This window comes from Carassius auratus, chromosome 15, assembly GCF_003368295.1.
Source record: "Carassius auratus strain Wakin chromosome 15, ASM336829v1, whole genome shotgun sequence".
Lineage (NCBI taxonomy): Eukaryota > Metazoa > Chordata > Actinopteri > Cypriniformes > Cyprinidae > Carassius > Carassius auratus.
Genome location: NC_039257.1, coordinates 4,492,447 through 4,636,625, shown reverse-complemented (window position 1 = coordinate 4,636,625; position 144,179 = coordinate 4,492,447). Strand labels below are relative to the sequence as shown.

General features: G+C 35.9%; 5 protein-coding genes, 1 long non-coding RNA gene and 2 pseudogenes across 9 annotated transcripts; 6 read left to right on the top strand and 2 right to left on the bottom strand.

Moving 5' to 3' along the window:
* Positions 1 to 7,571: 7,571 nt before the first annotated feature.
* LOC113115497 (olfactory receptor 6N1-like) lies at positions 7,572 to 8,749 on the top strand. The gene has a single exon (XM_026283088.1). The coding sequence runs from the start codon at positions 7,787 to 7,789 to the stop codon at positions 8,747 to 8,749; it is 963 nt and encodes a 320-aa protein (XP_026138873.1). The 5' UTR covers positions 7,572 to 7,786.
* A 4,828-nt stretch (positions 8,750 to 13,577) lies between these two features.
* Positions 13,578 to 14,528, top strand: LOC113115496 (olfactory receptor 1-like). Its single transcript, XM_026283087.1, has one exon. The coding sequence runs from the start codon at positions 13,578 to 13,580 to the stop codon at positions 14,526 to 14,528; it is 951 nt and encodes a 316-aa protein (XP_026138872.1).
* A 3,184-nt stretch (positions 14,529 to 17,712) lies between these two features.
* Positions 17,713 to 20,581, top strand: LOC113114570 (olfactory receptor 52N5-like; annotated as a pseudogene).
* Positions 20,582 to 24,470: 3,889 nt separating this feature from the next.
* Positions 24,471 to 27,805, bottom strand: LOC113114802 (high mobility group protein B1-like). Its single transcript, XM_026281837.1, has 5 exons — positions 27,650 to 27,805; positions 25,933 to 26,088; positions 25,647 to 25,792; positions 25,391 to 25,565; positions 24,471 to 25,282 (listed from the first exon to the last, which is right to left on the bottom strand). The coding sequence occupies exons 2-5, from the start codon at positions 26,077 to 26,079 to the stop codon at positions 25,151 to 25,153; spliced, it is 600 nt and encodes a 199-aa protein (XP_026137622.1). The 5' UTR covers positions 26,080 to 26,088; positions 27,650 to 27,805; the 3' UTR covers positions 24,471 to 25,150.
* A 5,390-nt stretch (positions 27,806 to 33,195) lies between these two features.
* LOC113114801 (WD repeat-containing protein on Y chromosome-like) lies at positions 33,196 to 48,964 on the top strand. Of its 2 annotated transcripts, none has more exons than XM_026281836.1 (29): positions 33,196 to 33,244; positions 34,704 to 34,757; positions 34,844 to 34,927; positions 35,162 to 35,227; positions 35,625 to 35,855; positions 35,983 to 36,068; positions 36,374 to 36,466; positions 36,743 to 36,788; positions 36,871 to 36,917; positions 37,238 to 37,355; positions 37,582 to 37,651; positions 38,185 to 38,407; positions 39,217 to 39,322; positions 40,030 to 40,181; positions 40,340 to 40,442; positions 40,923 to 41,029; positions 41,119 to 41,198; positions 41,347 to 41,401; positions 41,493 to 41,538; positions 44,057 to 44,116; positions 44,228 to 44,381; positions 45,307 to 45,405; positions 45,509 to 45,567; positions 45,670 to 45,808; positions 45,904 to 45,943; positions 46,079 to 46,167; positions 46,816 to 46,994; positions 47,124 to 47,227; positions 47,307 to 48,964. In XM_026281836.1, exons 2-29 carry the CDS (start codon positions 34,713 to 34,715, stop codon positions 47,464 to 47,466), a joined length of 2,841 nt encoding a protein of 946 aa, XP_026137621.1. In that variant the 5' UTR covers positions 33,196 to 33,244; positions 34,704 to 34,712; the 3' UTR covers positions 47,467 to 48,964. The 2 variants fall into 2 exon arrangements, with proteins under 2 accessions (XP_026137621.1, XP_026137620.1); XM_026281835.1 differs by having other exon boundaries at positions 44,228 to 44,390.
* A 99-nt stretch (positions 48,965 to 49,063) lies between these two features.
* Positions 49,064 to 58,339, bottom strand: LOC113114569 (heat shock protein 105 kDa-like; annotated as a pseudogene).
* A 2,496-nt stretch (positions 58,340 to 60,835) lies between these two features.
* Positions 60,836 to 131,171, top strand: LOC113114800 (beta-1,3-glucosyltransferase-like). Of its 3 annotated transcripts, XM_026281832.1 has the most exons (15): positions 60,849 to 61,102; positions 77,626 to 77,672; positions 87,243 to 87,282; positions 112,237 to 112,346; positions 117,800 to 117,876; positions 118,974 to 119,085; positions 120,087 to 120,223; positions 120,561 to 120,624; positions 121,639 to 121,770; positions 122,865 to 122,934; positions 125,013 to 125,126; positions 127,406 to 127,505; positions 127,649 to 127,768; positions 130,291 to 130,435; positions 130,584 to 131,171. In XM_026281832.1, the coding sequence occupies exons 1-15, from the start codon at positions 61,039 to 61,041 to the stop codon at positions 130,740 to 130,742; spliced, it is 1,491 nt and encodes a 496-aa protein (XP_026137617.1). In that variant the 5' UTR covers positions 60,849 to 61,038; the 3' UTR covers positions 130,743 to 131,171. The 3 variants fall into 3 exon arrangements, with proteins under 3 accessions (XP_026137619.1, XP_026137618.1, XP_026137617.1); XM_026281834.1 differs by lacking the exons at positions 130,291 to 130,435; positions 130,584 to 131,171 and adding an exon at positions 129,078 to 129,192 and having other exon boundaries at positions 60,836 to 61,102; XM_026281833.1 differs by lacking the exon at positions 127,649 to 127,768 and having other exon boundaries at positions 60,843 to 61,102.
* A 1,129-nt stretch (positions 131,172 to 132,300) lies between these two features.
* On the top strand, positions 132,301 to 140,469 carry LOC113114799 (uncharacterized). Its single transcript, XR_003293789.1, has 7 exons — positions 132,301 to 132,600; positions 135,322 to 135,388; positions 137,108 to 137,404; positions 137,968 to 138,041; positions 138,866 to 138,960; positions 139,040 to 139,238; positions 139,391 to 140,469. It is a non-coding gene; the product is annotated as an uncharacterized LOC113114799 (long non-coding RNA).
* The last annotated feature ends 3,710 nt before the right edge of the window (positions 140,470 to 144,179 follow it).

Here is a 144,179-nt window from a genome sequence, read left to right as displayed (position 1 = left end):
CAAATATCTCACGGGCATCAGCGACTTGTCGGCGATTCTCTCAGATCGTGTTTTTGCTCATTCACACTGCATGATTGTCACTCGCGTGAACGAGCACAGATTTGCCTGTGATTCCGGGCATGTATCTGCGATTTCTCAAAACCTGCCGGCGAGCCAAAAACTGGGCTAAAGTCGTGCAGTCTGACCTCGGCTTTAACCTTAACCTTAATAAAAACAAAACAAAATAACAACCCCTTGCTATTACATAAAACTGTACTATTTTAATTCTAGTAAACGCTGTTTAAAGAGGAGGAAGAAAAAAGACGTGTTCGGGCCGGTAATTCTGATGTCAGACACAACCCGGGCTAAAGGGCCTAAATTTAAGACCCGTGCAGGGCTCTATAGCAGAAAATAACAGTTGCCATACCTTAACCCTGTCAGATGTGCCGTGAAAAAAACTTACCAGACTTCAAATATCTATTATAATCTATTATCATTCTTTTATATCAGAGGGTTTTGCAAATATTTAACAAATTATAAGTATTAAAAAGAGATTGTCAGTAAGATCTACGTAACACTGGATCCTCAAGCTCTCAGCGAAACTTCGTCACTTCACCCGCCTCCAATCCAAACATGCAGGAAACAGAACTGTCAGAGAGACAAATAACTGTTTGTGTGTCATATTGTGACTGTATTTGCTTGCTTAAACTCAGCAAACTATGAAAAATAACTCTTACATATTACTTGCGAGGAGGCTTTATATGCACAAATAAGATATGACTGTGAGGGCACATAATACAGCCTTTGGCGTGCGCGAGTATTCCTTAAAATACTTAAAGTAGTGCAAATTATATAACAATGACCCGATTAGTCAAGTTCTGTCGACTGTCCCGAATTGCGAGTGAAAGTTTTGTATCGCAGCTTGCAGCAGGTTGCTGTAGTGAAGACAAGATGCGCTGATGAGAAGCTGATTTCGAATGACTGATTTAATCCTATAGTTTGTGTGGATTTATTTTATTATTCAAACCTACATGATATGTTGAAAAAATACAGGATTTCTCTCATTATGAGCTTTAAAGCTTCAATAATTATTGAAACCATTCGATATAGCTACACACACTCCCCCGCTAAATTTAGGACATGACTAAATATAACATATAATACAGAGATTTGTAAAACAAAAGTCCTATACTTCTTCTAAACTTTTTTTTTAGGCCTGGAATTTGATGTTTTAAAATTGCATGGCATTTCCATGTTATTCGTGGCATTGCAGACCCTAAAAGCATCTGATTCACATTCTTAATCACGTAAACTGGTCCACCAGTGTGATTGCGTGAATGCTCCATTACCTCTCCCTTCTGTAATCACATGCCGGATCCATTACCCCGTTTTGTTCCGGGACCTCGCAATTTACAAATTAAGCACTGGAACAGGGTATCTGCTTGTAAAAAAAAAAAAACATTTTATTCTAGCTTCATACACTTTCATGTGTTTCATAAGAAATAAAGAATAACATTTTGAACAAAAAGCTGAAAAAAGACTATGAATTGGATTAAGAATGATAATCAAAATGTAGATGGAGTCGATCAACACCCCAAAGCTTGACTGTAATTATTACCTCTTCATCTGTCATTTTATTCCATAACTTTACAGTTTTGATGCTGTTTCATGTCAGATGATTGTGTTACATGTGTTAGTATCTGGTGTTTTTTTTTCTTCTTCACTTGTGTTTTCATGGAAAGTCTGTACAGAAGATGTGTACTAGCGCCCTCTACTGTGTAATAATGAAAACACGGATTCTAGGAGTATAGCTCAAATATATTTAGAATTTTTGTAAGTATAAGTCAAGTATACTTAAATGTCATTTTAATTATATTTATGAGGAGTACATAAAGCACATTTCTGAGAAGTACATAAAAAGTAAACTAAAAGCATACTTTCCTATTTTATACTAATAGTATACTAATAGTACACTTTAATAAACTTTTTTTTTCATGAGGGTAAGCATGCATAAAACAGTATACAATAAAAAAGACAATATACAAGAAAAGTAACAAAATGCACAATGACCTGAAGTACAGTATATGCGTGTTCATTCAAATAAAGAGTTTCCTATGAATTATGAGTATGTTTTAGAGAGACTTGAGTAAGAGTTGCTCTGCCCACATTTCTTTGTTCAATAAAAGTTGTAACATGGAGTCAGAGACGTTTGGATCCATATGCAGTAGTTTACATAGAGTGGTCAAACAGGAATTTATCCAACAACAGCATCAAGTGTGTAAAGGGATATCCAAAATCAGTACCAGTACCAGGCAGAGGTCAGGACAGGAGGCAGAGAACCAAAGGCGGTTTACACAATCCAAAGTCAGACACGGAAGGAACAAATACTAGGAAAAATGCTCAGAAATGCTAGACGGGGCTAAACAAGACAGTTCAAACACAGTATATATAGGGGAGTGGTAATGGGCAACACCTGGTGGTGATTAGCCCTATGCATGGGATTATGGGAAATGGAGTTGGGAATGGAAATGGACACCAAATACAAGAGTCCTGAGTGGACTCCAGCTGATGATCATGACACTAGTGTCATCAGATGGTTTGTCTTTGGTTGCCATGAAACCAGAGGCCTGTTCTGCCCTTTTGAGGTGTTAGTTGCATTTCAGGGGGAAGGGACCATAGACCCTCATAGTTGGCCCTTTGGTTAGATAAATATAGATATAAACAATATATCTAACAAATAGCTTTGTGTATGATTGGTCCAAATGCTGGAGTTACAAGTTCAAATTTTGAGACAACACTAATGGCAAGGACTGTTACTGTCAAAGAAACCGAACTGTTCATAATGTAATTATGAATTAACGAGACAGCAGAAACTTCAAACAACACTTCAGTTCATGGGAGGTGCCTTTAGTCTTTATTACTCTTGATAAACGGTGACTGTGTATAGCATTTTTAGAAGGACACACAGAGAGAAAGGCATTTCTTGTTTGAGGATTAATATGATTTTTTATTGTGAATCTTCTCCATCAAGCTCAAAATAATGCAATTTTCATAGATCATGCTCATTATATCAGAATATTTTCCATGGAGGTAATATATGTGAATGATAGATTATCAATATAATTTGTGAAGAATTTTATAAAAACAGCAATTGTTCCAGATTTTGAAATGTAAACTTTTACATGTTTTATTTTGCGCTGACAGTGAAATGCTTGTGTACTTGTCATTGCTTTTAAAAATAATTTTTATATTTCAGTGAATTTGCAAATAGTATCTTGCTAAGATAATGAATTGTTTTTAATTCATTCACCCATGAAAGGTAAGCTATTCAACCCCTTGAGAAAAAAACACATTTATGTAGTGCAAATCTACAGCAGCTAATCTAAATAAGGAATAAGAAGATTACTGTATGTGTATTCTGATTATAACTTTTATTATTGGAGATAAATAAATCATTAATGACTGATATAATTTCTACTACTGTAAAAGTTTTCTGTATTTGTTGTGAAACTTTTAGTAAGAGTTGCATAATTTTTTATCAAAAGATTAAGAGTTTATGTGTCAGAATGACTCTGTCAAATTTAAGTTGTTAAGCACTCATAATAGATGAATAGCTATGTGTTGAATCACAGAAGACCATGTACAAACAGCTCTGACAGTAAATATACATCTCTATAGTCATTTTTATTTGTTTTTGGTCAAACACGGTGGACCTATGTAGACGAAGCATGTTAGGCCTGTTCTGGCAGCTGTTAAAAAAAACATTTATAGAGTAATTATTCATATTTGATTTTGAAATCACTGTCTATGTTTCTGATCTTCACAATTACAATAACGACTTAATTTCAGTCCGGACTGCAAAGTCAATGTGTAGTTTTCGAAATTTCAAATAGAATAATAGGCTACATACCTGAATACTGTATTGTTTTTTTCTCCCGTTTATGTTATGACAGATCTTACCTGCATGGCTTTTAGTCAAGTGTGTGTACATTTAGTGAAATATTGATGTATTTACACAATTACTTGGTGAATGAAATGGGTTATCAAAATGGTTTCAAATACAAAAACTGATCACTCACAGACAATTCGCTGCAGCTCCATCAATCAAACTGCGAGCTCATAATTCCCACCATCCGATGATGACATACGGATATCATCACAAATTAAAAATACCTTAAAACAGAATTATGTTTTCGAAGCCTTTTAATTCAAATTCAATACACTGTGGCAATCTATAGTATGGTCTTAATGATATAGAGGCCTTTTTTATGTGTGCTTTGTTCACAATACGTTTTCAAACTTCTGAGCAAAAGTTGCATCATCTTTGACTGAAAGCATTTTTGCTCCAGGGTAACTTCTTTGTTTGTCACACCTCACCTGATAATGAGCCACTTAGAGACACAGGGACATGTAGAAACAAAATAATGTTTGATAAACAAAATGTCACTCAGCGATCATGAAAGAGGACTTCCTCTTCAGGGACCAAGAACAAGCAAATTAGGACTCTGGGGAAAATATGCTTTTTATGGCAACTGTTTCTATGCTATTTACTGTTCATCAACAACAAAATAATTGCTTTTATGATGTTAACAATTAATTTCATTGAATGTCACCTAGCAATTAAACAGTAAAGGTCTAGAGAGACATCACATACATCTCAATAATAATCAACAAAGAGAAGAGGAAGAAAAAAAAAACTTGACACTTGTAATGCTGTTAAAGCAAGATGTCATTAATGGCCTGCTTTGACAGGTAATCCATGACCCATGACCACCTGATGCAACCATGCAAGAAAATCCTTCTCTGCTTACTGTCACCTAAGCAGAAGTGAATTATAATAGGTTATTAATTAATATGCCCTAAAGAGATGCTAAATTATTAACAGATAAATCAATTTGTGGTATAATTGGCCTAGAGACTTCCAAATAATCCCAGTGGAGAGATTATTTAGATAACTGTTAACACTGTGTATCACTGTCATGTGGCCTGCTGTCTGTGAAGTATATATGGAATTATATAATCCTTCTAACAACACAGATTGCCTTTACATTATCACATATTCTATATAAAGTGCATACACATTTTTTTCCTTCGTCAAGTTTTCAAGTTTTATCTTCTCACTCTAAGTATGTCTTAAATATAGGACTAATGTACAAACACATGCAGCAAAGCCAGAAAAAAAAGTATAAGTGACAGAGTCAGGATGTGTAGGATCGCCTCAGTCTGCTGGGCAAAGTTCCAGAAGAGGCAAAGAGGCCGTTCTGGGTCATGGGGGCAGTGAGGAAATGTTCTTTGTCTGCGTCCTTCATGCTGGCCAGACACAGCCATTGGTGGCACTCCTGGACAACAAGAGTTGACTTTGCATGACCCAGAGAACTCATGGTGACCCTAAGAGAACGAGGTCAGTTGCAGTTAGGAGCTCTTTCATAACTTCTGGTTTGTGACCACTCTCTTGCAGGTCCTTCAGTGCCTTAGCCTAGTGGCAGCTTCAGCACAGACGGCACCATCAAGAGTGGTGAGGGAGGAAGAGCTAGCAGGTTGGGTTCTGGCAGTGAAAGATGCCATCCATGACCTGGTATGCTCCTCATGCACCTCCAGGAAGAATGCAGGGTGCACCGAAGCAGGGTGCTGAGAACCAGCGCGGGCCACCCCGAGAAACCAGTCATCCAAGCTTGAGGGCTCAGGACACTGTGGAGACTCTACACTCGAGCCCTACCATTTCAGCATCCTAGGAAAGCATTTCCATCATTTCTGGATCTGATTCAGGCAATTCTACCATCCCAGAAGGCAGCAGTGCATCAAAATCTTCCTCTTCCAGATGCAGTATTCAACATACAATCTTCAGGAGGAGCGCCGTAAATACTGCTAGTACGCTCCTTGTAGAGGGCCTAGCGTGTTCCTTTGGCAGCTCAACTGGTTGTTGTTAAAAGTTAAAGGGATAATTCACCCAAAAAGGAAGATTATGTCATTAATGACTCACTCTCATGTCATTCCAAACATGTAAGACCTCCGTTCATCTTCGGAACACAGTTTAAGATATTGTTTAAGATATTTTAGATTTAGTCTGAGAGCTTTCAGTCCCTCCATTGAAGCTGTGTGTACGGTCTACTGTTCATGTCCAGAAAGGTAAGAAAAACATCATCAAAGTAGTCCATGTGACATCAGAGGGTCAGTTAGAATTTTTTGAAGCATCGAAAATACATTTTGGTCCAAAAATAGCAAAAACTACGACTTTATTCAGCTTTGTTTTCTCTTCCATGTCTGTTGTGAGCGAATTCAAAACACAACAGTTTAGTGATCCAGTTCGCGAATGAATCACTCGATGTAGCCGGATCTTCTTGAACCAGTTCACCAAATCGAACTGAATCGTTTGAAACGGTTCGCATCTCCAATAAGCATTAATGTGCTTCACATAAGCTCAAGATACTTTCATGTTTTATTCTACAACCTAAAACTCACCAGTTACACCCCACTCATGACTTTTTAAAACTGCGACGTTTCAAGTTATTTAGTTAGCTAAATGGCATTAAACGTCATTAAACGTCATTAAACACATTAAACATCATCACGCCGAACAGTTTATCAATTTACAGTATATTCCAATCGTAGTATAATTTATAGTATAATTAATTGTAGAATTTTATATTGTTGTTCGACAAATGTATTGTTGTTGTTTTTTTTTCGCTTTGCCCCTAAATGCAACACAAGTCTTCAGATGAGACTCTGGGTTCGGACCATAAAGTATGGTTTTGAATTAAAATATTAATATTAATCAGATTTACTCACATTTACTGCACCTTACTTCGAAATGTCCAGAAATGAGCTTTCATTTGTCCTTGATTTTTTAATTAATTCACTATATTTATTAATAATATCTCATTTCAGTTTTAGGTTGGCTCTAGTTTTGTATTTATTGAAGTTTATATAAGACGGTTCATGTAGCCTGGATCAAAATTCATATACAGAGTAAATCATTTTCACTGAAGGTGTTAAAAATACGTTTGAAAGTTGTGGGAAGCAGTGATGCTGGTGATGTAAAAGAAAGGCAATCGACCGTGGAGGTATAGTTTTTTCCTTTGAAGTTCTGTCATTTTTATTTTGGCTGCAAAATTCATAAAAGGTATATTGTTTTGTTAAGATTATGTTGATGGACAAAACATTTAAGTTTCATGAACTATGATTGAGCACAGACCTTATTTTTTGTGATAATCCAAAAGCCTATTGAAAAATCCCATTAGCTTTTTGTTTAGGGAACCAGTGTGATGCTAACAACCGATCCATACACAAAGTGACGTCATAGTTCCCCCACTCTATTGCATGGCTGGAAATACCTCTCGGCCAATAAGATTAGAAGGCCAGTGTTTTATTTTATTTTATTCTATTTTAGTGAAAACAATTAGGCGTGTTTTTGAAAACTATAATCTTTTGCATCTGGTTTACTTTTCTTTCTTTCTTTCTTTCTTTCTTTCTTTCTTTCTTTCTTTCTTTCTTTCTTTCTTTCTTTCTTTCTTTCTTGTCCTCATGTAATGATTTAGAGGTTAGAGAACTACATGGTAATTTTGTCACTGTCCCTGGAGGAACTATGTAATTTGCATTTTAGGCCATTGTCTTCATAATTTGTCACATATAAACAAACACATCACCAGCTTTGTGCTTTGACAGTAGCCTATGAAAGAAGTGTGTCAGGTTTGTTTCTCTTTATTCAAACATTTTTTTAAACTATCCAGTTATTGCTATTGTTACAGCTATAGTATATTACTATAATATTAAATGGAAAATTTTCTACAAACAGGGACTGATATTCATCATGTCAGTGGGAAACGTCAGCTTTATAAAGGATTTTGTGATAGTTGGCTTTCCTGGACTTCAGCCTTATTACTATGGACTTGTATCAGCACTTCTATTTTTTGTTTATGTGTTTACATTGGTAGGAAATGCTTTATTTTTTATGTTGTTTGTAACGAGTAAGAGTCTTCAGAAACCTGTTTACTATTTCATTATAAATCTAGTCATGTGTGATGTACTATTTAGCACCGCAACATTACCGAAAATAATCAGTAGGTACTGGTTTCAAGATGGAACCATTTCATTCTTGGGCTGTTTTGTTCAGATGTTCTTTGTGCATTATTTTGGCAGTGTCTGTTCAGTTATTCTGGCAGTAATTGCTATAGACCGCTATGCAGCAATTTGTTACCCGCTTCAGTATCATAACATCATGACAAACCAAAATGTACTCATTCTGTTCTTTGGTTCTTGGATTTTGGGTTTGCTAGGCCCCGTGGCAATGGTCATTCGAGCTTATCCTCTCCCTTATTGTGCAGAAAACACAATTATACACTGTTACTGTGATCATGTTTCCATCACAACACTGGCATGCACAGACAGATCACTATATAGTATTCCAGCGCTCATCTATGCCTTTGCAATACTTTTGGTGCCCTTCGCTGTTATTATATTCTCTTACTGCTCTATCTTTCTAGCAGTTATGCAGATTTCAGGTACTCAAGGAAAGATGAAGACTTTATCCACCTGCAGTCCTCAGCTCATCATAATTGCTCTATTTTTCCTACCCAGGTTATTTAACTATTTGTCTGGCAACATTGGTATAAAGTTCAGCACTGATTTGCGATTAGTTATTATTATGATGTATAGCTTGTTGCCACCCATGATCAACCCCCTCATATACTGTTTGAGAACAGAAGAGGTAAAAAAGTTACTAAGTAGAGTTTTTCAAAAGAAACAAATAGGTATTCCTTTACGGTTGATCTGATGTGCTTTATTTAATGAGGTGGCCAAACTGTTGCCATTGTAATAAGGTCCTCAACACTAGATATCTCTTTGTATGTACCATAATCCAGTTAGTTAATGGACTAATAGAAGTCTTTTTTGAAGGGCACCTGAAAATGTATTTTATCTTCATGAAATTATGATTTATGTTTATGTGTTTTTTTGTTTTGTTTTTTTTTTGCACCTTCTGCTGTAACATTACTTACAGTGCTAGTAATATATTATAGACATATAATATGGAAGTTTTATTATGATAATTTATGCAAGAGGTAGGCCTAAAAGGACTTTTTTCACTCACAATCGTAAATTCACCATGTACTGTTATACAAATATAAAAAAAATTGAATGATATGCCATATCATTATGATTCAGGATGACTTCTCTGAGTAGTTTTAATTTTGCCTGAACACCCAATCTTTGCACAAATGGAATACAAAACAAACTTTATTTTATCTTAGTTTCTGCTAATGTTGCAGAGAAAACTGGCTTCTGTTGTTGAACATGTTGTAATTGTTGATTATATTCTTTGTCATAGTTTAGGAAATTCTATATGTACACAACAATGTTTATGGCAGCACATCAGAAAACTTTTTGTAAATAAACCAGAAAACTGTAATGAGTGAGAATTCCAACATTTTCTTGTGCACTGGAAAAGTTTTTTATTTGCACATAAGAGTATTTTTAGTTTTTCTTTTCTTTTTCAGTGAATGTCACTTTAAAGACTCTATACTTTCATTCTTTACATGATAAAGCACTGTCACTATTAAACTGATGGATAAAATTGGATGCCTGTTACTCGATGCAACTCTCACATGTAGTCATCTAATGAAAATGTTTTTAGAGGGGTCATATAATGTTGCTAAAAACAACATTATTTTCTGTATTTGGTGTAAAGCAATGTGTTTATGCAGTTTGAGGTTCAAAAAACACATTATTTTCCACATAATGTACATTAATGTTTCTCCCACTTTTCCGAAAAGCTCATCGTTCTAAAAAGTGAGGTGTGCTCTGATTGGCCAGCTATCCAATGCGTTGTGATTAGCCGAATACCCCAGTGTGTGATGAAAATGTTACACCCCTTACTTAGAAACCAGACCATTAATTTTCCTTAATAAAAATAACTAAATAGAAAAATGTATTTTCTAGTTTCTGCATGTTCTAATGAGTGAGATTGTTTCAAATCAAGAAATGGGTTTAGGTTGCCTGATGATAATAATATTATTAATATGAATATGATTATTACTATTATGTGAATGTGATTATCAATATAATCTGTGAAGAATTGTATAAGTTGGAAAGACCAAAGGGCATAACCAAGTATTCAAAGTGCCCCTTGGGGGTATTAAATACAGTTTTCCACTCATCCCCCTTCCTAATGCTGACCAAATGATTATATTACGTTACGTAGATCCAACTTGGTGAACAAAGATATGCCCTGCAGCCTCTCGAAGGCTGAAGACATCAAGGTTCAACCCTCGGTAATAAATACAAGGATGCAGGGAACCATCCTTCATGCTCACAAAAAGGAATGAAGGACTGATGAGTTTGGCTGACAGAGAATCAGAAATATATTTCTCCATGGCCTCCCTCTCCACAGTGGAAAGAGAGTATAATTTGCCCTTAGGCGGAGATGTACCAGACAATAAGTATATATCAGTCATACGGACGGTGCAGAGGAAGAGAAGCAGCCAGGGACTTACTGAACACTCCCTTCAGGTCGAGGTACTCCCTGGGCATGTTAGACAGATCTGTACGCAAAGTGACCCCCGGCTCCGCAGTATAAGTACAGTCATTGCGCTCTTCTGCACTCCTTCTCCTCCCGGGTGAGCTATGCCCACCTGCATGGGTTCCAGATCGAACGAGTGACTGACCGCATCACCTGAAGGGAAGACTGGATGGACCTCCATGTCTGGAACTCGACCTCACTGCACCAGAAGATTTCGACGTTGTAATCTTGCATCTACACAAATAGTGAGATCAATCAATCCATCCAATGTTCCAGGTAACTCCAGGGTGTATATCTCATTTTGGATGCGGTCGGCCAACCCATGCAGAAACATGTCCCACTGTGCCTCATTGTTCGACTTACACTCCGCAGCCAGCATCAGTAATTGAATGGAATAGTCATTAACTGTTCTGTGGTCCTGATGTAAATCTGCTAATGCTCTGGCTGCTTCCTTGCCTGCAATCAAAAAACTTCAAAAACACAATAAAAAACTTTCTTGAGTTTGGTGCTGAAAGTCTGGAAACACTCAAGTCAAGTCAAGTCACCTTTATTTTTATAGCGCTTTATACAAAATACATTGTGTCAAAGCAACTGAACAACATTCATTAGGGAAACAATGTGTCTATAATGCAAAATAACAGTTCATCATTGAATTTAGTGATGTCATCTCTGCTCATTTTAAATAGTGTCTGTTATTTTGTTATTTGAAATCAAGTCAACGATATCACTGTAGATGAAGTGACCCCAACTAAGCAAGCCAGAGGCGACAGCGGCAAGGAACCGAAACTCCATCGGTGACAGAATGGAGAAAACACTCTAAACAGTCATGTCCCTGCTCCAAAACAGTGGTTCCCCACAGCGCTGCTTGTCCAGATAGTAGGGTAATGAGAAAAGGTTAGGGTTACGGTTATTGGGAAATGATAGTCCTCTTGGACAGCAGCCAACCCTCCTCAACCTAGGAGCACGGATCCGAGCCATCCGTCCCACCTCATCTTTCATCATTCCAGCACCACTGTCTTGGGCAGCCACCTGCGATCTCTCCGCTTCTTCCTGCTGTCCAATCTCCACAGCACCATGACCTCCTCCCAGGATTGAGGGCTCTCCGACAGCATGTCCCTCCTTCCTTCCGGGTTTTCGGGTACCAATGTAACAAACGGTCATAGTCACAGCAAGAAGGAGGCAGGAACCGGTGAACATTCAAACAACTTATTATAAAATAAACACAAAAAATATTGCGACAGCCTTGATGACTGCCACGCACAAACAGAACGCAAAACAAAAAATAAAGTCCAGGCCTGGTCCTCTCTCATCTTTCACTGTTGTCACTCCTTCCGTTGCACAGATGTCATGCATTATCATTAACTCTACCAGCATCGCTCCATTCCCACGGATCTCGACCCCGGCCCTTTCGTCAAAAATATTTGGTGTAATTACGTGACTGTTGTAAATAATTCTGTTCAAAACAGGTGAAAGACACTGTAATCACACAATGGGTTTGGGATTGGGAGATTTTGTGGAATTTAGATTTTGAGCAGTGGGATGACAGTGTGATGCCACAAGGTGGTTACAGCTCATGTTATTATTATTATTACCATGTAAATAAGAAATTTCTCTATTGTCTGGGCCTTTATGGAGGCATTTTGTGTGGCTGGATTAATAGAGAGAAAGAGCCAGTCTGTTATTTCAAGATTCTAAATCCAGTCTCTCTACATACTGTAAGTTGCTTCCTGTCTCACTGCTGTGAACTTAGCTTTATTGCATGGCAAAAAAACAAGAATAACCTTGTCTTGCCAAAGCACTGACAGAGCCCATTGATCTAACGGCATTGATGAACGCTCCTGACAGCAAATGACAGTGCTCTGATCCAATGGCATACAGGCATCATCAGTTTGACAGTACTCTAGCCCAATGATGTTGGGGTCATATTTCAGGGTGACCATGCCAATCTTTATCACAACCCTGCTAAAATGTAGTAATGTAGTGCCAGTATGAGTGCTCATTGGTGCCCCTTCAGCTGGTAGCGACCTAGGCGAACGCCTAACTTGCTTATGCCTAGAAAAGGCACTGTTAAAGAGTGATGAACCAGGCAGAGGTCGGGGAAGGCGGTAGAGAATCAAACGCAGTATACACAATACAAAATCAGAAACGGAAGGAACAAATGCTAGGAAAAACGCTCAGAAATGCTAGACGGGGCTAAACAAGACTTTGCAATCATTGAAAGTCCAAATACAGAATATATAGGGGAGTGGTAACGGGGAACACCTGGTGGTGATTAGCCCTAAGCACGGGATTATGGGAGATGGAGTTGGTAATGGAAATGGACACCAAATACAAGAGTCCTGAGTGGACTCCAGATGATGATCGTGACACTAGTGTCATCAGATGGTTTGTCTTTGGTTGCCATGAAACCAGAGGCCTGTTCTGCCCTTTTGAGGTGTTAGTTGCATTTCAGGGGGAAGGGACCATAGACCCTCATAGTTGGCCCTTTGGTTAGATAAATATAAATATAAACAATATATCTGAGAAATAGTTTTGTGTATGATTTGTCCATGCTGGAGTTACAAATTCAATTTTCAAGGCAACACTAACGGCAAGGATTGTTACTGTCAAAGAAACCGAATTGTTCATAAGGTAATTATGAATTAATGAGACAGCAGAAACTTCAAACAACACTTCAATTCGTGGGAGGTGCCTTTAGTCTTTATTAGTCTTGATAAAGAGTGACTGTGTATAGCACTTTTAGAAGGATGCACAGAGAGAAAGACATTTCTTGTTTGTGGATTAATATGATTTGTTATTGTGAATCTTCTCCATCAAACTCAAAATAATGCAACTTTCATAGATCATGCTCATTATATCAGAATAGTTTCCATGGAGGTAATAAATGTGAATGATAGATTATCAATATAATCTGTGAAGAATTTTGCAACAACGGCAATTGTAACAGACATTGAAATGTAATGTTTTTTATTTTGTTTTATTTTGCACTGAGAGTTAAATGCTTTTGTAATTGTCATTGCTTTTAAAAATTATTTTTATATTTCAGTGAATTTGCATCAGGGAACTCCAAAGTCGTTCTAGAGTCATGACTCGCACAAATGTCACTTTCTTTACTGAATTCTACCTGCTGGGATTTCCAGGACTGCATCCACAGTATTATGGAGCTGTGGGAACCCTTTTGTTCTTTGTCTACTTGACACTGGCAGGAGGAAATCTCTTTATCATTTCATTTATTGTTTATGAGAAAAGCCTTCAGAAACCCTCCTATTTAATCTTCTGTAATCTTGCAGTGTCTGATCTTGCTTTTGGAACTGTCACGCTGCCTAAAGCCATTGCAAAATACTTTTTCAATAGCAGTGAGATACCATTTTATAGCTGCTTTGTGCAGATGTTTTTTGTTCACTGCTTAGGGTCTATTAACTCTTTCCTAATGCTATTAATGGCCGTTGATCGGTTTGTTGCAGTGTGTAACCCACTGAGATACTGTTTTCTTATTACAAATAAGACTATTTTATTGGCATGTGCAGTGATTTGGATCATCTGTATTTCATGGCTGACATTCATTGTTTATGATACCTTCATTGAGCCCTACTGTGATTCTAATGTAATAAGCCAAAATTACTGTGACCAAAATTCGATAATTAAACTGTCCTGTGGAGATGTAAGGTACAAAAAGTTTTTTTCATTTTCAGGTGCTATGTTTGTTCTTATTGGCCCTTTGATTTTTATTGTATTTTCATTTATTGCTATTATCAAGTCTGTTTTCAAAATCACAGATGTTCAGGCCCGTTATAAAACATTCTCAACTTGCACTCCTCAACTACTCATCATTTGTCTTTACTATGTGCCCAGATGTGTTGTTTATGTGCATGATGTGACAATAGCAATATCACCTGGCATTCGTGTTATGTTAATCATGTGGTACAGTCTTCTCCCACCTGTCGTCAATCCAATAATTTACTGCTTCAGAACCAAAGACATCAAAGATGCATTGAAGAAAAAAATTAGAGATAGGAAAGTGAACATGCAGATATGATGCACTAAAAATATTGAAATTGCTTTAATACAGTAGAGTGCATTGTTTACACTTTGCCCTGTTTAGGTATTTATATAATTGTTATTCTGGCTGTTCGTACACATAATGAGAATCAATGACATGTTTGTGAAATAGTGAATATTTTCCCTTGTGTACAAACAACTTTTTATTAAAAGTATATTTTATTGCCTCTTTCTTTATTTTTATTTTTATTTTATTTTTAGAAAGCACATTTACTTCTTTCTCATTTACAACTCTGTGTGTTTGCTGCTTAAAAACTTGAGTTGATACTTGCTCTGATCTGACCATAAACTGCAAGAAAGGCCGGTTGCACTAGCCTTATGTAAGTTACACCTTAGACAAGTTTTGACTTAAATGGGCACCAACGGTGCTTTACCACTGCGTGGTAAGACTGGGCTCGGTACAGCTCAGTACGATATGACACGGCTCAACTTGAAAAAAAACTTTTGAGTTCCGCGCTGCCCCATCAACTTCTCCCTGAATCCGCTCCTCTGCTATCAATGAGAGAAGCATAGGAAGCATAGGAACGTCTGTCCTTTCTCAACAGACAGAGAAACAGCCACTTTTGGGTTGTTAAAAAAGTTGTGCTCATTCAAAACAGTTGCGTTCGCTCCTTCACTGGCTGTCCTGCTCTAGCGGTTCTGTTGTTTCTGTCACAAGTTCAGTGACCAAGGTAGTGACATCAGCAGAGTTTACATGTCACATTTTGGTACGATACCTTTCACTTAGAAAAAGTACTAAAAAAATTACCAGGTACCAGGTAATGTACCCAGTAGAAAACCCCCAAAAGTGAACCGTTGTGCTGACATTTTATCCTACCTGTCAGATTTTACTACCAAGGTTTACTGCGCATGCACACATCAATATTGCATATTTTACACAATATTTTCTCATGCTGGACAACAATATTGAATGTATCTGCATTACTGTAAGGGTAAGTTTAGGGTCGTGCTAGGTGTAGATGTTTACAGGTAGCATTTTTCGTTGTCGAATTGTACTACCCACTGTTTTAATTGAAGGTAGCAAAATCTGACTGGGTTGGACAAATCGACAGAACATTGTACCATGCCATACCATGCAGTGGGAAAATGCCATAAGTTATAACTTATGCACTACTAAATATTTTTTGTGGTACCATTACACTTCATTGAAGTGTAACTTTACGAATAAACAAAATATTTATGTAACCGTCTGGTCAGGAGTAACGGTTGGAATAAAATAGCAGGCTGAGTGAACTGTATCAATATACTCTTTTATTTTTACCCGACAACCCTCAATCCTTTAGGCATATATTATGCTGCTGACATTTACACTCACATACATATATAGAACAATAGGGCTATGTGAATAAAAAATACTTTGTTTCTTTTTTAGTGCGCCATCTAAAGGTGCGTTTTGGTTCGTTTTGCTTATGTCAGATTAAATAATAAATAAATTACATTTCGTATGTTTTTATATTGATCCTTATTTTTTCAGTCAGTGGTCGTCTTTTGGACAACTGTCAAGTCAGCAATCTTCCCCATGATTGTGTAGCCTACAGAACTAGATTGAGAGGCCTTTGCATGTGTTTTCAGTTAATTAGCTGATTAGAGTGTGGCACCAGGTGTCTTCAATATTGAACCTTTTCACAATATTCTAATTTTTTGAGATACTGAATTTGAGATTTTCCTTAGTTGTCAGTTATAATCATCAAAATTAAAAGAAATAAACATTTGAATTATATCAGTCTGTGTGTAATGAATGAATATAATATACACTTTTCACTTTTTGAATGGAATTAGTGAAATAAATCAACTTTTTGATGATATTCTAGTTATAAGACCAGCACCTGTATATATACTTGACAGTTTGAGAACTAGATGAACCATTTTGCATTTAATGACTTGTATGATGAACTAAGTTTTGAGCCGTAAGACTATTGCACAGAGAAATACAATAGATTTTGAGCAAAATGACAATAACAACTGATAATGTAGGAGACTGCATACTAGTGTACATAATCAGTTGCATGAATGTACCAAAGTGTTCGCAACTTGTTCAAAAGAAAGAGAAACTTGTGTGCACAAGTCCCTAGATGATGTGGAGGTTGAACAAGTTGTTTTGAGATATAAACAAGTTGTTTATGTATATATAATTACAAGATATTTTATGAACACTGATGTGTAGAAATAATTATTAAACTATACAAATACTATTTAATTTGACTGTTTACCTCTTTAATGAGGCATTTATGTTCAAAGTTGTTTTTATTAAAATATAATTCTCTGTGTGATTACACAAGCCTATCTTTGGTCCCCCAATATCTCATCGTATTTATGTTTTAAATATTAATATATGAGAACTGACCACTAAATTAAGTGTTTCATAGTTTCATGGATCTGTCCATGTTGTGCATTATACTGCCCAGAGACAGGCAAGAAGACTAACCATCTATCTTTAGGTTTGGGCCATCTTTAGGTTTGGGCCTATTGGTACATGCCCAATATCTTCTACAGAGCCTCCAAACATACAAGAGTCATTATTTTGTTATATTGCTGTCAGATAGATGTTCAGATATTCATATCTTGTTGTCATGTCTTGTGTTTCATGGCTTTAGTTTTTCTCAGCTAGTGACAATCATCTTGCAAGTACATAGTTCAGGGTTTTAACTAAAAAATTATTTTAATAAGTTTTCAGTTCATTTAGTTTTTAACAACTGTATGAGATAATTCCAAATCTTTTCAAATATATGTTCAGCCAATGGACACAATCAAACACAAAATCATGTTTAAGCAAAGCTCACGTGGTCACACACGAGAGCAGTCAAACAATATGTCACTGTGTGGGAGGTTTCTTTTGTCTTAGCAACCGTCTTTATCTGATGGACACTGATACAGAAGATATCATTTCATTTGTTCTATATCTATGGTAATGCTTAAATGGTTGAAATCCCCCCCAAAAAGAAATAGATTAAACAATTATATACTACTATTTATGTTTTGCATTATACAGCTATGCTAATCACATATGGGCCTAAAATGGTTCAACTTGGCAATATATTCCTTAATATTTTTTATATAGTTTTGATATGTCATTATATATGATTTCCACTTCAATTTTTTTGTCCTTTTTTCTTTTTCTTGTAACGTCCATAAGCTGGTAACTGCGACGCTGTGGTAAAGTCATGACCCTCTCAAATGTCATTTTCTTTATTGAATTCTACCTGCTGGGATTTCCAGGACTGCATCCACAGTATTATGGAGCCGTGGGAACCCTTTTGTTTTTTGTCTACTTGACACTAACAGGAGGAAATATATTTATTATTGCATTTATTGCTTATGAGAGAAGCCTTCAGAAACCCACCTATTTCATCTACTGTATAGTTGTTTCGTGCAGATGTTTTTTGTTCACTACTTAGGGAGCATTAACGCTTTTGTCTTACTATTAGTTTCCATTGATAGGTTTGTTGCGGTGCGTAACCCATTGAGATATTGTGTTCCAGTGTTGGGGAACGTTACTTTTAAAAGTAATGCATTACAAGTGTGACCTAGGCTTGCTGGTTGTTATAAAATAGTCGACGAAATTGACTACGCCACCCACAAATTCTAGGATGTGGGACCCTAACAATGATCTAATCTCTTTTTTGTTTTTCTTTGAATCACACAGGTGGTTCAAATAAATGAACTAGAAGCCAGAGTACAAAAAGGGTTGCTTTATTTTCCAGAATGAGCAAAATTTTATCTTCTCTTAAGAGTAGAAGGACTTGGTAAAACCATCCATGACACCAAAGAAACCAATAAAAAAATAAACTAATTACAACAATTAAACACCACTCTGAATGGATTTAAAGTAAACCAAATTAATTTCCAAAAGAAATAACACTCCAAACAAATCGAAATCTAACAACATTCAATAAGAGAAACCAATCATTAGACTGATATTCACATTAATTAAACAGAGAAATCATACTTTAACCCAAAAGAAAACATAAGAATGGCACTCAAAATAACACCCAAATCAACCTAGAATACTAAAATGGGAAATATACCACATGGGAGGAAGAAAAAAAACAAACCCAAAAGTCAAACCCAATCAAAAAAATATAAAGAAAAAAAATCAAACCCAATCAAACCATTATACGTAAAACACACAAATCAAACAAGGCCTCCCAATACAGCACTATACCATTCAAATAAGACAGGCAGATCCTGCAAAATGAATGCCACAAATCAAAAAAAACAAAACAACCAAATCCCAAGTTTGGTGGGGAAAAAAACGATGGCCACTTGCCAAAGAAGGTTTTGATGTCCTGTAATTAAAACCATTTAAATTTTATTACACACCACATTCTACATTTGACAATCAAGAAAATACTCACGTTGCTAATGTATTAATGCTCCTTTAAAGGATACTTAAAGTGTATAAGTCTTTAAAAAACTAGCTTAATCATTACTTACGTCCAGTGGTCGTAACAAAGCGCAAAATGACAAGTGCACTCTGCTCTCACCTCGATTATTAAAACCGGAACAATCCTAAAACACATTTACTATGGTAAATGCGAATCTTACTACCAAGCATCTCCTTTACGATAAACATGATTAAAACAACAGGTTTACTCACTCCGAGTTTTCGGACACAATAGGTCAAGCCGTTCCTTCAACGCGCCAGCAGAGGAAGAAACACAAACTCGCTCACCAAGCGTAGAACGAGAGCAAACGCTGTTTCCTTGACGCCCGCGAGACTTTATACGCCACCTACCCATTACGTCATCTACCTACCTAACCGCACAACATACTCATTCCGGTTACACAATATTGCGTTACTCCCCAAAAAAGTAACTAATTACGGTACTTAGTTACTTTTTATGGAAAGTAATGCATCACGTTACTTTTGCGTTACTTTTAAATATGAGCAGGGCTTGATTGTTTTTAATATAAGAAGTTCTATTTATAGCAAATGTAAAAGCCCTTTCACACCAAAAAGTGTAAAGAATAAACCTCAGGCTGAAGGAAAAGTAAATTCACGTCTGTACAGTAGCACACAGGGGAAGAAGATTCAACACTCTTCAGCAATAAAAAAAAACAATGAAGCACAATTGTTAGTTTATCTAAAGTCACTTTTGCTTATAAGTATGGTTGAACTGGATCATCAAAGGACAGCAGCAAAGTTAATAAAATGGGATTAGATACACTTGTGTTATTTAACATTTAATTATTGCAGGTTTGTGTCATATTTTAAGTTTGTATTTGACTGTTTTAATTCATTTTGATGAATACTAACTCTAAATTCTTTTGTGAGTAGGATGAATTAATACACATTCACATTTAGTCTAGAACTACATCATGTTCACACAGTGCACACAACGCCTCTGTACTTCTGATTTCTCTCAGTATGGGTACTGGAGACTTGTCAGTCAATAAATGGAAAAACAAAGAAACTGGCGTTACTTTTTTGAAAAAGTAACACAGATATTTTCTTGTAAATTAAAAAGTAATGCGTTACTTTAATAGTTACTTGAAAAAAGTAATCTGATCACGTAACTCGAGTTACTTGTAATGCGTTACCCCCAACACTGCTGTGTTCTTATTACAAACAAGACCGTTTTTATTGTATGTAGCATGATTTGGGCAATGCTGAAACCTCTGATAGCAGTCATTGTTTATCATGCCTTCGATGAGCCCTACTGCAATTCTAACATAATAACTCAAAATTATTGTGAAAGAAATGCAGTAATTAAACTCTCTTATCGAGACATAAATCAGAAAAGGCTGTTTGCATTTTCCTGTGCCATGTTTATTCTTTTGAGCCCTTTGATTTTTATTACATTTTCTTTTATTGCCATCTTCACATCCGTTTTCAAAATCTCAGACATCCAGGCTCTATATAAGACATTATCAACTTACACTCCTCAGCTTTTTATTGTTATTCTGGATTATGTCCCCAGATGTGTTGTCTATACATTTGATTTGACAGCTGCATTCACTCCTGACCTCCGGATTATGTTAACTATGTGGTACAATCTGCTTCCGCATTGTTTCTTGCCGTTCACTTGAACATTTGAAAGAAGTTTATTTCTTTATTTTATTAAAAGCATAACTAAGAAAACATAAAATAAGTGAGAGGTGCTAAATATTTTAGACTATTATATGCTTCATTGTATGGAATGAATGAATTAATGAATTAATTAAAAAATACTTAAAGTCTTTACAATCAATTACTGATCACATGATCATGACAACTTCCTAAAAGTGATGGCACTGGCATATCTTTGCAGATTCAGTTGCTACATTTCATTTGGAACAGTTTGGGGAGTAATAAGTTACATTTAATTAAATTACGTTATTTAATCACAAAACAGATGTCATTTTAATCAGTTACAGTTACTGAGAAATTAATTAATAATTAATTAAATTACAGTTACTTATGAAAATGTTAACGATTACAAAGGGGGTTACATCTGATTTTTTTTCACACACCCACATACAACTTTAATTTATTTCTTTCATAAACTGCAGTGACTGCTGTAAAATATGAGACACCAATGTTTCAGGAGTTTTTAAAGAACACAGAATATGACACGTGCTTATTCAATAACTGCTTTTATTTCCTATATGGGTTTATTTATATGTTTTTTATGCATTGTTAGATGCCAGTGTTTCCTGTCATGGTTATGTAATGGTTTGATTTAAAAAACAGTATCATAGCTATTAAACTATTTCTTGTTTTGACTGTGGCTATGCTTTAAAATTGAATTATAATAATCTTAATTCAAGTGATGAAAATTTTTGAAAGTCTGACAGTAATCAGTGTTGAGTAGGCCTACTACTGTAAGTTTGAAAATAATTAATAGTTGAAAATATCTAGAGAAGTAATCAAAAAATAATATCAGGAATTTCATTTCTTAATCCACGTTTTGGTGAACCATTTGGCACGTTGAACCATTGGCCTATGCATTGGCTTTGAAGTGTCGCTGGACAGACCGATTGGTGTATGACATCAAAGTACTGCGAGAGTGATTCAAAAGCACAAGGTCGTCTGCTCTCTAAGCTCTTGCAGTTCTTTGATGTCACACACTGATCGGTCTGATGGTGATGATCCGCTTCAGGTCGAACAAGCCTAATGATTCAACCATTCATAAAGAACCCTTTACTTCACTCCTGAATGAATCAGCCATTTGAACGAATCAAATGAATGAATAAATGACTCCATGACTTAATCATTAAGACATTTACCTCCACCTTCTGGCAGTTTTAGTTTACTATTTAGAGTATCATTTCATTAAATAAATAATTTAATATTTTCATAGTAATAATAATAAAATTAAGTAAATAAATCATTAAAGTGATAGTACACCCAACCAAAAATGACAATTCTGTCATAATTTACTCACATGGCCCAAAAGAGTAGAATTTTTTAATAAATTTTATAAAACTAAATTACTGAGCCTACGTTTTGTAATCTCTGTTTGATGCTTTACACAACAATGACTTTAAATTATCTTTTGGGAGTAATTTGATGTGCCATTAAGTCGATTAATTAATCACCACATCATGTAATTAATTAGATTTTTTTTTTTTAATAATCCAATTTTTTAAATTTTAAATAAACCAGCCCTAGTAGTTAAATTACTTAAATAAAGTTACTGAAATAGTTACACTACTTGTTGCATTTTACATGGACTGTGCCTTGGCCCTTAATGGTGCACAAATTAAATTCAACTTTCAATGAGAATGCATGTCTGATAGGTAACATAACCAAAATCACCTCTGATGTTATGTGGAAAGTCATAGAGTTGTTGCATACTAATAGTATATATGCAAAGTAAAATAAATAAAATATGACAGCTTATTTGAAGAGTCCATCTAAGCACCAAACATGTCTCATGATGTTCTTTTTACAGAGTTGCACTGGACAGAAGAGTTTCACTCCCTCCAAATGTAAAACCTACTTAAGGTTACTGTGAAATATTTATGAAGCCACATTTTGTATTAATTAATTATCTTTGCATATGATATATGTTTTTGTACTGTAATATTTACAAGTTGATAAACTGATTTTTATCTTCATTTTTGCTTTTTTTTTTTTTTTTTGGTATCCAGACCAGTTGTTTTCTGCAGGATTTTTTGAGCATTGGCAGTCACCAACTCCTCTCAGATCCTTTTCAGATCCTTTTCAGATCCTCCAACCTTTCATAAACCAAGAATGTTATGAGATTGATCTAGAAGGTGTCTTCATTTTCACAATACTGTATGAATGAGCATGTACACAAGGTGTATAGTAAACAAATACCCAGATACAAAATATAGTTATTCCAATCAGTATAAAAACACAGTTCACCTCATCTTTGAGATTTTATTGATTATGAAACTCATAGTTGTGCTCCATAAAACCCCTGGAATCGGTCATGATCTGAGAGTGTAGGATATAAGCAAATGAAATATTAAAGATCTGACAACAGATGGCGCCAATGTAACAAAATTATTATGCTCTTCAAACACTGTTTTACATACAGATATAAACAATATTGATGATTAAGTCGCTATTGGTAAATGTACAATGTTGATTCATCAGTATTTCACTGGTCTGATTTTAAACTGAATTAAAGTATATGAATAATAAATAAACAGTCTACCTTGTTTTTAACATTATTTTCTGATGTTTTCCTCTTGATTTGGCTGATGGGTCGGTAAGCTGGCTATGCCACACATGTGTCACACAAGTGTTAAAATATTCACATTTAACTAAATTAATTTATTAATATTTCAATTGAACAGTCAACGGTATCAAAAGGTAAGAAGGTAAAGGCCTTCCTTGTTTCCTAAAGCAAAGCCTGACATTTGGAAGGCTCTGGTGGGTGGCGGAGAGAAATGAAATGGCCACTAGATGGCTAATATTTTTCTCTATATTTGATCATACCACAAGATGTCACTATTAGTTTGGGTCAGTGTTGCGATTAACTATATATTTAAAAAAATATTAAAGTAGTTTCAAATCGAATTTAAAACCCAGAGGCACTTTCTTTGCTTCACTGCTTTGTCAATTGCAATCAAAAGGCTCCATTAACCACATTATTCAAACTGATTAGGGTCTAATAACCATCAACTGCGTCCCTCAAGCGCCCTCTGGTGGATCTACAACAGTCTTGCCTTATTTTTCTATCCTTCACCTTTAAAAATAAAGGTACGTCATAATGAACCTTTTTGTCTAAATAAATGATGTCATAAAGAACCTTTCATATCTGAATAACCTTTCTGTTTAAAAAAATGTTGTTTTTTTGTGGCAAAAGAAGGTGGTTCAGGTTATAAAAAGGTAAGAAAGAGTTGGAACCTTTGGCAGAATGGTTCTTCTGTGGCATCGTTGCGAATAACCTTTTGAAGCCGCTTAATTTTTAACAGTGTTGAGGTGGGGGGGGGTTCCCATCTTCCATGTATTTCACTTAATTTTAAGCAATTAATAGTAAATTAGACCGTACTGCTTGGTTTACAAATTATAGCAAGTTTAATTATTTATGCAAGCATAAATATTAGAAGTAATTTAACCCAAAAATGCAGTTACAATGCTTTGAGTAGAATATATTGCCATTTTTATTTTGTCCTTTCTAGCAGTATTGGTCCTTGTAGAAGACATCAAGGTGAAACCTGAATAAGATGACATCATCGATGCGTGTAGTAATAGTAAACAAAGCAGTTACACATGACGGCCTCAGGGTGTCGCTCTATTTACATATTCCACAATTGCTTATTTCAGGTCATTAACCAAAACATTTAGATTTTCAGGTTACGTTTATGCTGTCTGATAAGAGACTGTCTTAAATCTTAATTTTTGACATGTTCTATTACACAACAGCCATTTGTATGCCAGAGCTTAATGCAAAAATGTTGAAGATCTATGTGTGAAGCAACTTTATGATCTATATTGCACATAACTAGACACATCAAAAACTTTCAGAGTCCCAAAAGTGCTAAAATGTTTAATCGGCTAATGCAGATCATTTCTTTTGATATTGCAATATTAAAGAACCAGTTCATAATACAACGCATACATCGACCAATTACACTTCTTAGATGAGGAAGAATCGCTCATCATTGATACAATCACTGCAGATATTATGCACAATCGCAGTCAATACAGTAGCTATGGAAGAAAAAAAAACAGGACAGTTTTCTAAAAAAAAAAAAGGAAATGTTTACTTCAGACACATTCTTAGATGTCAAACAAAGCTGCATTCTTGTAATTAGAGTGGTATTCAAAGTACAGTTAAAGGACCTTATGACGGCAAATACGAAAAATATTTTTAAAAACTAATATGATGCACTACAGATCTACAGAAACCAGATAACTGTGCTATGCAACTTCAGAGAAACAGTTCAATTCATATCATTCAACCATAAACTGTTCCTGGCAAGAACTACCACTAACGGAAACAAAGATAAAAAATCATAAGACTGAAGACACATAGTGTTAACTTTACAAAAGGAGAACAACACTGTACATCTTAAAAACATTGCATATACACAGCCTAACGATTCTTGTGTCTGCTGTATTACGCTTGAAGATGTGAATCGTGTACAATTGGGTTTATGGCATGAACAAGAACCTAGGCTGCTACATCAGTAGCTGATCTACTCATCATCCTCCTCCTCGTCGTCTTCCTCCTCCTCCTCTTCTTCTTCATTTTCATCCTCATCATCATCCTCCCCACCATCTTTTTTGGACAAGCCTGCGATTCCCTTTGTGCGGTATAGGGCAATATCCTACAGAAGACAAAAAAACATTAATAAATAGGTCAGGGTGCATCTACAGTGTAGGAAGTTTGAGAATGTTTAAAACTGTTCAAGACGGAAAGACAAAAGGAACTTTACCTTGTCGTACTTCTCCTTAAGCTTTGCTGCTTTCTTCTCATAGGGCTGCTTCACCTCAGCCGCTGAGCTATTCCACATTTCTCCAAGCTTTTTGGCAATGTCTCCGATGGAGAGACCTGGGTTCTCCCCTTTAATCTTAGGGCGGTAGTCACCACAGAAAATGAAGAATGCTGACCTGGGATAGGGTGGGGTTCATTAAACCAAACTATCTTGAAATATGTTATATTTTCAATAGGAGTGCATGGAGTGAACATACGGTGGTCTTTTAGGCGCGTTGGGATCCTTAAATCGCCTCTTCTTCTCACCCTTTGGTGGGATGTAGTTCTTCATTTCTCTCTCATAGCGAACCTTATCTTGCTTGGCCATATCCTCAAACTTGCCCTTCTCTTTAGCAGACATTGTCTGTTTAGAATGAGAAAAGGCTGCATCAAAAAGTGCAACGTACAATAAAGAGCAGTTTTTTCCCAATAAGTTTAAGAGCACAACATTTCCATAATAACACGTCATAATATTTATCAGCGTTTTTTCAGAACCTTCAGTACCTTCCATCGCTCTGAACACTTCTTGGAGAATTCAGAGAAGTTTACAGAGGCTTCGGGGTGTTTCTTTTTGTGTTCTTCACGACAGGTTTGCACAAAGTAGGCATAAGAGGACATCTTTCCTCTGGGCTTCCTTGGATCTTTACCCATCTTTACCCTCTGGGGAAAAAAAAGATATTCTCAAATAAATGAAACTGTCACGCTATACTCTTTTTTTGCATTTTGGATTTTTTTACATGCATTTTTTAATTTATGTTGATGCTAACACTTCCCAGATGTATGTAATTATATATATATATATATATATATATATATATATATATATATATATAAAGATTTTTGTATTTTATTTTTTATATATATCATTATTACGTAGCGAGGCACATAATGAATCAGTATGATAAAACGTGCAGTTAAATCACATTATTGAAATGGACAGGAAGATGCACAAAGACCGCCTCAAGTTCAGGGTGAAAGACAAGGACATCCTCCATTTCGTGAATAAAAAACACATATTTAATGGGTTAATATTCATGCCCACATTTTTTTCCTTCTTTTTTTCTCCTAAATGTGTATTTTCCATCAACTGAAGATTGTTGGCAGCATCGCCCAAGAGCGGGCAGATATATTACATAGGGCCCGCCTTAAAATGCCTAAACAGTGCAACAATAATATTTCTTCTTCCATTTTGAAAAAGCCGTCTTCATGAGAGAAAGTCCCCTTCAATTGTCTCCTCCCACATTCCTGGGTAATTTTGAGGACCCAAAATCACCGCACTTCGTCCGTTTCTCGCCCCTGGCCCGCCGCTTTCCTATATCATCGCCTCCCCCTATGGAAGAAGTCCCTCTGTATGGACACAGTGTCTGTAGCTATAAGCGCTGTGCAATGGGAGTTTCGCTCTCGTAAGCCCGCCGTTCAACTGGAGCCACATGAGCACAGCTAGCAGAGCCAACATGGCTTCCTCACTCTCTCCCTTTATGTCTGCCAGCCAGAGCCGCATACACACAACACCAGCGGTGTGAAACAATATAAATAGAATATTAACCCCTCTTTCTTACTCGCTTTTCCTTGGAAAACACCAGAGTTCACTCAAATAGACAATCTGGCTTTCGTACGAGATTAAAAAGCAGCGCGAACGAGCTTGGCTGAATTATGTTATTAGTTTAGTTGAATGGCGCTTACACCCCGTCAGTCTCCATCCCCCGCCACTCAATGCAAGTATCCTCCGCAAGCCAGCCATATTATATTACTGAACACGGCCGCACAACGTCCCGTTCTGAAGGGCAAGGGAGAAAATGCACAAAATTACTAGTAGCGTTACATTCCCTCGGGACTGGTAAATTTATTTTAGGTGTTATTTTAGTCACGCACGTCACTGTCTCACACAATAACAGCTTTAACTGAGACCCCCAAAAAGCTAACTGCTTTAGCTGGGATGGCTACCTGACAAATATTACAACCCATTTCATTGAAGAATGTTAGAATAAAGTTACTGTCATTCCAAAAGGAAAATCAATATTTTTTTATCTTCAGAAGATATTTTCAGTCAGGACATTTCAATATGGTAACGTTACTAAGCGCATTGACTGAACGACTGGTGAATAGATTCTGACACTCTGCCTTCACTAAATACCCAACTGCCAAAGAGAAAATAGGTTGGAAATATACGGGGGAAAAGAGGTAATTTAGGCCCTGACAAGCATATTTTTGCAAAACTCACCAGCGTTCTCTATTTGCAGACTCTGTGGATGCCTAGATAATGGGGCTTTGAAGTACAATAACACCGATGCGCGCTCTTCCAAGTGCGTGCAGAACCCTCCGCTCACGAGAGACAGGGTATACAGTCAAGAATCCTATTGGCTACCACCAAGTCTTGAGCGTCTGTGATTGGCTGTCAGCACACCATAGCCGCTACGAGAGCTGATGTGTGGTTGGCTGTTCATCGGCGAAACGTCATATTTTTTCAACGGCGCGTGAATATGAAAAACCACCCACTGATACAAGCAGGGTACTTACTGTAGTAACGTTACATGTAAGCAGAAAGTTGTTGTTTAAGTAAAGGTTTCATATTGTATAACGAATATTTGCTTTGAATACATGGTATTTCAATGATTTCACTGCGCGTTAATAACTGTAGGAAGAAAAAAAGATGAAAAGTGTATAACAGTACTAACAGTGCATACTTGTACACTTCCTACTACTATATTTATTGAACGTTATGAGTTTTGCAAAGTACATTAATGTCATTCTGGATAACAGATTAGGAACGCTTCAATAGCATTTCAGTGAGGAAAAAAGACGCCGCTCGAGCATTTCTGGTGGGTACACAAAGCACATGTACTGTCAGTGTTTATCATTTAATTGTATATTCGCATGTCACACGTTCATCACACACACACACACACACACATAATAATAATAATGTAAATATTGTATTTTATTTTGCCGGTTAATTCGGTTCTGTTTAAAATCGCACAAAGGCTAAATTTGACCCATGCACGGAATGTCCATTCAACAAACCTTGGCCGAGTTAAATATAAATTAATGAATAAATCCAATGATTTTTTTTTTTTTTTTTCAAAATAGTATAACCAGGATTTAATAAACATAAATCACCTGAAATTTATGACTTGAAAAATCCTGAAAGAACAACATAGAAAATAATGAATAGGCCTATTATTAATATTTTATTCCTCATTGACAACATTTATCGTAGTGAACATATCAAAAACACTTTTTTGTTGTTGTTTTTAAAACAGAAATCGGACAATACTTGCTATGTAGGCTGCGTTATAATTGGTTCTTTTATTTTCTTGAGAGGCTATATGTATTATTTTTCAGATAAAATTTTCATTTGTTGCTTATGTATGTTTTTGTGATCTTGAAATGCACCATGTTTTCCACTGAGCGGCGCTACGCCCTTATAAAATCAAACTAACTCCTAGGTTGAGGAGAAATCTTAAAGAATGATTTTTTTCTGTTTCTCTAACGTTAACGACCCTTTTAGCACTTTTTACTAAGGGGGAAAACGTGAGAAAATATACAGATCTCATGGACTAGTATAATCCCAATTTCTTTTTTTATTGCAAGATTTCTTCTATAGATTCATCTCATCTATTCCAACTCCAAGATGATATTTTATTATTATTATAACTATTATTATTTCAGAAATGTGATGCAAATGTCAGAAGCATGACTCATCTAACTTTTTTACTTGTTTTAAACACAAGGGCAATATCTATAGAAGTTCATGTGCACTGGTAGATTCGGTGGGAGCAACTGCAAGTGATAAGATTTCAGCAGGAAGCCTGTTTCAAAGACAGCTTGCATAAGGTCTGCCACAGCATCAAGAAACCAAACAAACAATCCACACACAAACCAGGTAAACAGCATATATTGTAATTTGCTGTGTTTGTTAACTTGTTGATGTATAATTTGAAAGTGTGTGTGTGTACTGGGACCGTCAAGCTTCAAAAATTACTTGGGAAAAATAAGTCAAAATAAGGTTTGAAAAAACATTAGGGTGAGTAAATGATGGTTATAATGTACCATACTTGTTGCATGCTGCAGATCAAATGAAATGTTTTAGTGGCAGTTCTCCTCTTCAGAACCATTTGACTGAGAAGGAGATCCAGAAGCCTCTAAGTGCTCAGTACAGGTCGACCTACAGGATGGACTTTCTTTGATTACCTCAAGGTGTATTTTAGGAATTATTGCACAGACATTCGTTTATACATTTCAAAGCCATTTGAATCTTAATTCAAGGTCTTGTGTTTCCAAAGGAAACAACTATCGCTATGGGTACAATACACTGCATGATATAGCAGCGAGGGGTATTGGTAAGCTTCTACTAAACTGTTACATTTCTGTTTGTGTGCATTCGGGATGAAAGACCAAACTACTTTGTTTTAAACTGATATGACAGCCAACCCTTCCAGTAGCCTAGACACATTGTAAACACAAAGGAGTAGACTGTACACAAAATGGTCAGATTTAAAGGAATAGTTCACCCAAAAATGAAAGTTTGCTTAAAATTCACTCACCCTTTGGCCATCCAAGATGTAGATGAGTTTGATTCTTCAAAGGAAAAATATGGAGAAATTCAGCATTACCTCACTTGCTCACCAATGGATGCTCTGCGGTGAATAAGTGCTGTCAGAATGAGAATCCAAACAGCTGACAAAAACATCACAGTAATCCTTAATGTGATTAAAATCCTTAGGAGTTAATCTGGCAGTTAGTTAACAATTACAAAGAAACCCTTGATAATTATTAATTTATTCCTAACAAAACACTAATATAAAGTATGGTACACAGATGAGAGAAGAATAACACACTTTCCTTTTCCATTTTAGTTCCTACAGTGATTCACCGTCATATTAATAACCAGGAAAACAGCAAACTGGAGACCACCTACAATAAATATTTTGGAGGTAAACATACCGATGTCTCGTCAATGCTAAAAAACAAACCCACCTCAGACATTTCAAGTTTTTTTGGAAAGTGCATAAAATGACATTTTGCATATTTTTTTTACTCCTTATTTTAAGATTTAAATCTAAAGCAAATTAGATTGGTAATAGCAAGAGTTGTGATATTATGTTAGAGTATCCTACTGTGATATTGCTTGAGAAACAAATTGACATATATATAATTCCCAAAGTATAACATTTTACTGTAAGTTAATGTTTATGGATGTAAGGTGGAGAAGAACAATGGTTTATTGGTGCAAACCCCTTCCACACTGGTGAGGATGTCAGCCTGGCCTGGACCTTTATAAAGATGCCATTTTGAACCATGAAAAGCTATAGAATATGTGTGCATTGTTTAGGCTTCTGATTTTCTTCCAAAAGAAAGTGCATTGCTTCTTTTTAAAATGGCCTTTATGCATCTTCAAATGGTGTGTTTAATAAAACACTGACAGTAAACTGATAATAAGCATAAATAATTTTTACTATACGCTGTTCAAGCCTCATTTGACAAAAACATACATAAATTGTTCATGTTTTTTTGGGGGTTTGGGGGGGTGTGGGGGGGGGGGGGGTAATGCATCTCTTAAGGCTCTATTGGTTCTGAGAATAGATATTTTAAGTATCTAATAAAGACCTTACATATAATGTGAGGGGACCTACTGATTTAAGTTAGTTTTAATTCAAAGTAAATACCACAGATATCTCTCTGATGTAGTCTAAATTTACTGTAAAACGAAGACTTGAAGAGTTTAGAAGAAAATCAGTTTATGGCGCACTGACTTCTTTTTTTTTTTTTTTAGCTTGATCAATGTGGTATTAAATGTGGCTCTCGGCACCATTTTATGTGTAGCCACACAACTCTGTTTTGTGTTTCAGGTAACCTGAGACTCAGGTGTGCTTTGTCTCTATGCTCGGGGAGATCTGTACGCAGCCATAGCTCATGCAGCAAAACAAGAAAGCAGCCTCTAAGGAGAACGAAAGCCAAGCCAAGAAGACGAGAGACTCTCTCAGATCTCTGCAGATATGCCGCTAGGCAGGAAAATTCGGGCCTCATCTGCTGGAGCCCAACTTGAGACCCATAACAAGCCCAGGTATTCTACTTTATTCTTTTTTTTTTATTGATCTATATCTTGACAAGGCTTCTTGTTCCCACATTTAAGCATTTAATTTGTTTAGTGCTACTTTGAAACAGCTTCTGATACAGAGAGTAATTTGTTCTGCTTCATGACTTTCGTCTTGGTATGAGGACTATGTTTCGTACCACATTGGTTTTCGGCCATTTTCCAGCATCTGACCTTGAAGATCACTCCTCCTGTTGTTCATAGTGTTTACTGTTGCCAGGGAATAAGGAAGATGGCTAACACTGGTGCCATGCTGGGACACTGTACCAGTTTTGTCCTTGAGGATTAATTATTTTTTGTTTTGACAGACAAATATGAAGATTTAGCTTGACTCTAATTTGATTTGGCTTAACTCACCCTTGGCTTCACTTTACAAAATTAAATTTAGGAGGTGTAAAGTTTTTCTTGAGAGTAAACTCTCTACTTGCCTTTGTTTATTTAGAATAGCATGGCATACAACAACATATGTGACCCTGGACCACATAACCAGTCATAAGGTTATTTTTCGAATTCGGAATAAATAAATAATAAATAAGCTTTCCATTGATGTATGGGTTGTAAGGATAGGACAATATTTTTCCAAAATACAACTATTTGAAAATCTGGAATCTGAGGATGCAAAAAATTGCCTTTAAAGTACTTAGCAATGCATTATACTAATCAAAAATTAAGTTTTAATATATTTACAGTCAAAAATTTTGACCCATACAATGTTTTTTTGGCTATTACCTAAAATATACCCAGGCGAATCAAGACTGGTTTTGTGGTCCAGGAACACATACATGATATCCAATATATTTTTTTATATATATATATATATATATATATATATATATATATATATATATATATATATTTTTTTTTTTTTTTTTTTTTTTTTTGTCATAACAAAACAGATGTTTTATTTAATTTTATGATATCAAACTGTATATAACTATATATATAACTATATATATAACTATATATATAACTATATATATATATATATATATATATATATATATATATATATATATATATATATATATATATATATATATATATATATATATATTATGCAGTATTTCAACAGAGTTTGGACCAGTGCATGGAACTGCTGGACAGAAGCGGGTCACAGGGTACAGACAGCAGATTGACAAGGTGCTTCATTCTTGCGAGTCTGTCTTCAGTTATTTAGACTCGACAGAGAGGAGCCAACAGCTTCCCGATTGGCTAGAGAGAGAGCTTTTGAGGCAAGAACCCAGACGACACACTCTTACCCTGGGAGATGTTGCTAAACTCAGCATGCGTCAACGCTACAGAGAAGATCCTGCCGGCACCCTCTATGGGCTCAAGGTACAAGTCAAAGGGTCACGCTTGTGCAGCGTCTGCTGCTTGACTGCATATCCCAGCAATTCTATTCCACCTAGATTGAATGGCAAACTTGCCCAGCATCATGCCAAGGTATGCAAATGAAATGTTATAATGATATGAGGAGGTTGGTCAACTGAACTTAGGTACTCCTCGAATCCATAATGCATTTTAAATAAGAGTCTAATGCAGTGCTTTAATATGTAAAAAAAAAAAAAAAATGTTTTATTTAAATTTATATTAACTCATATTTAACCCCACCCCCTCCTCAACTGACTCCGCCCCTCCCATGATTCTAATCTTATTGTTTAGCATTTTTCAAACTCGTTGTTCTAACTGACCCATAAACAGACCATAAAGCACCAACTTAAGGTATGTTACAAGGTGTAACGTTACATATCTTTTAATATCTGTTCTTAACCATATCATATGTTGTGTAGACAAGCCATTTATTCTTCAATAAGCATTTTCTTTTTTTTATGTGGATATAACAATTGCCATTTTAGTCAGACTCCTTTCAATCACCTGTCCTCAGGGTGTCAGTGGAGTATAAAGGATTACAAAACCAAATCATGAACCTTTGCTTGAAATGACATTTTGAATCTAGTACAGAATCCATTAATTCTTTAGCTGGATGACCTTTGGATGGGCAACCATTGCAGAGTAATTTGTCATGACTACCGATCGGATGAAATGACACAGTAGAGATGCATCATTTATTTCAACAGAGTGCTTGAACTTGCACCCTAGTAAGCAAATCAATTACTTTTTCCTTATCAAGCCCAGAATTGTTTGTGCTGGAGGTAATTTGCCATCTGACTGCACACTGAAATGGGCATGAAAGTAATAATCTGTATTTATCACTGTAGAAGAGCAAGTAACTACAAGAAGGGACACTGCTAACTACATCTTTCAGTAGTGTGACAGTAGCTCAGCTGTTTTTAGGAATTGAAATGTTCATGTTGCTGTTTAACGCTGTCAGACTAATTGTTTTTGTGGCAAATATATTACTTATTATCAATTCCTAGGCCAAATGGAGAGGTTAATTTACTTTGGGTTCCCTCTGCAATGTCCTATGTTTTTTTAGAATGATGATTTTTAATTTGTGAGTAAATTGAGGTCTGTGATTACTTGAAGAAACTTTTCAGCCTCGAACTTGAATTTTGAAACAGCTGTTTTTTGTTTTGTTTATTAAACTTAAAGAAATAGTTCTCACTAAACATTTAAGTAGCTGAAATTTTAGTCACCCTCAGGCAATCCAAGATGTAGATGAGTATGTTTCTTTATAAGGAAATAGAGAAATGCCCTTGTTATTTGCACAGAAAATGAATAATTTAATAAAATATAATTATTGTAATATAATTTTACATATAAACACTATAAAATCCATTGTAAGTTCATAAAGATATACTCTGTGTGTGTATTTCATCATCATATTACAGCCTATAATTTCTTTTTTCATGGTGGATGGTTTGACTGGCATGTCATCTTTTTGATTTCTTGCACACAGCAGTCTGTTGAAGCAATTGGCTTTTGCTCCACAACATAATTAAAGGGCATCATTTTGTAACAAAGTCATTTCAATTTCAAGTGAATTCATTAATGTAAGGAGCAGAATGTGACTGCCGAAAACCAGCAGCTGTTAATTTTTTGACATGCTGGAAGGTGCTTTTTGATCATCCAACAAATGTCTATGTTGAATTATCATCCACCATTGATGTTCTTCTCTGTTTATCCCCTCTGTAGTTCTCAAACAGAGTTAATACATTTTCCTTCAAACTCACATGTTGTAAGGATTTGAGATTTAATGTACTTTTACTTTCCAATATAGATTGAGCAGATGGTGTCCATTCATGATCTAAAGCACATTAAACTGGCTTATGATGTAAGTATTCAAAATATTTGGATTACTTTGAAATCTTAAATAACTTTACAAAAAGTGTTTTTTCTTAATTATGTTCTCTTGTGCAGGAGTTTGCAAAGGCTGGCATTTATATGCTGGATTATGAAGAATTCCAGTCTGTTGTGAAAAAATGCCCAGGATTGAAATCAGTTGTAAGTATGATTGCAACCACTGCCTTTCTATGATGAATTATCTTTTTTTGCTGTCTGCAAAATAATGTACTGGGAGATTTCGTTTAGATTTATTCAGTTATAAATTGTTGCTGATGTAAAAGGATTAATGGAGGCCCAAGGCCTAAAATCTTTATCATATGATTGTACAATCTTTCCTCTCTCACTGTCTTCCCCCCCCATTTCTTTGGCCTAACACTTTTCGAAATGTCACAGAACGATTGTCAAATTCAGCAGCTATTCATGAAGATCGATTACACTGGCGATGGCAGAATCGAGTGGGTATGAATAATTCACTGTTTCCCCTTTAAATCTCAAACTTGCTCTCATTTAATAAATGAAGAGATGATTTGTTAAATGCAGTTGAGTTTTTGCACTTGAAAAACCTTTGAGCAAGTTGTCAAAATGGGTCTAATTCACTAACCCTTACATACAGACATATTTGTGTATAAAAACTGCGTACCACAATTCAGGTGATTTCTATTTTCCAAACGTGTAACTTGTAATGAATACAAACCAGTATTATTATTATGATATTAATATTAAAATATGATATTATTCTTTTAGTCACAAATATGTGCGATTGCGTGGAAGTGAAGGAGACTCCTTTTAAATTCTCAACGTACTTCCATACCAAATTCTATTAAAGTCTATTTAAGTGTTCGTCACTTTCTTTTAGCATGAGTTCTGCACATACATCTATCTGGAGAACAAAGAGAAGGAAGAGACTGTGCGTCGCAGTAAGATGGCAGCCTTCGTATTACCAGCTATCGTCAAGCCTCTAAACCGCGGGGAGCCTGTTCTGAGAATCCACTTCCCTCCTAATGGCACCGTTGTGACTCTTAGAGAAGATGGGGTTGTTAGTTTCTGGACCCCCAGGCTTTATTTGAAGAACAAGAAGAATGTGTTTGTGGGTTACTTTTCTATTCTGCCTGGATTCTTTGTATTTGCTTACTTCACATGTAATGAGATTCTGCATTTTTTTTATTATATTTATCCCCTATTTTTGTTGATCTTTTTTCTATTTCTCTATGCAGCCTGACAGATCCATTGGTCGAAAACCAAAATGGGCCACTGATTTTGTGCCAATGCCAGAGTATAATAAACTCATTATTGGAACAGGGTAAACTTCTCAAAAATAAATGTATTTTCAAATACCAATCTTTATTATGTACTGTATGGTACATAACTTTCTAAGGAAGATGTTTGCCCTTGGCAAGCTAGTTTAAATGAAGTAAATTTGCTGATGCTGTTATGCAAAGCAACTTACAGTTATTACAGGCACAATTCCCTGGGGACTGCTCTGCTAGACAAGTACAACAAATGTAACTTTATAGTGATGTTAGAAAAAACTTTCTGATTTTACAACAGCAACATCTGATCTCAGCCTCAGCCAGTCTAAACAGCATCTCTTTCCCCACTTTACAGATCCAGAGAGATTCAGTTTTATGAGCTTTCCACTTTGGAGCCTTGCTGTCAGTTGAGTGTACTAGAAACTGTGCCTTTAAACCTGGATTACTGGTGAGCAGTCTTTTATCTTTGTTCAATGTTATCAGATATGATTTTAGTTATTATCTGAAACAATTAATTAGCTGCATATTCACAATTTAGCATGATGTTTTATAACATATTACACAAGAAATAAGGTTTGAAATAATAAGGGTATGTTACGTTGGCTCATGCATTTTTTATTTTTTTGCAATGAAATATTTAAGAACAAGTACACGGGACTTTTTTTTTGATGATACTTCCATGTTTGCTTTTCTTGCTATTGAAAATATACTCTTGTTTTGTCAGCTCTACTGGCCCAGATGAATGTATCATTGTATATGGTGATACTCAAGTAAGTAAATGAATGTAGTCCAGCACAAGTATTTTATATAATATAATGTATCTGTTTGATCACAAATCTTTTGGCGCTCTAGGGCTGTGTGAACATCCTACTAATGAAATCGGTCAGGGAGAAACTGAGGTAAACAAGATTTTTTAATAATACTCATTTTGCATGTGCGGTTTTGTAAAACAAAATTACAAGAGCAAATCATGCAGACATGTCCTAATTTTCATAATTTAATGAATAAATTAATTAGTAAACGGACGCTGTTCTCTGGAGAGCTGTGCACAAAGATATGTGAACGATAACTGACATGCTAAAAATATTTTATGACCTTGCTTACTGTGTATGATACTTACCTTATTTACAGTCCAGGCCATAAAAATACATGTTTATTCTATAATTATAACATAAGGAAAAAACAGACCGATTTTTGATTCATGTTTTTTAATTTTTAGATTATGGAAAAGATTGCCGCAGGTTGACAACGTGCCAAACATTAGCATTGACCATGCAGTTCAATCTCCAGAAATAACATATATCAGATGGAAATTCCACCAAGACTGGGTGTCAAAGGTTAAATGTTTATTATGATTATAATGTTAGTATTAGTAGAATTAGTAGTATTTTAATGTAATCCCTTACGGGGGACATGCATATACATTGAAATTAACTGTAAACATTCAACTCAAAATGCATTAAGGCATTGAGAGATGATGGATAATGCAGATTTTTAAGGATTTTTTTTTAATATATATATAATTAGGGTCTAAAATGTTGCATTATTTAATTATCATTTCAGGTGAAATATTTTCAAAGCATACCTGCCATTGTATCCTCATCAATGCATGAAGACTCTGCTCTTGTTATAGGTAACATTTAAAAGTTACTTCTGTTGTTGTTCTTTTTGCAGTACAGTGGGATAATGTGATTTTTTTTTTTCTCTCTCATTTAGTAGGGTAATATCACCCCAAATTCAAAAAGGATGAGAAATTATATTTTTTAAATACAATTAAGCCTATTTTTAAGGACTAATCAGTTTTTTTTTTTTTTTTTTTTGATTGTGACATTATGATAGTGAAGAACATTATTTTCCTAATTATTATAATGTCACGGTAATGAGAATCATAATAAAAAATTAATGAGGAATACAAGCAAAAGAAAACATACAGGCACACTGTGATATTAAGAAAAGTGGTCGAAATATGTTTAGATTAATTAAAATAATGTCATGGAGTAAAAAATCTTAATGATCCTAAAAAGATGATTCATTTTATTCATGCAAAATTTTAGTTAACATGTTTTTACTGTTGATTTTATGGTGAAAAGGGTTTGGAATCTGTCAGCTGTGATCTGTTTGAGTGAATATGTATGTATGGATGCTTGACAGTCTGTTTTTAATTAGGAAGCATTCATCCATCATCCTACATGCAAGAGCAGATGAGAGAGAAGACAGAAGCATGTGGAGAGGGAAAATCTACAAAAGTGGCACAGAGGGCAACCAGCAATCAAACTATCTTCACCGTTCCTAAAGGAGTCACGACCTTTGACTTCTGTAAGAATCGAAATCTTTTGGTCACCGGTGGGATGGACAAGCTGTTGCGCATGTGGATGCCATACGTCCCTAGGTCTGCCTTATATCCTAATGATATCTTCTTCATTAACTGGCATATTTCTGATTCCAGTTCTTTTAACCCTTATGTTGTGTTCCAGTTATTTTGGCCCGGAGAGGTCATATAGTTAATCTTAATGTTAATTAACCAAAACTTAGTCACTTTGTTCTCACCGGTTTTTACAATTCCCCCCTTTTTTGTTTCCCTTACTTTTTACACGTCTTGTGTTCCCAGTCAAAAATGATTGCTTGTAAATCTCTCATTATGGTCTTTAATCAAAAATCTTGAAAATAAATCTTTAAATCTTCAATTAGCACACGTTTTATATTTCTTTTTGGAGCATGATTCATCAAAGGCCTCAATGATCTAAGCTTATGCAGCAGGGTTGCCAGGTCTGCATAACAAAACCAACCCAGTTGCTACTCAAATATAGCCTAATCGTGTTCTGGGGGAAACTGGTCATCAAAATCACACCAAAATCATGTTCTGCGAGGGGTAAGTAGACCAATTACATGGAAAATATTCATATTTAGCTAGACTGTTATTCACCTCAGTTTGTGAGTGACTATGAAAACAAGGTGACAAAAGATTGAATTCAAGATTTGGTAATAATAAAGCATAAAGAGAGATTTGCAAGGCCATTTTTAAAAAGCTGGTAATTTCTTGACTCGGGTACACCAAATTGTACAGTACAAAGATTAACTATCTTAAACAGTTTTTATTCTCCTGGACAACTGTTTTTCTGTTCTTTAAGTGTATATAATATACACAGATAATACTGATGTTCTATGCCAGGCTAGTTATTTTACATTTTGAAATGGCAGAAAACCAACTGGGATTTTGAAAGGTCACACTGCCCCCGTTTCTTACCTCTGTATCGCCTCAGAAGATGGGCACATTTTCTCAGTCTCCACAGACAATACCGCAAAGGTGAGAAATTAACTCATAACTCAAGTCACATCTGGATGTTTGAAAATTTGAAAATTCTTGATCTGAAAAACCCAGGCATTAAACTAAACTGCAGCATTTTTTTCTGAATGTTCATAATCAGAAAAACCAAAATGCAGTGTAGCACCACTGATCATCTATAAACTTGTCTGTTCATTTACTCACCCTCATGTTGTTCTAAACCCATATGACATCTATATCCCGAACACAGAAGGGGAATTTCAAAGCATATTCGTATCACTCCTGTCAGTGTAATGAAAATGAATAAAGATGGGGGCTGAAAAAAGAACTTGTGAAGATGATTAAAAAAAGTTGTTTATTAGTTAATGAATCAGACTGATCCACCATTCTTTTCATTATGCAACGCTGTTCATAAGACTTGCAATATGGACCACTTTCATGGTACTTCTATGATGCTGTTTGAATCCTTTTCACAGCTTGACAGCCCCATTCCTCAATTACTTGTATTATTTTGCAAACAGTGGGCAGGATCTTGTTTAAAATTCTCCTTGTATGTTTGACGTTAGAAAGAGCTTCATACAGGTTTCGGACATAACATGAGAGTGAGTAAATGACGACAGAGTTTTCATTTTCTGTGAAATATCCCTTTAATCAGAGAAACAGAGCAGTGCAACATAAATATGAAAATATATTCTTTTTGCATGATGATACTATTATTTTTCTTTTAGATATGGCATATTAAGGATCAGACATGTCTGTTTACCGCACATCCAAAAGCAAGTCAGATCCAGGGAGAATTATCTGCATGCCTCTACTCTTCAGCTGTGAAGGGGCTTTACATTGCCTCAGATTCCCTCGCCTTACTATCCCTCCAGACAAAGTATGTTTTATAAAGAATATTTCAATGCTTGTTTAGGTATCATTTGGCTGTGAGGTGTTAAGTTATCTGTATATTTAATTAGATTTATCATCACGTCATTCAGCATCATTTGACATGCATTTTGGATCAGTTCTCCTTCCATATTCCATCTGTTGTAGACCACAGCCTAAAGGCAATCAGACTGTGTCCCATAAAGAGCCAGTGTTGTGCTGCGGATACAGTGAGGAGTTTAGGCAGGTGGTGAGCTGCTCTGAGGGCTCGGTGAGTGGTTCTGAGAAACACATTTTTGTTGATCTTATAAAACTGAAATTTAAAGTTACTGTTTTCCATTTGAATATATCTTAAAATGTAATGTTTATTCCCGTACTTTTCAGCAGTCATTACTCTAGTCTTTAGTGTCACATGATCCTTCAGAAATCATTTGAATTTGTTGATTTGGTGCTCAAGAAATATTTCTTATTATCAATGTTGAAAACAGTTGCCACTTAATATTTTCATGGAATTTCCTCTTTAGAAGTTATTTTTCAGCCTAAAGAAGTTACGTGCAGAGGTTACACAAAATAACTCAATGGACTATATATACTACCTTGGTCATTGTATATTAAAAAAGATACCTAAATGAGATTAATGCAAGCAATGCCAAATTAACAAAACTAAAAAATGTCCTTAACAGTCTTCCATAGGAAAGCAACAGTCTCTCTTGTCTAAAAGTAGTTTTTTAATATATTTACTTGAATTCAGGTTGTCAAAGTCTGGGATGTGGAAACTGGTGCTCATGTGTTTGAGTATGGATGTGCTCACGGAGAATCAGCAATTACCTGCATGGCATTTGACCCTAGCGGAAGGAGGTTGTCACAGCTAAATATTTTATATGACATTGCAAAATATAATTGTTTTGCTGTATTATTTTGCATTCTGTTTTTATTTTCACCTGCAGGCTAGTGACTGGTGGGAGAGACGGCTGTCTTAAGATGTGGAACTTCAACAATGGCCAGTGTGTTAAGATTCTCTGCAGAGGTCAATAATGCCTCCTAGATCTTAATGTGCATTTGATTGATTTTTTTTTGCTCTTGAGTATGACTGATTATTCGTAGTGTTGCAGATATTATCACACACTTCCTGTAAAGCTGTTGTGAAGCAAAGAGCCTTGCGTTGTTTTCCCCAGATGGAAGATGTGCGGAGATTTGTGACTGCTCCTATCTGACACTGCACAGGAATGCGTGAGTCTCTGCTGACTGCCAGCCCCATAATCTTGATGGATATTATGCCCATGATTTTTTGGCTGATTCGCTCTTTTATTTGTTTTGGCAGATTTGTGATTTCTGTCGGTTGGGGCCGCAGGATTGACATTTACTTGGTGAGTATAAAGTGACCACCAGCCTGCTTCCCTCAAGACCTTATTTTATATCAGCATAATTCCCCAGATGGCTCTCATAAAATGGTTGACTGCCATGACCTGTTTCTTCCCTCTGGTACTCTCGCCTTTATTGCTGTTCACTCCATTTCCATATTTCATTTACTTCAGCATTCCACCCTCCCAGTGTTCGAACTATACCGTGTCCTCTGGGGGAGCCCACTTTTCTTTTTTTTTCTTTTTTTTTGGGGGGTATGCACTTGCGTGTGCCTCAAATAAGGACAGCTACAAGTGTATGCACTATTATTAGATTTTATCGACACGAGTGCCTCAAAAAAGGACTTACAATGACTTACAAAGATACATAACAGCTACAACTGTATATGCATTACTGTATATGTATACTTTATCAACACAAGTTGATAGGTCAAACAGCAAACAAACAGCCACCCACAAAAAGCCTGTGTTTATGTATATTTTTTCGCAACTTGCTCTGAGCAGCGCTGCTTATTTCCCCATTAATCCACTCCTCAAACAAGTGCGTGCCAGGTAACTTTTCAGACAGAAGAAGGTTTTTTGCATCCCTACAAGAGATGCTCCTCAAGCTTCCATCCTTAAAAAACAGCCATGTGTATCGGTTCTTACAGTCTCTCCACTACTGGCTGTTCCAGTTTAACGGGAGAGAGGACTCGGAGCAAGAGGGGTTAGGATAGTGACCGGTGTAGCAGTCGATTCTGTTCCCCTTTAGGCAAACATACTACAATTCTTGCGTAGTTGCCGAGTTACTATACGTACGATCAGAACTAGCGTGCACAAGAAGCATGACTGGATTTAGCCAAATAGCTAAAAAATACCGTCCTAAATCCTAAACTTGAAAATACATTTAAGACGAGAGGTTTTTCAACTTGAAATGTAAAAACATAAGACAAAAATAACGGAACAACTGCAAGATGAATAAGAAAATAGAGTGTGAGAATCATTTTACTATGTTGCAGTGTAGCAAGAAATGATTCGCTTTTTGCTTTCCTTACATCCAGGTGTGTTCGGTGTGTTTGCATGCAGGAGTGTTGCCAAATCCGCGGAATTTAGGCTACTTTGGGAAAATGTTTGATTAACTATATGGTTGGGTTTATTACACAGACCTGGCAACCCGAGGGGAAACAGACATTTAGAGGGGAACAGAATCGACTGCTACACCGGCATCTGACAAGCTATTACGACTACAGCCAGAGATAACTTTTCTTCAGCTTCTTGGTTGTCACAGTGGGCGTGCGGCGGGAGGTCTAATAAGTGTTTGCAGCAAATGAATCAGTCGTGCTATAAATGTCATCACTACACAATTTCTACACAAATTAATTAAACTGCCTTGTTTTCTTTTTACCATTGCTATCATTGCTATAACTGCAGAATGAATTAAGGACTTTGCGTGTGATAAATGGCCTCCAACGTTTATTTTTTTCTACGAATATATGATGTACTAACGGGGAATTTGCAGCGCAGAGCCCCCACACTTTGATGCTCATTACAAGAATAGCATGTATAGTAATCTTTATTGAAGTAAATTAGGTTTTAATCGCCGTCATGCATGAATGAATAATATTTTTGCTATTTTACACTTAATAATCCATCATGATCACATTGGTCAATTGAAATTTTACTTCAAAATATTCATATTGTCAATATTTTTTGAGACCCCCCAAAATTTCACATTTCTCGTTTTCAGGGGAGCCCATGTCTTATTAAGGGGAGCCGAGCTCCCCCTAGCTCCCCCGTAGTTCGCACTATGCACCCTCCTCGAAAGTGCTGGAGTGCTGTTTGGTGTGGTTTTTTCCTTCATTCCCTTCTGACAGTCCATTATTCCATCTTTTACAAGAGCTTTTGTTCTCTTTAGAAAAGAGAATCTAAGCTTTGTCTGAAAACATATCTTAAATGCATGATTATATCCCCAATGGAGAATACATATTTAATTTTGATTCAAAATTTCCCCATCATCTCTTGTTAATTCTGTATTAAGTGTTCAGGGTCTTTGATTCATTCATTTTGTTTTAATGTTAGAGAGATATTTGATATGAAATGTAAAACAGATCCCTCTGTAGCTCTATAAAATGTTACATTTAAAGGGATACTCCACCCCAAAATGAAAATTTTGTTATTAATCATCTCGTTTGCATGTAGATGCAAACTTCTGCAAATGAAAAATGAGATCAATTCCATTGAAAACAAAATACTTTCAAATAATTAAAAGTTTAATTTACTGACATGTCTTATACAATAATAGACCCTTTATTTACTTTCTCAGTTACACAGCTAAAACAGACCAAATCAAGCAATGTGTGATTAGAATTTTAACATGTTGGTCAGATGGTGCCTATATATCTGAAAGGACCATTCTTGACCAGATTAAGCTTCAGTATGCACAAAATTTAACACCGGTTATTTGACTGAATTCAAGAGACTGTGAACAGAACTGATTACTTTTAAAACTAAACTCATGTTGTTGATTTTTTGGTGCTTTTGGCAGGACTCCAAAGAGGAAACTCAGTTCAGTCAGAGACCAAAACCTTCATGGCAGGATGATGTGGTATTAGCGTCTTCTATAACATGCAGTTCACTCATGTCTACATGCATGATGTTTGAATCCTCCTCAAATATACAGGGGGACATTGGGTAATGTGTTGAATGTCTGACACAGAGAAATGGGCACAAAGAAGATATCCTGTGCGTTGCTCACTGCACGCCGCATCTTCTGGCCACTGGCAGCTACGACGGGGAGATTATTGTATGGAATGTAGTGTCTGGACGCATACAGTGTCGCTTCCAGACCCCTCCGTCTCAAAAGAGCAATGGTACTCATAGTATGTCAATATTTCTGTGAATTTTCAGTGAATAATTATGACAGTTCTGCTGATTTTCAATCAAATCTATCGAATGAAAACTTGGAATACAGTGCACAAGTCTTATATACATAATGGACTTAGATTTTGAAGTGAAATATCCATTTAAAGAAACAGTTCACCCAAAAATGAAAATGTACTCACCCTTAGTCCATCCAAAATGTAGAGTTTGTTTCTTCATTGGAACAGATTTAGAGAAATTTTGCATTGCATCACTTGCACAATGGGTCCACTGCAGTGAATGGGTGCCGTCAAAATGAGGGTCCAAACAGCTGATAAAAACATTACAATAATTCACAAGTAAGCCACACAATTAATGTGAATTAATGTCTTGTGAATCATAAAGCTGCATGTTTATAATAAACAAATGTATCAACATATTTTCAACCTCAAACTATTGCTTCTAGCTAAGATATAAACCATAATATTGTTTTCTTTAGTAAAAAAAAACAAAAAACAAGTAAAAAAATACACCGAGATCAAACATCATTTAAAAGTGAAACCAATCCAAAACAGTTCATCATACAGGATATGGACTTTTCACTAGAAGAAGTGTTTTGGTTCAAAGCCGATGTAGAATAAAAATATTATTAAACAAATATGGATTTTTTATATACTCTGATTTTGACGGCACCCATTCACTCCAGAGGACCCACAGGTGAGAAAGTGATGCAATCTTAAATTACTCCATATCTGTTTTGAGGAAGAAACAAAGTAATCTGCATCTTGGAGTCGGTTTTCGGTAAATTTTCATTTTTGGGTGAACTGTACCTTTTAAGAGTGAGAAAGCTTTCCATTTGTGCTTGCGAATGTTTTCAAGTGTTGTAAAATGCAAGAGGACCTTATGTGTTGTTCATTTTTTTACTGCATACAATAGTTCGAAACACAAGTGTGCTGAGCCTCATCTTCCTAAAGACAAGGGCATTTGTTCCGGAGTTGTCCTCTTCTGCTTGGCTTATATCCTCAGGGTCTCAAGGTAAATCAGTCTCTGTGATGAATAAAATAACAAAGAAATAAATCAGTTTATATATGCAGAGCTTCTGAAAGATTGAACTAAACATATTTAATTTCTATGAAAGGTAATGTTAATTTCTGGAGTGTTCTGAATGGCGGGAAGTTCATCACATCTTTTCAGGCTGTAAGTAAACATCATGTATTGTATCTTTCCTCAAGTTTGATTATAAATTCAGTGTCAACAGAATAAAGCAAAGGTTCTAATTAAAGCTATCTCCTTTTCAAGTCTCTACTTCAGCAGCAGATTGCGAAACTAGCTTTATCGCAGGATGACAGCATGCTTTTTACAGCCGATCATGTCGGCTTCATCTATGTTTACAATGTCAAGCAATACGCACTGGGACCTGAACAAAACCCTCCTAAAAGTAAGGCCAGTTCTCATTTTTGATCTGCGTCACTCAAAGTATGATTTTTAATGTTTATATTGAGCCTTAATGTGTTTTTTTTTTCTCATTTCTAGAGGTGAACTTCTGGCGTGCGCATATCAGCAGCATCACTAGGTTGGTTCAATAAGTGAAAAAACAAAACACCACAAGAACATAACAGCTATACTATTATTTTCTTTTAATTTTTTGTTTAGTATTTGCTATTTAAACCAAAAAGATGTCTCATTAACATAATTTATTCCCCTCAAGCATGAAGATATTTGACAAGGACCAGTTTTTGCTTACCTCCTCATTGGACTGCTCAGTTCGGCTGTGGAGTATCCATGGGGAATATATAGGTACATCTAATAACTTGCATAGATATTTGTCTTTTTACATAAACTATATGGCATCAAACCAATTTGTGCTTTTTTTAAAGATTTCATTTTAAAACTATAGGCTTTAATAGGGTATGTCCTCATCAACCGAATGATGTTTGTTTCTGAAGTAAATGGTTGTGGCGTGTGCATTCTTGAACCAGTGCGTACTATACGAAAAACTGTGTTAACCTAGTTTATTCATGGGGGCTGCAATACCGCTGCTTAAAATACAGTATGAAACATACAGCATAACCACAGTGGATTCCAGAATGATTATTTTTTGTGAATAAAAAAACAAGAAGCATAACTCGTGGTGTGTTCCAACTCCCAAATGAATTATACTATTGAACAGGTTCTATTTCAACTTTTGTTTTATTATGGAAAAATTATTTAACATTATTCAGTCCCAAGTTGTAAAATCCACACAACTGTGAATTTCGAGTGAGATGTAAGTTGGACCATGACAATAAATAATGGACATTCTTCACCCATTCTTCAGAGGTTTTTAATTTTCGAGGTAGCTTCAAAAGAGATAAGCTGTACATGCTTATTCACTAAAAACAACCAAGTCATCAAAGTGACTCATTCAAGAATCAAATGACTATCTAAACTACCCTAATTTCACAGGTACGTTTGGACAAGATGAAAGTTGGAGCATCAACACACCATCTTCCTGGAAGCACCCTGCTGTTCCCTACGAGATTCTCATAGATCCCTTAAGTATGCCATCTCATCCCGTACTGGATATAGAAATCAATCTGTCAGATGTCTCGGACTCTGACAAAACTGAAAACGTAAACTGTGAGGTAAGATATTTGGATGAAGCTTTGTTTAGTTCTTTCATACAGCTCTGTTTTCCCCACTAATGGCTCAGCCGGTGTTACCGAGATGAAAATCTGGCTTCTAAAACACTCTTAATGTGCTCTTAATTGCAGTTGGATGTCCTCATCGAGGAGACTGACCCTCCATCAATCCTCAACGATAAAGATATCGAAGATGGAACAAACAACTCATGGTCTCTGTCTGAGCCTGGCAGGAGGTTAGTATTATTTCTTGAAAGCCAAAAAACAAATAAAAACACAGCTAAATGTAAACTACTCCAATTTTTTGGATCACAGGCAACGCCATGCAATACTAAAACATGGCAACAGAATGAGTCTCAAGGACTACAACGCTTTGAAGAACTCGGACCTTATAGTTACCCCAGCAACATGTAAAAGACCAGATCTTTCCCTCAGAAATATTGATTCATTCGTATCCAACGATGCAAAAGAGTAGTCACTTCGAAGTCAGTGAACGATGAGGACTAGAATGAGGCCTAATAAATTACATTATAGTGATATCAAAGGAGTGGAAAGTTGTTTTTTTCCAATAGCGATGTCCTCATGGTTTAAAAGACATGCATTTTCAATGTTTATTTACATTTTCAGAGTTTTTTTTTCTTTTTCCTCTGATGCTTAATGTTAATTGGTTTGCAATTCTGTCCTCATTTACTCACCCTAATGCCATTACATGCATAAAACTGGCATTTTTGTCTATGAAATAAACATCACTAGGGTCCTAAACATACATTTTACATGGTTCATCTTTTGTGTTCCACAGAAAAAAAAAAAGTCATAGAGGTCTGAGACAACATGAGGATGAATAACTATCCCTTTTAAGAGATTCTTGTGAAAACTGTGGAATATAAAGTTAAGGTGTTTTTTATCATGATTTCAAACTTGCAGCAAAAGTTTTAGGCAGGACACAAAGGAACAAACATCAATTCTCTGCATCAACAAATTCAACAAAGACAGTGGGTGCATTTCCACCTGCACATATCACTGTCAGTATGTGCTATAAATAAACTGAATTTAACATGACATATCCTATTGAACGCACAGCGAAAATAAAGTGGAACAGTCAAGCGTAAAGCAGCAGCTCTTGTACATCCATTTGTGATATTGCAAGCTTTCACTTTGTTTAGAGGCACAGTTTCAGTATGAACTTTCTTTTAGTAAACTGTCAATACAATAGCTGGTATTTTGCTGTTCTCTCTGCATTTTTGTTGACAGCTATTACATATATTAATTTCTTTACCTAAACCAGCCATTAAAGCATTTTATTCCATGTATTTTTTTTAATTTTCCTTGTTTTGTTTTTGGAACTGCTTTCATGGTCAGACTTTTTTTGGACAGCTTTGAGACCAAACTGAAACTCTGGAGAAAAACAGAGGATTTTTATGGATTTCAAGATGCTACATGTAGGTGACCTAAAAGTGCAAACAAGTTTTATACATGTATATTAACTTGAAATATAATAAACAAAAAACAGTTTATATGACTGCAATAATGATCCAGCAACCACGTTATGTGCAATCCAGCCATACTGCGTTACCAATATAATATGCCGTTAAATACTGGACTGGCTGTTATTTGCTTCATTTTGAACAAAATCAGTATATTCCATAGTCACATTTTCTGGGCTTTTTTTGTTGCGTGGCTTTAATGTTTTCATCAACTCAGTCTCCTCACAAATGTTGTTGAGTGCCGGGAGAATTGTAGAAAAAATATATGCAATACTATTGCAAACAAATGCTAATATAATTGAATTCATTATAAATGGGGGTTAATAACATGCTTTCTAAATTAATTAATTTAAAAATCCTGGTGTGTGATTAAAAAACTAAAATATAAACTAAAATCTGTAAATTAAATGGCAATCAATCGATAATTAATTTTACAGATGCTTAAATATATTTAGAACTGGATTACGAAAGAGAGAAATGTATCACAGTAAAAAAAAAAAACAAAAAAAAAAACTTTTTTTTAAAAGCATTTCAAAGTTGAGTGATGACATAGACAGCTAACACCACCCCCCTGTGGCTGCTCGGACATAGAAATCAATGGTGATTACAAATAAGGTTATTCTGAGATGTGTCTCCCACCGTGATATGTGTTTGTGAAGCTTTTAGTCTTTCTTCACCTGTAATTTCTGCTTCATCTGAGCGCTGTGTATGGCAGGTTACTGATCAAGTGTGCATTTGTCATCCACACTTGTGAATCTTCAACACACACTCTGACCTTGTCCATGTCCACGGCATTGATATGACAGTAACTGTCACACTGAGAGAAAAAGTTTGCAATATATATTAAAACGTATCTATATAAACAGTATACTTAAATGCATTACGAAAGTATAACATGGTTTTTCACAGTGATGTGTTAGTATTTTTTTTTTTTTTTTCAGCTAATATTTATTTTATTTCAAGAAGGGATTTTTTTTCTTTTCTACTTAATAACCCTGGTGAACATAGATTACAGCAAGGTAAAAATATACATGTAAAAATAAAGTAAATGAGCATGTACAATTAAATGATACATAACCATTATGTGCATACCTAGTTACTGACAATAAATTCTTTACATTAAGTATAGTATTCCATTAAATACAACACAATTTATGAGACCATACAACCATTTATGAGAATACAATTTTTAGTCTGTTTAGGAATTTAAAAGAAAGTATTGCAGCACTTCTGATATTACAGTCTCCTTAGGATGAATTACTGTGTTGTTGCATTCCTCATTTATAAGGCGCTTTGGATAAAAGCTTCTGCTTAATGAATAAATGTAAAAGCAGACACTATTTATAGTCAGTTGTAAGAGACTGATGGCTGAAATCTGACTGTGTAACTGCATGAGATCCATTATAATGTATAAAACAATGCCTCCCTGTGCTGTAAAGAGCCTTGCAGAGCATGATTGTTCCAAATAAGACGTGATATATGATGAAGAAAATGAGAGAGAAAACTTATTCTTACTCCATTCTTACACCCCTCCATAATAATCATGTAGCTTTTTATTTTGGCTGACAGCTCCTCAAACATTTAATTCTCCGTATGGACTCCTGGTATCTGTTTTGGACAGGCTTACCCAGGCTCTGTTGAATAAAACAGAAGACTACATCACTGTTTGTAAGCATGAATGCATTTGTTTGGTGTGCAGTACACAGCAACCAATTAGCGCTCTTCCTAAAGTGCAACAGAGGGGTTTTGAAAGCTACACAAATGACTCTCCTAGCCTTCAATCGAAACGCATGGCATCCCAACGCCACGAGCTGTCAAGACAGCGCGAGTCAATTAAAACACAAAACTGCAGCCGCACATCAAACGGAGCAAAATGAAACCTATCGCGGTGTACGAGTCCGGTTACTTCAGAGAGAACACAAAATCAATTTGTCGTGGCTAGGATCGAATGTGTTTGAAGACAAATGACTCACGTGTATTTCTTCCAGCTTGTTAATGTACGTCTGCTCACTCTTCATACAGCCAGCTCTCTGTGCCATGTAAAAGCTCAAGAGAACGCCTGATGGTCCTGGAGAGAATAAAAAAAAGTGTTTGTTTTCTGCGTCATTCAGATTTGTTTTCCTTTCAGCTGCAAGAGCTCATATGAACTACTAACTAACTGAAATGAACGAGAGTTTTTTTTTTTCATTTATGCATAAACTGAAAATGGCCTTCAGAGATTCCGCAATCAGGAACAGGATTCTGAAACATGAAAACATTAACGAACGCTCTGAATAAATCACAGTCTGTTGATAACAGTCCCTGTGAGCTAAATACATTACATGTCACTCTAAAGGTAATGCTGTGTTAACTATCTAGGAAAAGCTACACGGAAGATACATTACTTGAGCATTTCTAAATGTCTGATAGGGACCCTCCAGCTAATAGACATTCTCCTCGACTGCAGTTTTAGCTTTCTCCTGGCAGTCTTGCTGTATCATTTTGCTCTGTCAGAAAAGAAGAAGAGGAATTTAAGTGAGTGCCAGATGGTGAGAATGAGTGATGGCTTTTTGAATAGCTTTGATATTCAGAAATCTACCAGAATGCCTTTATTCGTGGCTTCATGTAATGTCAACATACCAAAACCTCACTTCTAAGGCTAACTAAATATCTATCACAGCTTTTGAATCGTCATTTCAGAATTACTGAAACAATCTCATGCTAAAAGACAGCTATGCTTCTTTTGTTTTCATCACTAAAACAAGTTATTTTTACTCAAAGTCTGAGACTGATACTAAAAGTGCTCTTGTTAAGATTTTTTCGAATTGAATACAGCTTAATGAATTATACATTTGATTATAAATATAATTTGACAGAAAAGTTAAACTGATAGGAATTGCAAAATGGCTTAGTATTTTAGATTTTTAATTTAAACTTTAGCTTTTCTGTTTAGATTTTAGTATTTTTAAGGTTCACACGATCTGTACTAACGTTCCAAGATTTCACCTATTTTAAATAAGAAATGTTTACTTTTATTGCATTAATCAAACATGTTTATTTCAAATAAACACTGTTCTTCAAACTTTATGTTTATCTAAAAATCCTTAAAGCTGCGATAGGGAACTTTTGACGCTCTAGCGGTTAATAAACAGAACTGCTTGCGTCTTGCGGAAGAACATCGTAGCCGGAACTACTTCTCTCTGTTTATGTCTATGAAGAATCACAACGGTACTGGGTTACTCCGCCGCGGTATCCCCGAAGCAATCTAAAATAGTCCGAATATAAACACTTATTATAGGTGCACCCTAGTGATTCAGGACAAGCCAAAAACACGGTTTGGAAAATGGATTCATGGTGTTCTCGCTTATTATATACATTTTTCTACATTTTGAACACAAACAAAGTTACGGACCGCAGCTCTGATTGGTTGATTTCTTACCGGGAGCGGATGACTTTCTGCAAATGGCAATAGGACCACTGGGAGGAGCCAGAGGAGCTTGATTTTTTCTCATATGTCTCATATTCTACTGTCAGGACATAATGACAGGTTTAATAAATATGTAAAAAATATTTTTTTTTACAAAAGTTCCCTACTGCACCTTTAAATGTTGAAATTGTTAAAAATGTTTCTTGAGCATCAAATCAGCTTATTATTATTTTTTTAAAATTTGGGATTCAATATCATCTTTATGCAGATGATTCTCAAATTTATATACCACTGAAACAATGACATAAAAGTGCCATTCAGTCTCTTCATGCATGTTTGGCAGAAGTTAAGTGCTGGCTTGCAAATAACTTTCTCCAATTAAACAAGGACGAGACTGAGCTCATTTTATTTGGAAATAAGGGGTGTGTGGATGATGACTGCTTGGGGTTGTTTCCTGGGAAAAAACTGTCTAGCGTGAGGAACCTTGGAGTCATTTTTGACTCTGAGCTTAAATTTGAGCAGCAAATTAATGCTGTTGTTAAGAATAGTTTCTTCCATCTAAGATCAATAACTAGAAATCTATTCTTACTTTTAATGATATGGAGAAAGTTGTTCACGCCTTTGTGTCTTCACGTTTGGATTATTGTAATGTATTGTATCTCGGTGTGAGTCAGGCTTCTCTCTCCTGTTTGCAGCTCGTTCAGAACCCAGCTGCCAGACTTTTAACGGGTACCAAGAAGAGAGAACACATTACTCCGGTTTTAATTAAACTACATTGGTTACCCATACGTTACAGAATTCAATACAAAGCGCTGTTGTCCGTTTTTAAATCTCTGCATGGTCTAGCCCCCGAGTATGTTACTGATTTAATCAGCCGCTGTCAATCCAGCAGATCTCTGCGCTCAAATGATCAGTTGCTTCTTGTAGTTCCACGAACGCGTTTAAAATGTTAAAGCAATCGGGCGTTTTCTGTTGCAGCTCCTAGGCTTTGGAATGACCTTCCTCTGTCTGTTAAAACTTGTCCTTCATTGGGTGTTTTTCAGAGTGCGCTTAAAACTTATCTGTATTCTTTAGCTTTTGACAATGCTTTGTAAGTGTGTATGTCATATGTCTGTTTTTGTTTTTATGTTTCTCTTTTATACTTTCTGTACAGCACTTTGGTTCCACTTGTGGTGTTGAAAGTGCTTTATAAATAAAGTTGAGTTGAGTTGAGTTATAATAATGATTTCTGAAGTATCATGTGACACTTAAGACAGAAGGGCAGAACAACTTGCTTGACCTTCTTGGCTTTTTTAGCATTGGGGTGTGATCGTTTAGTTCTCCATACGTCTGTGAAGAATAGACAATGTCTATTAGCATAATGGTACAACAGTCAGTCAAACTGACAGAATGCATATTAAGATGTTTTACAAGATGTGACATGAATAACAATGTTTTTACATAAACTAGATACATATCAACAAGCCTGTTTGATATGCACATATAAAGCAAAATGAATTAAGAAAGCAGTAAGTGAGAGATGTACTGTAGCTTACTTACACTTAGTTCATCTGTTTGATTCTGCTCTTTGTCCATGAGGGGACTCTGCTTTTGGCAGGTTTTCTTTGTCTACCGAGAGCTGAGTATTTGCCTCCTGTATCTTGTCCTAGAAATGACCGATCCAGGGAGCTGATAGGGAGCGTTTCTACACAATTATGCTACTGCATCACAACAAGGAGCCAATTGCCCATGGTCACCCTCATAGAAAGCCCAGCAGTCAACGTTAGTGATCATATAAAGCATAACTACGAGAAATACATGCTAGCCAAGCAGAGCATTATAAACTAATACATTTTTTTCATCCCCACACCCATTTCATCACTAAAAGCTTGAATATAGCTGTTCAGTAATGATGTCAATTTGTAGAGCGCCCTGGAAAGCTAATTCAGTTGGGTTCCCTCTGGAATTTCTAATGGGTTTCTAGAATAGCAGTTTTCGATTTTTAGGCAAATTGATGTACGTGGCTGCATTAGTTGAAAAGACTTTCCTGGTTCTTGACGTTAACTTGTATAACCATTTTACTTTAAAAAAAAAACAATTTAATATTTTCTACAGCATCCCTTTGTTGATGACTGAATATCATCAAAGAAAGAAAATATCATTAATAAAAAGATGAAAATAATTACATGACATTATTTGGCTTTTATTTGGTTATGAAACAAGCACAATGTGCTACCCACCTCTGTCAACATCATCAGAGCCATAATGCCTGCAAATCTCATTTATTTCGATGGTTTCACATAGCATTAATTCACATTAAAATTATGATATCAGTATCATTAGTATGCAGCAATATAAACACTACTGTGGCCTGAAGGGAAACCCCTCTATTCTCATCGATCTTCGCCTCAGGAAAGGGCAGTGATTTCAAATCCAAATTTGATTCCACAGCAAAAGGCTTGCTCTTGTAAAACGTGATAATTTTGGCTGACGGAAAGGAATGATTCCTTCCAAATATCTTGTAACAGTTTGAAGTAAGAGGTGCATTAGTATAGGAGATGCAGAGTACAGTCTATGCATGTAGATCGTGTATTGTGTTAAAGCAAATGAAAACAGAAGCACATTTCCCTGGGCTTGGTTCTGATACAAAGTACAGTAGCGAGCTGAGCTTACGATATGCCTTGATCTGCTCCACTGGTCCGGGACAGAGAGACAGGGAATAGGATAGCATCTGTAATGGTGAAGTCTCACACTCTGAATGCAGGAGAGAGCATGGCACACTATGGAAAAAAAATATTTTTCATGCAATCAATGTTGTACAGATTCACAGTTTTCACATTCTGCTAAATATAGTGTGCAACATGTCTCAAAACACACTACCATTCAAAAGTTTGGGGTCAGTAAGATTTTTGTTTTTACAATTATTTTTCTTTAGCAAGAACTTTAAAATTGATCAAGTAACAGACAATTCATTTAGAATTGACCAAAATATTTTATTTCAAATAAATGTTGTTTTGAAATTTTTGTTCAGTGAAAAGAAAAAAAATGCAAAAATGCAAACAGCAGTTTCCAAAATAGCAAATAGATGTATTAAATGTTAATATTTTACAACATATTTATTATGTTTTTGATCAAATAAAGCCTTGGTGAGAATAATCTTAAATAATAATCTAAAAAAAATTAAATGATAGGTTTACCAGACACACCCACAGTCTATCATTGCTTAAGCAACCAAAAGCCCCACCACAGATTCATGCCATTGGAATGAATTTGAGTGAGTTTTGCAGTGTAGGGCTAGTTGGGATACTGGGATACAGAGCAATTTCCCCAACCAACCTTTGAATGGTTTACTTAGTTGCATATTCATATTCAGCTAATTGAAAAATGTTACATTATTACAACCTTCCACTTTAAATGATCCACATTATGCTGTTTGTTACTACTTACCTGTAACGCACAACCTCTGGCCACTGCTTCATCTGTATTAAGTGTAGTGCTCACATCCTTCGTGAAGAATTGACTAATCTGGGCCTTTACAGCAGGGAGCCGTGTGGCTCCCCCTATAATCTCCACAGCACTGATGTCCTGAAGCCACACTTGAGCCTGTTCTACAGGTGTCATCAATGGAACCATCACTCTCTCGATCAGGTCGGCGTATAACAACTCAAATTTGGCCCTGTGTGGAAGAGGGCCATATTTGATATTGATCAAATATGCTGAGTAGTAGTATCACAAATGAAGTAGCCCAGTTGTAGTTCTGTAATGTGACATGCGTAGACAACAAATTATGTGTAGACAAATATCCAATTAAGATGAGAATTTAGGCATGTAAAAATATATATATATAAAAATTTAAAAATAAATAAAATGAGCTCAAATTCTACAAATGAATAAAAATCTATAATTTGTGAAATTTGCTAGAATGTAAAAACCATAGACCGTATAAAAACATGGACGTAGTGTCCGTGACGTCACCAGTAGACTCCTGAAGAGTGTTTTTGAAGCTCAAAGTGTGCAGAGCATAGACAGTAAAAGAAATGGACACAGCGAGCCCATTGGAACTCAATTGAGACAAATGAAGCCCGGTTTTAGCGTTTTTTAGCACTTCCGTTTCTGACGCACAGACTCAAACGAAGCTTGACGACGTCAGCAACCTGTCTGCCAGATGTAAATCTTCTAAGCGGCTGTGCGTGCAAACTGCCATCGTTAATCTTGCAGAGACGGCGAGCTTGAGCGGGGAGTTCTTTGTCGTGAGTGAGCAGGAGTAAGTATTCTGATTAATTATTTTGTATAGTATTTTAAACTGTAACGCAATTACGCTATATTAAGTTAATTGCCTGCGAGCTTCTCAACTTCTTGCCCCTTGGTGCAGAGCGGGCCGTCGCCATCTTGGCAGTGCATCACCGCGTGACTCTCCAGGACCAAAAATTGGCAAAAAGGCGGAGCTTGTTGCTGAAGCCACACCCACCTAGCTCGCCCGCAGTGACAGCAGCGGCAATCCACCTGTTACTCAAGTGACCACGCCCTTCATTATGCAGAAATTTGAGGATTAATATAAATTAAATGGATGAGTTATTAAAAAATTCACCCACCTCACAGTTGTCATGAAGGGCAAAATTAGCTACATAGACCAAAATAATTTTTTGCACTAGGCTGTAAATTTTTTTTCTGCTGTAAACTTGGGCATTTTAACATGGGGATTCCCTTTTGCAGCCTGCCTCAAGCGGCCAGTGGATTAATTACAGTTTTAACCACTTAAAAACTAATATTGATGAACTGATACATATGTGCGTAATGCATAGGATTGTTTAACCGATAAAAGCTGATATTAAAAATCTATATTTTTTTAATACATTTTGAATATAACCAAAAAAAACATCAAAAACAAAAAATTATATTGTTTACAACGCTACTCGTGTTTTAAAGTCTGCTAAATATTAAATTTTAGAGTGTTAATAAATATATTTTTAGTGTTTATACAATAAGATTTAAATAAGCATTAGACCCAAAGGAAATAAAAATGTAAAATCACAAAAAATGTACATGCATATTTAGGATACATTTACACAAAGACTGTATTAAAAACTGCATTATTTTTTTTTTTGTGCAAGTTTTGTTATCAAAATGATTCCCGTTTACATTAATCTGCAAAAACAACTAAAAAAGCATTATTATGAATGCCAAGACAGTAGTTGTCGATGCCATTTTTAAAGAAACACTACGTGTTTTCAAAGATTTGCATTTTCAGGCCCCCAAAACAGTGTTGTGTAAATGAATAGCAAAAATGCTTAAAATGTTTTCCCATTTTTAGTTGCAAACAGTGTTGTTTAAACACTCCTTTAAATACTAAGCAAACAAAAAAAGTATTTTTTTTTTTTTACAAATATATTGTGCATTAACAATTCATAGCTCTAAATAACACTACAGTCACATACCTGTTCATTTCACCACACACGTCTTTAATGTCCATAAAGCACTCAGTATTGAGGAGAATGTCTGTGGAGTTGCTTCTCATTGGTTTTTTGATTTTCTCACACATTCTTGTGTCAGTTGCAACACCTAGACTTAAATTCAGCCCAGAAGTATTCCACCAGCCTCTGATCAAAGTCTTTCCCTCCCAAATAAGGATCAAAGGCGGTTGACAGCACCTGCAAAATACAGAGTTCACTGATGTGCGTGAAAATGCAAAGTCAAGGATCTACACGAGCGTCTGACTTTGACTGAGACTAACCTCATCTTAGCCTTTGTTGAAAGCACAAACAGACACCTGGAGAGCTGAGTGGCCCATGTCCACAACTGCCACAATCTTTGGATTCTCATCACAGCCTGCCATAGTTTAACGCCACTGGAATGATAAATGACACTGTCAACATTGCTTCGCATGTGGCAAAGGCACTGTTGTTGTGAGTTTCATTAATTCAGAAGATACCTGCAGTGCTGTCATTCATTAGCTTCAGGCAGTTCTAGCCGGCAATCTTGGCAGCATCCAGCACAGACCTCCTTTCTGAACCAGTGAAGAATGAAGGGATCTATACGTGACAAAATCATTTGTATGGCCAAAGAAATGACACAAACAAACAACCCATCGGATTGATTGCTTGCACATTTGTGGTTTATGTCCAAATTAAAAAGGTCCTCGTTAAAAGTTACTGCTGTATGAAAATAAAGCAAGGCCTTTTCTCTAAAATATCATGATGACAAGAATAAAAATGACTGTAATACATTATTAGCACTATAAATAATTTTAGGAGAATTTCTAATTAACTAAAAGCCTCTATTTCTGGTACATGTCCCTGGTATCCATTAAATATCATGAAAATAAATTATTTCTTGCAATATTCACAGGTTCAGTGCAAAGACGTACAGAGATGACATACTCCACCACTTTCTTCAGCACATTAGCTTCTGCATTGTCTTTCAGTTTAGCCAACAACACAGCCGTGAGCTGCTCGATGGTGGAAATGGTGCTCCTGGTACATGACCTGATCAAGACAATGAAAGTCACAATCGTATTCTTTAATCCAAAAAAAATTAATAAATAACATGACAGTTCACCCAAATATGAAAAAATCTGAAAGCATATGCACTGTCGGGCCATCTAATATGTAGATGAGTTTTAACAATATGTAGTTTTAACTTTAAACCTTCAGTTCTGGACAAAATACAAGTCCATAATTAACTTAATAAGGATTCATTCAATTAAAAAGTTAATTTCTTGTCCTCTCACAACAAAATCTGTGCATATTTCTATCCTGATTCAGAGGAGTCAAAATTTCCCTAGAGAAAGCATAATTATATGGATAAAGGACTAATATTTTACCTGGATGCAATAGTCTGATGTTAAAAAAAAAAACAACAACAAAAAAAAAAAACATCATTTTTTTTTTTTTACTTTTACAAGACATTAACTTATGGACTGGAGTGATGTCAATTACTAGTGGATTATTGTGATGATTTTACTAGCTGTTTGGACTCTCAATCTGACGGCACCCATTCACTACAGAGGAGATTTGTGAGAAAGTTACAGTATTCAATGGGGGTGACCGTGATTTCACCAAGTACAACATATTCCTGGACCAACATCCTTGATGATCCTGGAACAACATTCCAATCAACCAATCAGAACTGAGGGATAACTTTTCAGGAAATATCTGTTTTAGGCTTACGATCAGGGTTATGTACTTCTACACCCTTTTTAATCTTAAATTATCCTTATGGGACTAATGAACACAGTGTTTACATTGATTCCAACCTTCCCATCATTCAGTAGGTCTCTGCAAAGCAAAAGTGGGCATTTATGACCTTGTGGGTGTTTTCAAACTGCCGGGTGTTTCTAAATCATGCAATCAAAATGATCCCCCCTACCTAACCCCAACCCTAAACCTAACATCACTATGACGTCAGCCAATCAGGTATCATGGTCTAAAAACACCCTGATCTGGTAACTCCCATTACTTTCCTGCAGAGACCTATACCTGTGTTCTCTGCTTACACAGAATGATCCTGAAAAAACTCTACCATGCAGTCTCTTAAAATTAGTTATCTAGAACAAGTAAAAAATATGAATGGTAAAATAGCACGCTTTTGCTTCATTCATAATCATCATCCCAGATGAGAACAGGAATGCCCACCTGTTTTTTTGCAGCATTACCAGTGCTTCTGTTCTTTTAATTAAATTAGACAACAGCTCTAAAACAAAAAAGTTCAGGGGTATTACACTTTTGAAGGATTCAAATAACAGTTTCTAGCTCACTTGTACATGTTTCAGATGTTTTGGAATGTCAATGTCATTGACAAGTGTATGAAATGAGGAAAGCGAACTTAACTAGATTTGTACTTGAATTTCAGTTTAGGTGGATGTTCAAATATGTTGTTTCAATATTCATCTGATACAGTGACGATACATGAAATGAAATCTTTATCTCTTTATACAATTAGCAAGCACAGCATCCACTTACGGCGTGCACCTGTCTGTAAATTCATTGGACATGGTCTCAATCCCTTCGTTTTTGAACACAGCAATACAGCACTTGTGAAACCCCAAGTGAAAGCCCACGACAGCCACCCTGGACTCCGGTCCGTACGCCGAGCGGTGTGTTCAACAAATACACAAACCCGCTAGTAGGCTACGTGTCAGTCCAGTCACTGAGGGTAATCCAGAGCTCGCGCGCGCACACTATTTTAGTCCTCGCGACCCATTGATATCGCTTTTCGGCGAACTTTCCAGAAACTTCTAAACGCAGCGGCAGCGGCGGCGGCCCTGCTCTGTCCAGCCCGCGCGGTGTGATTGCGTTCGGCCAAAGTCTCTGGTTCGGCGCAGCCTGCTGAGCTCGGAGCGGCTGATAGGTTGCTGTGGTAACCGCACGAGATTATGGGATAAATAGCACAAATACGATCTCCTGTCGTTATTTTGTCGGACAAATGCTTACTTTTTTTATTTAATTTTTATCGATTAGTTTGATATTTCATTGTCATTTCGCACAAATCTATCGACTGAATAGTTACTTTTGCAAGAAGGATGCTACTGTGGTTCGGATGGCCAAATGTTTACTTAATTTTTACCGTTATCTACATTAGGCTATAACATTGTTTTTTTTTAAATAGACTAGTGGAATATTTCATGTCTGTTCACATATTTAACGCAAGGACAATACTTTATAAATGTTATAGGGTAGACGTGACAATTATATTAAAACTTAGCTATATCATTCAGCGGAGTAAGACTGAAAGTTCATTTAGTTTTTTTTATGCAAGTTATTGGGTTTTTCATCGAAAGTGGGATGCAGGTTAATATTTTAAAGATTTTAAATTAGGCTAGGCCTACTTCATAACTGAAGACCAAGTAGGCTATATTTACGCTTCATGTCAACTTTTTCCATATTTTATTGAAAGTGAATGAAGCTGTTTCGCCGTACTGTAATATATGTTTGTGATCTATCCCTTTAAAAATCATTTTAATATTGGAGCCAAACACTGCTTCTTTTGTAGTAGTTTGCCATGCGGTCACTAGAGGGCGCAGCGGAGACGCGCGTTCAACAGGAAATGTCTTCACAAAACAAAGCTGGGTAATGATCGGCACGCACAGTAGTGACTGTTGGATACAGGATCAGTGCAAACACTCTGCTACAGCACATTTACACCGAGCTGGCAGCCTGCGATACCCGCGCCTCTTCCTACTATGCTTTCCATAAACTCTGAAAACGGATACAGTGTTGCCCGATGTTTCTTGCTTTGCTCGCTTAGTAAGTATTGTTCTACTCATCTAACGTTACCAAAATGAAGTTTTTTAGCTCGAGAGTCTTAGGTTAATTTTACTGTTGCCGTTTGTTTTATTAAGAATGGCAGCAGTCTGAAACGTTTTTGCTTCTTTTAAAGATGGAAAATCATATGATGAAAATAAACTGTTAGTAGTGACTAGGGTAGCCTATTAACCTATTTTAAATAAGCTGCCACAAATGACAATTTCTTGTAACAGCTTTCCATCACTCCTTCAAGTTATCAAGAGTACTTTTAAACTGATGTTTAAGACTTCATTCGACGGTTGTATTAATTAAATATCTAAATATGTGGAACATGCATGCTTTTTTCAAACTTAGTTGCCTAGTATAATGAATGAATGGTTGAGCTGACTACCTAGGTAACATTTTGGGCATTAAAGGTATGATGAGTTAATTCAAAACCTAGTGAGCTGCCTGTCTAGACAGCATTTTGTCCATTGAAGGTTTGATTGATTGTGTCTCGAACCCCACTGAGCTGCCTATCTTAACAACAAATTTTTAGCATCATATGTGATTTACTGTGAATATACTGCCACAGCAAGAGTATCTGGTCCACACTGTAAATAATTAATTGAACAGACTGATGTGCAAGAGTCAGAAGCACAACAGTTTGGAGTAGAAGTGAGGAAATCTGAAGTGTTGTTGGAAGAAAATGTACCTGAAACCTTCCCATTTCTCCACCCTTCCCAGGAAAATGAGTAGCTTAACATTTTATAAAGAGCACCAGTGCAGATTAGAGCCCGACCGATATGGATTTTTGGGGGCCGATGTCGATATTAACTCGAAAAGAGCCGATTTATAAGCCGATATTTTGATTTTGAAAATAAACTGGATATTAGACCCATTTCCTATAAACTGCACTTACACAACATTCAATAGCAAAATATCTGCCTGTTCTATGTATGTGGGCTGTATAAACCATTTTCCAGAAGGGATTATGTTAAAAAAAGCATTAGATTACAGTCTCAATGACTAAACAATTGCACATCAAAAGTATATATTTTTTAATGATCAAAAAACAGTCTGGTTTTAAACATTTAACACTTTTACTTTCTTCCAGTTGAAGCTGGTTTTAACAGTCTGTGTGTGTACTGTAAATAAATTATAATACTAAAGTTAAAGTATTTGCAGAAGTAGTCCCACACTTTGCTGCTACAGCATTCACCATTTTCAGCCATCTGTGGGGCAGAAAGAAAGACAGAGAAAGAATAAGTGAGTGTATTAATAATATCACCATGTATCATTACTCATGTCATCATTAGAATTATAATAATAATAAACAGGGATCTCCTACATAGGCAAAAATGAGAAATATATATATATATATTTTTTTTTTTTTTTTTTTTTTTTTGTCAAGCAATAGGTATTATTACCTACTTATATTTAACAATATTATTACAACATTTTCCTGTTATGTCTGTAAAGCTGCTTTGAAACAATCTGTAAAATATTAAAAAAATAAAAAAGCGCTTGTTCAGCTCACATTTATTTACATGTCCCCTCTGGTTAATCATTTCTGACGCACCTACTCGAAGTTGAATGGTTAACGTTAGTGTCATGAACACACCGCTGTCAATTTTAAGAAGAACCACCTTCAAACAAGTTAATAGCAAGCATTTAAGGGGGCTGCTAAAAAGGAAGCTATATTAGCATTAGAATAACATAGGGCTGTAGCTATCAAATATTTTAGTAATCGTGTATTCTACCAAAACTTCCATCAATTAATCGAGTAATCGGATAAAATGTGTTTTTGCTTAATTAAAGTGCAATATTAATTATGCAAGAGAAAATAAGACTCCTGGGTCTCTTAAAATGAACAACTAAGTTTCCTTTTTTAGAATTTTTATTTTTATTTTTTAAATGCATAGAATGCATTGCATACATGAAAAATAAACATTTGATTATTACCCATTGTTTCTCTGTCTGTACTTGTACTGTGAACAATGACAATAAGGACAATTAAGTGCCATTCAGTTGGGGTTTTAAATGAAACGTTTTCTGAGGTGCACATTAAACACATAAAACATTCATTTAATTTATCTTTTAATTATTGAAAATGTACTTAACTTTTTGGTAAACAAAGGGGATTTACTATAAAAAAAATAATAAAACATGGAAATGTTGTGTGATTAAAACTTAAAAAAAAGTTTTAGTGATAGGCTATGTACATTCTGCTGAACAACAGTCTTTAACTGGACTTTTATTTTGACGGGTTGGCGTACCTTTAGAGTTCTGTGTATGTGATGTGACGCTAGTTTTACTCAAATCAAACGGTCAAATGCTCATGAAGTGACTCAGAGCAGTTCTGGAGATAACCCTCCATCGCAGCGCTTGTGTCTCCTTCCGTTTTGTGGTTGACGTAAATGCGTTGTCACATAAAAAAAAAAAATCATTGCCAAAGAAACTGACGTGAGATTTAAAATAAATTAAAAGAGGCTCATTTTTTGTAATCGAGTTACTCGAGGAATCGTTTCAGCCCTAGAATAACATAACAATTGTTGTTTTTTCGAGGCACGCTGTACATAACTTCTAGTCATTGACTACACGCGCCCCCCTGCCACAGTTACGCGGTCATTATGTGGGAAACACTGCAGATATATTTAGAATAAGTTAAACGTTCAACTTAAAAGTACAATAAGTTTAACGTTCGTGCTCTTCCACTGATAAACATGGTAACGTTATTAGCTTTGTGGCTAATCTAATATAGCAATGCATTAGCGGCTGTAAGTGATGTTACAGAATATTTAGAAGTGATAATGATAGGACCGTTAGCTAGAACTACCACACTGTTTTTATATACAGTGTATTAACTAAATAATTTCACCTGACGAACTACAGACTCAACGTCAAAACTGTACATCTCCGTGGTTTGGCTGATCGCTTTCTCCTGTAGTGGATTTCTGGCGCTGTTGTCAACTGGGGAGTTGCAGACCTCCCTCTGCTGGACAAACTATGCAACACTCATAACATGAGTGAAGCACGTTTCTCATGTTTCATCGGCCGTTATAAACTCCGATGCCAATTTAAATGCAATAAGCTCATATCGGCCGATATATTGGTCGTGCTCTAGTGCAGATATAACTGCTTTAATGCATTGATCAATGCCTATAAAGATAGTTTAATATGGACATTTGTGGATATTAAGTTCATAAATCAAACCTACAACCACCAGATTGCATGCATTGTGTGTTTGCAGTTGATTGTATGTATGCCTTCATGCCAGTCATGTAAATGTAATCCAAGTTGCTGGACTGAGCATCTCCCCGTTTCTACAGTAAAAAGCCTATGGATCCCACTAACTTTATGTGTCTGACTAACACCTGGCCCACAGGCAAATTGTGCTCTGTGTCTGATAAGAAATATTATCAGTGCCCCTTATTTTGTCTCAGTTTCGCCACTTATCAACGTGCCTTGATTTGTTTAGAATTGCAGGGAAAAGAGAGTCTCTTCATTAGTCATAAGGCTATGTATGCCGAAGGATCTTAGACATACCGGTTAATGAAATGTTTTTCATGAAATGCACAGAAGATACACCTTGCTGTTCAAGAAATAGACTTGTGGTTGCTAATATCTTGAGGTACTGACCTAGTTTTAGTAGTACTAGCACCTGCAGAGTTCAACAGTAAGGGCACACTGGTCTGGAGCACATGAGGGAGTTTCAGGTCAAAGCCGTCACCTGCTCTATCGGGCCGTTTTTGCATTATCTTTACATCTTGCATTTGTCAGTCTTGGCTGTGTGTGTGTGTGTGTGATGCATTGCAAATTGTAGTTGTGAATTAGTATAGCAGACTGACATGAAGTTTGGTTAAAGTTGCAAGAATTATGATGTTTTTTTATTATTATTAAGCATCAAGAGTGAGTTGAAAATTACAAACCCTTTTTTTTTTCTTTCCAGCAAGTGTTTTTATGAATATAGTCACAATGACATAGAGCTAATCATAGCTTATTCCCTGTCAGTGTGACCTGCCAACACCGATTTTTGCAGATTCCGATTTTAAATATATACATTTAATTTAATTTACATAGGGGTGCTCCGATCACGATCGGCCGATCGTTATGCGCATCTCGTCAGTAGAGTTGTTCCGATTCCGATACTAGTATCGGAAATATCTCCGATACCACAACAAATTCTGGCATCGGCATCGGCGAGTACATGAACCCATATACCGATCCGATACCATTTTCTTAAAAAAGACCTAGTTATGACCGCAAGCTTTGCCTAACCGCTGCACGGTTCTTCTTCGCTGCTCAAAATGCATTGAAAACACAGGAAGTTGTGCTGTGTTGCCACAAGCAACCCCTGTTTAGAGCAGCGAAGAAGAAATGAAAACGCGTTAGCAGCCCTGATCTATATATGACTGGATCACTCATCACATTCTAAACTGCCAAAAGACAGTGAAGCCGCTTCTATATTATAGATCAGTGGTTAGCAGTATGTCTCTGTAGTACCGGTAGTTACAGACTCTCGAGTATATTCAGTACCGGCAGCTGCGTTCAGTCGCTTCCGTGTAAGTCAAAGGTCAGGGCTCCAGACAGTAGCCGAATATATACTAGTGTCTGTGAATATTAAACTGCAAAATACTATTTAAATATTACTCCGGCAAAATCTACATCTCTGTGGGTGACTGGCACAGATGCGCGAGAGCTCGCTGTTTTGTAGTCTCTGCTGTGTGTCATGAGGACACGAACGCATAAACCGTCACTTCGTGAGAATTTACCGTTTCATTTGAGAATACTGTCATATCATAAACACAGACACTCAAAGATCTTCATGGCAGCCCATTAAAATAAATGTTTGGTTTACATGAGTAAATTGACAATATATAAAGCTACTGTTGTAGCCTACAGTAATAATAATACGTCTCTATAATAATAATAATTATGCCTAGATGGTTGCTTGTTTTTTACTTGTTTTGTTGTAAAGAGATTATCTGATTAATAGATCTTTTTTTATATTCCTAGACTTATTTGTTGCAGTTTTTTTATACAGTTATATTGTAAAACTTAAATACCTTTTTTAGTTTGCGGTGTTAGATTTTTGGCTGGATTTGAAGTTCTTTTTTGCATAAGAAAATAAATAATAGGGCTAGTAGTATATACAGCTGTATATACAGATACACACCCAGGTATCGGATCAGTACTCGGTATCGGCCGATACCCTGAGCCCAGGTATCGGAATCGGTATCGGGAAGAGAAAAAGGGTATCGGAACATCTCTACTCGTCAGTAAAGCCTGTTCTCTAATCAGCGGTTAATTCCATCAGGTGCGTGATTTCACATAGAGCAGCTGTTACTACACAGAGCCGTTGTTAATAGAGAAGATGCGCAAATCCACTTAATTTTCAGCGTTTTTTGGTGCATCTTCTCAGTTAACAATGGCTCTGTGTAGTAACAGCTGCTCTATGTGAAATCACGCACCTGATGGAATTAACTGCTGATTAGAGAACCGGCTTTACTGACGAGATGCGCATTAATGATCGGCCGATCGTGATCGGAGCACCCCTAAATTACCCCCTAATATTTACCTATCATCTAAGAACTATAATTTACAGAATATACAAACAAAAATATTAGATTATTATTATTATTTAACAATTATTTAGATAATACATTTTTAAACATTACAACTCCCCCAACCTGGACTAAGTCACATATGTCCTCTAACTTAAACAACTCTCAAAAAAAGATGTCATTTCCTATTATGTTTATAAATGGTCATTTTTCCCCTAACCTTAATAAATGTGTAATCTTTCACATGTAGTTCTCACTTTGTTTCAAATAATTCAGTTAGAATAATAAGAAACTGTTTCTTATTATAACAGTTGAGTTGTGACCGTTGAAATGAAATCATTATCAACAAACTGCATCTTTCCACAGGAGAGGAAACAGAAGATACATCTTAATGGGCATTAGATGTATTCAGACAGATTGTTTTATGAAGCTGAGGTCAGGTGCCATAAATGCATTTATACCGAAAACTTGTATATATATATATAATATATGTTCACTGGCCACTTTATTAGGTACACCTTGCTAGTACTGGGTTGGGACCCCCTTTTTGCCTTCAGAACTGCCTTAATTCTTTGTGGCACAGATTCAACAAGGTGTTGGAACATTATTCAGAGATTTTGGTCCATATTGACATGATAGTATCACGCAGTTGCTGCAGATTTGTCGGCTGTACATCCATGATGCGAATCTCCCATTCCACCCTATCACTAAAAGGTGCTCTATTAGATTGAGATCTGGTGACTGTGGAGGCCATTTGAGGAAAGTGAACTCATTGTCATGTTCAAGAAACCCGTCTGAGATGATTTGAGCTTTGTGACATGGTGCATTATCGTGCTGGAAGTAGCCATCTAGAAGATGGGTAGACTGTAGTCGTAAAGGGATGGACATGGACAGCAACAATACTCAGGTAGGCCGTGGCATTTAAAAGATGCTCAATTGGTACTAAGGGACCCAAAATGTGCCAAGAAAATATCCCCCATTACACCACCACCAGAAGCCTGAACCCTTGAGACAAGGCAGGATGGATCCATGCTTTCATGTTCTTCAATTTCTGACCCTACCATCTGAATGTCACAGCAGAAACTGAGACTCATCAGACCAAGCAACGTTTTTCCAATCTTCTATTGTCCAATTTTGGTGAGCCTTCATTTCCTGTTCTTAGCTGACAGGAGCGGCACCCGGTGTGTTCTTCTGCTGCTGTAGCACATCTGCTTCAGGGTTCGATGTGTTGTGCGTTCAGAGATGGTATTCTGTATACCTTGGTTGTAATGAGTGGTTATTTGAGTAACTGTTGCCTTTCTATCATCTCTAACCAGTCTGTCAATTCTCCTCTGACCTCTGACATCAACAAGGCGTTTTTGTTTGTTATTGTTTATTAAATATAAATGGTTTAAATATTTTTAAATATACATATAATAATTTTTTTTTTGGGGGGGGGGGGGATTCAATGATTTTTAAATATGAAATCAAACCACCTGTAGGTGTTGGCAAATGATTATTTTAAATGAGTGAGTCATTTATTCAACCAATTAGTTTAAATGGCTGAATAATTCAGAAACAAGGCAAGTTACAGTAACGTGTTATAAAAAATATATATATTTCTATATATAACTTTCTGTGAGATACTTTGTGTGTTCTGTTGCGCTGATTTGTTTTACGAGTCTCTCTCACACACTCACTCAGGATGTGCAAGCCTCATCTGTCATGACATCAATACATTGATGTCATGACAGTAAATCAATAAATCAGTCTCCGTTTACACTGAAAGCAATAAAATCCGAATCATTCTCACGTGAAACGACATGTCTACATGCGGATGTGAGTGTATATATGATGTCAAAACCGGCTGATCATCCGGTCAAATGCTGCATTTTCATTAAAAATAATAAAATTCCAATTTTAAACTATTTCTAATTAGTTATTTTTGTGACACTTTTTTTTTTTACATTTTAAAAATAATCTCCTGAAAATAAAAATACAATAACATTTTAAATATGAAAAAAAAATATATATATATATATATATATATATATAATTTTTTGCAAATTCGAATGGATTTATTGTGATAAAAATATAACATTTAACGAAAATATATCTTGCTAGGATTCCTATGCAAAGAAAAAAATACAAGAAAAAATATTTTATAAATATATATATATATATATATATATATATATATATATATATATATATATATATATATATATATATATATATATATATATATATATATATTGCAAATTAAAATTAATACCTGGTAGTTCTTTGTCTGCATTTTTTTTCTGTAAATGAATGTAGAATAAAAATAGAATAGAGTCGTTTTTGGCAAATATGGCAAGTGCTTATTGCCCAACCAGTCCCAACTGGGAGAGTAGAAAATCTTTTGATCCCTTATCTGACTTAAAATATGCGGTACCTGTACTAGTTTCATGGTTTTTCCCTGTAAGAAATTTCTTGTTAGGTCTTATGAAGATGTATATGTCACTGGTATCAGCGCTGTCCTGTTGTATTATTTATGATGTGCAGAACAAAACTTTAAGAGAGAGATAACCTATCTTTTGTGTGTACCTGCAGGCAGAAGGAATGATCAGTCAAAGGCCACTGCAGTTTTGCTGTGAGGCAGAGCTAAAAACAAAGCCATTTAAAATGTGCATCAAAGATGTTTTGATGAGATATACAGCAAAAAGTAAAATAACCAGCAGCTGTTTTGTTAAGTCTTTCCCCCACAGATGTTGTTCTGTTCCCATAGAAGTCATTCCGTCGCTTGAGTCAGAAGACAGTTTAAGCTAGCAGTTTTAAAAGATAAAAGTGCTGTTTACACCTGACAGTTAAAAAGATAAACACACCAGCACTCACTTTCTGGAAAAGTGACTGTCAAATACATATCTAAAGTTATGCAGGGAGTGCAGGAATCCATGGATGGCATGAAATCACCTTGGCGGTGTGAAATTGGGAATACTTGCGCTCTGTTCTGCTTATCAGTGAGAGGCAGTTTTAGGATTTGGCTTGGGATTGAAAGCCATGGGAGATGGAGACAAACTAGGCATTTATGATGAGCAAAGAAATGCCAATGCATGCTCGTTTTTCTCCCAACTTACTAACCTACTGTAATAGGACAGCATATCTACTTTAATACTTAAGACAGAGTTTTATGATTGGAGAGTATAAAATAATGTGTTTCATAATCCGCACGGAAACCACATTTGAGCAAAATTCTATATTTAGCCCTTGTGTTTTGTTTGGGGTTTAAAAGAGAACCAATGGTCATTTTAATACCTTTTAAGAATATATGTAACAAGTTAATATTTCATGACTTTTCAAAGTCATATGATAACATAATAAGTTATGTCTTTAATTCGGACTACTTATGCAAGATATTATTCCTCCATGGACCATAAAATCTAAGTTAATTTATTAAATATACAATATCATTAATATAAATATATTGTGAAATATATAGATAACAGCATATTTAAACATTGATTATTAATATACTTAAATATAATATACTGTATTATTAAAAATTATAGTTTTTTTTTCATTTGAATTACAATTCTGGATGCTGTCTTCTACTTTTTTGTAACTTTAGGTTAAATTTTAGCCTGGTAATACCAGACTCTGCTACTTCACTTTGCTTCGTAGACAGAGTCTGGAATGGCACAATAGAGAAGTGTTTTCTCTCTCGCTAGGGGGCGCTTGTCTGAAGTTTAAAATCATTGGTTAAGCCAATCAGATACGTTTAGTTATGACGTATGTTATGCGCCTGTACAGCCGCATCGAAGCACAGACATCATGCATCGAACTCAAATCTATGATTGAACTTCCACTGTAAACCTGTTGTAAACACATGATGATGCGAGCGAAATGCCGGAGTGAACATGGCTGTAAACGACTTTTGCAGATTATGCGAAGTTAATCTACGCATCTACGCCACGGCTCTCAGCCGGCCCTCTGTCCGTTGATTGGCCCAGCTGTTTCCAGACCGGTGGCAAACAGAAAGCTCTGACGCTGTATCAGACTGAGTACAGATGCGAAATGAAATTGAGCGGAAGTAGGAAGTCTGACGTAGTCAGGCTAGTTAAATTTAGGAGTTCAGTTGGAATTTAAAGTACATGAAGTTGTGAAATGGTGATCTTTTCTGATGACCTAAAGTAGAGTATTTAGCTCAGTTTTTCCAGTGTGTGCCACACTGTCTGCATTAGTTAGACTTTGTTGGTGGCTTTGGAGCGTGCTGAATAGGCGTCAGACGGTCGATAACAAAGACCACTCTGATTTTGCTATTCATCTTAACAAACCAGAGCACAAGACCAAAACTGATGCTCTACATCAGTTGTTGGTTGGTTGGATAGTGTTGATAAAATGATTACGTCACTATAGAGAAGTCTGCCATTTCATTTTGATTAAAAAGTGAAACGTAGCTGAGACAGTCACAATATAATCCATAATATGCAATTACAAAATTTTGACTTTAAACTGCATTCAGTTCAGTTCAGTTCTGAAGGGAGCACAGTCTAAACAGAGACATTGTCACACTGCGTGATACCGTTTTTAATAATGAAATTCTAGTCGACGCAAAATCGAACTGCGCTTTTATCCTGTTTCGATCTTTTAAGCGATCAATATTTGTCTATTTAGAGCACAGAGTCCCATCATAAACGTTTAATAACTAGCACTTGATGTGATTGCATCAGACCTGTCGATCTCAACGAAGTCCTTCTTGACAGCTACTTCTCTACATTTTCCCTTTTTTTTCTTATACTGACAGCTCATCAGAAAACCCTTTTCTCCGTGTTAGCCGCCCGCTTCCAAAGTGAGATTGTGAAGTGATGTAAAAGATGAGCAGAGGTACTTTTATTCAAGAGATATTTCATGCTCCCTTCAAGTCATATTAGTTTCATAGAGCTATGAAATTTTGTGTGTTTTGAAAGCATCCACTCATCCACTTTGAATGAAATGTCAAGAGAGAAGTTCAGGCTTAATATCAGCCATAATTTAAAAGGGATCTGTGATTGACTTATGTTTTAGATTGGATTTTATGTAGTGCCCCTGCTGTTTGTGGTCCTAATCATCATCACAGCAGGGTCTAGTGCTCAGCAAGAGGGAATTAATACACGCCGACTGAATGCAGAAGCAGCAAACTGTCTATAGCATTCAATGTTATCATTTAATGTCAGGAACACCATTCAAGTGGCAGTGGTTTGCAAGTATCTCCTAACTAATGCATGTCTTTAATATAATTCTCTCAGAACAGCTTTGAGGGCTCCTCTGAGTGCCCATTTGATAAATATCAGTGCACTTTTGTGATTTATGGAAGGAGTAATGACTAATAACTTGCTTTGTTTGCTTTACGCTTGTGCATTGCCGACTCTCTTTATGCATTCCCTCTTTTGATTAACAGTTGTAGGTTCATTATCAAGTTACGGAGTATATGGAGTACAGCAAATTACTTCTTGTACACGCTGAATGTGTAATTAATTTTAAAAATATTATTAATATTATCACGTAATTTGCACAGCATGCTACTTACTGAGGCAACGAGCATGATGTGCAGGAAATGTTGGGAAGACCTGGCAACGAAAAGACCTTCAGGCAGAAAACGGCACGCATGCATGAACAATAAATTTGGCTTCCGGAAGCAAACCACAGTGACTGCTCTCATTGTGGCTCTGAGTCCCATTTCCTCCACAGAGAAAAGCCAATACTGAGGACAATAGTTCAGTTTTAAATAAGTGCCAGTTACAGTTCTGATTTCAGGCAAACTGTGACTGATTGGGAAATTGGAAATGTCTGGAGGTGTGGTTGAGGAAGCGAGACAAATGAATGCATTACTTGACGAAGTTCAAACATCTCCCTGTCTGCCTTCCACAGCGAAGTAATGCAAATGTAAAACTTTCAAAGTACATTTTGAGTTTGAGGATGAACTTTCTTCTTGACCGCGTTATGCAGATGTGTAGTGTGAATACATGCTTGAAAATATTGCGTCTGAAATGTTGGCATTGCCTGTTCTTTGATAAGGTAGCTTACTAGGGATGGATGTTACCATCATTTTCATCTGGTTGTAAAATTTGTTCATTAAAATGCATTCTAACAGTCAGTAATGAATGGTGAATTGTACAGTTGCATTTTATTTTTGCATTTAGATTGCCTCAAAAAAAAAAAAAAAAAACTTAAATGTATTCTTTAGAAACACTTTTATTGAATTTATTAAATTTACATTTATTTTATTTTATTTATTAATACTGTTAAATGTCTTTACCATATCCCAAAATATGAATATCAGTTTTTCATACTGTACATTTATAATTAATCCATAGCATTACATATATAACACTTCTTAATAAATTCTTAATTTAAGTTTAGAATTTTTAAATCTGTCATTTATTGTTAATGATTTTTAATATTATTGTTATTATTTATTGCTGCTGCTATTACTACAACTGTTTATTTATCCATTTATGAATAGATGATAAATAATAAAAAATTCGTAATAAAGATTTTAAAGAAATACAAATAATAAAGAATAAATTAATCATTTTATTTATTATTAATTTATATTTTTTATTAGTATTAAAATTCATGGTATAAAACTGCCAATTTTGCAGTTAAAAAAGAAAAAAAGTTTTTAAAGCATTTTATTGGCGTTTTCATATATTAATTCCGCTTTCAGAATGGTCACATAACAAAAACAAAAAATAATTGTATGCTTTGTAAATAGCCAACCCTTTTCCATTCGGCAGATATTGTTGTTTCTGGTTTGTGCATTGTAAACTGCTGAAAGTCTACAAAATATGTTGTCTCCCAGAAAAGTTTCTTTTTTTTTTTTTTTCTTTTTTTTTTTACTTCCGTAACGCATGTGTTTTCTCCTCATTTAAAATATAACAGGTTTATAGACTGAAACTTTTCTGATGTTTGGACTCTCTTTTAAGGGGGTTTAAAAAAAGAGATGGTTCAGTATATTGATAATAAATCAAATTTATTAGAATTTATATTTCAGGTTTTGACTGAAAATGTCACATCTGTAATGGCGGTATTGCCCAGATGGTGCAAAGTGTCGTTCACACAAATGCTAAACATCATCATGGTAACACACATGAAACTGAAATAATGCAACAAACATTAGATGTAACATATACAACCCTAATCTAAGGTGATAAGAAAACCCAAGAAGAAATCATTATTTCAACTAAAAAAAATAAAATGTCAATCAAATGTGGAATTCTGGGAATGTCAATTTGTGGTTATTCACTTTAAATGATATTTTCTCTTTCACTTTTCAAAAAACTGTAGGTTACTATCATAAAATTAACATGTAATGACCAAATATAGTAGGGGAACTTAACGTTAACCAATTAATAGGTTTTCATGTAGTATTTTTACAGTTTTTTACTGTTAAAATCAGTCATTTTTTACAGTACGTATCAACCTCAATTTAATTTGTTATACTTATCTTGAGAATCTCAACGGATGCAGCAAGTAATTTGATTATTGTTTGCTTTATATGATGAATACTGAGCATTTAGGAATCCTGCTGATTTGACGTGCTACTTTTTACATACTGTGTAGCAGGCAAGTATCAATATCCATATAGCATCCATCCATTCGTCCTTACAAACTTTGAAAACCCTTTGATTACCCAAGTACAGCTTTCATCCAAAGCTTCTAATTTCCCTCATTTCTCTTTGTTGTTCTGCATTATCTGAAAGAGCATCTGTTCTTTGCATTTGTCTGGGAGACATCTGAAAAAATTATGCGCAGATGTCAGTTCAAGCTAATGATTTTCTCACAGTATTTTATCAAGAATATAGCCAGCGGTTGTCAAACGCAAGGAGGGCACTATATAGTGATGCAGTGTCGGCGGCCACGTGTAAGTAGTGCTCGGAGAGCTGCTAAATGGCCCTCGTGTGTGTCTGTCTCGCCCTAACATCCTCAGGGAACCGGCATGAAAAGATTGAAAGTTTGCGACAGATGTCAGAGAACGAGGGGTGAACTTGGATGCATTCCTGAAGGAAGCCGAGGTTTTCAAGCCAAATGTTGCATATTTAATCCACTCTGACAGACTCTTTGAGTCCATGTGAGAATGTAGCCTGTCTTGCTGCTGAAAGAAGCGATTTTTCTTTGTTGAAACCCATTTTCTCACTCTACAGTTTCTCTTATTTATGTGGAATTATTCATTTAGAACTCAAGATGGATCAATGCGTAATGGTTCTTTTTCTCTTTAAGATGTTGGCTGAATGAAACCAAATGCTGGTGAATGCGCTCAACTTTTTATATAAAACGTAATTCTTGCGTTTTACAATGGGTTTTAATGGCACGCTCGGGGAGATTTAGTATTATGAGTCTCCCATATTGCCTTTCTTTCAGCATCCTGTTGGAGCACAATAACATTTGAGGTGAAATTGTGATCCAGATCTTGCCACTGTGAGAGCTGAGCACATTAGAGAAGCTATCCTGATGATAGTCAATAGCGGTGTGCATTCGTCAGCTGTAAACAACCCGATGCTTCGGTAGAACTATGGGGAGAATTATCTGACAGTAACAACAGACCTATATATCTTCTCTGGCCTTGGCTCATCCTGCCCACTGATATTCTGAAAATGCCATGGCCCTTTATGATTCAGCCACAGTGGAAAAAGAGCAGCAATGATGTTCAGGGCAGAGCAAATCAATCCAACTGTGGCTTATCTATTATTAATGGCTTACATTTTGTATAAGAAAGGGAGAAAGTGACTGCTTAAAGGGTTCTGGGAGATCATTTTAAAACATTTGCATTTGTTTTTTTGTTTTGTTTTTTGGCTGTACAAGCAATTAAACGCATCCAAAATTAAAGTTTGTTCACGTAGTATATATGTGTGTGCTGTGTTTTTATGAGTATATATACAAGTATATTTAGAAATATATATACTGTATGTAATGGGAATTTATATTTATGTGTTAATATTAAAACCGTTCAAAGGTTTGGGGTTGGTTAATATTTTAAAAGAAGTCTTTTATCAAAAATACAGTAAGAATAAAAATACACTTTACACACATTAAATTAAAAATCGAATTTATTATTGTGATGGTAAAGCTGAATTTAAATTTCTCTAGTCTTCAGTGTCATGATCCTTCAGATATCATTCTAATATATTAATTTGGTGCTCAAGAAATATGAATTATTTTTATTTTTAAATAAACGTGTTAATGTGGAAAACAGTTGTGATACAGTACTTGAGTTGTTTTTGGAGACCATTTTCAATTAAAAAAAAAAGAAAGAAAATAGTTTAGTAGTTTTAAAATACTTCATCTCACCCTTAATTTAATGTAGCCTTGATGAATAAAATTATGAATTTCTTAAAAAATAATAATAAAAAAAGTACAGTCCCCAGACATTTGAATGGTATATGACATCAAATAAAAATAATTATTGCATTGAAGCATGCATAAAATTGTTAATATTATAATAGACAAGATACATATAAACTATACAACAAATGGATACTGTATAACATAAAAATATATATATATATATTATGTTACAAATATAACCTAAAGAGACTTTTATTAGATATTTTTAAGCCCTGTTCATTCACATTAAGCATCCATACAAACTGATTAACTTAATTTGGCTTTTTCAATGACCCGAGAAAAGATTAGGTGAGCATATTGGATTATTCCCTGAACTCGCTGTGTGTGCAAACAGTGTGACATTAAATATAAAATAAAAAGACAAATACGCACCTATACATTGTTATTAATATAATTTGTTCAGCAGCATTATTTTCAGCCCCACATGACTAATTAGATCCTCAGAGCCACTCGCGCTCTTTGAGCTCTAATGAGCTCTAATGAGCTCACATAATCATGTTACATTTACACATGACCTTTTGATTCCCCTCGTTTGTGATATTGCTGAATGTTTCCTCATTTCAGAGTTAACTTGGAATTTTAATGCTGCCCAAGTCTAGATTTCTTTACCGTTTTCTCTATGGCTATGTTTACCAGTCATCTTCTTTTAACAAGTGTTAGATAGTAGTTGTCATCGCTGTCCACATGAATGAATTTAAAGATGTTTTCGCTTAAACAGCCAGCAGACATTTTCAGCACAGAGCCATTCGTTTATGCATATTTAATGTATTCAGCAGCATAACACCAGGCCAAGAAACGCAACTTATTTTTTGCTGCTTACTTTTGGATTTTGGCACCATTTGTGTGTTTACATGAAAAACTCTGAACCTAATTCATAATGCTGAATTCTTTCTGCAGGCTTCTCAAGAGTTTTTTTAGGACATCTACAAAGAACTGGACTCTATAAATAATTTAGCATGCAGGGCCAGGGGTAAAGACGCAATATAAAATTCAAACTAACTATTGGCTCAGAGGTGTAAACCTCAGCCTCATTAAAGAGTTATATAAAAGAAGATTTCACAGGTTGCGAATGGACTTGTGAAGGAGAGAGAAGCAAATGCCTTTTAACCTTCATACGAGTTAATCTGGATTTTTTAATGCACACCTTCATGGCTCTGCTTATATAATGTCACCCGAGCAGCGGATAAGTAAAAGGAGCAATTATGAACTGATCCAAGGGCAGTCTAATGGCTGTCGTATTCTCAGAAACCGAAGCTCACTCCCAATGATTTCACTGGCACCAAAAGTCATCTCTGCAACTGCTGTTTTGACGCTCGATATCGATTTCTAGGCTCCTTGCAAAACGACTCTCTTCCCAGGATCAATGGAAATGCAATTTGAGAGAAGCTTCTCCTACTCTAATGAAAAACTTTGCAAAATACATGTGGTGCAGACAGAAGTCCCTAACGGCTGGTACAGATTAAAGGCAAAGAGATTCTCCTCTAATCAGCTGGCTTTTAACTCCCTCTTCTTAAAGAAACACCTGAGATTTACATTAGAAAGTCGCAGGCTTTTAGACTTGCAGTTCTGTCAGCATGTTAATGGAGCCCTCATTGTAGAGATGTGATGTTTTCTGTTTGATTTCTTTTCCAGTGCCCCTCATCACTGCAAAGGGAAATGATGTGGAGAGTCCAACAAAGGTAAGGGCTGACGCATATTTACTCTTGTGTATCAGAGTATGAATGCACATTGATTTTAAATTGTAGATCAGTAATATCAGTCCTTTTTTGATGTTGTTGTTGGTATGCTCGCCTCAAGACCCATCAGCGCTTGTATATGTTTTGTTTATCCAGCACTATGAATGCAAGCTTACAATTACACGCCTAATATATGTAATATACACTAGCTTGGAGGAAAAAAGTTGCCATTTGGATTCAAATAAGCAAATACTGAAGGATGAAATACTGGGATTGTATGGTTGTTGCAGTGATTAATGTGTTTCTGGCATGCTGTTTTGTTTGTTTTGCAACAGTTGTGTAACCCTAACTGTTGCCGTGTCTAGCTTTTTATTCCTCAAACCACCATGTTGGAAGACATAACCATATTCATATTGCATGATGAAAATGTCTAGATTCATTTGACTCATGATACTGTTGCTCTATGCTCTACTGAAACCCCCTAAAGCATTTTATTAAACTACCAAAAAAGCATTAGTTATGCATTGCTCAGATCATCTTCATGCATTGTAATGTCCAGTTTCTGAAGTTGAACAGGTTATAAAAATTTCACTAGCCAAAAAATTACTTCACAACATACTGTTTATTATCGGTCATCATTAGTCACCAAGAAGTGCATCCCTGAGTTAATTTAATCTCTTGATTTTTAATCACTACTTGCTTATTTGGTAGCACATCTATCTTCACATTGTCAGGCTGTGGCATTGTCTTGCAATAAGCATTGCATTGAGTTTGTCTAACTATAAGAGACTTTGACAGGGGCCTTCACAGCTGAAATGCTGAGAGAATGATCCCCGCCGCAAGTAACGCTAGTCTCTTTTATTGCGTCAGCCGTTTCTGCTTTTGTGCTTGCATGTCTTGGGTTTTAATAATTTTTTCCTTTTCTTTGTTATTTCGTTCTCTTTTCTTCAAGCAGGTGAAATTAAAAGTGAATAGTTCAGTTTTCTACCCTGACTAGTATGTTTGAAGGTTGACGCATTCATGGTCGATTGAATGTAAAGAATGGATAACCATTCCTATATACTTTCTGTCAAAACCATTTTAATGAACAGTTCCGACTAGGTCCTTTCAAACAGATGGAGAGTAGAAGAAATGGACATGAAATAGTTGAGAAGCTTCTCTCGATTTGCACAGCAGTTGGATGACAGGATGGACAATTGTTCAGGCCATCCTACTGTTAAATCCATGCTCTTCAAAGACAGCACCTCCTCGATCTCATGGGGTGAGAGGATTGACTGGTTGCAATCAAGGATCCAAAAGAATGGTGCTGCTGCTGTCATTGAAGTTTCTCTTTTTCTGCCTTTTCAGTGTTTGATTAGGGCTGTCAGTCGATTTGAACATACATTACATTATGCTGAAATGATTTAATTAAATCACAATTAAATGCATAAATCAATATTTCCTAGGAAATATAGTGACGTAGAAAGGATTAGAGAGAGATTAAAAAAAGGGAGGTCCGGATGTGATTTATTATTGAAAATAATAATCATGAAGGTTAGTTGAGCATTCGTTCTGTAGCATCTTGGAAAAAATGTAGAATTTTTATGGCAGTCTGTGAAGTTCCAAGCTGTTTATCTTTGTCAATTCTATTTTATTCCATTACGGACTTTCTGCCTTTTTCTGGACGCAAGAGCATGTTTTGCATCTTGGCAAAAATGTAGAATTTTTATGGCAGTCTGTGAAGTTCCAAGCTGTTTATCTTTGTCAATTCTATTTTATTCCATTACGGACTTTCTGCCTGTTTCTGGACGCAAGAGCATGTTTTGTGCGTAACTGTCTGTGTCATCTCATTCTTTGCTGTCTGTTCTCATCCAGTAGAAATGATTATATAGATTAGGTAATTTTAACACTTTTAAAATATAAATAAAATGTATTAGTTATGCTAAATGAACATGTTAAGGGAATAGTTCACCCAAAAATGTAAATTCTGTCTTTAATTGCTCACCCTCATTTCGTCTTGCAACTTTTGCAACTTTCTTTCTCGCGTTAATTTAGGAGTCACCAATGTGTTAAGAAGATGCATGTTTTAGAATTGACACGGAAGAGAATAAATTGTTGAGTAAAGTTATTTTTGTTCAACACTGATGCCACATGGACTATTTTAACAATGTCCTTACTACCTTTCTGGACTTTGAATGTGGTAGTTGCGTTGCTGTCAGAAAGCTCTTGGATGTCATGAAAAATATTTTAATTTGTGTTCCAAAGATGAACGAAGGTCTTATGGGTTTGGAACAACATGAGATTGAATAATTAATGACAGAATTTATTTTTTGGTGAACTATCCCGTTAATTTGAACACTAATACAAATAAAAAAAATAATTTGTTGTGCTAAATGAACATGAAATTAACAATTTTAGTATTTTGGGGGTTTTATATTTATTGTTTCCATTTTTAAATACATTTGTTTCATTTTACCAATTCAAATAACAATTAATACAAAAATTAATTAATGTATCTAAATTCATACATATTTAATTTTGTTACTTTTTTAACTTCTGTATAACAAATGTGACACCATAAGCACTCAGCATTAGTTTTGAAACAGAAAGTTGTATCTCATTCCTCAGTTCCTATTTTAGCTAATGACTTTCCCTGATGGATGAATGAATGGTTGACATGATTGCATTATAGCAATCAGATTTGGGATGTGATCTCAGTGACATTGTTGCAAATTTAATGTATTAGAAAAGAAATCAGGCTAAAAATGAAATTGCTGTCTTGTACAGTTTCTTGCAACTTTCTTTCTCGCGTTAATTTAGGAGTCACCAATGTGTTAAGAAGATGCATGTTTTAAAATATAAAGGTATCCTAGTGTTGGGTTGCAGGAAAAGTTCTATCTTTTTTAAAAGTTTATCTTTTTTAATGTTTTCTTCATAATAGCTATGCAGTTCACGTGAGAGCATGTCTGTACAGGACAGTGATTGAATGCAAATAATATGGTTGGGTCGTGCACTTGTCATTGCTCTTCGATACAGGTCAGGGATTACAATTTGGCTTAAAATATGGTGAAAAACCTGCAAGTCATGTGATTTACAGCATAACAAAGAGCTCATAAAAGATATACCAAGGTGCAGTTTTCATCTTCAGCTTTTCAGTCATGCATGACCTTTGATGTCAACCTTTTTCTGAAGAACAGGGCGCATTGGTCATGCAGCTGGAGAAACGGTGCTGGACTTGGAATCTCAATGGCTCAGGGGACAGAGGGCAAATGAGACTCAACAGGTCACTGGTGTGTGCTGGAATACTCTCCCATTTATCATAAGAACCAAGAGAGCGAACCAACCTATGAAAAAAAAAGAAAAGAAAGGTGGGTCCAATCAAGGATGTTTCAGAAGATTCCCCTTGATTGATTTGCTCTTGGAAGACGTGCACACATATTAAAGCTAACTCCAATTAAGCTTGGCCCTGTAATTTCAAGCAGCCTTGCCCATGTGAAACGACTGGTGATTCATTTTTACTTCTTCAAGCAGGTCCAGTCCTGTCAGTGCTGGTTTAGCTGAATGATATCGAGAGCCAGCTGGCAAATGTCACTCGAGCTACTTGCTGCTGCTTGCAATCTCGGCATGCTTGCACTGGCAGTTCTGGGCTTCGCCATCTGTGCTGAACTGTCCTTTCTGATAATCTCTCTGAATCCCACAGAAGAGTGTTTTTGACGTACTTGGAAGCAATGGGAATGGTGAAGGAATGGTGCTTTTCTGGGCTTGTATGGACCCTTTCCTACAGAAGGATGAGAAACGGCCATCATAAGGGATTATCTTGAGACCCGTGGCTCAGATCAGTCATCAACGGAGAGAAACTGTTTTTCCGATGAGCTTTATGACAACTATTCCTTAAACTATAGGGTATGGATGGGACAGGATGGGAAGTTAATTCTGACTCTGCCATTGGCCATTGAATAATAATTGGTTCATTGAAGGCTGTATCAGCAGCAAAGCAGGCTCCCGACAGCCCTGAGATGCCACAATGTGTTGAATTTATGATTTTCATGTATGACCTTGTAAAGAAAGGAAAAAGATTTCATGAGTCCCACATGTGTCTTGTGCTTTTTATTTGATATTCCTAGCACTGCCCACATGCAGCCGTTCTCTTCTGGATGCATTGCTTTTGTCTCTGATGATGTTCTCAGTGTACCACATGTTGGTGGGTAGAGATTGTCCTTCATTCCTTCTCGGTTTTGTCTTGGACTATAATTTCTTTTATATGTTTGCAGGAAAAAATATTTTTTTAATCTATATTTAATTTAAAATAAAGTGTTTGAAAAGAGAGCTTAATCAAGAGAGCTTTATTTAGCTTCATCGGCAGCAATATTAATTTTTAATGAGTCAAAAAGTATACACATCACACCTCTGTTTATCAGTTTGCTCTGGCTACCAATAGCTGCTCACATAAAATTCAAGGCATTGATGTTTGTCTTCAAAACTACCACTGGCTCTACACCCATTTACCTAAATTCATTACTTCAGACTTATGTGCCCTCTAGAAGCTTGCGTCCTGCAAGTGAACGTCCCTTGATTGTGCAATCCCAAAGAAGCACAAAGTCACTTTTACGGACTTTTACATTAAATGTTCCTCCTGGTGGAATGATCTGCCTATCTCAATCCTAGCAGCTGAGTCCTTAGCCATCTTCAAGAATCGGCTTAAAACCCATCTCCTCCATCTTTATTTGACCCTCTAACTTTAGCATTCACTATTCTAATTCTATTCTTGAAATGAAAAACATCTAGCTTTCTAATCCTTTTTGTATTCTATCTGTTGTCTTTTCATTTATTATACAATTATAAAAAAGACATTTAATATTAGCCTGCTCTATTCTTTTTCTATTATATCGGTTTTCTTTTTATTTGTTATATTATTTAAAAGCCCTTGCTACCTGTACTGTGTTTAAGCTAACTGAGACTTGTTAAAACACATATATATATCATTGCTTTTTTTTTTTTTTTTTTTGATTGCTTCCATTGTTCTCATTTGTAAGTCACTTTGGATAAAAGCGTCTGCTAAATGACTAAATGTAAATGATAATTGTATTCAATTTCTGTAAGTGTAACAATGTTCTTAGATTGGGAAGGAGGAGATGGGAACCGTAGAAAATTCAAACAAAACTTTAATAATAAAATATACACAAAATAGTGTGACCGCCATTTGCAGATTGTCGCGAACAAACAAATGTGAAACTTTTTTTTTTACTGTAGACAAAAGAAGGTCAGGGTTTTGTTATCCACAAAGTAACATGATACAGCCTCCTCCGCTCTATTGTGTTTTATCTGTTATCTAGACGACAGCTGTTGCACTGGCCCATTTTCTCCTGTTTAGTCCGCTTCAGAAAGTACGTGCAAAGAAGAGGAGGGGAAACCCTTGAGCTTGACTTAAACTACAGAACCTAATTAAGTCAGTGCCTTCTGCCCACCCCTGGCACTGAATTGAATCAGTTCTGATGTGGTCCATTCTGCCCATGCATACATTTTCCTCACATTGCACTCAAATCAAAAACCTGACAGCACAACTATAGTCTGTGAAGACGTTTTGCCTGGCATCCTGTTATCCACTTTCTTCAAACTGATTTCTATCACTCCCCTGTTGATTATATGATGAAAATGAGTCTGTGAAAGGAAACCTGCATATAAGTGCGAAATTTCTGTGTGAATGGGAGCTGTGTGGCACAATGTTAGGTGATCTACATATATGGGATGGTGGGAGGGAGAAGATGTGCACAATTTAATCAGTGATGACATGCCTCATTTCAAAAGAAATAGACAGGAAAAGAGAAAATGCTTTTGAACCTAATTTTTTTTAGTGGCAGTTCGCTACAGGGGTTGAATTTAGACACACAACTTCTCATCAAGGCTTTTAACACGCTGACAGTCAATTAACCCTAAGAAGTTATGTGACTAAATTCAGACCCATTAAACCACAGCCTTCAAAGCAGCGCTTTTGTAACAATTTCACCATCCTCGACAGTACATTTCAAGACAGTTACTGTCAGATTTCAAATTACCTGCTGTGTGCAAAGTTCCTATTAGTATGCAATCGTTTTTTTTTTTTTTTGTGAGGGCTGTGGTAGTTTTGTGCAATTAAAATTTGCCTACTTGTTTGTTCAATATCTGTCAGTTAACCTATTGAAAGTGTGCACTTAGTATACGTTTATCCACCGAATCTTATGGTCTCTGGGGGACATAAACCAGCCTAATTATACAGGGCTTTGTGACTGACTTTCAGACATCCCACTGACTAGTCGATTTTGAAAAGATGTAATTTTGCAACTCCTGTGTGTGGAATGTAGCCATTTTTTCTGTCTAGCAAGGACTCACTTATAAAAAAAAAAAAAAAAAAAAAACTGTTGTTGACATAAAGCTGCAGTTTGTTTTTGTTTTTAGCTGTCATTTAAAAACAGGTTTATGTTAAATAGATCAGACCTGTGCGAAAGATAAATCATTTAAATAGCGCCTCATTATTCTAATGTGATCTGAATTTCTAGCTACTAATAAGTGATATTTAATGATCTGCTCCTGATTATTTACTTAACTTGCTAAAGTGGTATAGTATAAACTATGAATATCGTTCAAGTAATTGATGCCACTAATGTTGCAGGCTTTGGCAAATCCAGCGATTAGCCTATGTCATCCTAAAAAGTGCTTGTTTCAACTTCAGGCAAACTGACAAAAAATACCTGGAAGTACCATCCAAAAAATTGGGATACAAAAATATTTAACGCTAAAATATGGGGTTTTCAGAATCTGGCAATAAATGTTTGTATCTCAGGAGATATGTTGCCCTTTTAGGAGTATAAATCAAGATATAGTTTTAGGTCAGCAATACATGGATTTTATTCAGACGTGTGTACACACACAAATACATATGTTGGCCAATATTAACAGATGTATATTTAAAAAATATGATACTCAACAAAAACACATTATTTATACCCCCTCCTTGTTTGTGTCCTAATAAGATGGTAAAGAGCAAGAAATACATTATCCAATGTATCCATATGAAGAGGAATGTTACCAAAATTACATTAAAGCAGTATTTATTTTTATTTTTAATGTAATTTTTTTTCTGTGATGGCGAAGCTGAATGACATCATTACTCCATTCTCCAGTGTCACATGATCCTTCAGAAATCATTCTAATATGCTGATTTGCTGCTCAAAAATAATTTCTTTTTAATATCAGTGTTGAAAATGGTCTTGCTGGCTCAATTTTGGTCAAAACGTTGATGTATTTATGTTCAGGATTCTGTGATGAAAGTAGGAAGTTCAAAAGAACATTTATTTGAAATGTAGACCTTTTGAAATATTATTATAAATGCCTTTACTGTCACTTTTGATCAATTGTAATGTTTAATGCATCTTTCCTGGAAAAAAAAAATTGTATATACAATAGTATATATTATTGACCTAGACATCAAGAAATTGTGTTAAGTCAGCCAATCTGATTTTATCCAGATCAAGGAAATACTGTCCTGTATAAACTATCACCAGATCTCACCACTTCTCTTTACACACGTCCATTGTGTATTTGGAGCAAGGACGGTGATGGGAAACCAGGGCTGGTGATGATACAGATGGAGCCCTTTGGAGTCTTTGCTTTTCCTGTTCCTTTGGGGCTTCAGAATCAAATCAATGGTTGATTTCGTGGATCGAATCTCTAACCGTGCCATGATTCACAACATCACCTTGATAATTCAGCCTCTCCCTCTCACAGTAATGATGTGCCATGCTTTGCCCTGTGTAAAGATATATGACTTGTTTAAACTGTGCTCTCCGAGGGCTCCTTGGAGCTCAGGACTAGAGTAATTGTTAGCAGAGTGGTTGCAATAAATCAAAAGCAATCTCCTTTTTTCCTCGTTATCCTCTAATTTACCCCAATATGACTAGGGAGAGCATCAGATAGCTAGAATTTGCTTGCTTCTTGCCTCTTGTCCCTAAGGATGTGAGATTTGAGTTGAGTGGGGAAGGCTCGTTCAAAAGTTTGCAGCGGGAAGTGTGATCGATTCACTCTTTCCTCCACAGTCGGCTGGCAGCGCTGACAGCTCTGGTGGCAGAATGAGCCTCCTAATGCCCTAATTGAGCTGAGAGCTCAGGGTTAGAACAGCATCAGCTCCGGGCACCGAAACCACACAATTCGCAGGAGCTAATGACATGGTGAATCATGATTTATTAGTTCAAACAACCCAGAGGATCCTCTCCACATTTTGTTTTTCTTTTAGAAAAATAATTGAATGGCAAATTTATGCATACAGGGAGACTTATTCTGGCTTCATGTTGGAATGATCGTATTTACGAGATTAGCATAAACGAACAACACCACAATGCCATAATTACTATTGGGGAAACTCCAGATATTCTTTATATATATTTATTTATATATATATATATATATATATATATATATATATATATATATATATATATATATAATGCATGTAATATGTACAGTATTTACAGTACATAGTTTTTTGTTAACTTGAATTAATTTTGAAACGCAAAATTTAGATTTGTTTTATTCTAGAATATGTAATAATGTAATAATAACTATATAAAACAGTTTTTTATCATGTATAGTTAAAAAAGAATTAAATTTGATCGCAATGGAAAAATGTTATCTATTATTTGTTATATGTGAATATTATATGGATACAGTACATTTTAAATTTTAGGGCAAATATTTGTGTTTTTATATAATAAATGAAATTAAAATAATTAATAAAAATTAACAATATAAAAAATAAATATTTTTCTTTTCAAAATGATCTCAAGTTAATACACAGGCACATATACACTGAATAAATTATATAATTAATAGATCTCATTATTACATTTTATGGTAACAATTTTAGATTAGGGAACATTCACTGTTAACTAAGTTTTCCCTCAAACTCCTAATATGCTGCTTATTGATAGTTAGTAAGGTAGTTAAGTATATATCTGGGGTAGGTTAAGGGATCTAAAATATTGTATGGTCATGCACAATAAGGCATACATATGTGCTTTATAAATTCTAATAAACAGACAATATGATATGCAAGCTTACAAGCAACTAGTTAATAGTAAGAATAGGTCCTTAACCTAAAGTTTTTCCCATTTAGCTTTTTCTCATTCGTGATAAAGGTGTTTAATTTAGTTTTTCAATTCCAGTTTTTCAATTTGTGTCAGACTTTTAGACCCCAATATATGTTAGTATTTCATTTTTGTATTGCCTTCAAAGTTTGAGTAAATGAACTATTACATTTGCCCCAGAAACCAATTGAGAGTGAACATGGCATCTGATCTTGTCAGTACGAATTTTCCAGGAGGACTTGAAGACAACATTACATGTTAAGAATAATCATTGCCTGAATAAGATGTGAATCATTTATCTTTCTTCCTTAGTGTTTAGGTGGTATTTATTGACATGCTTTAATAGTGCTGGGTTGTCTTGTCAAAACGAATGATGTATTGAGTGCCTCAAGGCTGGACTTTTATTTACTTCCTTGTCCATTTGTAAACGCTCCTTCTACACCTCTAATGTCATCCCTCTCTCTACTTCTCTCCTCAGATCCTTGACGCTGACAAACCTCCTTCAGAGAGTCAACTCGGTGAGTATCCAAGCAGCTTCTGTTTCCTTTCACTGTTCAAGTCAACAAGAGTTTTCAAAAGACACCAAAGTCCCACAGAAATAATTCCTGTCAGAGACTTCAAGTCGTATTTTGGTGCCATTCCAGTCAGGTAACCCCGTGTTCTTATCATATTTCACTTTATATCAACTGTAAATATCCCCGATGCCTCATCTAAAGAGAAAATGATAAGGTTTATTTTAGATGGCTTTTGTCGGCGCCGCTCTCTGTGCAGCAGGATTAGATTTTAGGGCACGGCTAATTGATTTGGGTCACTGTTTGCAGTGTGCTGTAAGTGTGTTTGATATTTTAGTGGAGTGAAGCGAATGAGGGTAATCCGGTATGACATTTTGGAATGAACAGATCGACGGGGTTTTATTATAATACTCATACTTCCAACTCGCTCGCAATTGCCACGTTAAAACATCCGAACACAAGGTGCGAAATTATTTAGGTGAAAAGAATGACCTCTTTATTCTAACCAACATTCCAGCTAAATGGATTCTCGTGTTTTGTTTTTCTTTTGTCTTTAAGGGGACTAAAAGCATTCAGCATACTAATTGTTCAAAAGGTGCATAGGTCAATTATGATTGGCCGTTGCTGCATAACAAAGGAATCCTCGGTGGATAAGGCCAGAGAAGAAAGAGAGGAACAATCGGGATGTGTTGAAAAGATGAAAGTAGATCGACAGAAATCAGGCTTTATAAAAAGCTGAATAGAGTTAAACTGTCTGTTTGAAATGATCCTTTGTCTGACTCGAAGCCAGGCAAGTTTGGCAATTAATCAATGAAGTGGATGTGGAGTCTGTCGAAATGTAATGACTTCCATACATCAAACAGTTGAAGGAAGCCTGAAGTGCAGAGATGGTTATGTAATTTCTCTGAAGTCTCACTTTCAAAAAGGTACTTCTTATGCTTTAGCCCGTAATATGATTAAGAAAACACTCAGAGCTGCTTCTTACGCCGAGCGCGTGATGCAGAACAATAACCTTCATGGTTTTGAAGTTCTCTTCTTTGTCTTCTCTCTCTCCCAGAAGTGGTTAGTTGCCTGAAGCGCTTTAGGCGTATATGTCAGAGAGGCATTCGTTTGAGCTTTGTTTTCTCATGTAATGCGCTCTGCAAATATAGCGAACAGTCAAGCGCACTAGCATAATCTGTAAATTATTTCTGGATATTGTCGGCGCTGCTAAAAATACTGTACTTCAGACCAGAGTCGACCTCACATGGGAATATTGAGAAGTAGCTTGAAATGCAGCAGTCCTCCCAGAAGAAGCTCATAATGGAATATTGGAGTGTGCTTGATCTCTGATATTGTTTTCAGAAGAGTCTGAAGGCCTGCATTAACTCTCTTGCCATCAAAAGCAAGCCAATCATGCTTCACGCATCCAGTACTCTAGAGCTATAGTACCCGATGCCTCTTCATCCCTGTGCATAACAGTCACTTAACACGGTTACGGTTGCCATGGCGGTGACTTCATATCGGCCCTGTCTTATCTTTTAGAAAGTCAAGAGCCTTTTTTTATCTAATGAAGCATGAAGAAGAGTTGGACGGAGTGTTTGGGAAATAATGGGTTATTTGAGCAGTCGGAAAGGGATAAAAGCTTGCATTTTTTTCTGTTGTTTAGTGGCGCGTCAAACTGTAAAATTGAAAAGTGACGTTCAGAGGTGTCCCTGAGAATGTTTTATGTAACTATCTGATTGAATTTAAACTTGGGTGAAAACTTTTTTTATTTTTTTTATTTTTTTGTGAAACGCGCCATTGAAAGTCATCTCGAAACTCACATATGGTGCTTTAAGTAGATATCAGAATCTTTCAAGAGCCTCAGGAAGGGCAAGATAACCGTTCCCCCGAGTTTCATTTTCAAGAAGGAGATTTTTCAGGGGGTTTTAAAATAAGGCTTTAATGATGTCGGTTTGACTGAAGTCCCTCTGAGTCTTAAAAAGAAGAAGATATTCTAGAATTGACAGTGACTTTGTTTTATTGATGACAACACTACTTCTGATGAAAATGCTTTAAGGAATGGTTTACCCAGTCATTAAGTATTTTTGTCATTAAAGTGCTCTCATTGCTTTATCCAAAACCTATATGATTGTATTCCTTCTCAAGAACATAAAGTGGGATGTTTTTCAGAATTTCCAAGTTGCGTGTTGCCATTCTTTAAAAATACTGCTCAAAAACATAAAGAAAAGAAAAAAGGATAAAAGGCACTAGAATATAGAACGAAATAGTTTTCGCTCCTTTTCTTGCTTTGCTTTTTAACATTCAAAACCAACACTGCTTTGGCATTCTAACATCTCCTTGGATCAAAATGGTGCAACAGGGTGAGTAAAAACTTTACTTCTGCTTTATCCAGATTTGATGGCACTTAGATTTCATAACAAAACACAACACCTTAGGTGTGCCGTGTCTTTGATTTCTAATGTGATTAAGTCTATAAATGTGATTAAGACCCAAGCCATTGTTCATAGTGCAGCGCTGTCAGGTTTATTATTTGGGTATGTGCCAAGTTATTAGGAGTCTTTGCAATTTCGGCCTTAGTTATGACCAATATTATGCTGTCAGAAGCCAAGCAGGGCACTTCAAACTCTGTAGTTGAATAATGGGTTTGCTATGATATATGGGGAGATCGGGGTAAGATGAGTCAGTGGATAAGCTATATCACCACTTTAATCTAGCAAAGTGCATCTGTCTGTCTATCCATATCTTTCTCTATCTGTCTTTCTGTAACTCTTTCTCTTACTGCCTTTCTTGAACCATCTTTCTTTTTCTAACTTCTATCTTTTTAACTCTCTTTCTAACTAACTGACTCACTCACTGACTTACTAACCTTCTCTTTAACTATCCCTCTCTATAACTATTATTTCTGACTAATTCTCAAATGATCTAAACCTCTCAAATTAACTAGCTCTCAAATTATCACCATCTAACCCACATTATCAGTCACTCACTCTCAAGTGATCTAACACTCTCTCAAATTAACTAACTCTCAATTATCTAATTATTAACTAATTATCACTAACTAACCCTATTTCACATCATCTGTCACTCACTCACTCACTCACTCACTCTCAAATTACTAACTCTCTTTCAAATTATTAGTAATTTACTAACTCAAATTATCACCAACCAACCCTCTTTCACATTATCACTCACTCACTCACTCTCAAATTATTAGTAACTTACTAACTCTCAAATGATCTCTAACTAAATATCTCTTTTGATACCCACTTTCAATTTATTACTAACCCTCTCTGAAATTTTAACTCTCAAATTATCTCTCACTCTCTCTTACCTCTCGCAAATTATCTAACACTCTCTCAAAAGATCTCTCTTAACTATATATTTCTCTCTCAAATTATCTCTGTCACACTCTCTAGCATGTTGTGTACCACATATTTGATTGTTCTTATAACATCATGAGCTCAGCCACTTCACATCTCGTTTCCTCCTCATCCCACATTTTTTTCCTTGCGTCTCTCTGAATTCAAGTGACCCGCATTCTTTTCTGAGATCTGCTTGGAAAAGCTCACGGTGTTGCCTCTCCTGAACAGCTCTCATCACTGCTCGTCACCTAGTTATGTGAAAATTCGGATATATGTTCCGAGTAATTAAAGCGCAACTCTGCCTTTTTAAAAGTGCCAGAGATCATGTTTACTCAATCCACTTCCTTGGAGCGGCGCTCAGTTTAAGACCTGATAATGAGGCTCACGGATTTGGAATCTTTTAAAGTGGAGCTGCCTCCAGGCCCTGAATTATTGATGCAAAGTAGGAGGTTTAAAACTGCCTTCAACACTCATTAGTCTTCGGGTGAGATGCGCACAGGGACGGGGACTGCAGCTTTATAATGAGCATGATTAAACCGGCTTGGGCTCTCTTGCCTAAGTTCAGGTGTTGGAGTCTAGTCATTTTTGTGATGTCCAACCCTTGCTGAGAATCATAATGAGTGTTATTTTTTTTCCTGTTCCGCCAAAAAAACTGTCTACCTCTGCTCTCTCTGTTTGCATCCCTCCAACACACAATTTTTCTGTCTAGTTTTCTAACTAAACTTTTTTTTTCTCTTAAATTAAATTCATGCATTTAGGAGATGCTTTTATCCAAAGCGACTTACATTGTATTCAGGCTAACAATTTTTTCCTAACATGTGTTCTCTGGGATTCGAACCCCCAACCTTGTGCTTGCTAACACAATACTCAACTTGAGCTACAGGAACACTTACTATAAGTCGCACTTTTTTTCATAGTTTCGCTGGTCCTGCGACTTCTAGTCAGGTGCGACTTATTTATCAAAATTAATTTGACATGAACGGAGAGAAATGAACCAATAGAAAACATTACCGTCTCCAGCCGCCAGAGGCTCCTGTAGTCTACACTGAAAACATAGAGCGCCCTCTCGCGGCTGTAGACTGTAATGTTTTCTCTTGGTTCTTGGTTCTAAATAAATGTGACTTATAGTCCAGTTGACTTATATATGTTTTTTCCTCATCATGATGTATTTTTGGACTGATGCGACTTATACTCAGGTGCGACTTGTAGTCCGAAAAATAAAGTATTTTTTTATATTTTTTTGTACGTCACTGACCTTTCTATCGGTGAATTAAAAATATTATATTGACCCAACTCACGGGTATAAAAAGATTGAGAATTAAGAAATTAGCTGTAGACCCAGTATCTTTTCTGAATATATTATAAATACAAACCTTAATATTAAAGCTGCAAGCAGCGATGAACGGGCCCTCGCACCCGGGCTCACCGCCATCGTGTGGCTTTAGTAAAAAGGTGAACGTTGAGAAATATGCATTTAATGTCCTAAATATAAGTGGAATATATCAAAGTATATCCCATATATGTGCCAATCTTACTGTTGCCAGCAGGTGGCGCTATCATTATAATGGAATATTGGCCTTCAGATGTGTTCAGGCCAGGACTCTTATCAAACATGTGAAGTTTGGGGAAGATTGAACATTTTATGCTTGAGTTACAACAACTTCTCTTGCCGTGGCAAGACATCAAATTTTGTCATGGCGCCATGGAAACGCCCTTTAACAAAAACTCAAGATCTCCAAAAGTTAACATCGCACAGGCCTTTAGATTAGACTGACCACAAAAAAGACATTGATGTCAAAAAATTTCTAGGAGTAGTTTGTCACAGCGTAAAACATGTCACTTCCTGTTGCCAATAGGTGGCGCTATGACTATAACTGAAAGTGGGCATGTAGATCTGTTAAGGGCAGAAGTCTTATCTAACATGTGAAGTTTGGGGCAGACTGGACATTGTATGTCTGAGTTACAGCAACTTCCTTTTTCATGGCGAAACATCGAAATTTGTCAGGCCACCATGGACACGCCCTTTAACGAAATCTAAAGATCTTCGCAATTTAACATCGCAAAGGGCTTAAGATTACACTGACCAGGTTTGGTGTTGATCTGAATAAATCTCTAGGAGGAGTTCGTTAAAGTACAACCCCTGAAAATGGCAAAAACAACGCCAATTTTGCAAAGAAAATTAAAAAAAAACGACTTCCTGTTGGGATTCGGATTTCGTACCAAGAGACTTTTTTGTAGGTATTGGTGTGTTACATGTGTATACCGATGTTTGTACATGTACGTGAAACATAGCTCGAGGCGCACTCTGTTGAAAATGTATAGGTGGCGCTATCGAGCCATTTTGCCACACCTGATGGAATTTTGGCCTTCAGATGTGTTCAGGCCAGGACTCTTATCACACATGTGAAGTTTGGGGAAGATCGGACATTTTATGCCTGAGTTATAACATCTTTTATTCCCATGGCGAGACATCGAACTTTGTGACGGCGCCATGGACACGCCTTTTAACGAAAACTCAAGATCTTCAAAACTAAACATCGCACAGGCCTTTAGATTAGACTGACCACAAAAAATACATTGATGTCATAAAATTTCTAGGAGTAGTTCATCGCAGTGTAAAATATGTCACTTCCTGTTGCCAATAGGTGGCGCTATGACTATAACTGAATATGGACATGTCAATCTGTTCAGGTCAGGAGACTCATCAAACATGTGAAGTTTGGGGCAGATTGGTCATTGTATGTCTGAGTTATAGCAACTTCCTTTTTCATGGCGAAACATCGAAATTCGCCAGGCCGCCACGGACACGCCCTTTAACGAAACCTCAAGTCCTTCGCAATTTATTATTGCAAAGGGCTTTAGATTACACTGACCAAGTTTGGTATTGATCTGAATAAATCTCTAGGAGGAGTTCGTTAAAGTACAACCCCTGAAAATGTCAAAAACAACAGCAATTTTGAAGGGAAAATTCAAAATAACCGACTTCCTGTTGGGATCCGGATTTCGTACCAAGAGACTTTTTTGTAGGTATTGGAGAGTTACATGTGTGTACCAATTTTTGTACTTGTACGTGAAACATAGCTCGAGGCGCACTCTGTTGAAAGTGTATAGGTGGCGCTATAGAGCCATTCTGCCACACCCGGTGGAATATTGGCCTGAAGATCTGTTCAGGCCAGGACTCTTATCACACATGTGAAGTTTGGGGAAGATCGGACATCTTATGCCTGAGTTATAACATCTTTTATTCCCATGGCGAGACATCGAACTTCGTGACGGCGCCATGGACACGCCTTTTAACGAAAACTCAAGATCTTCACAACTGAACATCGCACAGGCCTTTAGATTAGACTGACCACAAAAAAGACATTGATGTCATAAAATTTCTAGGAGTAGTTCGTCGCAGCGTAAAATATGTCACTTCCTGTTGCCAATAGGTGGCGCTATGACTATAACTGAATATGGGCATGTCAATCTGTTCAGGTTCGGAGTCTCATCAAACATGTGAAGTTTGGGGCAGATTGTTCATTGTATGTGTGAGTTATAGCAACTTCATTTTTCATGGCGAATCATCGAAATTCGCCAGGCCGCCACGGACACGCCCTTCAACGAAAAGTCAGGATCTTCGCAATTTAACATCGCAAAGGCCTTTAGATTAGGCATACCAAATTTGGTGTTGATTTGAAGAACTCTCTAGGAGGAGTTCGTTAAAATACAACACATGGAAATGACCAAAATTACACAAAATATGCTCATAATATTAAAAATAACCGACTTCCTGTTGGGTTTAGAATTTCGCTCCAAGAGTCTTTTTTGTAGGTATTGGTGTGTTACATATGTGTGCCAATTTTCGTGCATGTACGTGAAACATAGCTGGAAGGCTGTTGATTTTCTTGGTATAGGTGGCGCTGTCGAGCCATTTTGCCACACCCTCTTCTGAATCCTATATCAGACGAAAATTTTCACCAGGTTTGACGAGTGTGCAAAGTTTCATGACTTTTTGAGCATGTTAAAGCCCTCAAAAATGCGATTCATTCGGGAGAAGAAGAAGAAGAAGAATAATAATTAAAGCTGCAAGCAGCGATGAACGGGCCCTCGCACCCGGGCTCACAGCAATCGTGTGGCTTTAGTAAAAAGGTGAACGTTGAGAAATATGCATTTAATGTCCTAAATATAAGTTGAATATATCAAAGTATATCCCATATATGTGCCAATCTTCCTGTTGCCAGCAGGTGGCGCTATCATTATAATGGAATATTGGCCTTCAGATGTGTTCAGGCCAGGACTTTTATCAAACATGTGAAGTTTGGGGAAGATTGAACATTTTATGCTTGAGTTACAACAACTTCTCTTGCTGTGGCAAGACATCAAATTTTGTCATGGCGCCATGGAAACACCCTTTAACAAAAACTCAAGATCTCCAAAAGTTAACATTGCACAGGCCTTTAGATTAGACTGACCACAAAATATATGTTAATCTCAAAAAAATTATAGGAGTAGTTTGTCGCAGCCTAAAACATGTCACTTCCTGTTGCCAGCAGGTGGCGCTATTACTATAACTGAATATGGGCATGTTGATCTGTTAAGGGCAGAAGTCTTAACTAACATGTGAAGTTTGGCGCAGATTGGACATTGTATGTCTGAGTTACAGCAACTTCCTTTTCATCGCAATATATCAAAATTTGTCAGGCCGCCATGGACACGTCCTTTAACGAAACCTCAAGATCTTCGCAATTTAACAATGCAAAGGCCTTTAGATTACACTGACCAAGTTTGGTGAAGATCTGAATAAATCTCTAGGAGGAGTTAGTTAAAGTACAACCCCTGAAAATGGCAAAAACAACACCAATTTTGCAGAGAAAATTCTAAATAACTGACTTCCTGTTGGGATTCGGATTTCGTACCAAGAGACTTTTTTGTAGGTATTGGTGTGTTACATGTGTGTACTGATTTTTGTACATGTACGTGAAACATAGCTCGATGCACACTCCGTTGAAAGTGCATATGCACTCCGTTGAAAGTGTATAGGTGGCGCTATCGAGCCATTTTGCCACACCCAATGGAATATTTGCCTTCATATATGTTCAGGCCAGGACCCTTATCACACACGTGAAGTTTGGGGAAGATCGGACATTTTATGCCTGAGTTATAACATCTTTTATTCCCATGGCGAGACATCGAACTTCGTCACGGCGCCATGGACACGCCTTTTAACAAAAACTCAAGATCTTCACAACTAAACATCACACAGGTCTTTAGATTAGACTGATCACAAAAAAGACATTGATGTCATAAAATTTCTAGAAATAGTCTGTCACAGTGTAAAATATGTCACTTCCTGTTGCCAACAGGTGGCGCTATGACTATAACTGAATGTGGGCATGTAGATCTGTTCAGGTCAAGAGTCTTATCCAACATGTGAAGTTTGGGGCAGATTGGACATTGTATGTCTGAGTTACAGCAACTTCCTTTTTCATGGCGAAACATCGAAATTTGTCAGGCCGCCATGGACACGCCCTTTAACGAAACCTCAAGATCTTTGCAATTTAACATCGCAAAGTGCTTAAGATTACACTGACCAAGTTTGTTGTTGATCTGAATAAATCTCTAGGAGGAGTTCGTTAAAGTACAACCCTTGAAAATGGCAAAAACAACGCCAATTTTGCAGAGAAAATTCTAAATAACCGACTTCCTGTTGGGATTCGGATTTCGTGCCAAGAGACTTTTTTGTAAGTATTGTTGTGTTACATGTGTATACCGATTTTTTTACATGTACGTGAAACATAGCTCGAGGCGCACTCTGTTGAAAGTGTATAGGTGGCGCTATCGAGCCATTTTGCCACACCCGGTGGAATATTGGCCTTCAGATGTGTTCAGGCCAGGACTCTTATCACACATGTGAAGTTTGGGGAAGATCGGACATCTTATGCCTGAGTTATAACATCTTTTATTCGCATGGCGAGACATCGAACTTCGTCGCGGCGCCATGAACAAGCCTTTTAACGAAAACTCAAGATCTTCACAACTGAACATCGCACAGGCCTTTAGATTAGACTGACCACAAAAAAGACATTGATGTCATAAAATTTCTAGGAGTAGTTCGTCGCAGCGTAAAATATGTCACTTCCTGTTGCCAATAGGTGGCGCTATGACTATAACTGAATATGGGCATGTCAATCTGTTCAGGTTCGGAGTCTCATCAAACATGTGAAGTTTGGGGCAGATTGGTCATTGTATGTGTGAGTTACAGCAACTTCATTTTTCATGGCGAATTATCGAAATTCGCCAGGCCGCCACAGACACGCCCTTCAACGAAAAGTCAGGATCTTCGCAATTTAACATCGCAAAGGCCTTTAGATTAGGCATACCAAATTTGGTGTTGATTTGAAGAACTCTCTAGGAGGAGTTTGTTAAAATACAACACATGGAAATGACCAAAATTACACAAAATATGCTCATAATATTAAAAATAACCGACTTCCTGTTGGGTTTAGAATTTCGCTCCAAGAGTCTTTTTTGTAGGTATTGGTGTGTTACATATGTGTGCCAATTTTCGTGCATGTACGTGAAACATAGCTGGAAGGCTGTTGATTTTCTTGGTATAGGTGGCGCTGTCGAGCCATTTTGCCACACCCTCTTCTGAATCCTATATCAGACGAAAATTTTCACCAGGTTTGATGAGTGTGCAAAGTTTCATGACTTTTTGAGCATGTTAAAGCCCTCAAAAATGCGATTCATTCGGGAGAAGAAGAAGAAGAAGAAGAATAAATATAGCTGCAAGCAGCGATGTCGGGCTCAAGCCATCAGTGCAACGCCACCCCGGTGGCATCAGGATAACTGTGCCCAGCGGGCATAAGCATTTACAGTAACCCTCTGACAATCAGTTTTAAGGGATGCGGCAGTTAAAGGGTTAATCCGACCAATCTAGACTTTGAAATCACATACACAGAACAATATATATAACTTTAGTAACACTTTATATTTATAAAAAATGTATAAGGTGTGCATTGTAGCTGACACCTATATGAACACATTACAATTGCTTTGTGACTGCAAGTCTTTCTTCTCAAATGCTATTGAGCTTCAAATTTGCATTTGAGCCCATGTGAAAAAGTTGCATAATTTACATATGACTTACAGTTTGTTGTAATAAATATCAAACATTCAATTTAATTGTGCATTATAGCTGTCACCTAGATGAACAATTACAGTTGTTTTTATGACTGTAAGTCATTCTCTTCAAATGCTACTGACGTTAGAAAAGTGTATAACAATATCACATGTAACTTTAGAGACCAGCCCTAAATTTGAGACTCTAGAAAGTCCAATGTCAAGACAACTTTATGCCTGTTTTATTTTCTTTAGTTTTCTTTTCTCTGTGCCGGATTGCTGATGTCCTATACCCAGGCATAGATGTCCATCCATCAATTACGAACATTCAGCCGCAAACATGAGGTGTGAGCGGTCGTGAGCGCGAATGGGAGAATGGCGCATGTTTTTTTTTTTGTTTTTTTTTTGAGCAACTGGGATGGTGCCCCCTCTGGGAGTTGGTGCCCTACGAAGACTGCATACTATGTTATACTGCATAATGTTAACAAATTAGACATTATTTTACAGTGTTACCAAATCCTTAAATAATTTATTAGTGTTTTGTAATGATTTTAATGACCTATAAGCATTTGTGAAATAGTTTTGCTTGCATTTGAAGCTTTATCTGTCAGTTGAAGAGTTTTACTGTTACATCCATGAGATTAATACATGTCATGTCACGTCACAGGTTGTCATAGGTCAGTATCAAATGAGTTTGAAATTATTATTTGCAGCACAAATTAGGGTTCTTAGGATGTTTTTAAATCCCTAAAACTGTCAGAAAAGGATAAGGCCTAAGAGATTTCTTAACCTGTAATGAAAGGAAAAAACACCACCATTAGCAACAACAAAAACAATAACAATAATAAAAATACATTTTTTTTTTCCTGATTATTAAAGGGATGATTAGGTCTCTCTCTCTCTCTCTCTGCCAGACAGCCCCTCCCTACAGTCCACACACACTGTCACAGTCACCAACCCCCTCACACTCCCCCTCCCTCTCCCCCTCCCTTCCCTCACACAGACAGGGTGGCCAGAGTGAGATCATGTCAGTTGAGAAGTCTGACAGTTTTTTAATTTTCTTTTATCCATACAGTGTTGTAAAGTCGTGAAACTATGCATATTTCCTCAGAATGATTTGATCTTTGTATAAAAAAATGCTTCGAAGTGTTTGGAAGCTGCAATTTAAACATACAAGACAATTAATGTTTCCCTTTTTACTGTCATTTCAAAAATTCACCACGACAAAACCGTTCAAGCTAACCAAAATCCGTTCGCAATTTAAGTTCCTCAATGGTTTTTCTTCATGTAGACAAAGTTTGGTGTGTATAGTGTACTTCCCCTGTGAGGAGTATGCATTAATTCACAACTGTAAAATCTCAAAAATACACATTCAAATCAAAATAGCCGACTTCCTGTTGATCGTAGCTTATGACTGTGAATTAGAAAGTTGTCCGTCTTGATTAGAACAATTTATGTACCAAGTTTTGTGTCTGTAGCTAAAACTAACCCCCCCACTTTTGACAAAAGGTGGCGCTATAGCGTGCCTCCTTCACGCCCTTTTAAAAGCTTTTGCCATTGTCTAGCTATCAATAATACCGATATGTATTTTGAGTTTCATGTAAGTCTGAGCTTGTTGTCTGCCTCAAACTCACCATAACAGAACATTCAAGTTTGACACGTTGCCATGGCAACGCCATATTAGATATCAATATCCCCACAACAGATTTACATCGGCCGTGTTTTGTCATTATTCTGATGAAGTTTTAAGGAAATCGAGTAAAAATAAGATGCTAAATTCAAAACATTTTGAAAATGACTCACTTCCTGCTGCCAGTTGGTGGCGCTATAACGTTGACTCTTAATAGTCACATATATACGATCTGTATCATACAACGAACAAACCAATGAAGTTTGATCAAATTCAGGAAATGTATGTGGACGTTATTAGACATTTCCTGTTTCTCATTTCTCGCCATAATTTCAACGCCTCACCACGGGCAAACTGTTCGAGATATCAAAAATCCCCTCGCAATTTTTCATCCCCAATGTCTTGAGATCATGTTCACCGAGTTTCGTGACGAACGGGTTGAAAACCTCAGAGGAGTATTTCAAATTCCAGAGCATGCTTTTTTTAAACAGCCCTGAATAGTTGACTTCCTGTTGGGCGGAGCCTAAGACATAAAGTGTGAAAGTTGTTCGGCTTAATGAGATCTATAAGTGTACCGAGTTTCATATAAATACATGCAAGTGTGTGTGAGCTATGGTTCAAGATTTCTGAAGGTGTTCCAGGGGGCGCTGTAGAGTCCCTGTGCCACGCCCGGGTCCCAGCCTCTGCAGCGTCCTGATGGCCGCAGATTCCAATGTGTGTGCCAATTTTCAAGAGTTTTTGAGCATGTTAAGGCTCCTAAAAACCCCCGGAAGGTTTAATAAAAAATAAAAAAAATAATAATAAGAAGAATAATCCTTAGAAGAACAATAGGGCTCTTCGCCCCTTCGGGCTTGAGCCCTAATAATAATAAAAAACAAAGCAGATACAAGAGGGTCCTCGCACCTCGGTGCTCGGGCCCTAATAATAAAAAACAAAGCAGATACAAGAGGGTCCTCGCACCTCGGTGCTCGGGCCCTAATTATATAACATTATTAAAATATATTAGGTATAGGTTAAATCAACTAGTCAGCCACTACCATTCTGGGGTGCGTTTCCCAAAAGCATTGTTTGTAAGCTAAATTCTGTCGTTACCAACATGGTTCAACGATTCTTGGTTTCCCAAATCTATAGTTCAATTGAACATTCGCAAAAAGCATCACAAACTTACATGGCTGGAACTACAACTTTCGACATGTGGCTAGTAGCATAGTTTCTTGTTAATAAGACACATGTGCTTAAATAAATTCTGCTCTTTTGCACAATAAGCAAGCTAATATACAAACTATACACCATATATTCTATTCTGTCTAAATATAGATGCATTTTAATCAATGTATTTTAGCATGTCCTCATTAAGCACCATTTTTTAAAATTGTGCATGTGCACAAATGCCAAAGTAAACCATGGAGTATTACATAAGAGGGAACCCATGATGAATCAAACATCAAATAAAGCAAAATGACAGGGAACAAATTTTTTTAAATAAGTCATCAGGTGCCATGTTCAATACAGCAGCATCTTAGAGATCTCTAATCATATATTGTTATATTGTTGAACAGATGTGGTTCAAACAATGGAGATGAGACCCTGTTAGGGAAACAGTAGTGACTACTAGGTAGTTTGTTTCCACAACAATGCATTGTACTGGTTAACCAGTGAGTTACATCATGATTGCACAGATACTATTTAAACAGAACTGAGCTGGATGATGAGATCACTGAATTCAATGATGAACTGCCTTTTTGCATTATAGACGCACAGTTTTCCTATTTAATGCTGTTTAGTTGCTTTGTCACAATCTGCTTTGTTAAAAGCGCTATAAAAATAAAGTTGACTTGACTTTACGTCATTGCATGGGAAACGCGCCCCAGTCAGTAAAACAGTAAATTTAAAATTCTATTCATTAAAGAATTCTAAAAAACTTTAACCGAGTTTTGTTGTCTGCTTTGATTATAATAGTAAATTGTACTTGAGCACAAAATCATCATACTTGGAAGGATTTATAAAGGACCATGTGACACTGAAGCCTGGAGTAATGCCTGCTGAAAATTCAGCTGTACCATCAAAAAAAACCTGGAATATTTGTATGTGTTTTGGCCATTTACTTCCACAACAAGGGGGGTTTAAGAAGCAAAATGCTAACTTTTTAAAATAGGTTTTAAAATGCAAGTTTTCTAAAAAGATACATCAATTTGTTATGTATGGGTATTACATCTTCAGTCCATAGAAATGCTTGGATGTGCAGCCACTTAGTGTTTCTTTACAAATGACATCGCCAACTACTGGCCTGGCATGCATGCATACTACAGTGTTTTTAGTCAAAGAATTTGATATTTCCAAATCTTTTCCATTTTTAGTACAATCATTGTGGTGTTAAACATAAAATGCTTTTTTAACTTTTAAAAGACTTTTTTCCGAAACTTAAAAAAAAAAAAAAAAAAAATTTACCAACCCCAAAATTTAGGCAGTGATAGTGTATATACAGATGGGCGTCTCTGTTTTTGGGGATCCTGGTACAAATGTTGGTGTCAAGTTATAAACAGTGTGGTAACACTTTAGTTTAGGGACCAATTTTCACTTTAAATAGTTACATATTAGCATGCAGATTACTAGCATATTGGTTGTTTGTTAATACTTTTATTAAGCACATATTCTGCATCCCATAATCCCAACCAATACCTAAACTTTCTATTAATAAGCGGTCATTAAGAGTTTATTGAGGCAAAAGTCATTGTTAATACAGAATAGTGAGATTTTGGACTTTAACATAAAGTATAATCTCAAGACTCCTGTATTCTGTACACGAGAGCATACTGTATTTTATGTAAATACATTCATTGGGCTCAGGTGAACCCAAATTCAGCCTAATTTGTACAGTGCTTTCTTAAGACTGATTAGTTAAATAGTCATTTAGGGAATCCACCGACCAATCATTTTAAAAAATATGTAGATGCACATCCCTAATTCATATTTTCCACCGGAAAGCTTTTCATCTTAAACTTAAAATGGGCGAATGTTCTGTTTTTGCATTAATGTCCTCTTGTAGCACCTGAGGGGGCCTTAAATCTGAAAGGCTATTTTTTTTTTCTTTTTTTTTTTTTTTTTTGCTCTGGCTGATATAGCTGGCCTTTTTTTGGTGTGAATATTCAAGTTCGCTTTTCTTAGCTTCCTCTTTCATTTCACCTCTCCCACCTTATCTCGTTTTTCATCTTTTCCTTCCCTATCATCCTTTGGTCCCTTTCATTGACTTCTTTCCCTCTCTTGCTTTCTCTCTCTTTGTTTGAACAACATATTACCCCAGTGAGTCAAAAGAGATTGGGCAGCTTTGCATACAAACTTGGACGACTCCAAATCGTTACATCTACAGCAGCACAATGATCTGAGTCACTGGAGCACAGCCAGTTCTACACTGAAACAATCAGCTCTGGGCTAGGATGCACAACGCCACCGCTCATGGAAATGAGCCATCGACAGCCTTTCTTGTCTCCCATCACCCGCCACTGAGCGTGCAAAATCCACTCTTGACATTCTCATTGTTCCTCCGTACGGCTTAATGGCCCCTCTTGTGTGGCTCTGTCATTTAGAAAGATGATGTCTGTTCTTGTTAAAGCAACATTTAAGTCAAGAGTAGGCGAAAAATCGCGCCATTATTCTTCACATTGTTTTCAGCTTTCCATCTGGTAATCATTGTCATGCCTGACCGGCTTGATTGACGGAACAAACTCTCACTTAATTTTTTTTCTTCTGGGCTTTTTGCCCCCAGTTCCTATTCCAATTATCAGTGTTGGTAGACTGCTGCTTATTTGTACATTTGCCAAGTCTCAGGAGATATAGTTCATCAAAAAATGAACATTTTGACATTACTCAGCCTCATGTTGTTCCAAATCAGCATTACTTCGTACTTTCTCCTGTGGAGGAAAATAAATTATAAAGACTGGCTGTTGGTTGCTCTTTTACATTTAATTACAAGACAGTTACAGACAATCTTCAAAGAAAAATGGAAATGCAGTGCTATTAAAATTCTTCTGAAACCATGCGTTAACTTTTAAGTTACAGTTTTAATTTTACTAATAGATAGTTGAAATTGAAATCTGACTCAAATAATGATTCGTTCACAAATGAACTAAGGAAGATGTCAAGGTTTTAAATGAATAACTTTTAGGTCTTTTGTAACACAAATCTGTTGAATGGCTTCAAACAGTTTTTATACTTTACTGATGCATTATTTATCCTTTTTGAAGCATAAAAGCTTCAGTAATTATTCTTTGTTAATGCTTGTAAAATAATATTTTTAGAACGGCGTAAGGTTGAGTAAATAATAAGAGAATTGCTGAACTATTTCTTTAAGGGCACTGGATCTGGCTTTCTGCACCTGTTCTGCTGACGTTCAGAGATTTGACAAACCTCCAGCGGGAGCACGAGGGGACTGTCCTTTACGCTTCCCCCCGCCACCTCAGGCAACGCGAACTGTCAGCAGGGGTTTGTGCCAGGTGGATGGAGCGCTCCATCACACGCACACACCACACGAATGGTCACATTTGTTTCTTTGCATTCGATCGGCCATGTGCAGAGGTGCTTTCAATGCCTTAATCGACTAAATCTGTCTCCCTAACCTTCCAACTGATCTGAGATTCATTGGGTCTGCATGACTCCAATTAATGTCGTAAATGCCTTGTTTCTGGACTTCCTGAGTGAAGTCCAAAAACATGTTACATTTTGAGCTCCCTATTGTTGCGCCCTCAAACATCACCTCTAATTACTGTACTTCAGTGCCGATGACCTGCACTAGACGCTTTGATGCAATTGTGAGCACTCTAAGCATTTAAAAACTTTTTTTGAGCCTTTTTCACACTGCCATATGTCTTCACTGCCCAGTCTTGCAGAATTTTGCGCTTCAATTTGAGATGGTATAAATGCACAATAAAGATTTTTAGCTTTTTTAGCTGATGCAAGCACAGTGTGTGGTGCAAGACTTGATTGCTTTGGGGTTGGCTGTGTGGAGTATTTTTAAATGTCTTCAGCCCCTTCATCTACAAATTATTGCCACCAACTGTTCAACGGTCTTGTGTAAAATAGTTTAATTATATAAAGTTGCATTCTGTGTTTTTCTCTTCATAGTTAAAATTGGCATGTGGAGTCAATTTAATATTACAGTCTACATTGAGATTTATTCCTCATTAATCAGTCTGTTTTGTCAATATTCTGTTGTCTGTCTCACATTTTATTCACCTCAGACTTTTGCTACCTGATTCACCAGCCTCTGGGGATAAATGTGCTATTTTCTCTTCCACTTCTTAGTGCTCTCTCTCTCATTCCCTTCCCCCTTTTCTGTCACCTCTCTTTTCCTCCTTCTATTATCATACATAAGCAAACAAAATTCGTGTCTGACTTTGTTCTGGTTTGCTGTAGGACTAATTTGAGTTTCTGCTGTCATGTGGTTCCATCTTGTTGTGTCGCTGTGGGACAGAATCTGATTGGTTTTGGTTTCCGGGTAGATGCAATACCATCTGAGGTGGTTCATTTTTAGTGGTTTGCCACAGTGTGAATATAATGACACACTTGCATTTATCAGAAGCCTCCCCCTAGTCTTAAAATCTGGGCTTTTTGTTCATTAGCACACTGGGAAAAGAAAATTCAGTTGTGTTTAAAAATAAATAAAAAAGATTGCCAGCTGTGGTTGCCAAATCCTTCCTGTACAAATATAGTGAAAAAGTTTTGAGCCTGTTTTTCTAATTTCATAACCGTATATTCTCTAGATATAAACCTTTCTTGAAATACTCACTCAATCTAGTGTTGTTTTTATTCTTATTCTTATTTTTTTGTTTTCTCTTTTTATTTTTATTTTAGTTTTAGTCATTTATATTTTATATATATATATATATATATATATATATATATATATATATAATATATATATATATATATATATATATATATATATATATATATATATATATAATATATATTTGTTTTTTTGTTTTTTTTTTAGATTCCTATTTAGCTGTAAGTTATTTTAATTTTACTTTTAGTCATGTTAATACTTCCACTTCTATTCAGCTAGTTTTTAATTTTCATTTGTCAAGTTTAGGATTTTCTTCTAATAATTTAACTATGTAAAATTATAATATAATTAATCATTACAATTAATGTTGTCTTATTAAATAGAATATCATTTTGGATTTTTTCTTTCTTTCTTTTTTTTTTATTTAATGGTGATTTGTGCTTTTCTTCCCAAAAATATTTTTTTCAAAGAATTTTTACAGTATTTCACAATATAATTGCATTGATTTTTTTCTGTTACATATTCTTTTCTCTGCATGTGGGGAGGTTAAATACTCCACAGATTGCGAGTTGTAGCATTTTTAAATTATTTCAAATTTTGAAATTATGAATATTTTTTACATTACATCTGTTAGGAACTGGTTTTTGTGTAAATTGAGAGCCCTGGAAAATGAACAATGGCCCCTGGAGAGCGTGTTGCGGCAAGCAAGCAGAGGGCACAGCTCTGAAGGTGATACTTTATATGGAGAAAACAATTCAGGTGACTGAAGCTCAATTCTCTAGCGTCTCATTCAATACATCTCCCTTATCCGGAAGATTCAGCCCCTTTATCTTAGGAGTCACCCTTCCCGTAGAATACAGATTGAGCAGAGAGAAGGCGAGCGGTGAGAAAATAAAAGAAACTTGACGAAGGATCATATGCTTCAAAGCCCTATAATCAAATAATGCCTCACCAAATAAATCATTGAACCAAGTGTCAAGTCATCTACTAGGTTCTTTTCACTTCAGCCACCTCGGTCTCCTCTCCATGTCACAATTTGTTTGGCCTTCACATCCAGAAGTAGGCTTCACAGACACTTTGAAGAGACATTCTCTGCATTCCCACCATCTGCAGTGAAAAAGCCAAGGGCAATGATTCAATACCTTTTCCACTTTGCTCCACCATACATTGTCCTAAAATATGGTACATGCAATGGTGATGGTGACCTGGGCCGGGCCGAGAGAGAGCAGGGCCGATGTAAGGTCAAAAAGAAAGACAAAATGCCAAGACTCTTCCTTTTTCCGTCCCTCTGCAGTTCCCCCGTTGAATTATTAATTGAACGCCATAGTGTGGAGGCCACACCAGTTAAATTCAGCTTTAATTAGTTTCTTTTTTTACACACTGCTCTCTGCTTTCATTTTGACATCACACAGCCATAAAGACACAATGAGAGCCTTATCATTGATGCTCGCTGGCACTGGATAACCGTTATTACTGTGGCCAGGCGAGGAAGATTGTGAAAATGTTCCTCTGGCTTTTAATACACCTGTCCCGCATTTGCTTTTTTTGTTGTCTTTTTTCCCCATCCTGTTTACCTATTTGGGTTATTGTGACTTTAACATCTAGACGTTTTTGTGATTTTCACCAACTAATATTGCTGTAAACGATAAGAGATGTAATCGATTAAAGCTATAAATTGTCGATTAAGCAGTTTTATTTTGAGTTGAGTGTGGCTCATGTGCAAAACACGTGCATAAGGCTGTGAATGATGGTAACCAGCTGGATCTTACAAATTACACTTTAAATGTGATCCAAACTTTAAACGTTCATTAAAATAGAAACAATACAAAGTCATTCAACATGGAAACCAATATAAATTTTGCAACTAACTCATGTTTAATTATAATTTCCCCAGATAAATGTTTTATATTGGGCACTGCGCTTTGACAGCTGTGGGCCATGAGGACATATAATTCATTCATACAACTTATTTCATTCCTACGACTTGTTTCATTCATTTATTCCCTAGAAAACCCATGATTTAACTGAAATGAAGGAACAAAATAAGTCGAGTTCTTAATTCATGGCCGCAAAATCTTTCATTTCTCACCGCATGTTTACCACAGTAAGAGATGCGAAAACAGTTATTTAGTAAATGATAAAATAAAGTATGAAAAAATTAAATTAAGCCTGCAAAATTACAAAGTGAGATGGTGATGATTTGGGAAAGGAAACAATAAATATGATTAAGTTTGTGTGTATTCATGACCAACCAGCAAAACAGAACACAAAGCCACTTTAAATTAGTGCGGTCAAAAGATTAATCGTGATTAATCGCATACAAAATAAAAGTTGTAATGAATAATATATATTATATTCAGACGGAGTGGCTTTTACTTAGAGCCGTAGTTCACTGACAATTGGGCAATATCGCATTTAGTATCACAGATCAAATAGCCTGCTATACTGAATGTGATATTGCGTAGCTTGTCAGTGAACTAGGGCTCTGTGTATTAAATGCCACTCCATCTGAAAGCATGTGATGGAGATTTATTGCTAATGACAGGACCAACTTAACAGTCAAGATGCTCGTGACAATCACATGCGATTAGTTGCACAGCCCTAATGCCTGTGTGTGTATTTATATATACATAATAAATAAAAATAGCACAAATCCATATGTAAGTTAAACAAAAACTTTATTTTGGATGCGATTAATCGTTTGACAGCACTACTTTAAATGTATCGAATCGGATAAATCCAAAAGCCTGGTTGCGATGTAACATTTTCTGCTAACCAATTATTTCTCTTACAAGCAAAGTTTTTTACCTCACTCTTTTCATACCCATATTAAAGTGTTTCATGTGAGCAGCAGTGTGTTTTGTCGCAGCATGGCCCGTAGAAGCAGTTCTCTGACCGCGCTTTTTTGTGTATTGGAGAATTATGTTGTTAGCTTAGCAACATGCTAGCAGCAAACTATTACTATAGTTTATATAGTTAACAAACTATAGCTATTGAATAGATGTAAGTATGTGGAGTTTTTTCTTATAGTTTTGCATAGAACAGACATATGTAGAGTGTTAAGTAATAAATGTGCTACTTATGAGGTTCCATGACTGTATTCTTCCTCAATGTCACATTAGCATTAGCAAATTATTCATGCATTTTCAATAGTATAGTGACGTATGAGGAACCATTCATGCAGAATGTACTTTCAAACCAAGCAGCTTTCTGTTTATCAGAAATCAACGTGACCAACTTCAAACTGTTACTATATCAAATCCTTATTGAAGTAACAGGACTTTGTCAGTGGGAATTTTCAGAACGATGATTAAATAAATGTACAGTATAAAGACAGCAAGGCAGCTCACTAGGTCATACACTTTGTCTTAGACATGTACACACACTTTTGCTACTGAATGGATAAACCCAGTGCAATAAAACATTCACACTGTATGTGTGTGTGTGTGTGTGTGTGTATTATGAATACATCTCTGTAAAAGATCCCATCACACATCCATATGCAGCCGCATGCACGTACATAAAACTTGAAAGCGGACTTAGCACAAAGACTTTTAAAAGTGGAATTGTGCCACTGAACGCTCAAGGATGCAAACAGGGAGCTTGAGTGAACGGCATACATTTTCTTTCTAAGCGTCTATCCCTGAGGCAGGCAGATCTGTAAGAGATGGGCACTATGCGGTTTAGGAGGTAAATCCCCTTCCCATCAGAGCCAGCAGATCAATAGCAGCTTTGAGGTGGAGAAGGACAGAGCGGAGACGGCAGGCAGCAACTCTAAATTAAAGCAGCATGACACTACATAACAGATCCTGCCTGTGGCCCTTGGCTCTCTCGCCCTTTAGCTTTGCATGGACCGAGAGGGTTCAAGCAAAACAACTGAAGCTTTCGATCCAGAGAGGTGTAGGCTGTATCTCATTATGCTCCCTATGACATGAACTAGTATGAAATGAACACTTTGGGTACTAGCAAGGGTCTTGATGCAGTAAGTATATGAAAATTCATAAATAACAAAAAAGAAAGGATATGTTTATCTATACATATATTTCTGTTTTTCAGCACTGTCAAATCATTTAACTGAAATTAATCTCATCTCAAAAAAGTTTGCGTTTACGTAATATATGTATGTGTATTGTGCATATTTATGTGTATATATGAATATACAGAAATAAATGTATATATTTAAGAAATATAAAGTAATAATATATATATATATATATATATATATATATATATATATATATATATATATATATCAATATATATCTGTATGTGTGTGTGTGTGTCTGTGGGTGTGTTAAATTTTTTTTTTTTTTACCATTCAAACCTATTTATCAGTGAAATGTTCAAAAGACAGACATTACACACATTATTTTTTGATAAAGTAATTTTTACATTTTACATTTTTGCAGGACTGATGACTTTTTGGTGCTACATTAAAACATTAATATATGCTATGCATAAAATAAATAAATGTAATAAAAACAAATAATATAATATTTCTATTAATTTTTAAATTATTATTCACATAATTAAAATATCCGGTCAACATTTTGATATGACAGTATTACAGCATTACAGTTTGATGTAATGCTTATTATTTTATAATAAAATAATGTAAATACTATAGCTATATTGTTTGCATTGCTTGTTATTTTTATCTGAAATATGCTGTATGTTATGTTTTTAATTTATTTTGTGATTTTTATGGTACATTTCTGTTGTGATGTTGTTATGAAATATGTGTTTGTAAATGTTTGGGGGCCTGACAACATTCTGGTGTTATAATTGTATTGAGTATTTCTGACTAAATTCATTGAAGTGAATACAGCAAACAGCCAATGCTTACTAGTTTGTACAGTGCATGTTGGGAATTTCTAGAGCGCAAACATTTCGGTACATTGGAAAGTTTCTAGGATGATGGTAGAACCCAAAAAACGTTTGACTCCCTGTGAAGACCGTTACCAATTAACTAGAGAGCGGACTGCTCACGTCAGCTGTTCTCCATATTCTCACTCTTTCTTAGCCTGTCTCGGAGGAAGATTACGAAGCTGACGCTCTCCTCGTACACCTCGTCTTATTTGTGTTGACAAATGAGCCTCATTTCTCAGAAAACTCAATGTCGAATGATAATTTATGATGTGCAATGTTCACCGAATGGCCACATTTCTGTGAAAATGTTTGAAAGGAACTTAATGAAGAGTTCCAGAGATCCGCGGCTGGCAGAAACCGAGCTCATGATGAAGTGACTGCAAGACTTATTAAAAAAGTGACGCTTCTCATTGTTGTATGGGTTTTATTACATGCCAGAGCTTTCCCACTTGGGAGAACGTATGAAAGCGAAGTTAATTCTCTTACCCAGCCTACAGATTTAGAGTCTGTTTTCAGTGTGTGGGTGTTGTAGTGTAATGAAGTGCAATATGAGTGCATCACACCTGTATTTTGCTGGTTGTACTCATAATTGATGATACAACACACCTGCATGAAGTACTTTGGATACCTCCTACAATTATGTGTTTTAGGGTTTTATGCGATTTAATGTGTGTAAATATATCAGATTTCTCATGTGACTGTTTCTTTTAGAGGAAGGTTTTACTCTAAATTTCATGCTCCCTTGTGCAATTTTAAACCTGCATCACTTTGTTGCTTTGTTATAGGAAAATATAGTCATGTTTTTCCATACAATGAAAGTGAATGGGGACAGAACGGTCAACCTCCAAAATTAACAAAATAAAATCACCAGAAACATATATATTCTAAAACTTGAGTGTATCTGAGCACAAATGCGATTTAAGAGTTACAGCAGAACATTTTCTGTTAATGTAATTTCTGCTAATATAATGAAGCCCAAAAGATAAGAAAAAAAAACTATCAGCAAAAAATTAATTAAATGCTGACTAAATAATGAATTTTATTAATTTTATATATATATATATATATATATATATATATATATATATAATTTTCATATAATTTTTTTGACTAAAATAAATATGTACGTGTAAATGAATAAATCTAAATAATTAGCTGTGGTTATAACTAATTATTTATTTATTTATGGTTAGGGTTTTTTATTTATTTAGCCAGTGATTAATTTGTTTGTTTTATATATTTATGTATTCCATGCCTAGTGATATATTTATTTGTAAATTTGTGTAAAGCCAGTGATTTATTTATTTATTTTAAGCAATTTATTTTAATTTTTTATTTTAAATGTTTGTTTCGTTTTTATGTTTATGCATTCTGTGCTCAAATGCTAATATGATGATGTTGTCTGGCCGGTTTGGTGGGCAATATAAAGTTCATGTAAAGGTCACAGTGACTGTGGTGACATTAGATAAATGTCACAGATTGTACTCAATGAAATCAACGTCTCAGCATGCAAAATCAGTGTCTTAATTAACTACACCACTCACAGGTCTTCAGACGAGTCATTTCAATCAAGTCCTTCCTCATGACTCAATGGCTCTTTTGACATGTATCATTGAGGTTGTTGAGTTCAATCTCTGTTTTTAGAGCTCATTATAAATGGATCCTTTGTGTATTATTCAAGAGATCACGCTGTGTGGTTTCGAGTGTTTCATTGTGATAAAGTGAACAGCTACTGTAGATCAAGAAACATACTCCATCTCCATCCAATCTTAACTGTTTGGTAACCATGGTGATTTTAGTTCCCGTTTGGAGCACTGAACTTGTCAGATCCTGAGTTGAAACTTTCTGTAATAGAAGCTGCAGTCCAGAAGCAACTGTACTGGCTTGACCCTGAGCCCAGAGAGTTCTGCTTTAGATTTTTAGATTCAATCCTTGTATCATGTTCGTAAGCGGACAAATGCACCAAACTAAGCCCCTTCTCTTCCCAGGGCCAAAACACTCAAAATGTTGAATTACAACATGTTGTAGATTGGGCTTGGATTTATTAGATGAAAGGTCTGCATGTCATTCCTGGGCTTAGATTTAGAACTACTTTCCTTGCAACAAAATCATTCTGACCCACTGTTGATCTCATGGCTCTCCGTGGGAAATTGTAGTGTGCCCTGTTCTAAGCAAATGAATGGGCTGACATGGTGGGTATGTGTTTCTCTGTGTGTTTGTTGTAGGCTTGAGAGATGTGGTGTTTGTCATCCAGAGCCAGAGGAACTCTTTCCATGTGCGGCAGGCGGAGAAACTCAGAAAAGACCTTCTGCTGCAGACACAAGCTCTTCAAGAGGTATCAGTATGTTCTGTATTGACACTTTCACTTTTGTTTTCATGACCTTTTGACCTTGTACCTGGCATGGGTTCACATAGTTTAATCAGTTCAACCCAAAAATAATTGTTTGTGCAATTATGTTCAAACTTTGTCCATGACTATGGAGAATTCCAGCCATCTGTCATGAGCCCTGTGCTAAGCCAGAGGTACACTAGAAGTCCAGACTATGAACATCTACTTGCACCAAGAAGGAGAACTGTAAAGAAAACGATATTATTGCCTGCACCAGAGGACTATATCGTCTGTTTATTCGAATTAGGGTCAGAATAACCCTAAATTAAATTCTCCAGCTCGTAAGTGTCAATGTTTTTGAAATTGAGGTTTATGCAGCTTTCCATTGATGTATGGTTTATCAGGATAGGAAAATATTTGGCTGAGATACAACTATTTGAAAATCTGGAATATAATCTTTAATTAATAACCTAATGATTTTTGGCATAAAAGAAAAATCAGTAATTTTGACACATGCAATGTTTTTTTGTCTATTGCTAATAATATAGTACAGCGACTTCTGGTCCAGGGTCACATATACATGTATATTATAAAAAAATAAAAAAATAAAAAAAAAATATATATATATATATAATCTATTTGTGGTGTAGCATTTTTTACAATTCTTTCTATTATAAATAATGTTATTTGCAGTCTTAAATTTGCATGGTTTTGCTTTCATGAAATCATTCTTGCAACTAATCTGGCAGCATTTTCATAGTGCAATATTTGAATATTTTAGAAAAGGCCAGGGCAGATCATGACGTGAGTAAGTGGAGTAGTAGGATTGATATTTCAAATGTTATAAGCTTTATTTCTGTGAGAGAAACCGTTTAGTTCGTTCTTAATATTCCACCCTTGATAGTGTGTTCCTTTTATTTCCCAGCATGGAGACCATCCTCTGAGAGTGAAAATGTAATGCAATCTGTTTCTTCCCACCCCCAACAACAACCTCACCTGGTAGTTTACCACTTTCAGAGACGAACGCTTTCTGACTGCTTGTTCTGAAAATCTGGAGTGCCAAACTGCAATAACCTCGGAGCTCTGCAGCAGTTCACTGAGCTGTCACCCTCTGATCCGATCAAAACCAGATTAAGAAACCACTCTTATCCTGCACTATATCCTTTCTACCGCCTTTTCTTTCATTCTCAGGCTCTTCTTATTCCCAAAACAACTTAGCCAAATTTTTCAAAGGATGTACAGTGGGTTTCTACAGTCTCCTCATCAATTATTTGTAGAGTTATATTGCAATAACACGCTGTTTTAATTGCTTTCATCTTTCCGATCCTATCCAGATTAGATGCTTTTTAGCAACACTTTGTGAGCCCAAATGAATTGGGGGAAAAATGCAGTGTAGTTTACTTATTTTAATGCCCTTGAAGTGTTTGATATTACATAAAATGTTGCTGCTGTCAAACAGAACCTTCGTTTCAGAATTCCTACCATTGTGACAGTTGAATTTTTAAAATCTCTCGCCCTAAAGCAAGCAGGAAATTTACAGATTCTTTTAGATGTCACGTAAGATGTGTTCTAAAATGCCATGTCCACGCAAATCTTCTATTTCAGAGTCAGTGGTGGTTTTGTTATTAAAAAAAAAAAAAGCACTGAAACGGACTGCCTTTGTCTGTAGTTGAGGACACAAAACAATAATTAGTATGGAACCGAATTCCACTTTAACTTTGAAGATCAGATAAATGAAGAATGTACTAGGCCTATAGAGGAAGCATTTTCATTGTGGTATTTAATTTAATATAAATGTTACTTTCTAATAAGAAATATGAAAAAATATATTTATATTAGGTTTATATTTAAATAAATATACATCCTATTATTTTTATATCTTACCTATAGCAGTTCTCCTTCAGTGTATTATTTATTTTATTAAATAATACGTTTAATTTATACTTATTTTAAATTAAATATAAAAATAGAATTTAAAATTTTGTATTACAATTAAATATATGAAATATGATTACATATCTGTTTAATATCTATTATATTATTTAATAATAAACATAATATTTATATTAAATGTATATGTATAATAATTAGTTTATTTAATAATTTAGTACTGATTATGACATTAAGTTTTAGACCATACAGAGAAAGTCATTGGGGTACAAAACATTATTTTAAAAACATTAAAGGAGAACAATAACAGAATAATTTTTTTTTGTTAAACTGTCCTTTTAAATAAAACACTAAACGGGAGCTTCTATAAATAAGATTGGATGATATTGAATAATATATATATATATATATATATATATATATATATATATATATATATATATATATATATATATGTATGTATGTATGTATATAGAACTTCATTGTTTCTCTGAATAAAATTTAGGAACCCAAATAATTAATAGAATTAATAATAAGAAAGAACCCAAGTCTTTCTTCAGACCTTTGTAAGGAAATGGACTCGACTTTCATGCTTCTTTATGCATTACCACAAGATGTCAGCACTAGTCTGAGACACGAGACAGTTGATTCGTAGAGCTGATGCATAATTTTAGTTTCAGTAGAGCAATTGTATCTCTTTAGTTGGACTCATGAGGCCTAAGATTTATTCCTTACAGAGAAATGCTCATGCGTCACGCTCTACATGGATGTGCACCTCATTTCTCTCGCTCTCTGTCAACCTCTGAACCTTGACAGTTCCAGTATTGTCAGTGTGAATTAGACTTGAGATTTATCACTCCTGTCCTGTGCTGTGTCCTGTGAACATTGCTCGCTCACTCATATTCACTCCCCAGTGTGCAGCCAGAAGTGAGTGTTATGTTGTAAAAGCTGTGGGATGTTTGCTCCACCACTGGGGGGCCGAAGCTGCAGAACATTGTGAGTGCACTCAGTACTGAACAATTCAATAAAACCAAAAATCTGTAAACCCTGAGGTATTAATCTCTAAAGCCATCAGAGGCACACGAGTGTGTAAACTTAGCATGACAGCAGCTGGTATGATCTAGACTGTTTCCTTCTGTTAAAGTCAGTGTTGAGTACGAAACGAATGCCCCGAGGACTTGTCTTCTTCAAGATGTGTGTCATCTTTTTAGTATTCTTTTTTTGTGTTTGTCTTCTTATTTGTCATCTTTTTTGCCCTTGTTGTCAAACGTTCAAACTTTGCTTTGCAGATTCAACTTTAGTTTAGTTTTTAATTTTGGATATGTAAATGATGAATTTGATGGCATTGTAATATCTAAAAAAGATATAAATGATATAATTTATTATATTATAATAAATACTATACAAAAAAAATACTACTACTACTAGTCTTCTGGTTATTAATATTTAACTATAACTTGTTAATATAAGATCATTTATAAAGATTTTATATATTCAGTATTTGAAAATAGTTAATGCAATATTTACATTTTTATACTTAGGTCCGTGTGCTATAAATATTTTGCAAGTATTCGATAATATATATATTTTTTTATATTTGTATTTTATACTTTATACTTTATTAAATCTAGATTATGTATATGTACTTTATACGATATATAGATCTATTAGTCCAGTTGTTTGGCCAAACATAGATTACCAATGGTACATTTATAGTCCATATCCTCTCATGGCATAAAGCACATTTGTATCCATATTAGATTAAAAGACATTTTCCACAAAGAAACCGTCAAGCTGAGAATAGCTGAACAAGGGAACGTTCCGGATGGTAAAAGCCTTTTCTTTATCAACAAGGTTCAACTCTGACAAACTAGGGTCACTGAGCTTTCTATATGCATGCTTCCGTCTGTTTTCCCCCTTTTCTCCCCATGTCATAGGACAGTCAGATCAGACACATCTAAGAGTAGAGTGTTCATTTCTTGCTGTTCCGGTCTCTGGCCGTCATGTGATTGAACCAAGCTGAGCATCTGAGGTAACATAAGGTAGCAAGCTCACACTGACCCCTATCTTCATCATCACCTTGAGTCACAGTGTAATCACAGTCCCTTTTTGCTCTGTTCACATGCTGATGAGCTGTATGAAGACACACAATGGGTGTCACAGAGTCTTCAGATCTATATGAAGCCATTCATGTGTCTCTTTGGAGATAAGAATAGTTTTGGGAGCACGTTTGTGAATGTATGAAGGGGGAAGTTCTGAAATGAACACTCTCTCTTCTGATTCATTGTCACTCCTATTAAAATCACAAACGTAAATTGCCCTAGGCTGAGAATGTTTGTGCTGAAGGAATTTTGAAATGCAGTTTGCTTTTTTCCCCCCACATATAATCATTTTGTAGCTCAAGGTTATGTTTGTCCATGATTGTTTGAAGATATTATTGTCCAATTTCAGCATTTACTGCGATTGATTCTAGTCATTTGGGGTCCAGCAGGTTTGACTGCAAAAATGTGTTTTAAAAAGAATTTTAGGACTGTCAGAATTAACACAAGTGAGAGGTTTTGCGTCTGCTCTGTTTAGCGAGCAGCTGAGAGGAGCAGTGCTTTTAGTTAAACCTGATATTATGTTGCTTCTCTAATTTTACATGCAAATATAGCTCAAGCTGAAAGATAGCTTTATCTTATGTGTATTTGATTTCATCAGACGATGGCTCAATTATAAATTGTGCAGATTAACATCTTAGAAGGGAGAGTTATGTACCGTAGTCTTAAAGGGCAGCGTTTCAGTCACTGTTTCATATTAATTAAGCCTGACATTAGAAACAGGAAAATATCACACTGAAAGCAGTTTCATTGAGAAACTGGCTGCGTCAAATTTCAATAAGTGGACACAGAGGGACAAACAAATGTAATAATAAATGTACATTTTGCATGTTCATAAGTGAGCTGCCCTGTCCTGCGAATGTAAACAGGCTTGTGTGAGTAAATTGCTCAGTGCAAAGAAAGGAATAATGGGAACCTGGTATTTCTGTTCTTTTATTCATGTGTCTAATAGACATATACAAGTTAAAATATCAAATGTTAAATAAATATTATTTGAAACATGTCTAATCTTCATACTCTGTTGAAAATGGTTTCACTATTAATAAACATACATTTTCATAAAGCATCCATATTTGTCCAAGCCCATGTTGATTAGAGTATTAAAAATAGAACAGATAAAAATGTGCGATCAAGTTGCGATTAATCACGAGTTAACCTAGGACAATCGTGATTAATCGCGTATATTAAAAAGTATATTATTGTACACTTGTGTGGGAACTTATATAGGTTTCATTGTAGTAATTCTTATTGGGGTGAATGTCACTTTAAATAACAGCAACAACAACAAAAGGTGTCCTAAAGTGACTTCTCTTCTGCTCTTTCTCTGAAGTCCATCCAGTGCACTGGCTGTTACCCTGCAAGTAAACTACTGTCGCAAATCAGACAAACCGACTTGATAGCCGTTTTCACAGTATCTTCCCATTTTTCTCCATCTGACAGTAGCTGTTATGGAGTGTTTGTCTCTTTCAGAGTCCGCCTGTCATCCTGCTGCTGCACACACTGTCAGACAATGAGGGAGACTGGAGCATTCTCCCACTACTGCCAAAGTGAGCACTGTTATTACTAGGGGTGCTCCGATCACGATCTGCCGATCGTTATGCGCATTTCGTCAGTAAAGCCGGTTATCTAATCAGCGGTTAATTCCATCAGGTGCGTGATTTCACATAGAGCAGCTGTTACTACACAGAACCGTTGTTTATAGAGAAGATGCGCAAATCCACTTCATTTTCAGCGTTTTTTGGCGCATCTTCTCAGTTAACAACGGCTCTGTGTAGTAACAGCTGCTCTATGTGAAATCACGCACCTGATGGAATTAACTGCTGATTAGAAAAACCGGCTTTACTGACGAGATGCGCATTAACGATCGGCCGATCGTGATCGGAGCACCTCTAGTTATTACTGACATTACAAACATAGTGAAATCTCACTTAAAAATTTATTGTTTAATAGATATATATATGTTCCGCTTATATGTTATATGTTTCCGTTTGGACTTATTTAAATGAGTGCTGTTGTTAATATAGTAAGTATAGTCATGATTTGGCGAAAGCGTTCATTATTTATATTATAAAGGCATTAATTAGTAATTGTATATTGTGAAATATTCATACTGTAGTAGTAGTAGTAATTATTATTATTCTAAAGAATAGTATGAAAACATACAATTATTATTTCTTGTGGAGTTACATTTTAGACACATTATTGCCAATCATTATGTGTATTCTTTTTTTTTTCTCTGCAAACAAAAATAGTTTCAAAAGTCATTTGTAATTTTGCTATTTTATTTTGAATGATTCAATTGCGTGAATGATTCTGCGATTCACTTACAAGGACAGTCACTTTTATTCTTGAACGGATTGGTTTAGGGAACAGTTCAGTGACTTATTCATTAAACAGACAGATGTTTTTCATTTTTATTTTTACTAAATGAATTATTGTTTTTGAAAAAAATCTGTTGAATGATTTAATGACTCATATGACTCTTGTTCTTGCCTACTGGTGTAACAATGTGATGATTTATTGTAATAAAAAAAAAAAACACCACTAATTCACAGATTAATTATGAATTATTATATTCTCTTGATATGTTTGTATTAACAAGTTAATCTTAATAATGCAGAATGGTTTTTTTTTTCTCATTTAGCTTGTCATCACAGTTTGGCAAGAACTCATCTTGGATCATGTTTCTAGAAGAAGACACCAGAGTGAAACTCCAAAAACTTCATGAAGTCCTCAAAAAATTTGATCACAGAAAAGTATGAACTTTTTATAATGTGCCGAATGTAATAAAAATTCATATTTAGCCTTTAATTGATGTTCCACACTCAGCAAGGGTGGAAATAGTCTGTTATAGTGTTTTCTTATCCACGTTCCATCAAACCTTTCTGTTCACCATGAATTTTAGCTATAGTGAGGCTCCAGACTTTTCCAATCTTTATGCACTAACAATGTCTTAAATCACATCTTTGTAATCACTTTCAGAGCTATTGTTTTTCCAGGTGTTGAAATAAGTAATATAGTTAAACATTAATTCTGATAATTTCTAAGACTCACCTTTTCACAATTTCAGCTGTCAATATATTAATGCAATTTGATAATGTAAAGCCATTTACAGCTGCCTGGTTGACTTATCACAGATTTCCACTTTGTTAAAAATCATTTTACCAGCACCTTTTCAAAGTAACGTAATAATGTGAACTACATTATGATGAGTCACTTGCACCGTGCATTCAACATGATTGAAGCGCTACCGGTAAAAACTTTTCTATGAATAAACCATTCAATTCATTTTTCCCCAATGTAGTTATGACACTGTCACTTAATGGAAACTTATTTCCACCACAGAAAAATCAAAAAGGATAATTGTGACATTTTTATGTAAAAAAAGAAAATTCTTGCTATTCTTGGGGGAAAAGTCAGAACTGTGAGATATACAGTAAATGCAATTCTAAAGAAGGGAAGAATTATGAGATAAAAAGTCACAATTACCTTTTCTATTTTTTATTCCGTGAACTCACAATTCTGAGGAAAGAAAGTTAGTGAGTCACAGTTAACTAGTAAGAAACCTGCCATAGTCGCTAAATTATATTGCTGTATTGACTGTGTTGAGGAAACAACCTCAAGAAGTTTGTAATCAGAAACTGTTATATATTAATGTCTGACACCATCACGTAATAGCATCTGAACGAGCTGTGACACTGTGATTTAGCCTGAGATGACCATCACAGTCTGAGTGATCTCCACATTTTGTCCTCAGGAGTGGTTTCTTGGCAAGCCTCTACATGATGAAGAGTCCACCATCATCCATCATTATGCTTTCTCTGAGAACCCTGCGGCTTTCGAGTACCCAGACTTCTCTGCAGGATGGGCGCTTAGCATCCCTCTTGTCAACAGGTTAGAAAAAGACACCCTCTGCTGAACTGCTGTCAAAAGCAAATCCCATTCCAGAATGACATGTTTTAATAGATAATATATTTCAAATTGTATTATTCATGCAAACGGTTTTTCAAAGCTGGAATATCTGCATTGTTAAAGTGATGATATCTGATACAATGGTAGTTTGATATATACCATGACACTGAACAATTGCAGTGGACATGTATTATGGTGTTTACATAGTATTCCAGTCTACCTATATTATTTTTTGAAACCATAAAATGCCACGTATGAATAGGTATTGTGTGTATATTTGTACATTTTTATGACTAATCTGAGTTATTTCACATTTTAGGTTGACAAACAAAATAGAAGAGGAGCCATTAAAATCAGACTTCACCATAGATCTCAAACATGAGGTGAGAATTTTTTAAGGAGTATGTTTTGGGATGACGGTTGACTGACTGTATTTATATGAAATTGATTCCATTGTCGATTAAAGTGTGCACTAAGAAAAATGATGTGATTAAATAGTTGAAATCTATCACCTTAGAAACAAAAATATTACAATTTATAGAGAACATTATGCATAAGTTAAATAAAGGATTCTTCCCATGTGGTCCCCATAGTCTCAAAAAAACACGAGCTTCATTGTATTATTAGTGTGTTTGTTCTTCTTCAGCTCTTTCCCTGCGGAGTCCCCACAGAGCTGAGGACAGACAGTCTTATCATTTATAAAATACATCTTGAGAACCCCTTTGACTTGAAACAACTGAAACATTCTTTAAAGTATCTAATTTTGTGTTCCACAGAAGAAAGAAAGAGATGCGGATGAGTATATTGGCTGAAAATGTACTCCTCCTCATGTCACCTGTGATGTAGATGAGTTTGTTCCTTCATGATTCATCAGAGCAGATTTGGAAATGTAGCTTGCTCACCACTGGATTCACTGCAGTGAATGGGTGCCGTCAGAATGAGAGTCCAAATAGCAGATAAAAACATCACAATAATCCACTACAGTCCGTCAGTTAACGTCTTGTGAAGTGAAAGATCAAGATGCTTCTAGCTAAAGTATGAGTTTATAATCCTTAATGATACTTTAAGTAAAAAAGAGATCTGGTCTGAATCAGGAGAGAAATATGCACAGATCAAGGACCATTTACAAGCAAAAACAGTTCTAAACAAATATGCCGGTAGATTTTGATGTCAGGAGATAACGGTGGCTGGATTTTTTTTTTAAACTGGATTATTGTGATGTTTTTATCAGCTGTTTTCACTCTTAACGGCACCCATCGACTGTGGAGGATCCATTGGAGAGAAAAGGATGTAAAGCTAAATTTCTCCAAATCTGTTTGGATGAAGAAAAAAACCTGAAGATGTGTACATTATCAGCCAATTTTCTTTTTTTTTTTTATAAATCATTTGTCCTGCAGGTGGCGCTGTACATCTGGGAGGACGGAAATGGACCTCGACTGACTGGGGTTCCAGAGCTTTGCACGCTACCAGAGCATAATCCAAGAGCTCAGTACTGTGCCACCACTGTCAGCAGCCAATCACCACTGTGTGTAGGTTACCTCCACAACGAGCACTTAACACACCTGTCACACACACACCTAATCAGTATGTGGAGAAGGCTGACAGGAGAGGAGGTGCAAACCTCGGGAAGAAATGATGAATGTGATTTGTGCTGAAATACTTTGGATAAAATCACTTGCTAAATGAATAATGAAATAGTGTGTCAGAGTTTACACTTGAGTGACAGAATACCATATTACTTTAACTTTAATAAGATTATTTTTTTTGTATGTTTGTAAGATTTCTTAAGATAATACTTTTCCATTTGATACATAATGTTTTCCTTTAAACAACAGCATATCTAATAGCCTTGTGTGTATGCAATATATATGCTCACATATATTACCATCAACTGCATCTATTTCCATTATAAATATTACAGTCTAATTGAGTGCCACTTTGAGGTTTTAATTGTGAATATTATAATGTATTTTAAAAATTAAACAACTAAAATATTTACTAATAAAATATATCATATATAATTATTTATATTCCAACAGAATAATTAAGGGAAGCTACATAATTCGTCCCCTTGGAATTATAAGGTTCTATCTGACATTTTTGTCAAAATTGAGTTATTCACATATTCTTATTCTGTGACAATTTATTTATTTATTATGTGATGTTTTATTTTAAGTTTTGTACATTTTGGGATTTTTTATTGAAAAAACAAAAAGGTTCTATCTACAGAAATCTATGGAATACAAAAATTTGAAGCTCAATATCTCAAAACTACTGAGAACGCAGATAGAACCTTATAATTCCAAGGGGACGTATTTTAAATAACAATGCATATTTTTCAACAGCCGGCTATTCAAAAGGTACACAAGTTTCATGGCCTGTAAGAAAAAAAATATTATGTTATAGAATATGTAATATTATGTTCTTTATCTGTTTGCTTATTTTAAGAGCACTACAGTTAATTCAATTCATTTATTGCATAGTTATCTGCATCCTTCTCCGTTTGTAGATTATTTTACTCTTAATAATAATGTATAATTTAAAATAACTTAATGATGACTACATATCATTGAGAATTATTTAATCATTCAAAACTTTTCTTTTTTCACCTGTGTGTCCCCAGGGCCAGCCTGTTAAGAGCGACAACATCTTTGTAGCGGTGAAAACTTGCAAGAAATTCCATTCCGACAGAGGTGAGTGGTGCATTACTGATCATCAGTGCTCCTAAAGCCGAGTTCAGACTGCACGATTTTCAAAGTATTCGGGTCACTGTTCTTTTCACACTGCATGACTATATTGGCCAGCATTCAGTCACTGCTGTGTTCACGCTGCACGATGGATCGGCGACCGAAGGTTTCACACTGCATGTCTTTACAATAGGAAGAATCGCCGACATAGGACAACTCTGTCTGGCACGCAAACTACTTTTCACAACCCAACACACGCAAGATGTGACAAGAATACAATGCGATATCACCCGTGCAAGACCGGAGTTCTCACGTGAGACTGTGATTATTATTAAAAATGGTAGCTCGCAAGAAGCTTGCAGTAAGAATTGCCTGTGCGCTGATTTGCCGACAGGTCCAGATATTTAGCATAACAAATATCTCACAGGCATCGGCGACTCGTCGGTGATTCTCTCAGATCGCGTCTTTGCTCATTCACACTGTGTGATTGTCACGCGCGTGAGCGAGCACCGATTTGCCTGTGATTTCGGGCATGTGTCTGCGATTTCTCAAAACCTGTCGGCGAGCCAAAAACTGGGCTAAAATCATGCAGTCTGAACGCAGCTTAACACACACGCCACCACCTCTCTCTCAAGGGTCCTCCCGTTCTTCACAAGAGCACATAGTCATGATATTGTGTGTCAGAGGCTGTGCGAAAAGTTACGTGTGGCTCCTCAAACCCTTCAAGTCTCCGCTTCCACCGCTCAAGTCTGCTGATGGAGTCCAAAGATCTTCTTGCTTTAACAGTTCGGCAAGCATCACTGTTTGACCTCTAAAATGACTCCGTATTGAGAGATCTTTGGCTGAGTCCCCCGGTGGACATCACTCCTGTCTTCTCTCCACTATTAGAGCCCTTCACGGCAACTCTGGGCAGACGCTAAGCACCAGGCATCAATTCAAACTTAATAAGACAGATAAAGTTTTGCAGTTTGAATTCAGAGAACCATCTGGCAAGGACACCTCAGTTGCATCTAATTGCACCGATTATTATAATTATCTCTCGCGAGTCACTTTGAGTTTTAAGGATGTTATTAGAAGGAGCATGATAATTTGAGATCCATCTTTTCACACTGAGGACAACTGAGGGCCTCATTTGCAACTATTACAGAAGGTTCAAACACTCATTGATGCTCCAGAAGGAAAAACAGTGCATTACGAGCCAGGGGTGAAAACATGTTTTCTTCTGTAGCCTCTGAAGGGCAGTACTAAGTGTATAAAATATGATATTTAACCAAAATAAGAAAAATGTCTTATATCTCCATTATGTTCAAAAGTTTTCACCCCCATATCTTAATGCATGTGTTTTAGGGTTTTTTTTCTCTCTGGAGCATCAGTAAGCATTTGAACTTTCTGTAATAATTACACACGAGTCCCTCAGTTGTCCTCAGTGTGAGAAGATGGACTTCAAAATCATGCAGTCATTGCTGGAAAGGGTTAAAATACACAAAAATACTGCAAAACCAAAGTATTTGTGGGACCTGAAGGATTTTTCTGAAGATTTTTCTGGCAGTTTAACTGTTCAGGACCAACAAGGGACTTATGCACAACTTCACTAAACAAAAAACAAAGCTGTGGATCTTTCAGGTAGCAACACAGTATTAAGAATCTAAGAAACTTTTGAACAGGGTCATTTTTATAAATTCAGCCCTCATTTTCTCTTGTGGATTATATGTAAGCATCTTTTATATGAAATATCTTATTCAGATCAGTATTAAATAAACTATAACATGCATTTTGTATGATCCCAATTATTTTAGTGAATGAATTAACATTTTGCAGATTCTGGTCTGAACAGCTTGTTACAAATCTGATACTCTCTTAACTGCAGAATGTTGTTCTGCTACTGATGGTTTGGACATAATGGCATTATAATGTGTTTGGATTCACATCATGTGTTTGTTTTCATGGGTTAAATTTAATTTGAACTCAAGTATTAAAAAACGATATCTAAGACCTTTGATATCAAATGTTGATCACTCTCAGCCCTGGACGATAAAGCAGGGGTGTTGAAGTATTGATTGATTCTCTCTGTTCCCATACAACAGTTCCTGTGGTGAAGAAAACGTGGGGTAAACAAGCATCTCTGCTGGAGTATTACAGTGATTATGCCGATCCCGCTATACCCACCATTAATCTGGGAGTGCCAAACACAGAGAGGGGTGAGTTATTGAATACGTTTTCATACTTGATATTTTCATTGTGTGTGAGATGTGTTGTTAAATAAGGTTTAGGAATGGTTACTGGCATTTTCCACAAATAAGGTGCAAAATTTGGTAAAAATGGTTAAAACCATTTTTTTTTCAACAGAACTCTACTCTTTTGTATAGATCGATAGATAGATAGATAGATAGATAAAATCTATTTTAATATTTTATTTAATCTTCTTATGATAAAGCTGAATCTTCAGCATCATTACTCTAGTCTTCAGTGTACAGTAACATGATCCTTCAGAAATCATTCTAATATTCTAATTTGGTGCTCAGGAAACATTTCCTATATTGAAAACAAATGTATTGGTACTTTTGTAACGTTATAAATGTCTTTACTTAAAGTAATGCATCCTTGTTCTATAAAATGATACATTTTACTGACCTCTAAACTTTTAAGCAGTAGTGTATGCCTGATACAAACATATGTTCTGTACACTTTAAAACCTATTTGAAAGATGTTATTAAAATACATTTATAATACTAAATAGAATGGCTAGCAGAGTTTCAATCTGATGCTGCTAGTTCTTGGGTGTATTCACAGTTATAAGTAATTTTATGATATTTTTAATAGCATGTAATGCGTCAAAATTTGAGACGTTCATTACAAAATGTTAAAACTTGACTAGTCATTACAGTTATTAAAAAGTTTTTTACTACAGTTAATGGAATTTATTTCAAATGTTTTATGCTGTTATGATTTGTTAGAGTCATAGATAGATAGAGTCATTTATTTATTTACCTTTATTTAACCAGGAGAAGAAAATGAACATAAAAGTACATTCGTCTAGCACTTCAGGCTGGATCAAGTATTGGCTTATTGGAGTCTAAAGACAGATTGAATAGAGGTATTTGACTAGAGGTATAGAGTTTTGGCTGTTTCCTGATGTTTAGAATTAAATATAACAAGTTAATATAAGAAACAGTCAGTAAATGCTATGTGCTCTAGAGTCAACTTTCAGCATCTATTTCTAATCCTGCCAAGTCAACCCACAAGTCATATGCCAAACAAACGCACGAGCACCTCCGTTTCCTCTCTGGAGGCGCGTTCTGTCTTTGCGCTTGCAAATTCCACCATGTAAATAGCAATTCCGCCATGGCAAGATCACAACTGGCACTTAAAGGGAATGGGAGATGAGACTCTGATTGCATGTTATACCCAAAAAACACCCATTACTTTCTAAGAGAATAAGGACAACCCATTTTTAACCCATTCATGTGCCTGGGCTCACCTACTTTTTTCCCGTCGTTAAACTAGCAAAAGTGGATTCGGACACACACCCTGAGTCCACCTGCGCCGTGCACTTTAGACCATGCACTTAGATCATTAAAATAGGGCCCTAGAAATGGAAGTTAAGTCAGAATCACAAAGTGGGACGTACACTTTCATTTTCTCTACTGGAGACTTTCAATTTGCCATTATGTCCATTCAGCTGAGCAACTTAATTCAATAGAATGCCCTCTAGCACTCTCTTTTCTGCTGTTTTTTTTTTTCCAACACTATTTCAAAAGTGAAACTTTATTTGAAGTAGCTTCTGATGAGTCAGTTGTTCGTTTGATCACCTTCTCTGTCCATTTTGATGTTAAAAAGCTCTTGGCGCATTCTGTTCCCATGTTCTCCATACTTGTTTATTTATAAGGGTGTTAATTGACATGATGTCTCTAAGAACCCTCTTCAATGAATTCTATATATTTTCTCTTTTGTTCTTGTTGTCAAATCATAGCAGGATTCTTGTTTTTGATAGTGATGAAAGAGAGGGATCAAAGACATCTGTCTGTCTGTCTGTCTGTCTGTCTGTCTATCTATCTATCTATCTATCTATCTATCTATCTATCTATATTCTGCTCTCTTTCCTTAGCCTTTATAGTCGCTGATGCTTTTGTATCTTTCTGGTGTTATTGAACCCAGTGCGGTTTCTTTCTTCTGTACTAAGCGTACAGTTCCTTCAGGGTCTTCCATTCTCCTGACGGTGCACATTCTCTATTCAATATCACAATCTGATGCTGTGCTTAGGAAAACATTTCCCTCACATACTCGCTATCACATCATGTCTGCGATATTTATCCAAAGGGTAAAGGTCTCAGCAAAGTCAGACAAAGTCAACTCGCCTCTGGGTATTAAAAAAAACATAAGGTAGCTGGATTTGAAGAACATTGATTATGTTTTGAAAGGTGCTTGCTGACTTTTCTTGTTCGTTTCCAACACATGAAGTACTTTTATCTGCTTGCAGGTCACTGTGGGAAAACATTCGCCATCTTGAGGAGATTTTTAAGCAATCACGTGCCTAATACCGATTGGCTGTTGATTGTAGATGATGATACTCTTATAAGGTGAGTCTATTCAGCTGTCAGTTTGTGTACATTTAGGCAACATATGCCTGTTGTCTGGAAAATGGCATGATTTTACAAGGAATCTGTGGTGTTTGTAGCAATTTACACGTTGGTGGGTGGCATAATGTGTTTGGTTCTCACAGCTTGCCCAGACTGCAGGCCTTGCTGAGCTGCTATGACTCCAGTGAGCCGGTGTGTCTGGGAGAGCGCTATGGGTATGGACTGGGTCAGGGAGGATACAGTTACATCACTGGTGGTGGGGGGTGAGTGTCTGCTTCACTGTGAAAAAAAAAAAAAAAAAAAGCTTTTTGACATTATTTGATGTAACGATGTGTCCCAAACACATTTAAAGCTACAAGGTGAGTTATATTGGACACTTTTGTATAAATTAAAATGAATCATTAATAAGCTGAGAGAGAGAGAAAGAGATGTTATAATTTATTGATATGGGATATTTTATTATGCATGCTTTTTTACTCTATTTTTAGATTTAGATTTAGATCATTGTTGTACCCTTGTTGAACACTTAGTTATTCTTAGTTTAAAAACCGTAAAAATAGTAACACTGTTAAATGCAAAGTTCCACAAATCTAGTATACATCTATAAATATTTATTTCCATACTGTATATTGTAATATTGTGATGCATACATTTACTTTCATTTTCTTTTGTCTGTGTGCTTAAATTAAATGGTTTTTACAGTAGTATCGATAATTTATCAGTTTTAGATCATTATTGCTCACAATTTTAATATTGACATATCCCTAATTTGAAGTCCAAAAAACAAGATTAGTAAAATAGTGTTTTCAACCATTTAATTATATTCATTATAATAAATAAATATATAATTTAGGATACTGCTCACTTTTCAGGCCCTATGTGACATGATTGCAAGTTCTTCCCAAAGAGTAAAAACTTCATATTTAAAAAAAATTGCTACATATTAAAAAAAACAACAACAATGCAATAAATAGGGGAAAATAGTCCAAAAGTTAAATAATAAAAGAAAATTGTGAATATATAAGTGTGTAATCCTGTTTTAGATTCACAACAAATTGCATTATTTTATAACCATTTAGTTATATTTGGAAAAATGAAAACTTACCAAAAAAATAGGATGTTTAAGCTGAAATCATTTTAACATATTGTTTCCCCTTAATAACTATTATCTTTATCGGAACCATTCTTTAATCTGAAACTGAATCATGTTTAATTAAATATATCAGCATTCCCAGTTTCTGTTAATAAAAAGATATGAAAACAAGCATCATTGTCATAAATGCAGCAGTTTTATTCAAGTTTATTTGTATAGTGCTTTTTACGATACAAATCATTGCAAAGCAACTGTACTGAAAATTAACTTTCTACAATATTTAGTAGTAGCTTATAAGTGGTGATCAGTTTATGTGTAAATGACAGGAATTTTCTGAAAAAGTGTTTACGAGACATAGTTAACCAGCAGTTGAACATTATTAATGACGAACATTATTAACAGATGAACATTATTAACAGCAATTATAATGTGATTGCATAGTAAGTAGCAATATTTGTTAGTTCTGCATGTTGTTTCAGGGTAAGCATCATCTGATGTCCTCCTGAGGGGTCAGCATCATCTCTTCTCAGGTGTTCTGGATCCAGACTGGAGCTTGTGTAAATCCTAGTACCTCCCGTGGCAAAACAGAGAAACAAATAGAGACATCATTAGCGTAGCTGCTGTTCCAACAAAGGAAAACTAATTATTTTAACCCAAGCTAAAGAATAAGAATGCGCATTTGATCAGATATAACTACACTCACAATTTAAGAGATACATTATTTGAATGCTTGGCGAAAGAGATGCGTTTTTAATCTACATTTAAATGGAGAGAGTGTGTCTGAATCCCGAAAATTATCAGGAAGGCTATTCCAGAGTTTGGGAGCCAAATGCAAAAAAGCTCTAACCTCCTTTAGTGGAATTTGCTATCCTAGGAACTACCAAAAGTCCAGCGTTTTGTGACCTTAGAGAGTGTGATGGATTGTAGCGTGGTATAAGGCTAGTTAGGTATGCAGGAGCTAAATCATTTGGAGCTTTATAGGTAAGTAATGATAATTTGTAACTGATATGGAACTTAATAGGTAGCCAGTGCAGAGACTGTAAAATTGGGGTAATATGATCATATTTTCTTGACCTGGTAAGGACTCTAGCTGCTGCATTTTGGAGTACCTGTAGCTATCCAGTATGATGGGCCTTCAGATGTTACTCAGTATGCCTTCAAATCAAAAAGATGTGAATCACTTAACTCTTTTTTTATATCATATATATATATATATATATATATATATATATATATATATATATATTTATATATAAACATCTTCCTGTCCCTGTGATGTCTTCACATACCAAATGGTGGAAATACATAATTTGTTTATAAATACAAACAGTCATCAATGATGTTAAAATCCATTGCCATGCCGACAGTGTAACATTACAATTCACAGAGGTGAAGACAAAGTGCACCAACCAAAGTTGCAAACTGAGCCCTCTAATTTTGCCCCCCTACAGATAAATGCCCTCATGCTGTGCAATTTGCCTATTCACAAACAGTTCCTGCAGAAATGAGCTTACCGTAAATTACTGTGTGGTTAGTGCACATGCAACAACCTCTTGTGTGGGATTCACAAACCCCACAATGATAAATCAATTTTCCATATCACAGCACTCAATAAAGGTGTATTCAGTTGTTTTTGGCATCCCGCATTGGAGAAGTTGAGTATTCTGTTCTGCTGTGTTGTGTCTCATACAGGATGGTATTCAGTCGAGAGGCTGTGGTCCAGCTGTTGGCGAGCGGCTGTAAGTGCTACAGTAATGATGCTCCTGATGACATGGTTTTGGGCATGTGTCTCAATGCTCTACGAGTTCCTGTCACACACAGTCCCCTCTTCCACCAGGTACACAAACATACATTTTAATCTAATCTAAATAAGGAAATATCACGGACCCTTTTTAATGCACCAAATAACTGGAAGTTAGGAACAGTAGTAGTTTCACTGGGTTACACTAATCCTATCTTTTCCTTATTTTCGAATTCTGTCTCAGGCTCGTCCAGAAGATTACGCAAAGGATTTTTTGGCCCACCAGACACCCGTTTCCTTCCACAAACATTGGAACATAGATCCTATTGCAGTGTTCAATAAGTGGTTGAAGAATGACAAACACACAGAAGGACTACAGAAAAGCACTAAGGATGAATTATAGTGTCTGTGTTTGTGTGTGTGAGAGTAGTAATGTGTGTATCTCTGGTCTGTGTCATCAGTGTGCGTCCTTCATTCTTCTTATGTTTTCTATATAGTGAATGTTGCACAAACATGAATGGAAGGATGCCTTCTGGTCTGTATGAATGTTCTTAGCTGTGTTTTCTTGGGAGTTGCATGTCTTAAATGTTTGTTGGAGAAACATGTCTGAAATATTTATATTACACGATTATCACAACCTGTTCAAGGTTATTTGTAGGTTTATTTTTAAACACTTTTGATTTGTAAAAGATTGGAATTATTTGTGAATTATAATATTGGAATTTATGATAAACTTCAAATCCTGTTGCCTTAAATCTGTTTTTGCAGTGTCCTGATTTCAGTATTAAACTCAAAATCAGCTGAAACTCATAACTAATGAGACTTTCATGAAGCACTTGTGTTGTGTGGTCATTTTAGGCCCACAGTGGTGAACCGAGCCAGAAATAGTAACAAAATAAAATGCTTATGATGAATCACTATGAGGAACATTATTATTTGAAAGTTAATGATGGCTGTTTTGAAATGAATGTACTGTAAATGTCAGATGATGTTTCCATGGTGATGAACATCATCTTAAAGGGGACATCACATGCTCATTTTAACAAGTTGGTATGATTCTATCCAACTTTTTTCCTGACGTGAAAATGGGCGCCGCCATTTGTAAATTATATGGGTCTAGGTTTCCAGTCTCATTTGCTTCCAGCTATTTTTAACTGTACAAAACAGTTTGTTTTGCTGCTTGAAATTGACAATTGATGTGTCCTATCATATTATTTTAATCTGTTATCTTAAGAACACAAAGGTTTGTACTGCAAACAGTTTTACCGTTTACCGCACATTGTTATTCTCCTCGTTATTTACGTAGGCTTACTTTCGCGTTGAGGAAAAAGGTGGATAGGGTCTCCGTGACAAGCCTATAACATACTTTGTTTAAAATTTCTCAGTGGCAGTGTAAAACAACACCCTTTTTACTTTGTCAAAAACAGCTCTGTTCACAGCGACCTGTTTCGGTGCATGTCCTTTGATAATGAGCTAATGCTCACCCCTCCTCAAACAATGGCGGACTGATTTACTAAGTCCTTACTATGTTTCTGAAAAAAATATCTTAATTTGAAGATGAACAAAGGACTTATGGTTTTGGAACAACGTGAGGGTGTGTAATGACAAAATTTTCATTTTTTTGACTATCCCTTATAAGTTACTGTCGAAACTTCCTCAATGAAATGCTAATTACTAATTTTTAGGTAAATGATAGATAGATAGATAGATAGATAGATAGATAGATAGATAGATAGATAGATAGATAGATAAAATATATTTTAATATGCTATTTATTTATCTAATGATAAAGTTGCATCTCCTGTTGTGACAACATCTTATGACAACATAAGACTAGTTAACCGACAACAAGTTCCATAGCAACCAAAAAGAAGAGGATTAGTCTAACGCACAGCTCGCTCTCTCTCTCTCTCTCTCTCTCTCTCTCTCTCTCTCTCTCTCTCTCTCGTGCTAGACAAACTTTGTTCATTAGCTATCATATGTGACTGGCTTATTATACCCGTCTTGTCCTAAACTCACTCTACGATGAGATACACGCGCTTTTGTCCTCTTGAATTGCGCGGGAACTTCATTGCGTTTCATCCACACAGAAATGCGTTCTTGACTTTATTCTTACTATCGACACATGTAAATTTTGAAAAAAAAAACAAAAAAAACCTGTGTGTACGACTGACACGACGCCACAATGAGGTCGGTTCATTCTGCTGCTGTTTTCCTCTTTATATCGGATTTATATTCGATATGGATAACAATAATCAAAGGTAAGAACTTATCAATTCCAGTAAAGCATAGCTGGGTCATCTTAAAAATAATAAAAAATAATCTTATTCAATGTATTTAGGATTAGATTTTATAGGAGTAGAATTAACCTACTAAAATGTAATACTTAAATTGCTTCTTTTATGTTATATATTCTTTATATTAAATATAGGCCACATTTCATATCTTCTGTTGGATCATAAATATCATGCTCATGACAGTTCTTAATCAATTCAACCACATTTTATAAAAAACATGACCTTTATATAAACCATGACCTTATCAAATCCAGTCATGTATACGGCTGTGACGGTTATAAGTGGTGCCAGACTTACAGTTATAAATTCAATGTACTTTTTCAAACTCGTTATATGTAATTAATGGTGAGTAAAATCATGTTGAAACTTCAATGACTGAAAGCAAAGATTTTATAACGATGAAAATGTTTTACAGTGTAGCTGATTATTCCTTCAGTACTGATGGAAAGATGTAAATGGTGCTGTACCACATTAAAACATCTTGTAACACCTGACCTGAGGCATGTTGGACACTGAAATCCAACATTTAATCTGAAGTTTGAGAGGTTTGATGTGTTTTATAATCCTTGGTTTTAAGGGATAATAATCTTAAGAGATCTTGAGCAACAGTAATATTAAATTCAGCCTATATTTATCCACAGTCTTAATATTTATCACTAGTTTAAATATTGCTGTAAATTGCAGGTGTATATATAAGCCACTGAATAAGATTATAAATAACAAATTTGGTTTCAATAAAATTTTATAGTCTTTATCAGTCAATAATTTGAAATACAGTAAATGTATACAAGTATACATTTAATGTATAAATACTCTTCTTGACAATACTGCTGTAAATTAGGCAAGTGTTTGTTATGCTAAGCCCAACTACATTAAAAAAAATTAAGGTATTTTATTACCCTTAATGGTTCCAAATAGAATCTTTAACATCCAATGAAACCTTTCGATTGCACAAGAGGTTCTTTAATGTTTTACAAAAGGTAAACCGCGGTTCTTTTAAGGATTGTTTACTGAAAGGTTTTGTGTAGAACACAAAATGGTTCTTCTGTGGCACGCATCGCTGCGAAAACACCCTTTGTAGAGTGTATTCTGAATGACATTTCCTCAAAATGATTGTGAATAAACTTCCAAGTTCCAACCAAACCAAAGCCAAATATGTTTTATAGTGCTTGAGTATTAATACAATGAGATTTAAACTCTATACTGATATTGATTCTTGGGCTCATTATAGAAAAAGATGCCTATATGAAACCACAAGCGGTTGACTGGCTTCTTTCACAGATGGCATAATGTCTCGAACGCTCAGTTCTCGTTGTAGACGTTCCAAGACATGTACTGCACAGACAGTTGGTTACAAGACCTGTTACAGAGGTCAAAGAAAAATCCCCCTCCCTAAATTCATTATAAATCTACATCGTTCTTTTTTGCCTCATAAATATGTATGAATACTATAAGCAGATCTTTTTATTGTTTGATATCTCTCTTCTCACCTCTTTTATTTTCTTTTCTGTTACCACAAAGAGTCATATTGCTTTCAAAAATCATTTGCATTAGAGATTTGCACTGATTGCCCATAAATGAATATTCCAGTATTCTGTTCTTGCCTAAGAAGCACGTGACACCACATATGGAGGAGTAAGAGTCTTTATTATCTGACACTGAAAGTTCACAGTTGGTCCCTTTTCCCAAAGCATTTTGATGTGTGTTCGGAGATAAGCATTATCTGGCTTGTATCACTTCATATCTCATAACTGTTACAGATTGCTTATTGTTCCTGTTTTTACTAAAGCCTTAAAAGCCTCATTAAGTATAATCAATGACCTAAAATATCATTATAGTTAAGTACCGATTTGTAAATGTAAAGATGGATGTATTTTCACATGACTGCATATTTACATCTGAAGGACACCTTGATTATTTGATTTTTATATTACTTTAACTTCGAATGTAATTCATTAAAAAGCATATGCATCTGTTTCCTAAGCGTGTACTTGTATTTTGTCCCAGCAGCAGGTCTGGAGCACAGGCCTTCAGAAGACTGTCCACTGGGTCACTTTCCATGTGGCAATATGAGCATCTGTCTGCCACAGGTTCTGCACCGCAACGGCCAAAACGACTGTCCCAACAGAGCTGATGAGGACAACACAGTTTGCTTTCTCAGAAACACACTTTAGACAGTTCATTCATTCTTTCAACATGAAACTGTCAAAAGGGTGTTGTGTAATATAGAAGCACATTTCCGCCACAGAATAAAAACATGAAAAAGTAAGAAAAGTAAGAATTGTGAGATAAAAAGTTGCAATTACCCTTTTCACTTTTAAATTCTGTGGCAAAAAAATAAAATAAAATACAAACAGTATTGAGAGATGTAGACTCAGAACTCAGAACTGGAAAAAAAAATCTCAGTTGTGAGATAAAAAGATTATATTCTTACAACTATTTCACAAAAAGAATATTTCGAAAAACTTGAGAGCGTGTATTGGCAGGAATTTTGTAAATCTACAGAGTAAAATCTGTAAATCTTGTTTTGATGGCACACTATGCAAATGAGAACATTCACCTAAATTACAAATTATTAGCAGTATGCTAAATTAGTTTTTAGGGTGTTCTTTATCATTATTTTCTTCATTGCAATACACAAACGCTTTTGAGTGTTTAATTGGCTTTTTGTGTTGTTTTTGGCAGTTCACTGAAAAGCAACAAGATTTACGTGTTAACCGATGAGGCTTTCATCAAATACATGTATTTGGCTGTAAGTATGAATAAGCATTTCTTGATCCTTTCTTATCCAGACAAGCTCCTCTTTATAATTTCTGTCACATAAAGTGTAATTGATTTCATAAAACTTGCCTAAGATAGATGGTGTAACTTTAGTATGCATTGACCTTGATTTACTAAAGCTACAAATCAACTCCGGGCTTGTATAATGGAGTTGTCAACCTGTACAGCTAATGCCACATTCATGTGTTACAAAAACAATTGGTTCCTGCATGGAGCTGATTAACATTTATGATCAGCATTCTGCTGAATCCACTGAATCCAATTTAATGATGAGGCCATGGTCACCTTGCTGCTGCTTGTTAATCTCAGTATTGGCAGGTTGCTTTATAGCTTTCCATTAAACTTTGATTTCTATGTGATGCTGTCTGGTGATTAACGAGCCAATTAAAGAACTAGCAGATCACTTTCTATTACAGACCAATATGGACAGGAGTAAGTCAACAAACACTTACAGAAGTTTTCTTTTTTTTAACATTTTAACGTTACACCAAAGGAGAGTAATGCTAATTGTTGTACCAGTTGGTCCTTTTCACAAATTATTTTCCTAAAAAGAATGAATCGGGTCATTAAAAAAATATTTGATTTTGTGGAATGACCCTTGTGCTGTCAATTTAGTATATATTTTTCAGTGGAATATACTGTACAATTCCTTTCAAAGGTTTTTGGTCTGTAAGATATTTTAATTTTTCTGAAAAGAAATAAAATAACTGATATTTAAAAATTGTTTTCACATATTTTAAACATTTTATTTTATTAAATCATAAGATATCATTATAATATGCTGATTTATAATGATTATCAATGCATGTAATACATTTTTCCAGGATTATTTGATGAAGAAAATGTTCAAATTAACAGTTTATGTTTGAAATAGCTTTTTTTGTAATATTATAATAATCTGCTTTTACTTTTAATCGCTTAAATGCATCCTTGCTGCATAAAAGTAACCCCAGTTTTATAAATGTAATTAAAAAAAAAACTTTTTCATTAGAGTTCTATAAAGGAAATGGATATGCAATACCAGGTGTATAAAGACATTTACATAAATTCACCAAACTGTTGCTCTAAATAGAAGTGATTTATATTGTTAATGAATAAATGCTTGAATTCTTCTATAACCAACAAAGTTATGCCAACTATGCAAGTACTTAAATTAGTTCTTTTTCCTTCCGCCTCAGTGCTAATGGACGGGAACACCACTGTGTGACATTAAGATTTATTGTAAACTAATTTCAAGCTGCTGTCTGATTGTTAAACTGAGAAAAGCTGGGGAGCCATGAGGGCATTTCAATGCATTCAGACCTTGAGATGGCTTGACATTAAATCAAACATGAAAAGTCATTCATTGTGAAGTTATTTGGAAGATTGCACAATTGTATTTCTGTGTCAAGGAGAAAAGCTAACCTAGAGCTACTGAGAGTACAGTTTTACAATTAAAGAAATTTGTACCGTAGCCACTTCATTGTTTAGCTTATTTTTATAAAGAGTAATTAATCCTCAGCATCATATAAATCAATTTCATGAATAATTATCAGTGGCCCTCTTCTAATGTTTTCAAAGCCATTATATATATTTAACGTGGTAACCCAGAAATTACTTTGTTTACTGTATAGAGCCACAGCAAAAACACTTTGAGAGTTAAAACACAATGTTCTGTTGCAATTTACAAGGTTTTTTTCTTTCTTCTTAGGTTTCTCCAGGATAACTGCATTGGCAATGTTGCCATTCATGCTTCTAGTGGACTATATAAGCTGAAAAACTATAAGTGTCTATTTTTTTCACACAGAAAATAATGTCAAGCACTGTATTTGAAATGAGTTCAGACAGTATTCATCAGCATTATCTAATACAAATGATAGGAAGATATATCGACATGAATGAGCACTTGTATTTGCATGATCTTGTGTTGTAGATCTTTGAACCAGAACTGCATCTCCTTTCTTTCCCCTGGAGTGTTCAGTGATCTTCATGAACTGTGAAAGTACTTGTGAGTACAACCTTCAACATATTAGCAAACTGTAAATGCTGTTCATATATGAAAAATGATCTTACCATCTTCCAAATTTAAGTCAGTAATATAGTCTAAACCAACATGATTTCAGTATGCTGGTTTAGGGTTCAAATCAGTGTACAGTATTATTAATGTTGGAAACAGTTGCATAATGTTTTAACATACAAAACTTTTATTTGAAATCATTTGTAACATTATGAATGGCTTTACAGTAACTTTTGATCTGTTTAATATGTCCTTGCTGAATTATTATTATTTGTTTCTTCAAAAACGTTAAACAAGCCTAAGATTTGTATCTGTACTGAATCCGCCGGTTCTCAGGGTGAATTAGGAAAGGCAGCAAAATTCATTATTTTGGCTGATGGTTTAGGGACATTTTTGAAGGTTTTGAAGTGTTATTTCATCGTATTCAGGAATTACATCCCACACATTACTGGCCTAAATTCCCTCTTTTTCCTGTAAGTCTTAATCAATCTTCATTTAGGTTTCTGCTGACAGCTTATGATGCTCCGGCTCACCTCATCTCATCATCTGTACAGGTCAATGGTGAAGACCTCTCTAGAACAGCTTCCACCCTCCAGACTCTGCACCATGTGCCCTTTCTCAGCTGGCTGTAAGTATCTGCTTCTCTTCTACTTAATATAAATGTCATGACTTGCTTGATTTTGAATTCAAAAGATGCTGGCAGTAGGCAGCGGGGCAGCTCAGGTTTTGGAACAAAGCTGTGATATACTTTTGTACAAAGAAACTGCCTACGATTCTTTACTCATCAAAAATGTATATCTTGCAAGACATTAGAACTACCCACTGTGAGCCTGATTAAACAATTGAGCTTCCTGTATCCATTTGTTCCAGTTATCATGTCACAATTCCTTTTTCACTCAGAATTTTGGTTCCAGCTTTGTTTTAATTTATATTTTCTCTGATCTAAATAACATAAAAGTAAAAACTCATAGAGCGTTTTAATGGAGCCAGTGTTATTCTAATATCATTAAGATACTTTTTTAAGATATGTTTTTACCAATATTTAAAATGTTTTTACTTTTAAATTGTCTATTTTCATGTTAAATTATAGTTAAAGCTTTAGTAATTTTTTTTGCGCTTTTGTCTTTTTTAAGTCTACATAGTTTATATTATTTTTTATTTCATTTTTTATTATTATTTTAGCTAGTATTTGAGTATTTTTGAGTATTAAGTGATTATTTTTGTTATTTTATTTTATTATTAGTTAACTATAATAACACTAATTGTTGCAAATAAGAAAACTATGAAACTAAATCTCCCTCTATATGCTTAAAAAATGTTTCTGTACTTTTAAGCTCAAGCGGAAAACAAACCGTTTTAACAAAGGAAATAAGGAGTTAAAGAGACAAGTTCCAGAACAGGACCCTCTCAATGTGGTTGATCCTCACTTTTCTCATCCTTGCTGTTTTCTAGGTCATTGAGAGCTAACTTCATACAGAGTTTGCCACAGAACACCTTCCAATCTCTGCGTAAGATGGGAGACCTGTAAGTGAAGATAAAGCATTGCTGTAAGTGATTGTGTGCATGGAATCAAAGGGGTTAGTGAGCTATTAGTGAGTTTAATTCGACATGTGTTCTGTGTTCCAGAATCAGAAATTCTAGTAAACACTGAGGCTCAGAGCTTGTAGACGGTGAACGGATGGAGGTAAGCGTGATAACCAAAGGCTCTTGATAAAGGACTTAATAATAAAGCTTGGATACTCTGTTTCTGCAGTGGCTTGGAGGGAGTGGAGATCCCAAATATCCAGACAAGCATGTTTCACCACATGGATAACCTCTCCTACATGTAAATATTTCATTCAACTAATCTTTCAATAAGAGGAATTCAAAATATCTTTTGGTATTGTGTCACAGTAAAGGAGTAATTATATTCAAACTTTTTTATACTGAATATCATGTACAAAAAATATGTATATTATAAAATAGTTTTTTTGTTAGATTTTTAGTCCAAAAGTGTAAACCGAACTCAGATGGACTCTCATCTTTTGAAAATCTGCTTGCTAACGTGGTTCTTCGTGTGTCAGTGTGGGTCATGGCTTTTATCACCTGCTTTGGAAACCTCTTTGTCAATGGGATGAGGACAGTCCTGCGGGATTTTGTGCTGTGAGTACCTGAGGTATACATTTTACCTACTGTATGCACACATTATATTAAACACTAAATAAATGATACCAGAGGGCACATGACTGTTTTTAAGGTTTATTTCTACTATAATTGTCTGACTGTTATGAAACCTATGTGACGCAAGCAGAAGCAGCAGGCACTCCTGGAAATAAACCGTTTTCTAGGGCACCGAGCTCTCAAATTATAAGTGTTCCTGTACCCATCATGTCCTCTCAGTTGCATCAAGCATTACATATAGCAAGCTATGTCTCAGTTTCCATTTACCTTTAAAAAATGTGGATTTCGTCTCACTGAAAAGCTCTCCCCTATGCTTTCAGCATTCCGATATGTGCGACAGCACTTGACAATATTATTTAGCTCAGGTAGAGCATGTCTAAGATATTTGAAAAGCCTTTTCTCCAGGTCCTCTTGCTGTCAGTCCCCTTTAACCAAAGAGTCTCACTTGTTGACAGTCTCCAGCCTGACATTCAGCTTGAAAGGCTGTCGTGATTGGACGGGAAATCTATAACCTTGTAACAATTCTATTCGCACAGGATTCGCTCTCTATTACAATCACCTTCAGTAATCAATTCTAACTCTTGCTGGAGTTCTTGAGCTGGTGCCATTAATCAGTGCACCCTGTTTGGCATGGGAAGCACTTCCATTTTAGTTTGCAATGTCATTACCACATGTGCTTTGGTCACGTACCTGTGCTGTGCCTCGTAAATATTGATTTCTGGCCTGCTGGTGTTGTGATTTGTCTTTTCAAAATAAAAATGTATACATTTTATATGTGCAGGAATAGCTCCAACATTCTGGCGCAAGACCAAATTATAAATCAGGAAGCTACTTGTTCATTAATGAGTTCTGCTTCTGGCATCCAGTGAGTAATAGCTGTTTACCACAATGCATCATTTGTACCTAGGTGCAGACTGTCTGATGAGGGTCTATCTGTTTTTCGTTGGAGTCTTTGATGTAAAGTTCTGTGACGAGTACAACAAGAATGCTAAGTAGTGGATGGACAGCCTGCAGTGTCGTATCATCGGCTTCTTGACTATGTTGTCCTCTGAGGTTTCCATCATGCTGCTCACTTATTTGACCATGGAGAAGTTCCTGGTCATTTGTTTTTCCTTTCAGCCACCTGCGACCAAACAAATGCCAAACCTTCATCGTTTTGACCTCTACATGGCTGTTGGGTATCTCTATCTCTGCAGTGTGTCTGCTTAATGAGGAGATGTTTGAGAATTATTATGGAAACAATAGAGTGTGTTTCCCCCTTCACTCTGAACGTCTGGAACAGGGATTCTTCTTGGTGATGTATTTGATGTATTACAGATTTTTGATCTCTTGAAATAAAAAGTCACTCCAGTCCAATACCCCTTCCCCAATAAACAAAGACCATTAATTGAAACTAAGCTGCAAAAAATGTGATGTCACATCCTTTAACTCATTAACATATGACCGCCACAACTATTGGACTGACTTTGTAGATTATTTAAGATATGTAAGTGAAGTGACATTCAGCCAAGTATGGTGACCCATACTCAGAATTTGTGCTCTGCATTTAACCCATCCGAAATGCACACACACAGAGCAGTGAACACACACACGGAGCAGTGGGCAGCCATTTATGCTGCGGCGCCCGGGGAGCAGTTGGGGGTTCGATGCCTTGCTCAAGGGCACCTAAGTCGTGGTATTGTAGGTGGAGAGAGAGCTGTTCATGCACTCCCCCCACCCACAATTCCGTCCGGCCCGAGACTAGAACCCACAACCCTTCGATTGGGAGTCCAACCCTCTAACCATTAGGCCACGACTTCCCCATTTACGATTTTAATGTAAGTGTTTTTACACTCGTCAAGGCTGCTTGCTTGCTGATTTTAATGCATTTATTATTCATTTATTTTTGTAATGGCATAGCTGAATTCTTCCAGCCATTGTGTCACATGATCCTTCAGAAATCATTCTAATATTATGATTTGGTGTTGAATAGAACAGCATTTATTTGAAAACTAATTTTTACGTCTTTACTGTCATGTTTGATCATTTTAATAAAAGTATTTTTATAAGTATTATAAGTATTCCTTAAAACAATCTTGCTGACCCCAGTCTTTTGCATGGTAGTGTATTTCACAATGCAAACTTTTAACCTTTCAATATGTAAACAGAAAAAAGCCAATAATAACAAATGTAATTTACATATTCTTAACGATATAGAGTGCAAAAATCACCTGTTTAATTTTTTGGGTCCGAAACAGGGTGGGATATGTCATGTAAAACTAGATGATGGCTAGTTTATAAATACATATATTATTGTTTTTAATGCAGGAATCTTTGTTGAGAAAAATAAATAAAAGGTATGGAATATGTTGTTTCAACCTCAGTAATCTGAAGAATATCTGTCTTGTGTTTGTGCCACATATTGTTAATTGCTACTGATGGCACTCGTTTATTCACGACACCAACCATACTGAACTGATGAAAGCTATTTTCCAGCACATTAAGTCTTGCTCTCAGTGGCACACTTAAGAAACCTCTTAGTCACAGTACAGAGACCGTTTTGACCCGTTTTCATTATTCCTTGTGCTGTTGTTCAATCAGTTTTATGTTTATACTTGTAGGACTTAACCTTGTGGCCTTCCTCATCATTGTCGTGTTCTACTCCAGCATGCTTTACTCCATCTATAAGACAGGCATCAATGCCACAGAGCTGCGTGGACGGATGCACAGGGATGTGGCAATGGCAAACCGCTTTTTCTCCATTGTGTTCTCTGACGCCCTCTGCTGGATTCCCATATTTCTGGTCAAAATCCTTTCCCTGCTGGAAGTTGAGGTACCAGATTAGTTAATCCTACTACATGAGAAAAAAATTATGAAGAAAATTTTATTTTGTATTTAATATCTCTCTCAGGAACAATAACATCTTGGGTGGTGATCTTAATCATCCCCATTTACAGTGCCTTGGATGCCATCCTGTACACAGACAACCAGCTTCTTTAGAGAGGTGGAACTTTTATGGTGCCATTGGCAGAGACAGGTCAGACTCAGACAGGACCACAAGAGCCTCACCAGCTCTGTTATCCACACGGATCCCTCAAGGCCTTCTTTCTGCCATCGCAGCTACACTCACAGACATCTATTTTAGACATAGATGGCAGGTATAGATAAAAATGTTCTATATTATGAACATTGTATTTGTCTGTAGTGGATCTACAGAGTTTTCAGTGTGCCCGAGCACTAAAAGACGATGTCCTGGTAGAGACTCTTTGCTGGTGAACAGGCATAATCATGGATTGCAATCAGATGCTACAATGAAGGCCTAAATGTAGCTATCTATTATTTTTGGATAATAATGAAAAGGCATTAAGATTATGGTAAACATAAAGTGCAAGACCTTGTGCTCTTGCAGTACATCAGAAAAGTCTTTTAAAACAGCTGAATCTGTTACAAACTTTCTAGTCAATAGGTTTTCAGATCATAAACTGATCTTTCTTGACAGAGGATTGGTTGACTTTTAAACTGGGCAACAACCAACAGCGGGCATATATTTGTATTTTGCATATGTATATGCTGATTGATTCATTTATTTATAAAAAGGCAAATGCCAACAAATGTTTCATGTTGTTTTCTCTACTACAAAATATTAGTATTAGGCTATATTGTAATTTTTTGACATTTGTTTCTGTATGAACAATGGGCTTTTTTATATACCAACACGAGAACGGCTAAGTGGCGCCATCTTGTGAATCAAAACGACCATGGATGGAGATATATATATCCATCCATGGTCGTATGGGGCCTCTACAAACTATTTTTTTTATTCCCATAACCTACTCCTCACAGAAAACGTTATGCTTTTTTTTTTTTTCAACACACCCAAATACTTAATTCTGTATAATCTATAAGTTTGTTTCCTCATGGGAACCCCAAAATGCCTCCACAAGGTCAAAATTCACTAGTGTGCTATACTTGTGGTTCCCATAACGCAGTGAATACCGGTGCACGAACACACACCTCTTTCAAATCGAGAAAACACACCAGTCTGATAAACACAGATCTTATAAGAGACACTAAAACGTTGGATGTGCATTTAAAAATTGAAGATGGCATGGCAAAAATGTATTTAATATTTAACTAGTCCACACAAAGCGATCTTTTATTAGCTATTAATTAATTAACTAACATAACTAACTTGTGAGGGCAGAGATGGGAGGGGCTTAGCAAATGGGAGGAGCTTACGTCTTCTCGCTACTTGTTTTATTGACATTCGCAATGAGGCAGAGGCTCCGCATACCTTGAGGCAAGTGCGAGAATTTACCCCAGCCGCAGCAACTTTAGGATGGAGCAATAGTCGAGCAAACTCGTCTCCTTTCAGGTACGTGGTTTAATCTGTCACCTCTGTAAATCCACACTTTGTATAAAATATTCATCTCCACATATCCTGAGCTCCGTCCATCGAAATTATTATGTAAAGTTAACGTTACCTGCATGAAGGCTTATTACAGAAGTTTATTACGGTCGTGGGAAATGATGCTTACAACATGTTGCGCATGTGTTTATTTTGGGATAAATTTAGTCGCATCAAACACTGATGTCTCAACTTCAACCGACCCCTAGTTTGATCATT

Bases quoted from the DNA above. Each gene is read 5' to 3' on its own strand.
- LOC113115497 (XM_026283088.1), top strand. From the start codon at position 7,787: ATGTCAGTGGGAAACGTCAGCTTTATAAAGGATTTTGTGATAGTTGGC.
- LOC113115496 (XM_026283087.1), top strand. From the start codon at position 13,578: ATGACTCGCACAAATGTCACTTTCTTTACTGAATTCTACCTGCTGGGA.
- LOC113114802 (XM_026281837.1), bottom strand. From the start codon at position 26,079: ATGGGTAAAGATCCAAGGAAGCCCAGAGGAAAGATGTCCTCTTATGCC. The intron at 25,793-25,932 runs GTACTGAAGGTT...CATTCTAAACAG, and splicing joins AGTGTTCAGAGCGATGGAAG to ACAATGTCTGCTAAAGAGAA. The intron at 25,283-25,390 runs GTAAAGTTCCTT...TGTCTTCTGTAG, and splicing joins TTAAGGAGAAGTACGACAAG to GATATTGCCCTATACCGCAC.
- LOC113114801 (XM_026281835.1), top strand. From the start codon at position 34,713: ATGGTGTCCATTCATGATCTAAAGCACATTAAACTGGCTTATGAT. The intron at 34,758-34,843 runs GTAAGTATTCAA...TCTCTTGTGCAG, and splicing joins ACATTAAACTGGCTTATGAT to GAGTTTGCAAAGGCTGGCAT. The intron at 45,568-45,669 runs GTAAGTAAACAT...CTCCTTTTCAAG, and splicing joins TCATCACATCTTTTCAGGCT to TCTCTACTTCAGCAGCAGAT.
- LOC113114800 (XM_026281832.1), top strand. From the start codon at position 61,039: ATGCTTTCCATAAACTCTGAAAACGGATACAGTGTTGCCCGATGTTTC. The intron at 61,103-77,625 runs GTAAGTATTGTT...TTTCTTTTCCAG, and splicing joins TTTCTTGCTTTGCTCGCTTA to TGCCCCTCATCACTGCAAAG. The intron at 120,625-121,638 runs GTGAGAATTTTT...TTTGTCCTGCAG, and splicing joins CCATAGATCTCAAACATGAG to GTGGCGCTGTACATCTGGGA.